The sequence below is a fragment of the Neopelma chrysocephalum genome, unplaced genomic scaffold (genome assembly GCF_003984885.1).
Source record: "Neopelma chrysocephalum unplaced genomic scaffold, ASM398488v2 Primary Assembly neopelma1_22b, whole genome shotgun sequence".
NCBI classification, from domain to species: domain Eukaryota; kingdom Metazoa; phylum Chordata; class Aves; order Passeriformes; family Pipridae; genus Neopelma; species Neopelma chrysocephalum.
The window spans coordinates 422,642-566,820 of NW_020897690.1; the positions used below are offsets into that span (position 1 = coordinate 422,642).

At 35.1% G+C, this 144,179-nt stretch overlaps 1 protein-coding gene across 3 annotated transcripts; it reads right to left on the reverse strand.

The window, feature by feature from the left end:
* Positions 1-2,986: 2,986 nt before the first annotated feature.
* Positions 2,987-119,962, reverse strand: LOC113965072 (cadherin-19-like). Of its 3 annotated transcripts, none has more exons than XM_027677911.1 (12): positions 119,856-119,962; positions 44,100-44,326; positions 40,572-40,866; positions 34,485-34,604; positions 33,689-33,853; positions 32,556-32,740; positions 31,224-31,477; positions 28,683-28,819; positions 20,294-20,415; positions 11,470-11,587; positions 9,146-9,397; positions 2,987-5,281 (listed from the first exon to the last, which is right to left on the reverse strand). In XM_027677911.1, the coding sequence occupies exons 2-12, from the start codon at positions 44,295-44,297 to the stop codon at positions 4,791-4,793; spliced, it is 2,337 nt and encodes a 778-aa protein (XP_027533712.1). In that variant the 5' UTR covers positions 44,298-44,326; positions 119,856-119,962; the 3' UTR covers positions 2,987-4,790. The 3 variants fall into 3 exon arrangements, 2 of the variants coding, with proteins under 2 accessions (XP_027533712.1, XP_027533719.1); XM_027677918.1 differs by lacking the exon at positions 119,856-119,962 and adding an exon at positions 67,709-67,832; XR_003533431.1 differs by lacking the exon at positions 2,987-5,281 and adding an exon at positions 10,256-10,419 and having other exon boundaries at positions 9,287-9,397.
* Positions 119,963-144,179: the final 24,217 nt, after the last annotated feature.

Sequence of the window (144,179 nt, forward strand, 5' to 3'; positions counted from 1 at the left end):
TGTCAGAGTGATGAAAGAGAATGGGCTGTCAAATAATTAAACAGTTACATAGTCTAATACTAATTTAATTTCATGGTCAACATTTTATTTTTTCTATTGCATTGTACAGCTTTGGTTCACATTTGATTTTTTTTTTTCTTTTCTGGACCAAATGTTGTTATCATTTCATAGTTATTTTAGAAGCTAGAATATCCTTGTCCAGTTTAATTACTCTTCTGGATAAGTGCCCAGTATAATAGCAGATTTTTTAAGTACTATTTCCAGAGTGGATGATCTTTAATTCTGTCATTACATTTTATCCATTTTCTAATCTTTCTTCCAGGACATCCAGGTTCTTCCTAATATCTCAGGTGTCCTCTCTATTATTAATGGGGAATATTTTTGGCATTTGTAAGTCCAATTTACAGAATCAGTATATAAAAAATTCTTTTTTCACCTCTTAAACTACTAAAATATTTGTCCAAGTTACCCTTTGTAAACTCTCTTTTCAGTGGAATTTCTGATGACAGAACCTAATTTATCCTAACAATGTCAGAAGGAATGCTTCGTGTATCTGTGGGGAGGTTTGCATCCTTTTAAGATTTAATGCAACAACTTCTGTTGTATCGTTTTGCTTATATATATGTATGCAGATTTTATTGTCTCTCTACAACCCGAATCTACTTGAACCTCCATATGTGGAGTATTATCTAAATTGTAAAGTTTAATATTATGAAAGAATTAGCTAAATCACAATTAAAATGTATGGGGAATCGAGCTTTTGATATCCTTTTCCAGTTTCTGCTATTTGAGAGTTTTGGGAAGTACTGATGGTTTATAATTTTATTTATTAATATTTGTTCTTAATGTCATATATCTAACTACATTTGCTGGCAGATATCCTGTTGAGTCCTATGCATGTTTCTGACTAATGCTATTATCTATTTGCTGTGAATAAAGTGTTTCATACTGATCTAAGCAGTCTCTCTCTATGCATGTTTTATCCTTCTGTGCATTGCAGTTAAATGCCACTGTTCCTTGAACTCTGTATATAAGGCTGATATAGAACCTTAAATGAAGAATTTCTCTTTTTCCAAACAAATATGGAACCATCCAAATTACTGTTGTAAAATATGTCTTTTTTTTAATAAATATCAATTTACTCTATTTTTCTTTATAAAATACAGGTTTACCAATTTTCTGGTAGAGAAATGTTACAGATTTTTCTAATAAATACTGACTTTTTATACATATAACTTCTATTTGTTCATAGTCTGGATCAAGGATAAAATGTATTCTTTGCCAGAATGTAAAATCACATAAACTTCTTCAACTTCTGCTCCTTAGAGAGCATATATAAGATCTGACTTTGAAACAAAATGCACACTGTCTTTCAAACAAATTTTGCTCTCATCTGATAGGGTGCAATTAAGATTGAGTGTTACAACAACCAGAATTCCAATGCAAATTTTGAAAGCAAAGCTATGAGTGTAATGACAATACCTGTCAGAAAATGCAGTAGGAAAGTTATGTGAATTAAAGACTAAGACTATCCTCAGTGGTATGGAGGATTTCTTCTCAGTGTTATGTCAGTAAAACACCTGCATCAGGATATATAAAATGAAAACCAAGTTGAAACTTTTTATTTTTGTTGAATTGATAAACAAAATATATTTTCCCCTGGAGAAGAATGAGTCTGAAGCTGCAATACATTATCAAATGATTTGTACTTTTTTTTAACTTCAAACATCTAAATGTCGAGCATTTATTAGTGTATGCATAGTTTTAATTTCCTTGGTTTTTAAATAATAAAGCCAATAACACAACACTGAGTCCATAGGAGTGAGGCTGAAACAGAAAGCCAGAAAAATCTATTCAAAGCATTAATACAGAAAAGCAGTGTGTATTATCATACTTCCTTTGACCAGTCAATAAGTCTTCCTTGTATTCCCTTGGGTGGATCATGAACAGCTGAATATTTATTTACCATCTGGTACCATACTTGCACTCTTCATATCAGCCAATGACATAGTGAATTCTAGATACTAATCATTCTTTAAAAGGTAAAAAGTGGAGGATTCTCTTGGGAAAACCATTGCACAATTTAATAGATTTCATCATCAAGAACTCTGACTTATTATCTTTTATTAATTTCATGTTATTCATTATTGTGATGTCCTTATGTGATTAACTTTTGCTTCCTCAGAATGTTTACTTCCTTCAAAAAAGAAGAAAATTCTACAAAACCTTTTTCTAGACATTGTTCAGCTAAATGAAAAGAAGTATGAAATTACTAGGTCAGTTCAGTGGTTCTTTTCTCACAGGTGGAAATAAATTGACAGGTTTGACTTAGATTGAATACTATGAATCTAATAAGATGTGGCCCAGTAACAGCTAGGAATAACTTCTTGTTTCAGAGCAAAACATGCCCTTTCTGTGTTATGCAAACACAATTTTAAGCTTTTTCAGTTTAAGGTCATGTAAGATCTATTGTAGGACATTATTCTCTTTTATATATAAATTACTGACAATGCCATGCATTGGTTGCAAAAATTGCATGGCTGTGGTAAGCACTTGTTACAAAAATTATTTGATGTTAAAGTACCTTATGGGAAAAAGGGAAAATTATAAAGGCAAATATGGTTGAGTCTTCAAGGCTATTTCCCCACACAAATGGACGAAATCTCTGGATTGAAAAAGGATCAGACATTGTTATCCTTTTTGTACTAAATACAACCTGAAAGCATGAGGAATTCTCTTAATTCCACTGGGACCATCTGTGGAATGAGGATTTGTTTAGAGTATAATACACATAAATCTATAGACCTAATCCTAAAAGTGTAGATTTCACCATTTCCAACAACAAGTCCATGTATAGTTGTTCTCTCTTTCTCTATTCCTCTTCATGGACCAAATTACTAATATATACGATCCTGAATAAAAGTTATTTTGCCACGTCTGTTTGAGAGCCATAGGAGTAAAAGGTTAGAGCCATTAATACAGTATTTTTACTTGTGAAGCTCTTAAAGCTGTTTTGTAGTTGTTTATCCATATTGGCATCCCAGCATGAGACTGGAAAGAACCATTTTTTTTTCAATGAAGAAAAATGCTTCATCTGCACCTAGTTGGATGGCCACTCTACCCCCCACTCCCCATTCCATATTTTTCTAGCTGTGAATATAATGAATAATGTTTCTGTCCTTACCAGACCTCCCACTGGAAATCTCTCCTGGTTTTCAAACTCCTCCACGTTTTATTTTTAGCTACCAGGAATTTAAACCGCAGTGGCACCTTTCCACTAAACCTACATGCCTTGGTTTTCTTCAGTGATGAGCAACTGTAGGAAACATTGCAGAGCTTGTATGTTGCACGCCTTTGTTTGTTTGTTTGTTTGTTTGAGGTTTGTTCATTTGTTTATTCCTTGTATAAACTTTCATGGCTCTCTGTAATTCAGTTGGACTTACCTAAAATCTTATCTAAAACCAACAAAAAACGGAAAGCAGAAAGAAATATGTTGTATAATTTTATTTATCCTGATGCCAGCCTTTAGATGATTGAATCAGTTGGTTACATGATGTAATTTCTGTAAAATGAGTACCTGATGAATGAGAGGTAAATAAAAAGCAGATGGGTTGCTTTCTCTAGACAGACCATTTTGAAAACTTTTGATGACCTCAGTTCCAAAATTGCTGCTGGGTAGTGGTAAAAATAAGAGTAAATATATATTCTGTGACAGCTTTATATTCATTATGGAATGTTTGGAAAAAACACAGTGGGAATTTAATTTTGAAATCTTACTTGAGACTCGTAGAATGATTCAGAATCATTTTCAAAGTGGATTAACATTAAAGCATTTTATTATCTTATTATCTAATGTCATACATAAAATTTTATAACCATCAGTTTAGCATTTTAAAGATTCTTAATATTGTTATAATAAAACTGACTACTGCAGCTAATTTTATATTCCATAATAAAAAAATAAATCTGTGCTGGTAAATCAGTCATCCTTTAAACTCTTAATAAAAGGAAAAATTCCTCTATTTGGACAGTATTTTGTTCTAAGTACAGTACTATATAATATGTGGTTGATCGCAGTATTTAAGTTAAATATTGATTCTTTTTTCTGTCTTATTTACTAAATTAAGTATCGGTTTACACATCTTCCAACAGTTTCATTAAAAACTAAAACGATAACAAATACTTGCTGATGTTGTAATAGGTCTTTATTTTTACACTGATAGGAAAAGGCATTTGTTTTAGTTTTATCATCTTAAGAACAATAAATAGATGATTCTGTGAGCACTTCTGACAACTGTATTAGAATATCTAGGGTCTACCTTTTCGCACAAGTATATTTCTATAATGAAGCGTTATACGAATGTGCATGTTTAACTTTGGTTACTGAACGTGTTCAACTGCAACAGCAAAAGTCTGTCTTAACTTTGGAAACAGTTTAAAGCTTATGGATGATAGAATGTTTGCAACATCCATTTATGGCTTCTACTCCTCCTTTTGTACATGCAAGACCCAAGTTTTCGGTATGCAGAAGACCTAGGTATCCAAAGCAGCACAGTTTGCATTCAAGCACTTGAATAACCACAAGGTTTTTGAACAGCAGTCTCCATCTCCTCATGTCATGACACCCCTGGTGTGTTTTTTCAAGAGATTTCTACATCCAAGACTTTCTGTACTAAAACCCTTTGGCTCTTATTTGTCATGCTTAAATGGGGGATGATCTCATTTTAAAAATCCTCAGCAGTTTTTTGTTGCTGAGATTTAGGAAAATAAAAGAACCAATCAAACGGTACCTAATCCCCCACACTTCTATGGGAGGTGTACATGCCTGCGAGCTGTTTAAAGTGAGGTCCCCAGTCTGCAAGGTAGTCATAACTCTGATCCGCATCTGACATGTTTGAACCTAACGAGCTGAGGGATCCTGCCAAGGATCCGGTCCCCTCAAATGCATAGGTCTGAAGTGAGTCATATGGAGGAACAGTAGGATCTGTATTTGCTTCTTCAAGCTTTTCTGAAATGAATTGCCTGAAGATTGCGCTGTCGGGGCCAACCTGCAGAGACTGTCTGTAGAGGCTGTGGATTTCGGATGTGACCTTCCTCCGAGGTTTGTGTGTTCTCATGACAGTCCGCGTCCTCAATGCTGAAATATCAAAGGCTTCTGTGTCCTCCTCGCCACCTCCTTCATCATCATAGCTGACAATGTTCTCTCTGAATTCTTCCATCTTCTCTGAAAAGGGAGACTTCTTTTTCTGCTGCCTTATGGTTACAATTGCCAAAAAGAACACTGAAGAAAAAAAAGAATGGGAGAGCAAAAGGAAAAATTAAACAGATAAACAGAACCAGAGAATTTGAATATGCTTGGAAAGACTTAAATGGTAACTTTTCCTAATATCAGTGCTGTTGTGAAGTGAAGCTCCCTTAGTAAATTTATAGAGCTATAATTTTTATGGATTTTATGGTTTTGAGATGAGCAATGGGTGTGTTGGGAAAATGGTTACAAAGGGACTTCTTATAAAATAGTTGAATGAAATGGAGCAGTTCTTTTCATAGATGTAAGTTTGGAACTGATGGAAACAGAAGTTATGCTTTTTGAAACTGTTTTTTTATTACGTAATATATACATTTCATATTCAGAATTTTAATTCTTAACCTCTCACTGTCTCTCTGATCAAAGCCCTGGGAAGAGCAAATGAAAAATGAGACAGTGAGTAAGATATCCTCCTCATCTAGTTGAATCACTCAGTTCCACAGACTATGCAGAATGTAGTCTAACTATTTCTGTTATGCTGATTTGCAGACGCTCACTAAATTGTGTCGTTTTATTGTCAAGGTCTATGAATGAAATGATCTCATTTCTTTCATATGTGAAAGTGTTTTAAATTTTATTTTAAAGCATTATTTTTTAATCCTATCTAATTTGATGTTTAACTGAATGATCCCTTTGAATTAGTCTATGACTTTCAAGAGATTAATGATTTTAGTTTTTAACTGAAATCAGTTGAAGTTCTATTTAATAAGTAAGTAGTTTGTGGACTATATTTTTTTCCTCAGGACATGAAATGATAAATGATAAATGATAAAACTGCCAACAATTACAGGATTTTACTTAAGAATATGATGAAATTGAAGTAGTTATTTATTTCTACCTATTTCCAGTAAACTACACCAAATTTGAAAGCACTGCAAACATGATTGTTATGATGTGTTTACAAAACTTAGATGGCTTTAACTTTCCAAACCATTTGCATGGTGAACTCTTCTAATGGTACACATCATAAAGGAAAATTATTTTTCAGAGATAAGTGGCAAACCTATAATGTATAGAACATTTTATTATTTCATTTTCAATAATCACAAACATAAATTCAAATATTTAATTAATTTAAAATATTTGTATCTGTAAAGAGTGTGGTAATTTGTTTTTCTTTTGTCCTAATATATTTATCTATATCCCTGCTTTGATTTTTGTGATATACATAGGTACCATGTGCTTATTCTACTTGAATAGCAGACCTCTCGCAAGCAATCAAGAAACCACTGATGAATAATTCCACTGATGGCCTGGATAATGCAATGATACAGTTTGCCTGATCCTTAGTCCCTTAAGTGGATAACACGAAGTTCAGATATCCTGCAACAACCAAATAAAACTTGAACACTGACCTGCCTGTAAACTTAAACTGACTAAAAGGCCTAAGGCAGATTTAACCTGAGATTTAAATAAGGTGACTCTGGAAGAGCAGGCAAGCCTGTTCTCTGTTGAAAACTAGGAGATGGATGTAGGGGAACTAGTGCATCCCTGGACATTGTTATGGAGTCAAGAAATGGCTGGTGTCTAGTCAAGAGTACTCCCATTTAGACATAAAAATTATGAGGTTCCCTTCCATTGTTTTCACTCTTCCCCTATCTATTCAATGCCTAAATACGGATAAATAAAACCTAATATATTTTTTGGTAGGCTGTTTTGCTTCTGTGGTTTCCTGTGTGTCACCAGATCTTAAGAGTTCAAAGCCATACGAAGGTGCTGAGTTATAGCTAACAAGTACATGTGCTGCTTCTTGACAACTCATTTTAGTGTGGGACTTATGGGCTTCTATTTTAGGAGAAATTTCAATGACTTTTCACCAAGATATTCAGAGAGGAGGTGAAAGGTACAACAGGAAATTATTAGAGTTGGTTTCTATTCCATATGTTAAGGAAAATAAGCAATAACCTTGTGGACAGAATGCAGAACATATGTAGTATAAACTCAAATTAATTCCATTAACTTTATTTAACTTGTCTTTTTGATTGCTACTATAGCAGATCAAAACACATCAGTATAGAGCTGCAAGCCTTCATTTTCAGGCCTCAGCTTTGTTGTAGTTAATGATTATAAATATATTGCGTGCTGTTATTTATAGACTAGTAGAGGTCAGACTACATAATGAACGTATAAAAAAACCTTCTTTACTTAGATGTCCTTTATATGTAAAAAAAAAAGTTTTTACTGTATAGTCGTGTGTATTTCTTTCAGTGATATAAAAAAATAAAATATTGATATTAATATATTTGGCCTCATTAACAAACACAATGAGAGAATAATTTTCACTGAATGTTTTTGTTTCTTAGGGCAACCTAATTTCTGTTATTATTACTTCTTTCTTTCTGGACATTACATTTGTGCAGCTAGATATTATGCCGCAGTTTTCTTGTTTAGAATATTATTGAAAATCAATTTATGCTCGGTTTGCACAATTTATAAGTTTGTAACCCATCAATTGTTTTGTGGTATTTTTGATATGGTCTTTTATAAAACATACTGTTATATGGCATATGCATATGCATATGCATATTACACAGACAAGAGAGACTTAATATCTTCCTGTTTTGGTTTATTCGCATTAGCTTGAATTTGGTATTGAGGTCCATGACCACTGTTACTGACCAAGATCTGAGGTTAATCGTTTTGCCTTGGAAAAAAAACCTACCTGTCCCTACCTCCTATTTCCTAGTCTCAAAATCTACTACACCTTACCCTCACTAACTCAGACAGGTTCAGAGTTTCAGGATGGATATTTAACTTTTAGCGAATGATTAGTGCACTGTGCTTGCCGTTATAACGTGTCAGTGTCATCAAATCACTCATGGAACGCTGCAGGAATATCCTTTTGCTAAAAGAGACAAATGCACTGTTGCAGTGACAGGTGTGCGCTTCATCAGGTGAAGCAGGTCTTTGCCTGAGTGCTGTCACTCTGATATGTCTTTCAGCAGCCATAGCCCCGTTCAGTGTGGGAACAGCCAGCCTTGGGTTGTTGGTCTGGTTTTGAGTGCCATTTGCCAGCTGTGCATGACCCTTTGCAGAGGCACTAGCACAACTCTATATAAATATTTATATGTCAGACTTTTTTGTCATGGTAGAATGAATTACTGCATGTGTTCATACCTATACATAGGAAAACAAAACAAAACAAAAAGCAACCATGTTTCTGCCATTACCTGTCCAATACGTCTATCCAAACTTATCCAAACTGTGCATTTGAAACACTCCCAAACCCACTTTTCTCATCCACAAGCTCTCAAATGTAATGGAGGTTAAGTCAATGTCTCCTGATAGGAAAAAGGAGATGCCCAGCATTCGGAGAAAATGCTTTCTGGAGATGTAACCTTATTAATTGACAGAGAAACTCCCTATTTATGCCTGGATTTGCTCTCTGAGAAAATTCTCTTTTTCTTTTATTCTTTATTATTGATCTCAACTCTTCATTCATCAGTCCTAAGGTAGAATGAGTGCAGTGCTGCTCCTCTTAATATATCCTTACACTAGCCAATTTTTTTTGTGTAATGCTGTCTTCAGCTTTATCTGGGCTTCATACAGACTTTGGACTCTAAAATCTTTACTACTGGAATGCTTCAGGGGTAAGAAGGTCCATGACTCAACTACACCCAAATTTTAGGAAATAGTGTTAGAATTCAAATTTTACTGAAAAATGGAGAGGGGAAGGGAGAAACTATAGTTAAGAAAACAGAAAAGAAATTAAACCTTTGTCTTATTTCAATTTTTCCCAACGGCACAGTACTTGCAGTCTTCCAGTCAAGGGTCTGCTTTTGTCGCTTAACTAACCCCTCTGTAAAAGGAAATAAAGTAATTTCTCTTATTTGTACTTACCTAGGAATATTAGTATGCAAGCCAAAACAGCAACTAAACCTTCTGTGCTGAGACCCAAGGAATACAAGAAAGCTCCGTATCGACAATAGAAGGTGTTTACTTCAGTGTCACAGTTGCAGACAGTGACAGTGAGAGTATTTGTGCTCGTCAGCGGTGGGGTCCCATTGTCCTCAATTAAGATTGGCAAGTAGAAAAAAAACTGCTCTTGCCTCCTGAAGCCACTTTTGCTTGTGAAAATTCCGGCTGTGTTATCTAGAAGATAAATTATGATGATGATATGCATTTATATGTTTTCTAACAACAACAATAATATTCCAGTGGAATCCGACCTATTTAAAACCATTGGTACTGTGCAAAGCTACACATTAAGAAACTTAAAAAAATAAAACCAGGCACTGATATTTGGTGAGCATTTTGTCAATCATGAATAAATTACATTTATTTTTGACATGTGCATTCCATGGGCAATAATAAAATTTGTCCTAGGAGCTCTGTTTTTAATGTTCGGAGCTAAAGAAATTTGCACCATTTTCAGTATCTGATGCCTGCTCAGATTAATTAATTGGTTTTGAAAATGGTTTCATGTAACCAGCTGCTACTAAGACAGCAGTTAACAGATAAAATATAGACAGTTTACTAATCAAACAGGTTAAACAAGTGTGTCTAGCAGCACATTGTGAAAACAAGTGGCAAGCAAAAGAGACAAAAGCGAAAAAAAATCCTCTAAAATAGTCTTTTAATTCTTTTCCTGGAGCTAGCTGGATCTATATTATCTAAAATAGCAAAAAAGTTTTAGAGGCTTTGACTTTGCTTTGTATTTAACTATTAGTATTTAGAAATATGTTCTGTACAAAACACAGTAAGCAGCTTAATTTCAGCTCCTGCTGCATATCAATTAATTCAAATATGAAACACATCTTGTACCAGAACAAAATACCCCTGTCTACATCTATATGTAATGAAAAGAAAATAAAAAAAAAAAATATAAATATTTCCACGTCAGAATTTTTGTCCTGGCAGAGTGCATTATTGTATGTGTTCATACGTATACACCGAAAAACCCCCCACAAACCAAACCAAACCAAAAAAAAAACACGTTTCCACCATTACCTGTCTAATACATCTATCCAAACAGTCTACTGAAGTTAAGTCCCTCACATTTAAGTTGTTCTAGGTTTCTGTCATAGTTCAGAAAGCAACTCTGAGATAAAATGCTGCAGATATGTAGTCACTTTTGCTCTTCCTTAGGATTATCACAATTCACTCAGCCATTTCTGTGGAATGCAACAGAAAGGGACAGATTGAGAGCTGATTGCATTTTTTTTTTTTCCCCATTAGTAGCTACCAAAAGGAACTGAATATGTTGCCTGGTGTGAGGGTCTGCTGGGGTTTTGGGTAGAGTGACCCAAGGTGGGAAAGGCTCATGGCTTTGTACACAATTTGACCTTAATGTAACAAGTTATCTTTTCCTGTCAGGGAGTGAGAGGTTAATAGAGATGGGAATTGAAAGACTTGTTGATACATTGACTAACTTTGAAGATAATTGAGAGAAGTAGTTTGCTGTTTTAACAGTCAGAAATTTCCAAAACTTAGTTCCATTGATTTATTACCTTAGCCAGAACATTCAAATAATTAACAAACTCAATAAGAACAATGTGTACTTTAGCTGAGTTTGAAGAAGCTTTTTTTATAGTCTTAGTAGACTGACTCTAAATAGTCATCTTCTCTAAAATTCCATCAGGTATTTCACCTATACTTTCACTGCAGACTGTTTTTGCTTGCTATTTCTCTATATCACTCTTTTAATATGAGTCTCAACCAAATTAGTTCTGAATAACGATAAAATAAATAAAGACATCGTGTGGTGTCATCAAAAATCAGTGTAAGCAATTTAAAGTATATTATGAAATAAGAATGCATTCCTTGTTATCTGCTTTTATAATTTTGCTGAAGTGATGAAGTAACACTTATATAATTCTTTTCTTTCTGGTGATATTATTTCTCAGATAAATAATTTTAACAAGAAAGTTGGAATTGCCCACCATATTCTACATTAAGAAAACAAGTTTCGAGGAGTACCACTATATTTTTCAACTCAACAGTTTTTCTTTCCTAGAAATAAAACTATCTTTTGCTGTTTATGTTATCCATTTGAGGAGGCAAATAAACTCTTTGATAGTATCAAATTATTATTATTATCAAGACAAGTTTATATCTTATAATGACAATTTCTATTTAAGTGAAAAGTTTTACAAAATTGAGGACCACTAGAAGCATGCAGCTTCCATTAAGAAGGTCTTAAAGAGCTACATGAATGACACTACCTTGATTGTCTTTGACAGTAAAATATGAGTTGTTTGCAGCCTCTGGAGACAAAGAGAAGGAAAAATGGTGGCCTTCTGCTGAATCATCTCGATCCACTGCACTTACGGTTTTAATTAGCTGGAAGGACAGAAGAACAGAGTTATTTAAGAATAAAAGAATTTCCTTGTCCTCTAAAACAATAAAAGGATATAGCAGGCATGCGAAACTATTGATGCTGAAGATGTAATCTGTGAATCTGTATTGAGTGTCTGTTATGCAAGTATTCACCACATACCCAAAGCCCAAATAGGCTTATTGAGACTTATATTCTGCAAATACTCTGCTTTAATTTTTCATCTACTTGAGACAGGCAGGCATTAAAATCTTGAGAAAATGTAAGAGATTTTCTAGATCAAATGACCAGGAGAAAGTGAAGTCTCCATAAATGAAACAAATAATCACATATATAGTGGGCTGTTTTTTTTTTTCCCTCAAGGTAAAGAGTGTATCACTCTACATTTGAAGAAATCCTGCTATACAAAACCCATTTTCTTCCAATCCACAAACATATTGACACTATTCAATTGATGTATTGAAGCTTCAGTAAGTGAGACTTGTTGACAAGTTCATGTGCTGAATTGTTGATTCTGTATAATATAACTGATTATGGAAATTTTTGGCTGCTTTTTCTCAAGAAAGCAAAATACTCTACATTTAGAAATATGTCAAACCAGATAGTCATTGCAAGATAAAACTAAAAATAACAGCATTCAAAAGAATATCTTTCATGTCTGTAAATTAGCAACCACACAGTTAACATAATTAGCAATACTTCTGTTTAAAAAGAGCTTATATTTATTACTTTTATCAGTAAATATTCAATGTTCAGCATATAATAGTGAGCACCCCTACTGATCAGGAGGAAAGCAAACTGATGCAAGCCCACTAATTTTCAGAAAAAATTTGAACTTTTGCTCTATTTTATCAGTCATATCAAGCCTTGTAGATATTTGTACACAAGAGACTTGAGACCTCAACTTTCCTCAAACCAGAAAGCACCTGTAGGCTTTAAAAGCAAAGCAGTGAGTCAATGGAAATGACTACTGCATCTTTCCATCTGTGCCTTTGAAAACTCTCCTGATTAAACCTTTTTTTAGTAAAAAATCTAAGACTTCAGCACACATTCTTTTTCTTTTCAAGCAAGCTAAGTTTGATGTAATCATCAAAGCAGAGAGCAAAAGGTGGCTTACACCCCAGAAGCTTTGTATTCTTAACACTGTTCCCTTTTTATATGTTCCCTTTTTATTTTAAATCTATATTTTCACAGTATGGACAAGTGAGGATGCTTGAGATTTATTTTTTTTATTTCCATTAATGAGAAGAGTAACTCTTCAGTGATATCGTAGTGTACAAAGGATGGAGACTATTAAGGTATTTTTTTTTATTTCCTCAGAACTAATAAAATCACTTAGGTGATGCAAATACAGATATAGACATGCAGGTCAAGAAATCAGTGAGGAGCTGACCACTAACATTACCTTGGTTACCACAAGCTTCATTTTTACAAGGAAATACAGTTCCCAGAATATCCTCAATATGAACAGCAGTAGAGTACAAAACTATATATAGTCTAAACCATGAAGATTTAAATATTTTCATTATAATATTCTGCCATATGCCTCAAAAAAATAAAAAAAGACCACACTGGCCTTACTTGACAATTTGCTGGTAACATGTTTATGGTCGCAGGTGAGAAAAATCTTGGTATGGGTTTATGTCTGTCCCTATAATTCAGGGTCTATTGAGGTATACTAAATATGCAGAGTAATATAGTAATCTACAAAGACATCCTAGCCTCATCTAATTTGTTTTGGTTTGATTTGGTTTGACTTTAGTTTAATTAATTCGTAGACTAGAATTACCTAACTGCATAACAAAAAAGCCAAATTAGCGTGTGTGACATTTATACTTCCAGTTTTCATTCTATTCAGTCAGGTATTAGCAATGTTTTTAGAAAGTACATTTTTAGGAGCCTATCATGTTTGAAAATCATGAAATTATTGCAGTTGTAAATTAGTTACTGTTTTGGTATTTCATTATTGACTTCCATATTTTACATGCAGAATGTATTTGGCCCTATAAATTTATAGGGCCTATATCTGATTTAACCCATTACATTCTGAGGAGTATGTGGCTAGCTTAAAAAAAAACAAGCCACCTTCCCTAGCTTTGTTCTGTGCTGACTTGTTCTACACAAACCTGAGATTCTTATGGTTATTCTGGCCATATTCATATGCCTTTAAGGATTCACCTTAGCGGCAGGGGAAAATCTGGAACATAAGGACAGGGTAAATCCTTTTTGTTTACTTCTTGCTGTATCGCTTCCATTAAGATTCAGCAAAACCCAGATTAGTCTATAAAATATTTAGAGAGCAATAGGTAGCTCTGATTTTGCTGACTCCAAAGAAAAAAACACTCAGACAGAAGGAAATTGTTGCGCTTTTTTTCTAGTTTTCTAGATCTTTGTACACCTAACATAGGAAATTCTAACCTTTTACTGGGGAAACTGGCATCATGAACTCAAAAAATGCAGATATTGCTTGTGTGTCTAGGCTTACAAACTTCTTACATTTTCGTGTGTAAACAAAGAAAATATAGTGAATGATATATTGCTTCTGCAAGGTTATGTCAGTTGTTGTATTAACTAGGCTGAAATTTAATTGCTTTAAAATTTCTAATTTCAAGTCTCATTAATCTAGAAGCTTTAATAATCCAGCAGTCAATTTAAAATGGATATTTCTTTAAAGGAGGGGTTAATTTACTTGATTCTTGTTGAAAAACTGATTTAAGTCCATGGTGGGTGGGCCTCATTTACAATTTCTTTGCAAACACACTAAGATCACATCTGGGAATAGCAGAGTCTCCTTTGATCTAAGGTCAGAAAAAGATGTGGCCTGCTGTACTCAAACTTCCTCATCCAACTGAGTAGTGGGCACATTCATCTAATAATTATTATCATGAGAGAGTCTAAGATATCAGTAAGAACTCTATCTCCCATTGATCATCATTTTGTACAGAAGAAATTTTCAGAAAACCCTTTTACAAATAAATAAATAAATTGTGGATTGTAAATAAAAAATTGTGGATTATGGAGTAGTTTACTGCCAAATAATCTTGATGAAAATTCATTGAAAATTTATTTCCTCAACCCCAAGGGGTCTCTGGAAATTATGGAGATTTCCAGAAGGAATGACAAATCTTCTCTGTTACAACCCTTACTGCTTCTACAGATTTTCTCTCAGCCAAGTTCCACTTAAGGCATAGATTGTCCGTCTGAACAACAATCAGTATTGTTAATTTTGATGCTAGGTACCCTGAGTGTAGAATTTTGAGTCCTTTGTGTATTCTTCCACACCCAGCTCTAGTCTTGCCAATCCCATTGAGGCACTGAAGGAAGTACGAACATATTTGCCGCCTCTCTCTACTTCAGTTTTTTTGTTTTGTTTTCCAACAACATCCTTCAATAGAAGCTCTGTTGTGGTTTACACCATATAACAGATCTAACCACCTATCTTTTTGGGGAGTCAAGACTTGGTTTTGTTCAAATTGATGGAGGTCTTATAAGTAGTAAGATTTTTATTATTGCTTAACAATGTTTGCTGACCATCAGATTTTAGTGCAGGTAAAAGATTAAAATGGTCATTTCTGTGGTCAACACTGCATGTTCCAGGTAGACCTTCTACCTCAAGACCAATGTTCTCCTGTTGACTGCTTCTGTTTTGAAAAGCAAATTGGCACATTATTGATCTGATTTCTTTGGCTCTACTGTAAATGTTTCTGCTCAGCTATAAATAAAATGTTTTACTTATCATCATAGAATTAACAATTACGGAGCTCATGCCATACCACTGAGGTGCTTTTTTGTTTGCTTGCATATGCTGATAAACTTGTCCCAGCTGTTACATTTGCTATGAGATAATATCGTTGAATCATGATCCATATAAAAGAGAAAAAGGAATTTTCCATGTGCCACTTTGCCTACTGTTTCAAAATGTCACAAGTTACATTTGATGCATCTGCAGGTGCAGCTTAGAGTAAGAGTCTGCTACAATAGATGTTTCTTTCACAGCTTCTTCATGTTTTTACACTCTAAGAGATGCATTCATTGCTATTTTTTTAAGCTTTTTATTTTCCTATCTTCACTGCTCAGATGCTTTTTGTAAATGATAAAGAGAGCATGCAATGTGAAATAATAAACATTGTCTTACTAACCTATCACTTTCACTTCTCTGTTATCAAAAATAATTTTGCCTCTTGATTTATTGGATTGGATCTGTTTTAGCAAACTGCTCAGTTTTGACATTAATCATTTACTCCTAGAAGTTGTTTAAAGATTTCCTCTTTTTTCTTCTATCATTTCATTGTGTAGGAAGTAATATCAAATGAGTACTTTTCACTTTCACTGTAGCTGATTATTATTTTATTATGTGCTAAGTACTGAGTAAATAAATTTGGTTCTTTTCTCATCTCTAGCTCAAAGTGCTCTGCATACTTAGTCACTTCTTTGGATCTAATAAAAATTGCTAAGCAAGCTGCAATATCAAAGTCACTTCATACATGATCCCCAAATTACAGGAACTCAGAATTGCCAGAATAAATACGTATTAGAGATGACAGCATTAATTCAGAATGTAGGTATGTTCCATGTAGCTTATCTTGAGCTGAAATGGGCTTCCTGCATGATATGAAGAAAGAACAACACTCACAAAAGGGCTGAAATTACCATGCATATAAATAGGTACATTCTGGAAGGTCAGATTTCTTACATTTAAGGCTTTTGCTATAGTCTACATCAAACTTTCAAACTGCATCTTCCAGCTGAGTTAATTTATGAATGCCTTGGGAATTAAGCTTTTAGGGTCAGATTCATCCTTGCTGAGATGTCTCCAGTGTTACCTTTGGGACAGATTTGGTCAACTGACTATTTGTATAGAATATTTCCTCTGAAGTTCAAAGGTTTATAGCTACTCTACACAGCCATAAATAGCAAATATAAAAATATATTGATGAGCACATTGTGGTCATCATTTACCATGTTTACATAGAGTTATGAATTCGTAAGGTCCAATAAAAAAGAAATCATGGGTTTGAATGCCTTAATAATATTGTTCTATTTGATCTGATAATAACTATAGTTGTAATAGGATAGAAGGCTGTTTTATCCTATAGATGTTCAATTTATGTTCAATAAATTGTTGTTCAATTTATTTGAACATGTTCAATTCCTGTTGAAATGTTCAATTCTTTTTGAAATGTTCAATTTTAATGTTCAATTCATTTTGAAAATAATGTATTTAATATTAAGAGTGTAATGAAAGTGGTTTTTCAAAGTGCAAAAGAAAACTTCTGTTGTGGTTAGTATACAGCTGACTTTTGTATCATAGAACAGTACAGAACTATAACATTAAACAGATAGTGAAAAATCCATTCAAAATGCCTAATAAACATGATAAATGGGTTTAGTATGATGTCAAAAAACACCTATCTGTCTTCTTTACATCCATTTTTATTGCCAAGTTTAGATTATAGTCCCACAGACTGAAATATAATCTTTTTGTTTGAATCATTTTTGGAGGTTAAGCCAAAACTGTCTGTAACTCTTACAAAAACACCATACAGGGACTTGAAGATCAGCACTCAGCCAATAAAAGCATACAAAGAATTTTTATAATCTTTCAGAAAATCCAAAATGTCAAAACAAGCCCTCTTCTCTAGACAGAAGCTACTATTAACCGTGCCTGAGTTTGGATGATTAGGACAACAATTAGTTTTATTCATTATGTATTTCATACTTTTTATCACAACCCAGCATACCCTTAGGCTATGTAAAAATAACTTAATTGCCACATGACTCTACATATCTTTTACAGTAAATCAGACAGACACCAAGATAAAATCTAGATTGAATAAGACATTTCATTTTTTGGCAGAGTCTTTCCCTTTGCCGTGTCTTTCCTTCCTTTCCCCTAAACACTATAAACTGGGAGACGCAAATATATTTGAAAGTAGACACAACTCAGCTCAGATCAGGGAAATAAGTGAAATCCAGAACATCTCTGAGAACATCTCTCAGCATATTATTTCCAGCTAAATGTATAGACATGGCTGGTTTAGAAACTGAAATGTGAGAGTGTAGCTATACAAGCTTTGATCTCAACTCCTGAGCTATTTAGAATTGATTGCAGAAATATGGCTGAGATAAAAAGATATTTAATGTCCAGATTAAGTCCTTCAACTGCTTAAAATGATTCTTCTGAAATGTAAATTTTGTTATTTAGTGGACAACCAGGCCATCTATAAAATCACTTTTGAACCTTTTGGCTTCTTGCTGATGAAAATAAAGGATCTTTATTTTGTGAGTAAAAATTAAAAAAAAAAAAAGATTAATAGCACTGAAGAAGATACATGAGCTAACAATTTTGTATAAATCATAAACACTGACTAAAATATCATAAACTCTGACTGTGATAATTATGCACTTCAGTAGCAATTTCCTGTTGTTCTTCCTAAGATCATTTGTTAATGAGAAAATTATTTAACATTACTGTCACAGTCTCCACAGGCTAAGCCAAAGATGCCTGTATTTCTCAAAAGCCTGTAGCAATGAAAAAAGAAGAACCCCAAAATAAAAGTAACATTTTTCCCATATGTAAAATGAGAAAAATAACGTGTTCATCCCTCATTCATGTAGTACAATGTCAAAGACAAATTATTCTGTGTACTATGCCCAAAGAGTTTATTATTATTGTTACCACTCCCATATTTTTCAGTGCCGTTTTATCCAGTGATTCCCAAAACACTTAATATGTATAGTTAATTGATATTGAAAAGTAACTATTGATGGGTTAGCATACAGATACTATTTATCAGTAAGCAACTACAGAATATTAAAAACCTTGAGAAATAAAACACCAGGGTTTTTATGTTGTCAAAGGCAAGTCCAAAACATGAATTACAAATATCCATTTTATAAACATCCATATTTAATTCATGGTGTCTTGAAGTCAAAGAACATAAAGTGCAGTTGATTTAATGCCTGCACTTTGATCCGTCAATAAATTACCTAAAGACTAAAAGAAATGACTTGTTTCAAATACCTCTGAACCAGAGGTAGTCTTAGCAGACTGGGAAATTACCAAATGCAGAACAAACAAAGTAAATGCTTATAGAGGAACATGGATGCAAAAGGCTACAAAGAAATTACTTGAGCAACAGGAAAAGGTTTATTTAATTGCAGACTAATAAAGGTCAAAGTAAACCAAACTGTCATAAAGAGAGGCTCTGTGATTCAGAAACCAAAATACAGCAAAATGTTTGAATGGAACCATCAAAGATATCCCACAGGTCTTTTTTTGTGTCCAAATAATGCTTTAGAGTTGTGGGAAAACATATAGATTTTTCTGTCTATAACTTTTATTCTTCCTTTTTTGTTGTTGTTGTTGCTTATTTTGTACCTTTTTCTTAAAGAAAAACAACCACAGAAACAAGAAAACCCAAACCAAAATAAAAACCCCACCAATCCCTCTCCCCCGACTTTTAACATCCTTGTTTTTTTTACAGGAGGAAAATGGAAAGACAGCATCGTACCTGGGGATTAGGGTAGCTGACTGATGTTACCACATTCACCTCCGGAAGAGTAGGAAATGCAAAAAAAACCTCCAGGGAAGGATGCTTAATACTACTTAATACTTAACAGCTTAAGCTGCCAGCTGGGGAAAGTGTTGCAAAGTCCATATTTTAAACATTTTCAGACTTTCATGGAACTAGACAGGATGTGAATTCAGTTCATAATAAATGATTTCTAGTTGAAGGATGGAATGAATCTGATTTGAATCTGGTCTAAGCCTGGTTCTTCCAGACTATGTTGTGCTTTTGCTGAAATTACTAGACCTAGGTTTTGCATCTGTGATGCCTGCTCAGCTGGTGCTATGAAAAAAATCTAGGAGCCGTTAGCTGGGGTGAGATAAGGAAAGGATTTAATAGTGCCAAGGCAACAGATGTTACACGACGCGCGCGCCCTGGGCTGTGCTCGGGATGTTACATTTATAACAATATCTGGCCAATCCCAAGTGTGTCCACCCTATAACTTTTGGCCTGGTCCACCCCCTGGCCCGCCTCCTGGTATTGGGTCGGGGGGCTTTTTGGGACCCCCTCTTCATCATTCTTCATCATCTTCGGGGTACAGAGAGCAGAGTCACCCAGTTCCTTGACTCTGTCCTGCGGTTTAGGCCAAGATATAAGCGTTCTCCAAACAAGACAGGCTTGCCTTGACTAAGAGACTAAACATTTTCTACTGGATATGGGAATAGGGTTGATATGGGGGTATGGAATGGGGTGAGAGGATTAAGGAATGTATAAACTAAGGGGTACTACGGGGAGGAGGGAGAAAAGGATTTGTTTCTAAAATCTACTTCTATTACCTATAAAACTTGTAAAGCTTACAAAATTAGAAAAATAAAAAAATATTAGGGGGCTTAAGGCATCATCTGGGACATTAGCATGAAACAAATCTGTGCCATATGTTTCTTTGAAGAAATTTGTGTATGTGCTTCTCTTATTGCCTGTTTTTGGAGACAAGATATAATGATTTTGTTTTAAAGGGGGAAAAATACATGTCTAAAATTTAAATTTCAAACTATAGATATATCAACAGAACTAATTTTGGAAATAGACAAAATGCACCCTGTACTCACAGAACTGAAATAATCAATATTAAACAGAATAATAACATCTCAGACCAAATCGTCATTGTAGAAAACTGATGGCTAATTTCTACATGCTTACCCGTCCAGAAATGGCATTTTCACAAACAAATGTTTCATAATATTGAGGGAATTCTGGTGCATTATCATTAACATCGAGAACTTGGACATACACATTTGCTTCTGAAATTTTTTCAGGATTTCCTAGTGGTTAAAAAAAAAATCAAAAGTTATAAATAATCTACTACATATTTTAAGGTAACATAAACCTTTTACCTATATTCTGCAGAGAAGAAAATAATCACAAAGACCTACAGACACATTTTTATACTATTATAATAGTATCCCATTATAGGAGTCTTGAAATAAGACATTTTATGTAAAATTTTGGATTTGTTAATATTTTATTTACCAGATCAGAAACTAATTTAAATGTAAAAAAATAAAACCTGATCTGGAAAAATTAAATGACTTTTTTTTCACACAGAAACATTTATTATGCTAGCCATTAATAAGGTCATGTATAAGAAGAGTGTCAGGTCCTCTAAGGGTATCTGCTTAAAGACTGTTTTTCAGTGCAAGAGGAGTTAATAAGAAAAAAAGGAATCCATAAACAAGAACATACAGGAATACAAATTTGAGGGACAAATGATAAAGGGAGGGGATGATGAGGGCCAAACCTGGTCAGATACACTAATTTTTGTCGGCATTTGAGAGTATGAGAATGTTTATTCCTGTGAAGTTATCAGATCAATGACCTTGACAACCGATAAACCAACGGAGAAAAAGGGGCAAACAGAAACAAAACACACAAAGACACAGACCTGACAAAATAAACATGAAGACAAAGACAAGAAACAAACCTTATGATGATTGATGGGCTACTGAGAAACCACAGGGCAACAATTCCGGGTAGGTCAATTTGGACTTTGTAACTTATAAGACTGTACCTCAGAAGGACCCCAGACTTGGGAGGATGGGGGAAATCAGTGGAGCTGTAAGGACCCATGGGGAACATGCAGGGAGGAACAAAGAGGAGTTAGACAGAAAGGGGTATAAAAGGGGCTGGTCATGTACAAAACAGGTCCAGTCAGTGCATTTGTCTGACTGAGCCCTGCACCTGATCGCCAGTCTGTCCTATCATCTTACGTTTTATCAAATCTTTTCTCACTCTCTCTCATTGCATGTGTACATGTGCTGCAGGGACTAAGTGCCAGCTACTAGTAAGACTTGCATGTGTGTGAGTGAAAACTGGTGCCAGATACTGGAGTCAGACAGGGCCCTATAAAACCAGCTACTGGGGTTACTGGGGAGATAGGGGCAAAACATCTGTGTCTTCCCCAGGCTTGGTGTGCATGGAGTGTATGTATGTTTTTGCTAGCAAACTTCAAGTTGGACTGAACAGTGAGTAGAGGTCCTTGGGTCCAGGACAGGTGCTCGAAGGTTCCATGTAGATATGTTCAGAGGGGAACTGCAAATGTAGGGTGCATGAGGGACAAGTACATGAGGTCTGTGGCTTTGCCAGCAAGTATCGACTATGCACTGACTGGTGAGCTGGGGACCCACGAAGCAGATAAGAGGACTTCAGATACAGGAAGGAATGTTGGGCAAACAGAATTAGGTACAGAAGGGATGCATGTGTGTGTGTGCTTGTGAATCTGGAGAGCGTTGTGCATGTGTGTGTGCCTGCACCAGTGATGTTGTCTATGTCCATACGCGTGACTGACCATGTCAGTGTCCTCATTGTGAGTTTCTGAGATGTGCTCAGCTGTGCTACTGGCTGAGCTTGCAAATAGGAAAGTGTCAGCCACAACCCTGAGCCTGGGCAGAGGCTTTGGGTCCCCAGGCACCGGGCTGGGCTCCAGTGGTCCAGTGGCAGGAGACTCTTGAGCTGGAGTGACTGGAAGAGCTGGCTGCACTTTTTTACATCACTTAACATCATGGCTACCACAATGATTGGCCTTTTAAGAAATTCTGTTAGTCTTCCTCTTAAGTATTTTCAAATTTTGAAGCTTTGGGAGAAAAATTCACCAATATTTATATGCTTTAAAAATATTTTTGCCACTGCTAGACAGTGAAATTTCAGTGGGCATTGACACCAAACCCTAGCGAACACAGAAAACCAAGACTTAATTTGGAATGACAGACCTCTTCTATCCACTACTCTCCAAACACATACTTGCAAAGAAGTCTAATTTTGCTCAGGTATATCTAAGGCATGACTGCCAATAGGCTTCTTAGGCTGAGCTTTTAGTATTGGTCCAAGTATTATTGTTTTTCTGAGTATTATTTACACCACAGATTTAATTCCTAGGCATTTTGTACTCACAGGAGACATACTGATCCTATTATACAAGTATACTTTATTACTGTGGCTTTATATATAAAAGAAATGTCAGTACAGCTTATTCCTGTATGAAAAGGAAAATAAACTCTGATAATATAAGGTATTTTTCCCCTGCCTTTACTGCATTTACACAAGATTATATTGCTATTACTACCTGAGACAAGGAAAAGCCAGACATAACTATACTAATATCATGGTACAAAAGTTGTGTGCAGACTAAGCTGAAAAAACTAATTTTTTATGAAATGAAGACGTTTATAAATATGTCAGCTGAAAACAAGGGAAGGAATACTTGCAGGTAGAGCATTCTCCTGGAGAAATCAGCTGGCTCAACGGTTGGACAAATGTACTATTTTCTGGGGTAAAACTGGCTGGATGGCTGGGCCCAGAGAATGGTGGTGAATGAAGTTAAATCCAGCTGATGGCTAGTCACAAGTGGTATTCCCAGCAGTCAGTATTGGGGCCAGTCATGTTTGATACCTTTATCTGTGATCTGGATGAGGGGAACACATGCACGTTCCCTCACTTTACAGTTCACATCAAGTTGGGTAAGAGTGGTGTTCTCTTAAGGCTAGGAAGGCTCTGTAGAGAGATGTGGACAGGCTGTATTATGGGTCAAGGCCAATTGTATGAAGTTCAACAGAGCCAAGTGCCAGGTCCTGCACTTTGATCACAACAACCCCACAAAGCGCTACAGGCTTGGGGAAGAGTGGCTGGAAAGCTGCTCAGAGGAAAAGGACCTGGGGGTGCTGGTACACAGATGGCTGAACAGGAGCCAGCAGTGTGCCCAGATGGCCGAGAAAGTCAATGGCATCCTGGCCGGTATCAGAAAGAGTATGGCCAGCAGGACTAGGGCAGGGATTGTCCCCATGTGCTCGGCACTGGTGAGGCCGCACCTCAAGTTCAGTTCTGGGCCCCTCACTTCAAAAAGGTCATTGGGCTGCTGGAGTGTGTCCAGAGAAGGGTAATGGAGCCAGTAAAGGGGCTGGAGCACAAGTCTTATGAGATGCGGCTGAGGGAGCTGGAGTTGTTTAGACTGGAGAAGAGGAGGCTCAGGAGAGACCTTATCACTCTCTACAGCTACCTGAAAGGAGGTTGCAGAGATGTGTATGTCCGTCTCTTCTGACAGGTAACAAGTGATGAGAGGAAACAGCCTCTAGTTGTGCCAGGGGAAGTTTAGATTGGATATTAGGAAAGTTTTCTTCATGGAAAAGGTTGTGTAGCATTGGAACGGGATGTGCAGGGAAGTGGTTGGGCCACCATCCTTGGAGGTATTGAAGAGGCATGTAGATCTGGCAGTATGATATAATTGTGGACTTAGCAGTGCTAGGTTTATGGTTGGACTCGATGACTTAAAGGTTCCTTCCAGCACAAACTACCCTTTAGTTCCTTGATTTTATATTGAGTATCTCTTGGAAGTCTCCTGTCAGCACATTGAATCATCACTTACACAGTATAGCTCTAAGAAATGTCTGTCTTCTCCACAATGTAACTTATTATTCTAGTAGGCAAGAAATTTCTCTGCAATAGCAACATTCAGATTAACATGGACATATTGTTGGTTAAAAACCATAATGAAAACATTTTTTTCCAGTGAATAAAATAATCTTAAAACATTCCAGGAATACTGAATATCTATCAACCTAAATATGTCAATATCTAAATCTGCTCTATCTGAACCAGAAGCATGTCAATTGTGAAAATATTCATTACAGTTAAACTGTGTCTCAGGATTGGTCCTAGTGTCACTGCATCTGACCTGTTTAGAGGTCCTTAAGGCATTGTCTTAAATTAGTTAAATAAACTTTTAAGAGAAAAGCAAAACATACAAACTCTGCCTCTTTTCCAACTGACTCACTTTGGTTGATTCTTACATTACTTTTTTAATGTATAATTCACTAGTTGCTTGGAGCAAACATTTGTTTTCTTGGATCTTATGGAACCTATGCTGATAGCTTTGAGTCTTTTGCCAAAGGAAATGGCAGCAAAAGCGACTACCACAGAGATAAAGGGGTAGATAGTCAGCAGTTTCACATTTCTGTTTCTCCTGTGAAGTCATTAAAGCTGTGCTAATTTCCCAAACCTTACGATCTGTCAGAGTCATCTCAGAAATAATTCTTTGTGAGATGACATTTCTTTTATTGAATCAAACATCCATAATAATACAATAGGCAACGAAATAATACTCAGCTTGTCTTTTAGATAAACATAAAGAGTAGCCCGCATCCCTTTCAGAAATAATACCAAGAAAATGGGGTTACTTAAACTCTTTTGCTGAAGTCAGAATTGGATGCATACGGCAGAGATGCGACTGCATTGTCATTCAAAGGAAAACTTTGTAACCTTTAACAGAAACCAGGGAATAGCTTTGGTGGCTTCATTTATATAGAAAGTGGAACAGGAAGGATCCAGCTAACTTTGCCCATTCTTACCTTGCTTTTTTGTAAGATTCATGGATACTATATTGACTTTAAAGCCTACATTTTGTATGCTTTGCTGGCACAAACATTTAGATCTGTTTTTGGAATCACATCTGTTTTCTTTAAGCAAAAATTTTTTTTTCCTTTTTTTTTCAATAGTTTTGTTTCTAATTCTTTAATATATTTGCATTGTTGTGTCATGGTTGTTTTGATGTTTGTTTTTTTCTGCAGCATATGATTAAATGACAAAAAGGAGAATTTCTGTATGTATGGATGTTTTTAACAGCGTGGAAGTTTTTAATATTTCTGAAATCACAGCTATTATGTTTTGGGAGGGAGCAACATATTACAAAGCCGCTCTTGGAATCAGTGTCTGGTGGATATTTAATGATGGGTTTGGTGAAGCAGATGTACTGCTTTGGTTGCCACTGGGGAAGAAGGTAGACAACACTTACTTTGCCTTTTATCCTTTGCACAGGAAAATAGTCAGAATTTGAATTCAGCTATTGTACTCATATCCTACATTAAGCTAAATATCTTTCAATGAGCAGAAAAATTCTTTGTCACAACCTCTATGAGAGAGATCAGAACTTGAAAAACAAGGTATAAGAGAACAGCATGTAGAGTGCAATAAGGTGAATCAGTGTGAAAATGAAGATAATGCTTTAATTGCTAGGGACCAAAATGACTAAGTTGAAAAGAAAAGCGGTGACCATCTCTAGAGACAAAATAGGACTTAATACTTGCAGGGGATTAAAGAAAGCTTAACACTGTCATCAGCCAGAAAAAATAAACTTGAAATAATAACAATAATACTAGCACTATGTAATGCTGAGGCCTGAAGGACTGGCCCTGAGCCAAAGCTGAACTATAAGATGAACTCTCCAACCTAATATTCTATTTAGCCTAGTACTGTGTTTAGCCATACATCTGCTGATTAACCAAGGTGCTATTTAATACTTAGTAATGCCTTAAGAATACACGCTTATGCTTGTTAGCACAGTATATTACAAATAATTAGTAAGCCCTGTATGTGTTGTAAATATGCCTTTTCTTTGCTGACAAGGTTGTGAAGAACAATAGGCCTCACATAGTAACATCTGGTTCATATTTGAGACATCAATGTAGCCATAAGTTCTGTATTCAGTGACTAGTCAAGGCCATGGGATATCTAATAGTACATGGGCCAAATTGACTTCCTGGGTCTCCCTCTGGGCCTTAGCCAAGCTTCAGGGGAATACCAATGGAGGAAGAAAGCTGGATTGTTTTTCCATACTAATCAAGTGACGTAAGCTGGTTTGTTTAACACGACATAAGCTGGACCCTCTCACAGCACAGATGGAGGCTTCACTCTACCAGTGGACACACTGCACAGGATTTCCCAGTTACCAGGAAGGGGTTCTCCAGTCCTTCGCTGTGATCAGGGGACTCCCAGCTGAAGTGCGGTCTTGATGATAGTAATGTATTATTTAGGGTAACTGATGGTGTATCCCTCTCTTAATCACTATAAGACTTTCTTTGTAGTAATGATTAGATGCATTGCTAAGTGTGTCATTTCATAAGCCACTCATTTCTTTTGTAATTCTTTATTGTTTTGCTCTATGGTAAACTTATATACTTATTCTTTAAAGTCAGTGTTTGCGTTACTTGAATCCATCCTCAATACGGGGGGGGGGAGGGGACAAAACAGGTTGACAAAAAACACTGCTACTAACAATAAATGTTGTTGTTATAATTGTATATTAATTGTATATTAAACAGGACTCACCCCAGTACTCAGCCTAGAGCAACAGCACTACTGACCATCCACCAACTGGATAATGGTGACTTAAGGATTTCTCGCTCTCAGATATGGTTAGAATACTAATGTTTATGCTTCAGCTTTGTACTAGGTGAAAGCTGATTACAACCAAGTAAAAACTGATCAAAGGAAACTTGATTTTTCTTGAAAATCAAGAAATATTTTAGGCATGAAGTGGAATAAGTTCCAACAGGTTGCAAGCTTTGACTGCTTGCATTTAAGTTCCAATGATTTAGACCTACTTCTGGATACTGTTAAAACATGCTCTTTCAATGGCACAAAGATAGGGTGATCCACACCACAGGTCTGCAGTAACAGAGGAAAGCTTCTCTTACTAATCTCTGATTTCTGTCCGTTCAATGGAGGCAAAAGTCTCATGTCCTGTATGAGTTTCAGAGCATTAACAGGCTCCTAGGGAGGTTGCTGTTGCAATGCAGTTTCAAAATGTGTTTCAGGTGCAATGAATAACTTCTGAGTGAACTCTAATGGCATTTTGATTTGGCTTCAGTGGAGCCACAATGTCATCCACCAAATGTCTCATGCCCAGATTATGTGTTATGACTATATTACAGGAAATGAAATGCTGCTAGTTCATGGTATAAATCATTCCAGGTATGCCAGACCAAGGTGACCTAACTTCAGTGCTTTTGAACAGAGCGTTACAGACAGTGACCGTATCGCCATTAAAGAAATAAAGAATAAGAATATGAACATAATGAGGTCTCCATTTCTCTACAACAACTTTCATTACTGTGAAAGACTCACTTTCTTTTGCTGCAGGAGACAGTTATTCATTTGAAACATTTAGTTCATTCCTGTTTTATTGTTTAACTAAACAGAAAAGTCCAGACCAAAGTCATCCTGCTGTGTTTCCATAGTGCTATTCAAGACAAGATAAAACTACACCAGAGATCAATTTTACCAACACCTGCCAGCTACCTAACAACATGAGAAGAAAAATACGTTTATGCTTAAAAACTCATGGAAAAGCTAAAAAGGCAAAATACAAATTAAATACTTCAATGAAAATGGATGCTGACTATCCTATAGTACAGTTCCAAGAGTAATGTTCTACATATATACAGAGAAGGCTGCCTCAGTGCTGTTTATGAGTATGTGTTTAAAGTGGTCTTAGCAATAAATAGCTTTTAACTGAGATTCAGGATTTAAAAAGTGTTAAGAGTATTTGGCAAAACCTCTCTGATTTATTGATTGGACTCTAGTTCCATATAGTTTTTCCTCCTTCCTGAGGATGGATGGGATTAATTTTTAAATAATATCCCATAATATTTTGTTAAACTGTCCTATAAACTAGTAGCTGTTAAATTTCTAGTGTTGCCCCAGATTCAGGGCAACCAGATCACCACAAGCACAAACAGAGGTAATTTGCATTTGACTTTCAAACAAAATTGACAGGTGAAATCTATGTAAAAGTTGCTTCATAGATTTAATTGTTACTGAATAGAAGTCTAGCTGATTTAGGCCTTACATTCACAATTAATTTGAGCCACAGGTTTCTGACTGGTGTTAAATTAGACCCTGGCTAATTTCACACTAGTCAAAAATGTGGTGTGAAATTAACCAGGGTCTAATTTAACCTAAGATCTTGCACTGCAGGAACAATTCATACGCTTCAGTGTAACTTAAAAGTGTTACACTCTCGATCCTATTACAATTTCTTTTTTTGGTAAGGTCATCTTTTATGAAAAAGCACAGGACCTTGGAGCTCAAATACATTCTGCTTCTATTTAACAAATCATTTTAATAATGCTCTTTAATGTAGCAGGCAACAGTAATATAATGAGAAAGAAGCATGTATTCGCCACTTAAAAGAAGGCATATTCAGAGGATAATTACAGTTCACAGTATATAAAACACAGTATTCCTTAAATTTCTTACTCACTTGTTTCTGTGGCTGTAACAGTTATGTTGTGCCAAGAAGCTATCTCTCGGTCCAGAGGTTTAGTTGTAATGATTGTTCCATTGTATTCATTGATGCTGAACAGTCTCTTTAAAGGCATGCTTTGGACAATAGAGTACCTGCACCAAAAAAAAATAAAGAGATTTCCTAATACCGAAATGTTTCATCAGAGGAAAGGACATAGAAAGCTATTGCGAGTTGAGAAAACAGAGCTGTGCATATATGCATATAAATGTGTGCTGCAACAACTCAGAAATCATGAAAAATGTACACTTATAAACATTTAAAACTCACTGCTGCCAAGATCAAAGCTCTTCTTTTTATAAAACTAAATATGTCTCAGATCTATATTAATGTGAACTGAATCTGAAATGCATTATTCATTCATACTTCTAAGTCAGGCTCACAGCAGGTGAATGACTTCGTTGAAAAGAAACAGCAAACGTGCCACTTGTGAAATGAATAACACCAACAGCTAAGTGGAGGTATAATGGCAAATCTATTTTGTCATTGCTGACAAGCTCTGATGTCAAGGGAACGGGCATTATAAAGACAGAAAACTATCTGTAATGAGGTGTCTAGGCAGGGTACAAAATCCTAATGCAGGAGATGATTGCAAATGAGTCCTGTGTTCCTGAATGTTCCCTGAAAAGGCTCCAGATGCTATGACCATATGTGGACATGCACATGTGAATGTATATACATATATACCACTCAAATAGTTAAAGTCTAACCACTGATCACTGACCAGAGATGGACAGAAAAAACACCAAATATATTGGTGAAAAAAGGATATTTACTAATATTTTAAATGAGCTACAAAGAAAAATACCATATGATGCAATTCCTAGTAAAGTCTATTCCATGGAAATAAAACCTGTTTGAATAGTTACAAGGTTCGTTCCACTCTAATTTTGAATTCCCACTTGAAACTACTCCCTTTTATTGTACCATTAATTGTGCTTGACAAAGTCTTTCTGTTTCCTGTTGACACTTGGGACTCCAGCTCAATTAATGTACCAGAAGTTGAATGACTCTCTAACTTGTTATTTATAGTTATGTTTTCTCTGTTTTGAAAATCAGTAAAGGACAAATCAAGGAACCATCACAACACTGTAAGTGAAAGTTCTTACAATTTGAGCTGAATTTTTAATATTTATAAACCTCTATTTTAGGTATTTGTAATTTTGCTTGGTTTTTTTTTTGTTGTTTGTTTGTTTTATTTGTTTTTTTTTCTTTAAGTGAGTATTCCTCATACCCTACATCAAACCTTGTTTAGGGTTTTCTAATATTTTTGTTTTGCTTTGTTTGGGCTTTTTTTTTGGGAATCTGATTCTTGATAAACAATTGTCAAAAAAATATATGTTGGATATTTGTTATTTTTTATTACTGGTGTAGTAAGGTTTTGTTGCATGACTTTTTTAATTTGTTTGTTTGAAACCTGGGGTCCATCTTGTTTTCTATATTATGAATAACTGCCATCATTTATGGTAGCAATGGTTTTAAAATTATACTCTCATTTACATTGCACTTAGCCCAGTAAACATACCTATATATTAGAAGTGACATACTCCAAAGGAACTCGGTGAGGCAATATATATATCACTGTTTTGGGACTATGCAGACGTATTCACTTTGAGACAAGTTCCTTTAAAATATTTCTAGAAGTTATAGATATGCATTAACATTTAATTGTTCCATAGGAGATGCTACAGTCATCTAAATAAACTACCAAATGATCCCTTTTTGGGGGAGAATGAAAAATTGCTTGTATGTTTTTATTCTTTCTTATTTGATGTAACCTATTACTAGCTTACTAAATAATGGTAAATGAATGTAAAATCATAACAAATCATTGCCTAAACCTCTGAGGTCATAACATAATATACATATATTCCTGCTATTAGAAATCTACATACCATAAATTATCTCATGTCTCAACCATTTTTCACTGTATCCTAGCTTGTCTACATTGCATAGTAAATAGTGATGCCAGGCAATTCAGGAAGATATTTTAATTGTAAACCGTATGTTAAAGCTTATTTACCTGTTTTCTCTCTTAGAGACAGAAAAAATTATTTATTATTAAAATTATTAAAAACAGAATCTGCTGTTGCTGAGTTGAGTGGCTGGGTATCAGCTGGCTGGCAGTGAGCAATTGTTTTAGGTCTTTTTTGCATCACTTGTTTTCTTGGGGTTTTGTTGTACGTGGTTTTTTCCCCCTCTGTTACTTTCTTTTCCTTTTTTTTTTTTAATTATTGTTGAACTATTTTCATCTGAACCCATGAGTTCTCACAATTTTACCCTTTCAATTCTCTCTTGCATCCCAACAGGTGGGGGAGTGAGTGAACAGCTGTGTGGTCCTTAGTTGCCTAAGGGGATTAAACCATAACATCTTGAGTAACACAGGCTGCCACAGTGAGAGCACAATTAACTGTGATTATGAACCAAGGTAAGGAACAGAAATACACTTTAGAAATCCCAACTACATTTACATTTGAGACCTGTTCACATTTTAAGTACCTGACTGGACTGTCATCATCATCTGGATCTCTAGCAGTTACGACCCCCACCAACGAGCCATTCATAACCCCTTCATCAATCTCCATTACATAGTTCTCTGAGGTGAAAACTGGAGGTTCATCAGCATCTTCCACATTGATTTTGATAATGGTTTTGTCTTCAAATGGTCCTTCTTTCAAAAAACGCTCATCAATGTACTTGTTTACAACTTTTGCTTGAATACTGTATCTCCTTTTGCTCTCATAATCCACTGTCTGTTAAGAATAAAAGAGAGACTTGAAATACTTCTTTCCTCATATTTGAATTTAATATAGGTCCATAAATGGTGTGATATTAAAGACAAAATAGTGCTATCCTTCAATTTAGAATTTATGAAAAAAAATAGTTTTTTCTAAAAGTAGTTAATTCTAAGACTTCTTTTTTTATGTTAGAAACACTTTAAAATTAAACTATTCTTGTTTGCTTTCACATTTGGGCTTGCTTTAATGCTATAGTCAGACAACACTGCAAAAAAATCATAGTTACATTATTATTTTAGAAAGTCTTTATCTATTGAAATAATAAAAAGGATGTACTAAATAAATAGCTTTCTGAACTGTAACAAATACACATAGAAAAAGAAAGAAACAAACAAACAAAAAAACCCCAAACCCTTAAACCAAAATGAAAGAAAACAAACCAATAAAGAAACAAACAAACAAAGCCACCACACTTATAGCTTTCAGTTCATCCAAGCCCTGGATTTCACTATATTATCAAACTCTATCTTCATTTCAGGTGATATCCTAGATGCCCCAGAAATACTCCTGTGTGATTCCAAAAAAGATTACACAGTAACAAAGACTATTAAGTATCTTAATTCATAAGCTGGTAGTTTTTTTAGTGTATTTAGTGTCTTTTCAAAGTTATGTCATAACAAAACCTCCACTGTCTATCTAATATTGTAATAAATTCTGTCTTCACATAACAGAAGGTGTTGGAAGTGAGTAATATTGTTTGCATTGATAAAAATTGATAAAAATTTTACAGATGATGCACAGAAGAGATAGAACATTTTCTCACAATGAGATACACTATGTTACACAGCTAGAGATGACATTAAGATACTCTGTCACACTTGTATTCAGCAGTAATAGGAATGAGTCAAAAAGGTAAACTGAAGGAAAAGCATTTTTCTTTTTATCCCCCTAATATTCCAATCAAATCGCAAAGCCTAAAAAATGAAAAAAAATAGTAGAATCCAAAGCAATAGGCCTTTTTTAAACATCCAGCTTGCTTGTGGAAATTCTCTCTAGTATTCAGATATTTTTTAGAAGGTTTCTGAGATCTCACCTTTTTTAATAAGATAATTCCTTCTTGAGTCTCACTGTTAGTAATGATGTCAAAAACATGTGAGCTATCTCCTTCAATGGAATAGTTCATGGCTGCATTCTCCCCTATGTCGCTGTCTTCTGCGAAGACTTTGCCTACAGTAGTGCCCACAGGATCCTCTTCAGAGACACTCATATGGTAAAGTCCTAAAGAAATAAATACTGGCACAGTTTAGTGATCTACCATAGTTAATAGCTGCTGTAGCTATGATGGCGTGAGGCTCTCAGAAAGCTGGGGAAAGTTCCCAAGTTTTAGTAGTGCAAAGGATAAAATCTAGCATTGTATAGATCATGGGTACAGGACATGGGTACAATCTTTCCACTTATGGATCCTCCCCTCTCAGCCCTACTTGAGCAATAAATAGCAAAGGGCAAGAGACAACGGTTTTAAAATGAAGGAGGGAAGATTTGGATTAGAGATAAGGAAGAGGTTTTTTACAATGAAACACTGGCACAGGTTGTCCAGAGAGGTGGTGGAAAAATTCCACCTGAAAAATTCCAGGTCAGGTTGGATGCGGCTCTGAACATCTTTGACCATTGAAGGGGGGTTGGACTAGATGACCTTTGAAGATCCATTCCAATACAAACTATTCTATGATTCTATGAACCAACAGGGTGAAAATACAGTGGAGGACAGCACTTCCTCGCTGCATTTCACTAGTTTTTCCTGACAACCCAGTGAGCAGCTCTCACATCTGCTAGAAACTCACTGGACAGACAGGTTCACATCATTTACCAAAAAGTTTACAGTATCTGCCAAAAAAGAATGAAGAGAGGAGAAGAAGAAAGAAGGTGAGTGAAAATGGTGCTTAGGTAGGGCAAACTAAAGGGAAAACAATAAGTGATTTATCTCTAAAGTGTAGTGGTAAGTAAAAACAGCAGGCCTGAAATCTTTTGCGATGATAGATTTTCTTTTCCTCATGATTTTTGAGCTTTTGTGGGGGCTTTTTTTTTTTTATTTTACTTTTATTTTAATCTATATGCTGAAGTCAAAGCACAGTCCTGTTCTAAAAAGACCTACCAGCGAACCTAACAGATCCACAGTGGATCTAAATTTCTTCAAGACTTCAATTAGTGTAAGCAGCCTATACTCACGCTGCTGAAATTTAGGTGGATTGTCATTGACGTCAGAGAGGTTGATGGTAACAGTGGCTGTTGCTGAAAATGCCCCTGGTTGCCCAACCATATCTTTGGCTTGGATGATGACCAAATACTGATCTTTTGTTTCTCTATCCATCTGGGAAGCCATTCTGATGACCCCTAAAAATGAAAAGTATAATATAATAGCATATAGCAGTCTCATTTTTTTCCAACATCTGTCAGTATAATATGGGTATAAAATGTATCACTGGACCTAGTTATCAATTTACATTCTAGACCGTGCACAGCAAAACTGTCCTAATACTGTGAATTGGTACTCATGGTTTCAAATACACCGTATGAGGGATCCATTCTGCATATTTAGAGTTCTGGGGAGCAGAATACTCCATTTATTTCCTCTACCATATATAACCATGTCAGAAGGCAGGTTTTTGGAGAAATGTCCCATATCTGTGGTTCCTCCAACATGATAGAGATGTCACATAATGAGTCATAGAGCTGTTAAATGAGAAGTGTTCCTAGATGCATTGGTTGAATGGGGTACTTGTAATGCAGCTCTTTTCTTTAACAAGATATTTTGCTAACTAAAGTTTGGATTTCTTAGACAGAAAGAATTTCAGCTTCCCATGGGAAAGAAAAAAATTATTTTCTTTAGATCTTGGAACTATTCAAAGATGTAAGAGTGTAGGGTGGTATCAGTTGATCTTTGTACTGACATGAAGAACACTTTTGCTTGCATCCATTTTATTAGTTCATGAATGTTTTCAAGTTACAAGTTCATTTGTAGTACCTGTTTTTGGCTCCACAGAGAAATATGGCTGTCCCTGAATGAGACTGTAAAGCAGACGGGCACTATTCCCATAAGAAGGATCATCACCATCTGTAGCTGTTACCTGTATAACCGAAGTACCTCAAGGAAAAATAAAATAGATTATGTTTATTTTCTTCTTGTATAAATTACCTCATAATTATAGAACATAAACTCTTTAAAAACCTTTTAACATACCAGATATATTAGCAAACACTCCTAAAAATTTACAAAAGCAAATGTCACTTTCTAAAATTTATCATTAAAAAGGGAAAATATGTCCCCGGCAACTATTCTTGTTGCATTCAAATGTAAAAAAAAAATAAATAACATACAATTTTTTAGCACTACATTTATGTTGCTTAAAATACTACACATCTCATGCCTTTTTCCCTAATTTCTGATATGTGAATGGAATATAGCAAATTGTTTCTCCTCCCCCTCTATATTCTTCAAAGTATTTTATGGAAGTTTCTCAAAGGAAAAAGAAAACACAGTTATTTTATCACCAGCAGGCCCACAGGTGATAAAGAAATTAATTGTTAGCAAGCAAAACAGCCAAGAAGTATAACAAGGCTCAGATAAATTTTTTTATCGTTGATTCTTTAATGAGCCTGTCTCAGTGCAAAAAACGATGACAGAATTCCCACTACAAAAAGCACAGCACAATCAAGCTTCAGAGCTTGATTTCATCTCTGATGGGAAGCTGTTTAAATCCTAGATAGAAAATTGACTGGCACTACCATTAATGACTGTCCTTTAAAAGAAAATACTCACAGTAACATAATTTTGTAAGGTAGTAATCATTTTTGTCTTTTTTCCTCACCTAGATTCTGCATTAGAATACAAATATCACTTCTCATGAGGAATAGTGGGAAATCAAGATACTTTCTAAAAATTTCTGGCATATGTTCACATGGTTGCACCTGCTTACCAATACAGCTTGCATAGTTTTGCTGGAGGAGAAAAGAAGAAACAGTGGAGTGCAAGGGAGTTAGACCAGAAACACATTTTTATGACTAAGGCAAAGTTGATACTTGTCTCCAATAAAGCAAATATATTCATTGCTGAGTTTTCTAACAGTTAAATAGTTTTATTTTTAAACAGAAATGAAAAATGCTTCCTCATAGAAGGATATGCTAAATTAAACATTTTGAAAAAGTATGTTTTACATTTTTATTCACCAGCACTGCAATTGATTCCATAACCCATGCTATCTTCTCTCAGGTGGAGAATACAATAACCTGTTAATAATTCCCATGAACTTTTGGCCTTATATGTCCTTCAAAACATACCTACAATATTGAATATCTGTCATTCATGTGTGCTTTAGATGTGTGTATAGATGTATAAATATATACACAGATCCTATTGCTCTCGAGAAACGTTAAATATAAAATTACAGATTCATATTTAGTCAGGGCATATATATGCTTCAGAAATAACAGAATTCCATAGTAAGACTGAAGGGTAAATGAAATCTTCAGCTGCATAACTGTTAACTTTGTATCAACTGTGATCTGTGGAAATTGCTGTCACTATTACGGAAAACTCATCCTCTAAGACAATTTAGCATAACTAGAATGCAATTGCTTTGAAAAAGAAATGGAGTGCTAGTTAGAAAGGGATCAAGAACTATGAATAATCCAATGGGTATGGTCTGTCATGAATGCTATTTCCTACTAAATAAACTCAACTGCCCACAGCTATGTTTAGAAATGGACTTATTTACAGCACCATATTTAGTATATCAGGAATAAAATCCAACATATATAAGAATTCAAAGTTATTATTACAGCATTTGTGGGTCTCACACATTTAAAGGTAGATTTATTTACTGCAGTTTCTAACTATCATAGAGAAAGCTTGAATCTAAACCAATATTTCCTGCTTCTCTAAGACCCAAGCACAATTTTCTGCTTGCCTGCTGACTTTTCCAGAGTACAGCAGAAGGCAGAAACATGGAATTTGTATAGTTGGGCTCAGTGAGATGCAGCTGGTAAATGTAGGGGAAAGGTGAACAGGCAAGAGACATCTAGTAATGAGGGAGTTGACTTGGAGGGAAGAAATAACATATCCTGTACTCTCGGGAGGAAGACCGCTTCTAAAATGGGGTGACAGGAGACCCATGTGAAGAGCAGGCTATATTTTCTCACATTTTTTTAGAAAGAAGATTTTATGATCACTACATGAACCTCTAGGTTAACTATAGTCTATATAGTAAGCAGAAGAAAAATATTATGCCATGAAACTAGTATTTTTTTTATACATTTAACAATCAGAAAAAAAAACAACCACCAAAACAAACCAACCAACCAAAAAAGAAAAAAAAAACTAAACAAAATGCCCAACAAAACAAACAAACAAAGAAAAACAAAACCCAAAAAAACCCCCACAAACAAAGAAACAACCAGAAACCAACCCAAACCATTTATTGAATGGAATAATGTTTACTATTTTTATTTGAGAAACAGAAATTGCAATGTTAATATTCTATACTCAAACACTCTCAAAAGCCATTATTTGTAAGTACACAGTTGTGAGAAAATACAGATACAGATCATATCTTAAACCAATCAATTAACACATAAATATGCACAAACGCAAAAAAACCCCCCAGGAAACACCCTAAACCCTTGCTCCTAACGTTGTAAGCATGACAGGACATAATTCACAATTGAACTTTTTGATTAGTTTTATTTAAGGCAAACTACTAATTTTTATCTCTTCAGGCTTGATTTTACCCTTCTTGGGCAAAACATAGTAGTGCCACTTATACCATTAGGTATGCTATGGGGCCCTCATATGGCAAATAGTTATTCATTTTTCTAACTAGAGCTTGAAATCTGTAAGGACATTAAGTACTGATAGATTATTGCATCTGACTCTTAACCACTCCATCAGATATACTGCATTTGTACAAGTTTAACAGCTATATGGAAGACACTTTAAGTAAAATCGTACCAAGTGCCTGAGGGAAGAGCACAGACCTGTGTTCTCAGAAGAGAGTCCATTTGCTGACATGCATTTCATTTACTGTGACACTTGCCTTTAAAACCCTAATAAAATTTAGTACTGAAGATAAAAGAGAGCTAATAAAGGATTAAAATATATTCTAATTTGCCGGCACATTAGTATATATAGTGATATTTGTAACTAACTGCAGGCAAAATTATCCGTCCCTATCTTCTGATTTTGCTGTGGTTCTCTGAGGCAAGTGGCCAGCTCTGAATTATTCTCTCCTCTCTTTCTTAGTTCCAGACAAAATTTTCACTAGCAATGACCTGCTTTCTGAAATATTGACCACACTTCCTGGGAGTGTTTTCTGTGAGGAAATTACTAGGAGATCTAGCATCAGTGAGCAGAGCCAATTCTAGAGAACTCTGAAACAGAGCAAAGGGTAAGGCTCTCTGTTGCACTGTATCACTTACACTAATTCTGTTCTTCATCCCTTATTATGCAAGAGTATATTCTAGTTTATTGGGAGAAAAGCACTGATAATAATGAACTGTTATGGTACCAGTGCTGCAAATTTTGGTTGATTACTCTTTCTGTCTGCTGGGAGGTTATAAATTTCCTTGTAAGGGTGGTTTAGGATGTGCACTGAAACAGGTTTTACCTCAGTAGTGCAGTCCCTACCTTTTGAGAAACAGGGCAAGCGAGCCTATAGAAGTACTCGTGTGGCTCAGCTGTTTCACGTGTTGGAGCTGACCATTGTCAAGGTATATACTCCACTTACATTATATATTCCAGATATACATATTTGTATTCCAGTAGTGTCTACGTGGAAGAAACAGGTGAAAGAATGATCTCTGGAATAGCTATGGTATTAGTGCTAAATGGTATTAGTGCTAAAGAGGTCAGGCATGGAAGAAGCAATGTAGAAAATATTTCAAAATCCACAGGATGACCTGGATTCACATATCATACACTGGATGGTTGCATATCTGTGAGTGTACTATTTCAGGCAGCCTGTGTCTGAGAGAGGAGGCACTCTGGGATCTTCATTTTTCACCCATTCTGATAAATGGGAGACGGTGTTACTTCTGATTTTTTAACTTTTTTTTTCATTTCATATATTTCTATATTTCACTAGAATATTTTTTATTTATAATATTTCAAGAATATTACAAAGTAGATTAAGTTTTCTGCAGCTTAATTAATCTTATTCTGAAGTGATATAGTATTTTAGGAATTTAAATATATAATAGATGACACAGGAGAGTGGATAAAGACAGTGGATAAAGACAGCTGAGCGTTTCACTTTTAGATTCTCTGTTTATAGCAAATTCAAGGGAGTATAGAGTAAGATTTCTCATTTGTCAACTGCTTATTAATGGTTTCTGGCGAGAAATAGAGGCATATGGGAAAAGGTTACATTGTTGTTTTGTCCTTATGTACTGCCCTACCTGACTACTTTTCTTATTTTTTCCCCCATATAGCTCTCATTAAGATAGAAAGATAAAATAGAAACAATTTATAAGACAGTTGTTCATATACTTATGTGAATGGTTACAAGTCTCTGTGAGTATAAATGAAACCATACTAAATCACCAGCTATTTAGAAAAAACCCAAACATTTTATAAGAGACTGTGTGCCTTATAAACAATGCTTTCCCACAGGGGAAAGAAAAAGGAGTCATTGAAGTCCTACAGCTGTGTAATCCCAGATAATTCTAGACAATGAACTATAACCATTTTTACTGTGAGCACATAAAAATAAAAATAAAAATATCGTTTACAAGACACCTGTCTTCTAATCTCCAAACTTGAGTAAATGATCAAGATGCAAAGTCTAGAAGAACCCTCTGAACAAGAAACTGATTAGAAAAAGTTATTTGACCGAGAGCTCAGATGCAAAGTCTGTAAGTCTGTCTGCACAGAAAAAGGTGGCAGTGAAGGAACAATCACAGGTGATTTCTCCAGCAGAAGTTGGTATAAGCAATGTGACTAGCAAGTAAACTGATTAAATGAAGGTGTTTTGTAGCTATTGGTAGTGATACTGAGCTGCTGCTTCCTGGCAGAAATTAGGATACTAACCCCACTTTTGATTAAACACCAGGCATGAATATCTTTTTCTTGCAACTGCTATTCTGGCTGGTAAAAGAACATAAAGTTTACAGTTCACTGTGAAAGATTCACTGATTCTGCCCTAAAAGTTGAACAGGTAATACTTAATGAAACATAGTTGTTATTACCTTTTATGATCACTGATGTTATTACACTAATGACCTCATTAATTCATACTATTTAAAGTAGCAAAATAATTTCTGTTCAATATCAATTGCAAATAAAAATAATCAAAAGAGGTAGGGGTATGAATTAAAGAAATTATTGGGATTCTTTCTATAAGGATTAAAGAATCTAGTTTTTCTTTGATTTTGCAGATAGTTACTTGGAGATAGCACCTATAACATGCTTGTTTATGTCTGCTGTATTCACACTTTGGGGTTCCTGAAGGCTTTAAATGTATGTGTACATATATTATGTATCCATATGTGTATGTACACATAGATGTATATATACACATATTTGTCAGACGTTGACTTTGCTTTGTATTTGCTGAAATAAGTTTCCAGATACATGACAGATCCTAGTACAGGTCTGTTTGATCATTTGGAAGGGGGAAAGAAGAGGTGCAAGGGTTAAGTTTTTCCTCTTGACAGGAAAATTACAATTCATGTGCTTAGGAAAACGGAAGGTTAGTCCTTCATTGCACACAGTCTAATCTAAACAAGAAGAAGCTGACTGATAGGAAAGAGGTTTGGCAGTGTAAATAAGTAGGCAACATACAGAGAGTGAGGGTGGTCATCACATCTCCTTTGCAACTGGCTTCAGTACTCTACCTATTTTTACTTGTAATGCTGTATTTTTAAACAAGTACAAAATAAATACTTAAAAACAAGGATGTTAAGTAGAAATACTTATAATCTTTTCCAAACCTGTAAAAGAGTTTGCTTTCATCTCACTGAGAAGCAGTCTGTAACATATGTTATTAAGATTTTGTATCCACATAACTATCTAGAAAAAAATCAGGAAATAAAGATTTTGGTTCACAACATATAATACCTTCAGGTGACATCTCTGGAACAGAAGCCACATAAGGCCCATCCAAGAACTGTGGTTCATGGTCATTGACATCTCTAACCTTGATAATAAATTCTGATTCAGGTTCAACAGGAAGTTGAGTGCTCCTGTTTATTGCTTGTGCTCTTAGACTGTAGAAAGGTTTTTTTTCTCGATCCAGCTTTTGTGTCACATAAATTTTGCCGTTATATTCATCGATGACAAAAATGCTTCCAGCTCCCTCCCCAGTCAAAATGTATTTTAGGTTGCCATCCTGCTTGTCTAGATCTGATTTCAGCTGAAAGTACAAAACAGTAAAATAAGTCACACTTTGTGAGGAATAAATTTTTGAACTATTCATTTGAGGCTTTTTTTTCATTCTACAGTGAACACTGTCACTAATGAGTCTTCTTAGATACTAATATTTAAAAGAAGGTATTGTCACATTTTCAGCCAGCCATTTTAATTTTAAAGTATATTAAAGTATTTAATTTAAAAGTATTTATATAACAGACTTATGAATGCATGATAAACCTGAAAAGAGATGCTTCAGCTACTTTGAAACGAAGGAAATGAATGTAAATACCCACTTTAGTTCATTGCTTTATCAGCTCCCATACAACTCTGCTGAAAACAAGGCAAAGGTCATTAAACGTTATCTAAAGTTTTTATTATTGCAAATGGCAAGTGTACTTTGTAAGTTTTATGTATTTTTTTCTTCTGTACTCAGCAATACTAAGTGTAAATGTGAGCAACAGTGATGTTCTATTTCTGTTGAAATATTAAAGAGGTGAAAAGCCATTCTGTAGTGTAAGCCTATATTATTTATTCTGAAATAAATTGATAGACATTTTCCATTTCCTTCCAGGATGATCTATGTCCTCTGTTGTCTTGCTAAGTTGAACTTTATGATGATAAGTCCTTTGAGGAAGCTAAGCCTTGGAGACAATTGTGGTCTAGCTACATTTGTTCATGCCCTGTTAATGTTAGCAATGTATAATAGAACCTTTTAAATAGCAATAACTTAATTTCTTAACATGTCATGCATCCATAGTTGAATTTTATGGGACCAGCAATTTCTATCATAACACTAATTCTCTATTTTTCTCTATTTATTTTGGTTTTAGAATAAAAGATGTCAAGTTCTCTGGATAATAATTGAAAAATGCAAAGTTAAAAAGAAAAAAATTATTCAACTTGCTTCTCTTACGAAGCAACAGGTTTAAAATGCAAATAACATGCCTAACCGTTGACTTCAATTATCTCACTGTTTTGTTTCATGCTTATTGACCCTACAGGTCAGTGTAGGATATGAGGACACAGAATGGGAAAGAAGTAACTATGGGGTGTAAAGGGCTTGTTTCGCTATTGGATCTACTCAAATATTTTCTAATGACTTCTGAAGTTGCAAAAAATAATTTTAACCTTTCTTTGGAACAAAATAATGTGATAGGGACACTGCTCTGGGGTATGAGGAACAGTTTTGAGTTCCTACTCTGAGTTCTCTCAAAGTATTTAAGACCTAAAATATGCAGAGTTAATTACCCTTGACAGTACAAAAGAGAATTTTCAAGTCTAGGGAGTTTAGAATAATTTAAAATATGAACAACTTGAAGTCAAATATTTTCAACATAAGTAGTTGTGTGCAAAAAATGGTCTGGTCAAACTCATTTTAACACAATAGAAAATTGGCATCTGGCTAAGTGACAACACACATTCTTTGTTGTCGATAAAAACTGGTTTCCTTGTAATGAACTGCAGGGCACGGGACAGGTGATGTATATCTAGATCTTTAAACTAACATGGGGTTCAGATGTGACCACAGAGTGCATAAAACCCTTAGATTCTGGAAGCATGCCTTGGACTGGCTGCTTAGACTTAACCTGTGTTAAGCAACTTCACTCAGAATCATTTATCCGCAAAAGATTTCATGACCTTGAACATGTAAAATGAGACTCTCTTACAGATGACATAAGCTGAGAAAGCATACTAAAGTTTCTCCATTTACTTGGGTTTTTTAGGCTAAGCACAACAAAATAAATGGTCTTCTTATTGTAAATGAGAACTGAGAACAAGAATTTTTGTACTTGCTCTCAGATATCTGTCATTGCAGTGCCAATGGACAAATTTATTTTTCTTAAGCTTGATAATAGAGAAGGAGTCACGAGTCTATGTTAAATGAAATTTGAATATTTAGCTCTGACTGTGAAAGGAATTTTATATGGAATAATGACTTAAAAGCAGAGATTCTCTACCTGTGTATTTTCATTGATGTAGTTTTCTTCAGGGCCTTAATTACTAAAAATGCATGTGTTGATCATAGGCTACCACTTAATTTCCTGAAAGCAGAGTATATTATACTGAATAAAAAGACACAAGTAAATATGTCTCACTAGACAATGGTAACATTGTAACAAACTAATGATAATCTTCAATAAAATTCCCAGTTTACCTGTGAGAAATAGAAAGGTGAGATCATGAAAATACATGACATTTATGAAGTTTCTTTGCAGAAAACTATTTTTGAAGTATTGTAGAAATAATAACGGTCAAAAAAAATATATAGCATGTCTGAACTTGTTCTTTCAGAAGTGAGACATCACACTTCCATAGTAGTTACTTCGAAGGGGTTGGGAAAAAGTAATTAATGAATTTTGAACACTTCACCCTTTGGGCCCAATTAAATTTTAGTGCTAGTTAATTAGCAGTTAAACTTTTTTGGTTCATTCATCTAGAAAAGGCCTTAAAGAAAAGAAAACTAGATCTCAAGATTACAGTTACTTCTATGACACAAAAATAAATAATAATAAATATAATAATGATAAGCAGAGAGAGAAGAAAAGGGGCAGATAAAGCCTCATTAAGACAATTATCTTAAAGCACATTTTTAAAGGAGGGTGAAAAATAATTGCTTGTTGTGCTAAACCTGCGTTAATCTAATGAACCATGCAGATTCCTGTAGTTTCTCAGTGGTAAAAGGACTTAGTATTAATCTGCTTCATTAAAAATTAATGATGGGTAAATCAGCTGCTACTTAGTGTAATAGAAAATCATGCTAAATACTGTTTGTAAACTACACTACGCTCAGTATGGCTGCTCTGATGCAATGCCAAAAATAGCACAAGCAAATTGCCAGATGTTGATAAATGAGTCCTTAACTTTCATTGAAAAGGAAAAAAAAGGAACTTTTCAGCTTTATACCTTCATCTACTGTGTATAGAACTAGTTTCAGTAACAAATTGAATGTGAAATTTCCTTGACTGCAAACTAGGTGGAGGAAGGTCCTTGGTACTACCATGACTTCCAACTCTTAGAGTTCTCTGACCCTCAGTAAGGTCACAGGAAAGGAGAGATGTAACAGGAAAGGAGAGATGTAGTAATGCCTAATTACAGCTTCCTGATCTCTAGTTTCTACCTTTCTTGCTATTTCCAGGTCACTGGAGATGTTTGGTCTTCCAAGTCAAGGCAGAAGTTGGTAATCAGCATGCTGAAACTAACCTTGTACTGTCCTTGAATCATTACTTATCATACCTGTCCAATATAAAGAGGACCCAGTGAAACCTGTTCCTCAGTTGCAAAAAGTGGCTCCCATAGCCAGCCACGTTTTACTCTTCGAACTGCCGTGAAAGACAGATCTGTGTTTTGAGTGCTGAGGTTCTGCATGCCGAGGGAGTAAGGCCAAAGTTGAACCAGCATCACCACGAGAGGTGTCAATGCAGAGAAATTCATGCTGAAACCTTCTTTCAATCAATCTTAATCTGTGGAAGAGGAAAAAAAAAAAGTTGACAAAGCATCACTTTTTCTACTTTTATATATTTAATATAAGAGCTGATTTGCAGTGTTAAAACCTCCTCCTCTTCCTAAAAGGAAAGAATTGAAACAAAGTCTGTTTCTGTTTAAAACAGATATTCTTTCAGAGTCTCTGGCATGAAAGTCAAGTGCTCAACTTTCCTTTATGAATATCCTATGCAGGGACTTTCTATGCAAAAAAAAAAGGAAAATCATCCTTCAATTAATTCATCTTTCAAATTAAGCGGGGTAATTGTATTGTGTAGCCCAGGAATAATTTGATTGGAATAATTGCATGCTTCTGGTTAGGCAGGGCTGATTTTGAGCTGCAGTCACAGAAATGCCTGAAGGGTGAACATCTAGCCTTAGTGGTCCTGATGTCTGGCAGCTGAAACAGAGCAGTGCAGATATTTGTTTAACCTCTTCTTACACACTTTTCCAGCTCAAAAAAATGCCTGCAAAACTGCCATCATGAAGAAGCAGCAAAAATCTACACCTTTCTCCTTCCTGGCTGATAGAAATTGTCTTAACTGATTTTACCACCTCTGACTATATTGGCTATAATTAAGCAGTCAAAGGGCAAATGCATCTTGAAAGATGTAGGTTTCTGCAGCTAGTTTCATAGGCACAAAACACACTTTCAGAAAATGAAGTCTTTTCACAACTTATAAGCTGTTACTGATTTTTCAGTGATTTTTGGCAGAATAAAGGAAACTGAATTTTAAGTATAATGCAGTGCTCAGTTAAGAATAGCCATCTTACATGAGGAAAAAAGGAAAATGTTAAAAATACTTACCACACACATTTCAAGTCTTAAAACTCTATTTGGCAATGGCATTAACCATTCTTTTCAAGGCTTTAGCCTTAAAGAATAATATTTTCTATGCAGGACCAATCTGGTTTATGAATTGGCCATACCCCAGTCAGTTTGTACAGCACACTGGAAAGAAATATTTGGATGTATTTTCCTTAGGGCTGAAAAATCCAGAAGTCTAGTTGTCCAGGATAAAATACAAATGTATATATTTTAAGTTAATGATTTAAATAATAATGTTATAAATACCAATTCTTATCCAAAGGGAAACATCATAATTGTTTAAAAAGACAGATAATACAGAAAACTATTTATTATCTTCCAACAATTTCATATGATGTTGGACAACATCTTGTTAAAATGTAATCTGCATATATATATATATATATGGAGAAAGATCGAGAGAGAGAGAAAAGATAAGGAAGTTCTAATAGTAAAGTCATATAGAACCATAGATGCTAAAGTGTACCTTCCAATTTATTAATGTTTTTTGGTTTTGGACTGTAAAGCTGCAACAGTGCAAAATGAGACTTAAATAGAAGGAATGTGACTTGGGTATTATCTAGTTTCAGTTTCCCATGGAAAACTGCCTATTTTCCTATAGCTGAAAGAATAATATTTGTGACATGGAAAACAAGGCCAACAAAGTTCAACTTGGCTCTGAAATAAAGCTTGAGTGAGGCTTAAAAGGCCTAAAGACCTTGGAGAGGCTCTATGCAACGGGGGTACTTAATGCTAAGCAGTAATCTTCACAGAAACTAACCTTGAAAATGAACATTCATTTTATTGCAGCACATACCAAAGGACAGACAAATCAAGCAATGAAAGCCAAACAGTCAAAGAGACCTTTCTGAGGAATCATAAAAAAAGTTACTTCAATATTCAATATGAAGAGACAGGTGTTCAATCTGGGCCATAGAAAATACTTCTGGCTACCCTTTTGTTGTTGTTTTAAATGCTTCTTGTGACATTGTCCACATTGTTCAACAAGGTATTTCAGACTTGTGAGGCAGTATTTCATGCAGAGTGAATGTCAAACAGTCGTTATCACATTCATCTGAAGACACCATGTATACACAGCAACATAGCAAGGGTACAAAATATGGCTACACAAGTCTGCTGTTGGCCACGTTTTTGCAATGTGCTCAGCAGTTAGATATGAACAGCGTAAAGAATACAATTAGTATTTTGGCCTATTTTTGTGTCTCCTTTTTATTAATTTATATTAATAGCCTGTGTTATATTAATTCAAGCATCATAGACAACATGAGGATGAATAAACATTTTTAGATTTGGACATGTTGCACTCTGTTAGTGTATAAACAGACTTTGACTTGAAAATACAGACAATAGGTCAATTTCTGTAAAAAACATGAAGCTATGTAATGGAACTGAGGGCTATATGTATCTCCGCTATATCAAACATACTCAATTTGCCTTTACTTTCAGGACCTTTCAAAGCATGTTTACTTCCAACATCTTCCTACTCATTTGGCATTGAGACACTGCCTCCGGCCTCTGGCCAGCACATGTTGCCATTCTTTATAAATCCAATTGTTCCCTTGTGAAATAATCATCTTCTTTCTGTTCCACTGATTGTAGCTAACTCTCAAAAGTGGCTCTCATAAAATACCCAGAAATTAATTTCTTATTTCCTCCTCTATTTCTAGTCTTTTCTTAAAAATCTAAATTTCAGTATTACACACTTAAATTAAAAAAAAAATGCTCACAGTGTTTTAGATGATTCTGTACTGAGACTACTGCCAATCACTATGACTAGTGTTGTCTCATTATTCCCTTGTTTTTTCTTGTCTTTCCCTATCCATCAGTTGTCTCTTATTTTACACTCATTTGGTAAGGACTTTGTAAATGAAATGACCTTTTATTTTGTGTTTCAATTATAATATTCAATAGAAGGGAGGATTCGGAAAAGCACTGAGATTTGGGTTGTTGTAGTGGTATGCACAAATAGACAGATTTTTTAGTAGAATAGTCTCTAATTGAAAAAAAAAGGACAAATATATTTTCAGAGATGAGCAAATGATTTGTCAATAATGATTTCCCGTGGGAGAGAAATGGAAACCACTTTTCTGTTCCTACTCTTCAGGAAGTACACCTCCACTCCACACATGCAGTGGATTGCAATAATAAAGACTGATACTTAGAACACAGTAATGAGAATATCAATTTCAGTTGCAACAACTTTTAAAGCAGCATCTTCCTTTCATACCCAATGAAAATAATGAGTTTCCTGTAGACTTAAGATTTACTTTCTTGGCACAAAGTTGAAGAGTCCTTTGTTACGTTTGTTCTGGAATCACCATCAAGTGACATCCTTTCTCCATTGGAAATAATACCTGTTACTGCCTAGCATTGCAAGAAAAGCAGTAGGAAGAGATCTAAAAAATACTGCTGCTTGGATACAGGGAAGTTAAATATTTGTTGGTAGAGAAAACAAAAGACTAAATATGAAGACAAACAACAACATTCTAAAGCACTGAAAACACCCCAAACAGCAGATTACAGTGAAGATGATGAAAAATTCTGTTCCAATTCTGGTAGCTGAAGAATAGGAAAACCAAACTTAATTTTGTACCAAATCCCTCATAATTTGATATAAGTAAAGCCTTTTAATTAGGAGGTGGCAAAACACTGAAATATGGTAACAAGGGATGTGGTAGATATTCCTTAACTAGAGATCATTAGGACCATCTTGTATATATGTACTTGATCCTATTTACATTTGAATTTTGAAAGAGTGACTCCTGAGAAAAACAAATCTCTCTGTTCTTGAAAGTATTCAGCAGAACTAAAAATGCCAGACTGAAAGATATTTCTTTTGTGGAATTTAGTGTTGTCTTTGCTTGTTTTAATAACATCAAGCAAACAACAAGTGGAAAAATTCATGTAAGCCAATCTAATTCATTAATATGCAGCTTTTGAAGCATTTCTTATCTCAAGAAGAGCCCTAAAATGATGTTGTTTCAGTTACACGTTCTGTTTCATGCATCCGTGTTATTATGATTGTAGTTAAATTTGTCTCCCTTGTATATTGCTATCTTTAATTTTCACTTAACAGGATAAAGAAGAAAGGGTATTTGTAACTAACCCCTACAGACTACCATGTTATAAAAAGCTTGAATGGTTAGAAACCTTCCGATTTCTCCACTACAGACTTGCTCATTTGTACTGCTACCAGTTATTTGTCCTGGTAGCATTATATATGGCTGATTACTGATGATCCTAGAGTATTATGGTGCTACTGCTCTACTTTCTTTCCAGAAAACACTATATATAGACTCATTTTCTTTGACAAGTTTAGATTTTGCACAATATGGTAGACACCTAGGCTATATTACTTCTGGAATTCTCAAAAACTTAGTAATATATAATAATATGTATATCAACTAATGTAATTAATACGTATGTTTTGTGGGGAGGTTTGTTTGTTTATATTTGTTTTCTAATCTGTACAGAACAATGATAAAATCTTCCAGAGTTCGCACTGTAATGGACCTAATCCTATTCTTGCTGCTTCTTACTGTTGCTGAATTTCACATAGATTAAGGTAATAATTTTTGCAGGTTTAGTGTGTTAAAACTCTGCATTATCTTTTTCATTGATTTTGTCTGTGATTTGAGTTTTTGCAATCAGTGCCAAACTTTTTTTAAAGTAAGTTTTCCATTCTTCATGTATTTTGAGTATTTTATTTGGAGACACTAGAAAAAGGCATGCTAAACTCCTAAGGAATAAATATGGCATATCTAGCTCCAGCTGGAAGATACTATTGTAACAGTAATATTTGACCAACTTGATAAAAAGCAACAATGAGAAGAAGGAAAAAAATTAGCAAGAATTTATTTTGCTATTTGAACTTAATTTTTACTAAATGTAATCACAGTTGCTGTATGCCATACATAAGTATTGTGTGATCAACTGATTGATTAATTATTTTTTTGAATGGATAAAATTGATACCAGTCCTGCTGTAGCTCAGGTCACCTTTACCACAAACCTCTCATCTTATACTTATCTGCCTGATTTCTTCTCTTTATGGTTATTCTACTGTTTAATATTATTTTTGGTTTAGCTATTATTTTTATTGAATCTAAATATTTCAATTTTGTCTATTTTGACTTTCTGGTCTTTCACACATTTTTCTTTCTTAAATTTTGACTGCTGCATCTAACAAGTATTCTGAATTTAATTATACTATGGTCATCAGAACTAACACCTAAATGTAATAATGTCTTCAATGAATTAATTACAGCTAACTCAAAAATTGTCTTGCTAGCCTTTTGCAGAACTAGCTATTTTAAAAGCTTCTACTTAATCTTGAGAGGTGTCTTCTGTAATGCACATCTTGATGTGACATTTGACCAAATTATGTTCACTGGTAGTGCATATTAACACAGTATGGCTACATGTGTCTCCGCTAGTCACCCAGAACTTCACTTACATGGAGATCAATTACTGCTAAAAGATTCAGTTATGCCAGTAGGTGTGGTAAACTGCACTCTCTACACAAAAAATAAGCAAATATTTAGTTTTAATTGTATGTTTCCTCAACTGTGACTATTATTTATTTTTAAGATAGTTTGTACTACAGAAAATTATGACTAAACCCTTGTATTTTAGGTTAAATATTTTGCTGATTAAAAGACTAACACATGTACACAGTAAAAACAGAAATTCTTGCCTTCTGGCATTTGCTTTTTATTATAGGGAAGTAGCAAACCCAATTACAAGGTGTTTGATTCACTGGGCAAATCCTACTGGAATATTTTTGGCTCTGCAGGATACCACTCAGTACTGAAGAACCACTTGTCAGTATAACGATGTAGAGGACCACATTCTGTGCTTCACACTTGAATCTGTTTGCCAAATGATTTTTGGGATGGCACTTCATGAAATGCTCCAAAACTCTTTTCAGGATTTAGGTCCCTTTTATTGCATTCATTCTTAATTATTCTTTGCATACATTCAAACTAATAGTGCAATGAATTTACCTTCACCATGGTTTTGGGGGAGATTTAATTCCTCCAAACATGAGATAAAAGAAAGTTTCAACATTTCATTTAGAGGATGCTCTTTGCTAGAATTTGACCTATTGTTAAACTGCTGGGTTTGGTTTTAGAATTAATTTTCCACATAAGATGAGATAAATCAGAAAACAACTTAAATAAAAGCATGCAGTCTCTGTCAATGGGAAACAAGAATTGAGTCAGGTTTAATGTTTATCTTTGATGAATCTTATATTTGTAAAGTAAATAAATATTCAAGAAAGCAGTACCTTAAAAGCAGTTAAAGAAACTGTATCTTCATGTAAAAAAAAAAAGGAAGGAGAGTTATTTTTTTATTTTTTTTTTAATTTTCATTAACTCCATTTGTTCTCTGTTTAGTCATAAAGCACAATAAGGTAAATAAAGCAGGGAACAAGTAATTTCAACAGTATTAAGAGTTTTCATTATAAAATAGAAAATCTGCTCTGATAAATAATCCAGTTATCCAGTTTAAAGGTATAATTTAAATTCACGGACAGAAAAAGTGTCTTGCACACACACATGCACTATGGGCACCAGCATAGTGGAAGTTAGTTGGAAAAGTGCAATGGAATAACCTCAGTTTCAGTTCTCCTTAGGTCTCAATGATCAGAGGCTTGTTTCTCCCTTACTCCTGATTTTAATATTTTACTGTTCTTCTATGCTACCAGGAACATATCTTTTCTTCACTCATTCTATCAATTTTGTTAAAGGCTGATATCCTTTTTCAATCTCTCATATATAAAAACATTATTCAATAAAATGCAGTTCTTATTTGATTCCATTAAACTTTGTAAGCACTTCTCAGGCACTAAGGTATTCAGCACAGCATAGGAACAGAGCATTAAGTCATCCAGGAAACATAAAGGGTGTTGTATAATCAATTTCATGTGGAAGATTTTCAAAAAGGGTTTCTTTTCTTTTCTGTTGAGTTTCGAGGTGTGGAATAAAATTTTCCACGCATAGTCCAACAAATCCCATCAGGTTTGCAAATTCTGCATTTTTTTAATAGAATTATTTTTTGATAAGAGTCATGAATGAAGCAAATTCTAAAAATAGGATGCTTTTTCTAGCTATTGGTACTGCATTCTCCAAATCTTCTTGACTTAAAAGCCATTTTTAAAGGATAGATGTTACTTTAGACCTCTCCGATATTTCTGTATTATAACATAACATAAAGTAATATTATCAGGCTAAAGGTCTTGACACTCTTCATGATCAAATTGTCTTTTGATGTTTCAGAGCATAATTTTTGTCAATTACTTGCATACTTATCCATTAAAAAAAAATTTGTTTTCTCTTATCTTGCTAGTTGGTACATGCAATATATTACATCCTATAATAGGGGGCAAATACTGTTTCTGCTTTCATTATCATCCAATGTAGTCCTTACCTTGAATCAAATTAAGATATCTTTGGAAATTCTTATTAATTATTAATTCCCTTTGACTAAAAATCCATTAATAAGAAAGTCAGGAACAGCACATAGAATCTGTGTTGAAACTTGCTTTTTTAAAAGTCAAGTTCAGGTTGCACTGTGTTGTTGGGTGGTTTTTGTAAAGTATTATATCAATGTAGGAAATAGCCTTTGAAAAGTTCCTAGCTATTATTTGGTACCTTGAATACCCATGCATGCTGTCCTTTCAACACACTTTTATCTTGGGTCCTTACATTCTGGTTATTCTTCAAGTATATTACATTGTTTTAGAAGGGAAAAGAAAAAACAAAAAGGTGTGAGAGCAGTGGAAATATTGGGTTAAAAATTCAACATAGCTAAAGACTTCAGAGTACCACCAAAATTCAGATGATGTTAATTCAGTTAATTCTTATTGTTATCAATATTACTTATCTCCTGGACTAATGCCCTTGATAGAAAAGAGCCAGATGCCCAGATATCTTTGAAGCTGACAAAATATTTTTTTTATTTCTCCATATTTTCTTTTCTGATTTTTTAAACTTTTCATTAATTTCTTTCCTTCTCCAACCATTTTTTTTCTCTTACTACAATATGATTCTTCCTATTTCTAGCCTACATTGAAGCCTTCTTTCTCACTGAGAAGCTGAGGCACTGAATGTCCCGCCCCACTTTTTTTCCCTTTCTTCATTTAAAAACTTTTCCTATTTGCACAAAAGATTAATGAATTACCTATTCACCTGTCAGCTCTGTCCCCACTGCTACAGGTCACCTGCAATAACAGTTTATTGCATCTTTAGACAAGCTTTTTCCCTCTTTGTGTGTCATTCTCCTCTCATTACCTGTGTGAACCTCTTTTGCTTCTCTGCTCAATGTTATCTCTCAAACAGACCTCTCTGTGCAGATTTCTTTTGATATTTTACTTCATAGAAGCCTATTGTAAAAAATAAATTGTGCTGTATTATATTGTTGAGCCAGAGTCTCTGTCAGTCATTCAGAGGGTAATTTTGCCTATTTCATGAGCTCTTATGTGCTTTGTAGCTTTAGATTTTGTATCTCCAACTGAGCAGGTATTCTCAATACTTTATGTGTTACAAAATTATTAAAATGCACAATCAGACTCAACATTTTTAAACTTCATCACCTACTTTTTCTTTCAATCGAAGAAGCTTCTTAAGCCAAGAAGCAAGTGGAGGAGAGAGGCAGAAACATGAGGAGTTAACACAAAAAGCGAATGCTGTCCAGGATGACTTTAATAGGGTAATAATCATGGTGAGTGGTAAGTGACAAGAAGTGAGAGACTAGAAGAGTCTGATGTTTCAAATGCAAGACTTGATTTTCATGCAGTGACTAGGAAAGAAAGGAAGAATCTGTACATGGAGTCAGACCTGTATCAGAAAGTGGCACAAATTGTGCTGAGCCAGGCGCCTTTCAGTCCACAGGAGGCATTCAGAGGATAACTTGCCTTCTGGTTAGTGCACACTGCTGTTGAGCAGGGCTTTGGAAACCAGCAGACAGGTCCTTTGCATTTTTCAGTTTTCTCCCCAGCTTTAATATCTTACTTAGCTAAAATCTATAGACATATCCAGTATAGCTCAATTAAAGTTATTCAGAAATATTACTTCTGCTTGGTTTTGTGTCCTTTTATCTGAAATATGTAGGAATTGCCAAAATTCAATGCAAGAGCCCCATGTTTGGTAGAAAGTAGCTGAGCACTCTGTTGAAGTACTCTCCCATTTATTTCAAAATAATATTAAAAACACCAAAGGCTAGTGTTGATACTGTGACACTAGTGTGCTGTGCTGAATGGTCAAAGTAGTTCCTCCAATGGTAAGAGAGAGGATTAAGAAAACTATAGAAGTTATTGTTATCAGACCTTGATGATAATGTGGCCCAACATGTACTACCAAAGGAATTTTTGCAGTCAAGAAAGGAGCAGAAGGCAGAAGCAATGAGAATCCTGTTGACAAGCAGGAAACAGAAGGCTTGGAAGTTGATCTAAGAAACATGAGGTCTTTGCAAATAGCTAATTTATCCACAGATGATACATGTTTAAAGAGCTGACATCTCCAGGATTTGTGTGCTTATTTTAAGTAAGAATACGTAACGGTGAAATATTAACTTCCTGGAAAAAATTTCTGAATAAAGATACAAAATAACAAGGTAAACTTTAAAAAAACACAAAACAAAAACACAATCCAAAAACCAAACAACATCCAACAAAATGATATATGAAAATATGAAAATATTTGAAATATTGGTAAAATTGAATGTATACGACTAGTTTCATATCATTATCCGTATTGATTTTCTTAAATAGAAACCACTATATAATAACCAGTGTTTGATCTTGGAAACTTACCTATAAAAATCAGAGATTTCTAGTGTTTAGTTGGCAAAATATGACCACAATTGTTTCTGCTGTGACCATTACCAATTTTTATTAGTAACTTCTATATATCTCTGTAAACTCAGCCAGCAACTCATGAAGAAGAGCAGGAAAAAAAAGCACAGATTGTAATTCCCATCCCTCACTGCATTAATTACTATGTTTGTGAGAGACATGGGGGAGTTTCCTCCAGAAAGCAATGTTTTAATAAAATCTCAGGGTAGGATATAGGAGACCTCTTCATAGTTTCTAAAAGTTATGTACAAGACTTTGAGTACTTTCAAAGTCAATCCCTTCACAGTGGCACATGAAAATGTGCAGTGAAGAAATTGTGCTTCAGAGTTCATTGAAAGGAGTGGATACTTTTGAAACCATGCCTTGGCCTTGGACCTGGCCATCGACATGCCTGCTTCATAGACACTTCCTTTCTTTCATCAGGCTCTAGAGCATTCTTTCGTTCCTGTGCAGCTGAATGGATAACTTCAGTGCATATAAACACATGAATATGCATGAACTTTTGGAGATACCATGATTCACTAAATCAGAATGTTTAAATTTCCCCCTCAAATAAGTTTTTACAAAAGAAATTACTGTAATAGGTTTCTATGGATATCTCACTTCTTTAAAGTCAGTTTCGTCCACATAATTCCCCTTCTTTCAGGAGTCTGCCCGACTTTCTGACTTTAATTCATTGCAAGCCAACTGAAACTGGAAAGTCCATGAAGTTGCCATAGTAACTCAATGGACAAAGACTTAATTCACTAGTTTATATAAGCCAGAGCTCATATCCTGCAGACAGTAATGATCTTAAATTATTTAGGTCTATAAAGTAGATGGATTATATATATTTAATAAATAAGTGTCAGTTCCTTAGTTAGTGAAAAATGGGCTTTGATTGCCCCAAGCTGGCTCCAAAGTATTTGTATGTTAGATAGTAAGCCCATCAAAATCCAAGGAGAATGAAAAGGAACAGGAAACCAGGGTATGGTAACAGTAGTGTTAATAAAGGTTATGAGTTATGTTATTAATTTATTAAGAATTTTTTTTGAAAAAAAATCCCAAATTTAGCTGTTAACCTCCATAAAGGCCGTGTGGATTTAACAGAAAGAGAGGATGGTATACTTAGATTTTTACAATCTAGTGAAAACAATGGGACTGGAGTCAATTGTTATCGTTCCCATTGCATAGATATAATTTGCAGTAGCAGTGCTGAGGTAACCAAATGTGGAACAGCAAGACTGAAGGAGAAGTCTTTGGAACAATGTGTTATGAACCACATCATTTTGTCATGGGCATCATGATTTACTTAGGGTTACTGCGTACTTTTGGATTAAGAGTATGGCCTAGTCAACAGTTATGCTGGGTGGTGTCAAGATGGATGTAAAAATTAAGTAATAAAAAATAACTATATATTTGCTTAGTTCAGACAATTCCCTGCTTCTCAGCTTCTTGTTCACAAACTGAAAATCTTAAAATTGTTTTAAGATCACCCACTAACTCTGAGAACAGTAACACGTTTTTTTCTGTCTGTTTAATTTTTCTCTCCTTCCCTACACCTTCTGTTTTACGCCACATTTAGGAACTGGACAGATTGAAATTGTAAACCAGGCTGCATTGCAGTTTCTCTAAATAACATTGGTAAATATTATAGATATAATAAACATTCTTTGGGAACATTGCACTAGTAAATAGATAGGGACATTTTAATCATCAAATCTACCTATAACTTCAAATGTCTTAGAGAACAAATTCTATTTCATTTAATTTCCTCAATTAATGAATTCTGTATTACTTTTTCATGAGATTCCTGAGTACACCAGTTATTTTAACCCTGCAAGTGTGAAAAGACCAGCTCAAATGGGAATTGCCACTACAGCTTTATTCTATTTTATGTTGCCTTACTTCACTCTTTTCCTGTATTTTAATTCTAATTCCAGCTTTCAATAGGATATTGAACCTGTAAGTTTCCCCTGCACATTTAATTCAAGGAGCAGATTGACATCTATATTTCTCCATGGATGGGAGCTCATCATGCCATTAGATTTTATCCTTGGATTTCTATTTTGACTCATTCTAGTTATCTCCGATCATTCCAGGCAGTTCAGGTCCTTTTATAGTTTCCTGTCCAGGACTTGTAAAAAGTAGATAAATGGCATGAGAGGCAACAGGACATGGAACACTGTTCAGGCAAATCAAAAGAAGATTATTAACAAAAGTGAAAGAAAACAAGAAACAGATATGCCGCAGTCATAAATTTCTATGTTGTCTCATACAATGATAGAAGGGCTGGGGGTTTTTTGGTGGTTTTTTTTTTGTGATTTTAAATAAGTTTTGCTTTGTGTGGGAAGTTCTCATGAGTTTTGAGAAAACATAGGCAGTTACCTTGATGACAAGTTTCCTCTCATCTTCCTTCTCCAACCTCCACTGCTATTCAACACATTATGAGTTTTTAGAGATTTCTTATGGAAAATATTTTTTTATTAGAAGATGTCCTGTAATTCTGAATTCATATATATATATATATATGGGTTTGGGTTTTCTTTCAGTTATGTGTTTTTGTTTTTTTTCTCTCAAAGACTATTATAGATCATATGAACTTTGTATTGTGTGTGTTACAGCCAATTTAGTCTCCAACCATAAGCATTAATTTTAATGAAAATATCTGTCCTCTGGACACTCAGAATTAAAAGGCCACCCTTAGAGCTGGTGTCTAAATTACAGAAATATATTTAACTGCTTTCACAAAGTACATTATATGTCTTTTTCTATGCAAGGTATTGGCAAAATACAGATGTTCTTACTTAACTTGGATTGAAACTTCATTCAGTAATGCATCATAATTTCATTAGTGCTTTGTTTTTAAAAATAAATCAAAGTACTTAGACAACTGGCTGAAAATTCAAGAAGGGAGAAACTGGGATTACTCCCTGGTTTCATGGTTTTGCTACAGAGAAGCATGTACAAAAGAGCAATAAAAATATTTTAGTCCTGAGTTCTTGCTGTTATTGCCAGCGCCTGTCAGCCAGGAAAGTAAATTCTGTACATTTTCACTCTCATTTTCCTTCAAATTACTTTTGTGACCTTCTTGCCCGTAACTGAAATATGACTCAAAATAGAAGTCACTAATGCTGATTATGTTATTGTACTATTTCACCCTCTCTGTGTAGTATCAAAGGAGTAGAAACAGAGATAGGGTATTTTCATGGTGCTATGGAATCTTATACACAGCACAGAAATCCTCTTCTCTGGGAAAGGGCCAGGGCCGTTATCCATTCTAAGAACACTAGCACAGCAATGTGAAAACAAAACAAAAAAATCCCCACTGGATAGAAAGCATCATTTTCCAAATAAAGAAATACCAGTATTTCAAGTTTTCTTAGTAGAATGTTAAAATAAGCTCTACTCTGTAGAGTAACAAATGAATCTAATGTGTTGATTCTACTCATTGCTGAAATAGTTTTAAGAAGGATTAGGTAAAACTAAAAGAAACAATTGCATGAAACATTCACATACAACCTCCAAGAGAAAAGGATTATATTTCTCTGTGAAAGAGAATGAAATGGGAAAGAAATTATCTCATACAAATCCAGTTGGTTCATATTAAACAGGAAAAGATGCCAGGCATTTTTATCTGTGGATCAAAGCATTTGATTTTTCTTCAAATATTAATATCAAACTGGATGTTGAACTAGCAGCTAGGATCAAATAGAAACCAAGCAAGGTTTTTGAAAAGGCAACCTTAAACCAAAATATGATCTGTTATCAGGATTGTTGCAGTTCAGTCTTACAACGCCATCTTTGTGGAAACAGCAACTGATTTAATATACAGGGCACATAATTCCTCTGTAATGAAAGCACTTCACCTTGAAGAGCACTTCCACCGGCTTTCAGTAGAACATTGTTCAGTATTGAAAATTCAGGGGAGTTTTGTGATTAATGGCAAATGAATTGTAAGAGTCCCCTTTTTACCCCCTTAGAGGACTACCTTGCTCTTCTGCAATCCTCTTAAAAGATAGTTTACAATTTATTGCTTAGAGTTTAACAACTTTTTTCAATAGCACCGTGACTTTAGCCTGCCTTTTCCCTCTCTTCTACCTAACACCAGACACTTTTGCTGCCCCCGACAGTCCTTCTTATTCTTTGAATGGAGACGTTGTATGCTATGAGTTGAACAAACTAAAACAAACAAACAAACAAACAAAACCCCTCAGAAATAAACTCCAAAACTAAAAGGTTGTTTGATATTTTTTTTTTTTTGCCAGGTTATTTACTACTTGTACAATAGAGGAGAAGGTTTGATGGGAGAAAATACCTGATAAGGTAGGACAGTGACTGGGATGCTTGCAGCACGTTTATGGCTTCAACTCCTTAGTAAAGGTAGTTTCTTTTGAAGCCTGCGAATATTCTCTTCATGTCACAGGGCTCTTTCTTGTATAGTGTTGAGTATGTTGAGCAACTTAATACAATATCTAAGAACTACTTCCAACTCCACTGCATCTAAATTCCAATGCTCATTTCTCTTTAGAATGCTTCTACAATATCCCCAAAACTACAGGATTTATTTCTGTGTGAGAAGCAGAGGGATGAAAATAACTGAAAGAAAAATATAATTTTAAGAAAATATAATTTTATTATATTTTCGCACAATATCCTAACTGATATATAAATATCACAATGCAAAATAGAAAATACTCAGAGTTTAATCCCTTTATCCATCTGATAACTAAGATCCTTCTTAACTTTCTTTATAGAAGGAGGTCTTTGACTGGGTTGAGTTCAATGGAATAAATTGAACTCTACAGGTTTTACGTAATGCTATCAGTAAATGGCAGATTAATTGCAAAACTTGGCAAAAAAATTGCCCTGTTATAATCGCAGCCTGCAAGAAAATTACAAGTGAAAGAAATTATAATAATTTTTGTTGTCTTTATCACAGATGCAGAAATGGAAGAGTTAGAGTGTACTATGACTACTGAAAAACAAAACAGGAACTAAATATATGCATACTTTTAGAATTAGTTCACAAGTTCATAGTATAAAATAGCTTCCAACACTAAAAGGGATTTTTTTTAACACATTATTAGCATCACTGGTGGACTATTCCTGTACAGCCAGGTTGTGCCTTTGTAAATGACCAAAAAAGGAACACCAACTTATGTTTGCAAACTGAAGAGCTTATATGCAATTCAATGAGCATGCTATCAAATTATCTTTTATATATTTGTATATGTAATTTTTTTTTTAAATGATAAATAGTTTAAAACCTACAGACCTGTATGCAAACATGCCATTACATGTCTATACCAACCTAACTGATGTCCTGAAGATATAAAGCAATTACTGTTGAGGTATGCCCTCTAAAAATCTTTAAGTCAGTGTCGTCATTGCTAGGTACTTGAATGAAACTTTTTTTAGAAAAACAGAAAAATGTTTCTGTGGTATTTTATGACCATTGTTTATAAATATGTTGGTGTTTAAAAATTAAAGCAGCGGGTTTTGTATGTGAAAACTATAGAGATTAAGATTTTAATTTTTCAAAACCTGTTTTCTTTAAATTAATTTCCTCTCTTGAGAGGGGGAGGTGGGAATGAATATACATCTTTACTTTTTTTTTTTAACTTAGTTATAACTAATTGTGAAGGAATTTCAAACCAATCTTTAACTAACTGTTAACTTCATGAAGCAACATCAGGCAAGACAGACCAGGTTGTGACTAATAAACCTCTTGTGATTTGTCAGCAGCGCAGCTGTATCCTGCATGCCTGAGCTCCGTGATGTGACTGGCAGCAGGGCTGGACTGGCTCAGAATCCCAGTTATCTCCTTCCCCCAGCTGTGGGAGGCAGTAAACCAACAGCAGCTGCTGAGGCTGTCACCCACGGTTCTGCCTTGCATCAAGCAATCTATGAGTCTGACGGGTATATATCTTACAGTGTCTTTTACACAGACGAACTTGCTGCCACTTGACAGAGTTCCAACCTTTTACACCTGTTAAGGAAGAAAACAATAATGCTGCTCTCTTCTCTCCAGGGTTTTCTCTATGCTACCTCTGACTGTGTCCTAAATGAATCAAGAAATCAGTTTGCAGCCTCTCACCTCAGTTAGATCAAACTTATTCACAGTTTCTGCTGAGTAAAAAACATCCAGTGCTTTTCCTCAGTACCCACTGCCACTTTAACAAGATATATCAGTGTCCAAAATATTTATTTTGCTTTTAGGGGTTCATTTTGTTTTTTAGGTTTTTACTTGTTACCTTTTTACTATTTTATTACATTACCCTTATTAATACTATTTGTGTCAATTAATTCTACTCCTAGAATCATTGTCAGCTAAATACAACTGCAAAATGAGGTATAAAATTAATTTTATCACCAGAAGAACAAACCATAGTGTTGGAATAAAGTTCTTTTATTGAAAAATAGTGACTACAAAATGAAATATTACAGTGTCTATTGTGAACTCATAGATACTGTAGGTCTGGTAATAACCTAAGAGTTTGTCTAATTTTTTTCATGCCTGTGAATGCTTATTTTATAGCACTGATAGCATTTTTGCTCTTAATAATATAAGCCTGAGACTCTCATTTTTTCTTAAGATGGTATTTATTAATTTAAACACCTGAAAAGTAAACACCTAGTGTAATGTACCTGCACTCAATAGTCAGTGCAAACAGAAAGGCATCTATATTTTACAACAGTGTAAGAAAGATAACTAGCATGTGGAGTCTAAATCAGGCTCTTTCTGTCCAGAGGAAAAATTTACTTAAAGACATCTACAAACAAATCACAGTTCCTCTGTTCAGAATGTTTTGCATTTTAGGTAGAGAAAGAAGATTCCAGTAAAGGAAATTAGACCAGAACAAAAAGGTTTCATAGATTAACTAATTTAAAACAATGTTTGAAATTCTTAAAAAACGTGCTATTTATCTTCTTGGTACTGATTACTTTGAATTATAATATAAGAACCTTTTCAAAATCATTTGTCTCTAGACTGGACTAGAGGAATAACATTCTCCAAAGGAATTGACTTTTCTTCCTATTCTCCAGTAGATTTAAAAAAAAAAAAACCCAAACCAAAACTTCAGTTAACTTTTTACCTTAACATTTTGAATCCCTGCTTAACACAGCTGATTGCCAGAATATTTTTCCTCCATGTGATTACTAAGATTTATGATCAATATGATTGTAATGTCATAATATTATGGTGTCATAATATCACGTGCAAATCCTCAATGCTATGTCATGCAGAAAGAAAAGATGCATCCAACTTTTGGATATGAAAAAACATTGAAGCAGAACTAAGTTTTCTTTATTACCTCACTTCAGGGTTTCCTTTGATTTTGTTAAATGTTCATTAAAACTCTCGCATTTTTTATGCATTACAGATAAATATGATTTCAGTCTTTTACTGACATCAATTAATTCTCCAAAGGTTCTGCCACATCAGTCTGTAGGTTCATTCCCCTGGTTTAGGTATAGTGAGCATTGCTCCAACATATCCAGAGTAAAAAACAGAAAGCCTACATGCGACAATTATGAATTCCTAGAAATCTGAAGTTGTTGCCTGTGAAAGGCCACTGAAATTGTTCCAAAAGAGTGTATCTTCAGATATCCTACTGAAATAGTATACTTTTTACTCTCTCTGACATTTATGATTAGTAATGCTCAGGAATACAATCTATCATTTTTGTGATGCAACAGTTTTTGCTGTGCTGTCTTGTTTTCATTTGAATCAAAATGGGCTGAATCAGATTGTAGTAGCTCAGATTCAAGCAGTATTTCTCCACTTAGAAATCAGCTATTATTCTGGAGAGGCTATCTATCAGGAAAAAAAAAGAATAAGCAAGCAAGAACCCAATGGAGAGAAAAGCAAAAGATCCATGATTTACTACAGCTTACCAGTTATTCACATCTTTAAATTATTTATTTTTGCAGTTTGTATAATATATCTGCAAAATGTGAATATAAATTTATATTTCAGAGTGTCTTTAAATGCTTCATACATGCAACAAACCCATGCTTGTAGACACTACATTTGGGAGTAAGCTCTTGCTCTTTATTTTCTTGTCTTCTGAGAGAATAGTTTCATTTGGAGAAATAAACAATATTATCTACTGAGAAATACCTTCTTTTTAAAATTCAATTATTAGGGTTTTTTTAGGTTAATTCTTAGGTTTGGTCTTTAAGGACTCAATATAATAAAACTTTTTTTTTTTTGGTTAGTGCTGGGTTACTAAGAGCAAAAAGTTGCATGCCTGAGTTGTTCAGAAAGTGATGGTGGAACTAATCAGCTCTGCCCACCAAATGGGGATACTTCAGGATCCAGTCTTGAGTTGACACCTAAGGGGGCTTGGCTCCCGTTGCATGCAGCTTGCAGTGCTGCTCTGTCTTAGCTACTCCTGGCTGCAGGAGCCACCAGCAGATGAGAAAAGCTCAGAAGGGCCCAATAACAGCCACAGGTATGGGCTGTGGGTATTTGAATGAGGAATCCCAGTCAGATATTGCCTGTGGAACCAGTAGCTGATGGGACTGAGGTCGCTCAGAGAGGTACATAGAGGAGGGACCCCCAAAGCACATGAAGAGTGAAACTATTTGTGTACATGTGGGAGGACTCTAAGAGGGAACCAGAGAGACCCATCCAAGACTGAACACCACAGGGCGGGGACTGCTCTGCTGACCTGCACCATCTCTGCCCCTGCTGCAAGCTGCAGGCCAGAGGAGTAGTGTCACTTGTAAAATAGCTCTGATTAAAATATTCAGATAACTGAGCCCATTTAGTCTCCACACTGTCAAATTGGTCTTAAACTGTGACAGTCTTTGAGTCTAGGCTCTACTTTCCTGTAATCTTTAAGTGGGAAAAAATCTTTTTATAATATGATCACTTAACAAAATAGCTGAGATAAAGGAATGAGTAGAAGAAAATTGCACCAGAAAATGGGTCTAATTTTATAACATTTGCACACTCCTGAAAGCATGCATATGAAAAGCTGAGCAATCATCACAGTTTGTCTCTATGCGTCATTTCCAAATGCTATTTATATGTTTTCTGGGTCAGTCTTTTATGAAAATAGCCATGTATGCCAGCTATCTAATGACCTGGCATTTGAAACCAATTCAATTTATATGTTAAATTTGATGTTAGGGGAAAACCAATACAGGTACCACATTTTTGTGCTGTAAGCCTAGTTGTAATCCTCATTTATCTGGAAATATCTTTTTTATTTTCAGGGGATATAAAGTAGCATAAATCATTCTATCTCATCTACCATTGGGAATTACTGTTGAGGGTAAATTTTGGCCTAGTCAATATATATCACAGTGATACACAAAGAGAGTACCAGCAATGTCCTTAATCTTCTCCAACAACTAGCTGCATCACATGGAGAAAGATAGAGTGAGAAGTCAGCTGTTTGTGGTTGAACAAAGCAGTAATCAAAACTAGTACTGGTTTCTAACTTCTTAGCAAAGAAGGGGGCTTTATAGTTTGCACTGTATTGGCACATGTCCTCCTTTCTATTCTCTCCCTGAAGTTTTCTGCAGGCTTCATGGGAAGCTGAAGTATCTGGGAAGGGTATTATGAGTGCAACAAAATGTCGTGGCTCTTGGACCCAGGGACAATGATCTCTCTTTGTTTTCTTCATCTGAAATATGAAAGAGAGAAGAAATTCTCTCCATTTAGACAAAAAAAAAAAATCCCATTTCATATTGCTTCAAATTTCATGGATAAGTCAAAAAGTAAGCAAAATTAGGACTGACCCTAATTTGTTTCCATCTCTTCAAAAATGCACGACAATGCATCAGGGCACTAGGGAGCTTCTGTAGCAGTTTGCATGAGCATGCTTATACCAACGTGTAACACAGCGTATGTTTTTTTCTTATCAGCATGTGTGCTTGTATGACGATTTTCAGTAAATTTCTAAAAAAATGGAGAAAAAATGTAGAGTATTTTGGATTGTATAAATTCTTACGTGTTGCTGTGTTATGATTTCATTTATCAAGTTTCTTGCTTTATTTATGAAGTTTGTTGTCAGATTTCTTGAGTTTTTCAGAATTTATCCAATCATTCAGAAATCAGAGACTAATAATTTAACAAAGATTCATGCATTTTCAGTGTTTGGTTCCCATGTTTAGTCGCTCTGCGTGAAACTTCTAGGGAGTGAACTCCATTCACTTCTGACTATATCCAGTGAACCACAATCTATTTGCAAAGCAAGATAAGACACAGATCCTTGTTCCATCTCCCAGTAAATTATGTTCGGGATGCCTAGATCTCATTTAACAATTTAAAATTGATGAAGAGATATTAAATGAACAAAGTTTTCTTTGCAAATTTTTTGATCCTTTTTTTTTTTCTGACCAGTTTTGACAGATTGCATTATCCCACTTCTGCTTATGAACTACAGGAGGTTGATATTCCCCACATTCTCTAGATGTCTTATTCACCATTCTTAGATGGCTCTCTACAGGGAAAGGAGTGTGTAACTACAGTGTCTTCATGATTTGACAAGGCTCATCTCTTTAAACCCTTTTTAATTTTTTGTAACCTTTGTATTTAAAAAGAACTTGTCAGTTTGACTACACCATCAGAATGCTAACAATGAAAAGCCACAAACCTTTATGCTGCATGACAATGAAGGCAAAGCATTTGAAATATTTGTTAATATAATAGCAACATATAATATTGCCTAATACACTTGTAAAAACATTCTTAAACAGAAAAATTTCAAGCAAAATAAAACTTCAAGAACTTTAATTTTCTATTTTATTTAACATTGTCTAAATCATCTCTAAAATACTGAAAAGAGTTTATTCCACAGATATATTGTATCCTGGCTAGGTTTTAATCACAATCAATACTTAAAGACTGTGCTGAGTCACTTAATTTAGTTATTCTTTTGTTATTTACTTTTTATAATTTACTCTAGTAGGATGAGTTTTTGTTTCCAGTGTGTCATAATTCCATGTAAAAAGTAAAAAAAAAAAAAGAGGACAATATTAAGTGACATCTTACACTTCTTCTACTGTTTAGGTAACAACTTTAAGGTTGCAACAATGGTCTCTCAAAAATTATAAAAATATATATAAGGCCAATGAAAAAAAGAGTTTACCCTCCACAGATTTAGCATTGCATCAGAATATATAAGATAGTCTCGGTAATCTTATTTCAGGTATTATCATATTTTTAGTTCCAGTACTATATTTGCAGATACAAAGTCTGAGGTTTTACTTTCTTTTTTCCTACCTTTTTCCTAATTGAATATCCTTTTTCCTTAATTTTGTTGTCTCAAAAGTAGTTTGCTATAACAGTTAGGTCAGGTGGTCTGGGAATTCTAATTTAATGCCATCTTCCATTGACAAGGTCTTCACTATATTTGTGTCCCTGATAGAAAGCCTGGGAGTAATGTTCTTTTGGAAACATTGTTAACAGTTACATCTTGTCAGCAGGAGAAGATGCAATTTCTTTTATGCTACAGGCAATGAACATGTGGAGGAGACCTTGATATGGGTATCCAAAGCACAATTATGTTCCCAGGTCTGTCTCGTGTGGTCTAGTTGAGATTGCCCCATCTGCATCAACTTCCTCTGCAATGGATGCGTACCTTGTCCACTTAGCAGGGTCTGGAATGAATCCAGGATAACCAGGATAGCAGAGGCTACCATGCACACTCTCTGGCCCTTTGAATCATTCATTTTCAGAAACAAATATTTTGTTAGGTAAAGAAGATTGGAAGGAGAGATAAGAAAGACATTGCGTTACATCTCTCTCCCTTTACCATCAAAGGGGCTGGAACATAGTTGAAATAGAAAAAAAATTTAGGGACTATGGTGGAACCTATTCTGTGACTTACAAAGTAAAAGAATAATAATGGTTTTCACCTACAAAGAAACTAATATTTTAATTCAGTATTATCTATTGTATTGTTAGATCTATCGGCAAAATTATTTCTTTTAAATTAAAGTGATATAAGAAATAGCCAAATCTTTTTGATTAAGTTAAACAGGCAGTTTCCAAATATATTTATAGTGAATGTGATGCAAAGACTACATAATGAAAATTTCACCCAAAAGAATTATAAAGTATAAAGCAAATAAACCAAAGGCTAATGATGAGAAACAACAGGTAGCTTAAACTATGGGAATCATTAAAATCTGCCTGTATAATATATCAAATATTGCTTTCTTATTTTAATACCAAATTGTGCTAATATTGTCTGAAATTTACTTCATGTTGGTAATTATAAAACATTCTGACACAGAGAAGTATATTGAGTTCATTTTTGGAGACATTATACATTTTTGCAGTTTTGAATGTAAAGTGCACATTAACATTTCATAAATTACCTTAGACCAGGCAAAAATAGTTACATTTTGGTTCTAAAAATGTATGGCTTTCCATAATATACTTGTGACTTTGTTCTTTAATTTTAAGCTACTTTTCTTAGAGTATTTTGTGAGCAAGTCTCTCTTTCATCCTCTCTCCATTACCTAAAAAATAATTCCAAGAATGGATTTCCATTTTCTGCTAGCTCTTAACCAATGCATTTTTTACTCTGTAAAAATGCAGAAAGTCTGAACTCCAGACACAGCCCTATATTCATTTTATGTAAGTGCTTGCTTTAACACTTCTAACAGAAAAATGCTGAACATTGAAATTTATCATTATAACTCCTAAAATTGAATCCATAGATCAATTTTTGCACCTTAGTACAAATTTATCCAGGTATAAAATAAAAGTGGTTTATCTGGACTGCTTTTGCAGCCACAACTGATTCTAAATAACAATATATTTAAAAAAATTATATAATCCTAAAGCCATGTAATTCCCAACAATTTCATACAAAAATAATTTGTAGAAATGAACAAGCTGACAGATATTCCGCATTTTAATAATAAATCAACTGCTATTAAATATCTCTGGGCTATGTTCTACTGTCTGTTTCTTGGCTACAGTCTATTTGAAGAGTTTGAACATGAAAAATAAATTCTAGCTATACCTCCTAATAGAAGGGTTATGAAATAAACATGCAATGCAAACAGTTTGCTAGTATATATACTGCACTGCTGTTTGAAAATCTTATTTATTAACAAATTACCATGTTACATTCCAGATCTGACAAAAGTAGAGGTACACATTTTTTTTGTGGTCTGAAAGACTGTAGTTGCTATGTGTAGGATTATAAAGAAAAAAGGAAAAAGAAATGTCAATTGAAACAAGACAAAAGAAGATATTATTACTGCTACATTAAGAAGAAGAGTATCAAGGCAGGAAGTATTTCCTTTAAAACACGAGAGTTTTCCCTCTTCTTGATGTCACCCTCAGAAGTTGTAAACACATTTTAGTGACGATCACTTGCATGAGTGTAGCTGAAGCAATCACAAGCACTTTTGTCAGAGGTGGTGGGCTTGGAAAAAGACTGATAATCAACATGAAAATTTTAATGTGCAAATTGAACACAAAACAGGCTTAGTAAGTGTTTCCTCTGGCAAATCCTACTTAGGAAGTTGGAATTCCACAGATATAGAAGTTAGACTGCGGACTCCGAGGAAACAACAAAAGCAGATTTCTCTTTCTAGAGGTTTTGAGTGTTTCTGGGTTTGTCTTTGCCTTTTGTGGTTTTTGCACTGGAGACACCCAGATAAAAGTTTTAAATTTGATTTTAGAAGATAATAAAGAAAAAATATATGGATATCTTACCTGTGTAACTTCAGGGCCTTCTAGGTATAAAGAAGTAGGTATTGCAAAAGTTGAATGAAAAGTGATGCAGAGAAGTAAGAAGTTCTGTTTTACTTCACAGATCCTCAGAAAGCTTTAAGAGTTACAGCTTCCTGCCAGTATAAGTCAATTCTGCCTTTACTTTTGAAAACTCACAGTATGACACTGCTTACTGCATGCTATTTTGGGTACCCTGAGTAAAACTATGAACACAGGCACTTTTGTGCAAAACATCATAAGGCCTCTCTGATGTTCATTCAGAGTTCAGAATTAAAATGCAGAAGGCTCTAGCAAGAAAAATACAAGCTGATTTTCTTTTTCCTAGTGGAAAAAATAAAGTACTCCTTGGCAAGTAACCAGGGTGGTGGGAAGGTAATTCATTTTGTGTGAGAGCATTTTGCAAGTGAAAGGGATATGCCCTCTGTTTGGAGATTAGTCAGGGAAACAAGTGGTCAATTTAGAGTAGTCACAAAAGTTAGTCAAAGAAGAGGGTTTCTACAGTCTGGTTTTTGCCCTCCAGCCATTTTTCCCCCCAAAATAATTTAGTTTCAAGAATCATAAAATCTTCAAGCTAAGAAAAAAAACACATGCCCAAAATTATGGTTTATCTCCTTACGTATTTTTAGGGACATTAAATAAATCCTTTTCTTTTCTTACAACTGTCTACAAAAGTTATCTTTTGTCTACTAGACAGTTTTGGGGTTTTATAGTCAAATGAAAACTATAATAAAAACAATATAATACTCAAAAAAAAGGTTATAATTTTTCATAGAAATTAAGTTTCATCTTAAGTCAATTTAGGAAATGTTGGGCAATAATTCAAGCATTCATTGTCATTTTATAAAAATATGAGGATGTTTGGGGAAAAACAAGAACTGTGTATTACAGTAACACTTCAGTAATTATTACAGAAAACATATTTATGGTGAGCTAATTTAGAGCTTAGTGCTACATCAGTTATAGCTCCAGGCCAAGAAGATTTCTGAGGAGTCCTAAATGGAGAAAAAAAAAGTGACATTTTATCAGACATAATATATCTTGTTAATGATAAAACTAAAACAAGCTGCAAGCAACCCCTCTCAAGAAAAGTTATTTCTTCCTCTTTCCTGTTCCTCATCCAGTCTTGGAAAATTTAGCAACTGTTTCTATGTGGAAATCGAAAAATCTTGTCTGTACTTTTGTCATATATTTTTAACCTTTTTTTTTTAAAAAATTTGTTTTTCTGGAAAGGAAAGAAAATAAATTGATCAGCCCTGCAAATCTTACTCAGATGTTCAGGAATTCCATGGCCAGAACACAAGAGCTGGCAAATGAGGAAATGTGATTCTTTGCCATACGTAGTACTATGAGACAACACAACTAGACTATGTTGCCAAGTCAGAGAACAAGAGTAGAGCAGAACATATTCTGCAAAGAGAACAGTTCTGATTGATGCAGATGTGAGCTCTGGTACCTTGGTTAACACTGAATCACTGTTTACTGTATTTACATCCAGACGTCAAGGTCAAATCAGCTGGTTCTAAATAAATACAACCCCTCTAATATTACAGACTTTAAAATTTGAATTGTGTGGGCTTGAAGTAACACAGGAAAACTGTTCACCTATCATGTCCATCTTGACAGAGTCAGAAAGATTTATACTCCATAGAAAATACTGCATATATTATGTGAGCAACCGGATTTTTGTAAGATTATTCAGAATCATTTGTCAGTCTTTTGAGGATGATCTCCTGATAACTTCTTGAGGAAGTTACTCATCCTAACCACTTCAGTATAAGTAATAGAGTTTCTGTATCAGGCTGGAAATGAATACACAATTTATGAAATTATGCACAGTTAATAGTTTTTTTCTCAAATCAAAGCAAGCATAATAATATTATGCAGCTTCAGGTTCTTTGATAAGCCTGTGTTCTTACTAAATGTTATTTAATTATTTCTGAAATTAGTTATCAAAAACAAACTGCCAAAGATTTATTTCTGCTCTTACCTGAAGCACTTTTTGTCTGTGTTAGGCTAAACGTGATTTCTTTTTCTAAAACTTGATGTTGGATTTGAGTAAGGAATTAACATGAACTAAGATCACATTTTCGTACCTTCTTTTTATATCTAACTTTTTATCATGCTTGGGGTTTTTTGTTTGTTTGTTTGTTTTTAGAAACAGGAATGTTTGGTGAGAGCTGTTATTTAGTACTTTTGGTTCATGATCTGACGAGCTCTGCACAGGGTGAGGTATAACTGATATAAAAAAGAAAAATGTGAGGAGGAGAAGGGGGCCTAAGATTGTGGAAACTGAAGAAGTGTAATTGGAATTCTGTGATATGTTACTATTTACCACCTGGAAAAACTTTTTACCAACTCTGCTTGTCACTGATTTTCTATCGATATAGAACAGATGATGTTTCATTCACCAAGGCAGATTAAATAGATATAGGCGTAAGAAAAGTGAAAAAGCCATTGCTGACAGTTGGAAAAGAGGATACGCTCTTTTACTGGGAATACTGAGTATTGTCACAGGATGTAATCTAAGATGTGCCATCTGAAGCAAACATTAATGAACAGTAGGAAGCAAAGAAAAATGGAAGTTTCTCAGAATTCTTGTTAAAGAACTGATGAGGGGAACTGGTCAGAATAATGGCCAGATTTTTTAACAAGGTGAGGATAGTATGCAGCTATAAGGAAAAAAAAAGAAACTAGTTGTATAGTCTGCACCTTAAAAAAAGCAATCAAATAAGAAGGCTAATTTATGAAATTATGAGAAAACATTTCTCAACTCAGAAGAAAACACATACTTATTCCCAGTACAGTGTTCTAATGTGATAAACAGTCTCTGCTTCTCTTTGTCTAGGTTTCTACTAATGACAAGGAGGCTTTGGATATTAACACTGAAAGGAAAATAGTTAGGACTATCACATACCAAGGAAAATGTTACCCTGCCAGCTCTTTCCTGATCTTACAGACTGTGGTGTTTCCTTCAGAGAGGGACCTCAGGGATATGGGAGCATGCAGCAGCTACAGGCACCTTGACTGCTGTCCTAGCTTCCCTCCAAGGTGTGTTAAGAGCTTAACATCATCTCGCTTTGCAGGGGAGACCCACTGCTTGCTGACAGCAGAATTAATGGCAAAATCAACATTACTAGGCAATTCATTTCTGAGTGAACAGGTGAGAAGCTCTACTCATCCTCTGAGCAAAACCTTACTGGAGATTTGGAAGAGTTGAGTGAACATTTTTTTAACTAAAAAAATAAGCCAGTTTTTATTATAGACACTGGGGACTGAGAGAGAAAATTTGTAACCCTAGTTAAACTGTTTGGAGTATTTTCTTTCGCTTTCTCTATTGTGATTAAAAATAGGAATTCTATTCATCCAAAAGCTATAGCTTAAATTAGGTGTTTGCTTGGAAGTAAGAGCATGATAATAAATTTGAAATTAAAATGTCTATATAATTTAAAACTTGGTTACTGATGAGCCAATTATAACATGATATTTATTAACGTCTCTTAAAGTTAAATTTCTGTTCAGAGATAGTGACCTCTCATATTTTATGGATATATACTTGCTATGATGACTTGAAGAAATTCCTAAGAATTCAGTAGACTTAACTATCTTTTTTTCCTTTTCTTTTAAGAAAAATTTATTCCATTTTCCAGAAACTGAATAAAAAATAAAGATGTGAAGCCCCAGGGAACTGTTTGGGTTTTTTTGGTTCGATTTTTTTAATAAAAAATACTGTAATCCCCCCCCCCCCAAACTCCAAATATTTAAAGGAATCATTTTGCTTCCATAGGATTTCACTATCTTGAGCTCATTCAGTGGGATTACAGGTAAACAGTTTTCCCCTTAATCACTTTCAATCATGAGAGGAATTCAAAATATAGACAGATTCTTTAGGAAGAGCAATATGTTTTCTTGGAAAACCAAAAGGGGAGACAAAAAACCCCAGATAAACAGCAACAACAAAATTACAAACCCCAAAAATCAATGTTTTGTTTCTTCTTATTTCATTTATTTATTGTTAGCTATTCTTCTACTCTGTTCATGGGCTGCATTTACCCAAAGCAGGGGTTTAAAAGAAAGTTCAGTGATGGAATTTCAGAGGAAGGATTTCCCTTAAAAAACACAGGGAATAAATTAAAAAAAAACTTGATCATCTTTTTCTTTGAAGGTATTTGTCTCTGAAAGGGAAAAACAAATTAATAAATTGCATGTATATCAGCTTGCAGAGAATAAGAAGCCATGGTTTTATCAGCATATAAAGGTGATTACTTTAAAAAGAAAGTTCTAAAAAACTTCATATTTTGGAAAAATTTAAGTTAGTCAAACATCTGTGAGTTTTATGGCAAGCTGCTATATAAGATTAACATATATAAAGACTTATCAAGTAAGTCCTTTCCTCTGTTTTGCACAGGATTACATTGCTCTGGTAGACTAGAATTGGAGGGAAAAGGAAGTATTCATCCCTTTATCTGGTCTCTGAATACAACACAGGTTAGGATTTTTTACATTTTTATAAATCATTGACATGAAATATGGGAATAGTAAAGTTTTATTATTTGGTTATTTTTGTTTTATATATGGTACCAACTTAGCTTATTACCTTTGCTAATATATCATGGAGAAAATAAGATAGGTTATTCAAATATTGATCTGATATCAGAGTAAGCTAAACTTACTCAGTGAAGTACAGGAAGGTGGGGGGAGAGGGATAGAACCTGAGGTTTCAAGAGCAATGATTCTCTCAAATCATGGCTCTTTGTTTGGAATTTGCATTTGGAATTTGCATCAAGCTAAGCACAATTACTTCAGGTTAGGTAAGAAGCCAGCACATCACTGCTAGAAGGTGAAGGTGTGATGAAAATAGAAGTAGTGGAGCATCAAAAATAATAATGAGACCATTCCTAAAATCTTTATCTCTGGAGACTCAATACTGAATTTGGGGGATTTGTTCTGTTTGTTTTGTATTGGTTTTTTATTGTTGGGATCTTTGCCATTTCTAAACGGACTTTTTAATGACAGCTTTTCCCAGAGATAGTCTTACCTATAACCACTTAAAGGAGGTACAGCTCCAAGAGGAGCCAAGTGGAACCAAGAGAGCAAAGAGAAGTGGGACTTGGAGGGCTGCAGAGACTGAAAAACAATAACTTTTTTTTTCATTCCTAAGCAGTCTCTCGTCACTATACAAAATAAATAAACTATAGTGAATCAAAGAATTAAAAAAAAATAATAACTTTCTGATTCTTCTTTAATAATACCACAACTAGAATTCCATTCCCACTAAAATATCTTACAAATCATGGCTTGTGGAAGAGAAGGCAGAACTACATGAGTCACTATAAATACAAAAATGCATAGATTAGTCTACAATACTAGTGAGAATTTTTTCATGGAATTATCTAGAATTAGCTTAAAAATCTCACTGTCTTTTTATTTTTTTTAATAATATTTAATGATAATCTTGTACATTTTTTTGCTTCCTATGTTATAACTTCTATTTTTTTCCAGAGGGGAAAGGGTTTTAATGAATATAATTACTCAAGTGTGTACTTAGAGGCATGTGTGAAAATTCTGTGGAAATGATGTATAACCATGCATTAAAAGAAATTTAATATCACACAGTAATCAAAGATTCTTTCCAAAGATATTTCCTTTTGTTCCTTTTCCCTTTCCTTTTCTTTTCTCAGTGAACACTGTTAAGATAGAATACATTCTGTTTGGAAAATAAAATGCAGACACCTGTTTGTCTTTTTTTCCCCTTGTTCATATTCCCATCACAAGATACAATCAATAAAAACATATTCAGAGCAGGAAAATCTTCAAGATGATCCCCTGAAGGAATGGAGTACTCTTATTCTTTTACTATCAAACACTGTTTAGATATACATGGAATGAAATTGGGGATGTCATCTCATCTCTGTCTTTAGCCTAAGGTTTCCTGCTGATGATTAAATCCTGAGATCCTGAATTGGGCTGATATCTGTAAGTAACTAGTTCATATTCTCCCACCTGACTCCTGCAGAGAGACAGTGACTGCTATGAGATACAGATCATATGTAGTGCAAGTCAGAGTTCCGTCATGAATTACAAAATACATTGAAGAATTCAAGAAAAATATTTCTTTCCATTTGTCTACATAACCCTCACACACTTTTTCACATACATGATCAGTTGGCTACAAATGTTAGAGACCAATTCTACTTCTATGGTAAGTAGCAATGTAAGTTTTAGCATATCCATTTACATGTAGAAAAAAAGTATGGAGGTAGAAGAAATATTAGAAATGTTAAATGCAAGTTTATGAAGACAAAATCTATAGCTGTGCCTGATCAGCCCAGTATTCTGCTGCATTAAAATCTCTTAGTTTAAAAAGAAGTGTAGTTGGTACAGGGATTATATGGCCCAGTCAGCCTAATTTGGACAAGACATTTATGCAGACATTTCAGTGGCAGAAAAATATCCCTGTTGGATTAGTTCAACAAAACTAAATGAAATATTCCAATTTCAGAAATGTCAATGTGTTTTTTTGTTTTGGTTTTGTTTTTGCTTTTTAACTAATCCTTATGACATTTCCATTCCAAAAAATGAATTAAATCAAATAGAACAAAATAAAATGAAGGATTCCCATCTGGAGAATTTCATAATGTCAACATTTCATCCCATGTCCCACCAGCAAAGCCTAAGTGATAGCTTGGAAGACAATTGTGATAAGTTAAAAAGCAATTTTTTTTTTAATAAATGGTTGATAAAAAGATTGCATACAATGAAGTACCCTCACTCTATGCTCCATGGACCAACCTATATATCTACATTGTTTTGATTTCTACGTAGGGGATAGAGAAAATCAGTAAGGTAATTTTTTGGAGCTCTCTGATTTTTTAGAATGAAAAAATTAGGCTTTTGTGTTATAACCTGAGAAAAAGCTTTTAAGGCAGTAAAAATTAAATGAGAAGAACCTTACTTTGTTGGGCACCAATACCACACCCTTTTTTTTTTTTAAAGAATTTTCTACTTTTTTTTTTTCTATTTCAGAGGCAAAAGCAGTTTGTTTGTTTTTTTTTACATTGAGGTTCAGAGATAGACTCTTGAGACAACTGAATGTAATACAGAGTTTACTGGACACAACAATTTAACCTCAATTGTGATTAAAAAGACATTTGTACTAACTTGTTTTCTTTTGTTTTTACTTACAGGAATGTGTGATCGGAGTGCCTGCATCATCTACCCTGGTGGTGGGCTGATGCCTCCATCCAAATGGAGCTGTTGAAGGGAGAGTCTGCAGTGCAGACATCAGACTACAGCAAGAGCCAAGATCTTTCTCCTGGGGCAGGGACAGGCAGCAAGGAGGAGTAATGGCTTTAAGAAGGGGTAATGTCTTTAAACTGAAAGAGGGTAGACTTAGATTAAATATTAGGATTTAATTATTTACTGCAAATGTGGTGAGACTGCAACAAACTGCCCAGAGCAACTGTGGATAACCCATCCCTGGAAGTGTTCAAGACCAGGTTGAACAGGGCTCTGAGCAACCTGGTTTAGTGAAAGGTTTCCCTGCCTGTGTCAGGGGAGTTGGAAATAGATGACCCTTAAGTCCCTTCCAACCCAACACATTCCATAGAGTCATATTCTATTCTATGATTCTATTCTATGATTCTATGATCATTAAACATCAAAGACAGAACAGGCAGTGCTGATTAACTACTGCTTGTAAAATACTTCTATCTGATCTATGAGTGGGATGGGCAAATGCAAACTTTTGTAACTTCATTGTCTGCTGTATAGAATATGCCAATTAGACCAGCTGAAGCCTCTGACACGAATGCTACAGCATGACTAACAGCATGGAAGCGCATTGACCTCTAAGAGTCAGAGTCAGTGGCAACCCACAAACAAGACCGTGTGTGATAAAATCTGAGGAGAAAATTCAGCCTAGCTATTCAGATATTTTACAGCAAGCTGAAAATATTCACAGAGGCTCTTACTTTTAAAATCATCATCACTTTATATGTTTTACTCTTTGGTACCAAAATAATAAGAACTTAATATGGAATTAATTTTTATGAATTTGTATTGTTAGTCTTCACCCATTGGAGAGAGAAAAATGGATATATATATGTAGTTGATAGTGGTATGCCAAAAGGACAGTTAAAATGTAACCAAACTATAAAATAGAGATGCTAAGCTTTTTATTTTTTGGAATGGCATTATTTTTGCAAAACAGGATAGAATAAACAGAAAAGGTGTGAAATGATGCGGAAGTGATCTTGTGAGTGACAATTTCACGCTATTTAGGAAACCTTCTGCCAGCTATTGGAGAATAAAAAAGAGTCAAAGGAAAAAAATATTGAAAGAGAGAGAGAGAGGGAAACAGTCAGATCTCCTCTCCACAGTTATGCAGAAATCTGGCTGAAATTAAATATGTGTAGATGCCATAAGTAGGCTGGGGAAAGAGGGTAGGAAAAGAATGGCTAATCTAAATTAAAATATCTATATATCTTTCCAAGAATAAAGCAGATGGAGAAACTGTGACTGGATTGGGTTGGACACTAGCCAGATGGAGGCCCAGTTATTCTAGCAGCCAGAAGAAAGGGGAGAGCAACTTATAAGAAGCACAGCAAGGTCCCAGACAGATGAAGATGTGAGTAGCCCAGGAGCAAGGTCAGCCCTGCCTTGGGTGCTGGCCAGCTCACCCGCAGCAAGATGGAGAACAGCTTTTGCAGCAGTCAGGCTACTGCCTTCACCACAGCCAATCCACCTCCTGCCTAAATGGCAAGGCTGTGGGGTTTCACAGAGGGAAGAATATTAATAGGAGAAGGAACTATCGTTGTCACTGGATGACTCTACTCCATAGAGTGTTTAGGGATTCAGGAAGCTAAATCTAGCAAAGATGCAACAGGGCACTTGAATTCTGTTATTTGGTACAAAACACTGAAGATCTACTTTCTATTTTTTATCTTGTCCAGATTACTTGCCTTCTAAAATGCGGAAGAAGTACAATAATATTTATTCAAATTTCCCTGAGTTTTCAAGATCACCAGTAATACTTATTTTAGACCCAGTCTCAAATTTGACTTTTCCTTAGAGAACTTACAAGTAGCATTCATATTATTATTGCTATTAGACTAATTAAGATGTTTGATCTTTATTTCATGTGGAAAAAGAATGAAACATTTTTCAGTGTTCACTTAAGAAAATAACTCTGGCATAACTTTCCTTAGTATAGTGCTGTAATTTATTTTTGTTATTGTTCCTTTAATTTCAACATGACAAATTAAAATCATATTTAAATCGCAGCCCTAAAATAGTAGATTTGACCATTAGGAAAATGTTTTCTCTGTATCATGTTTTTTTTATACCATACCTCTATCCAGATGCAGATTGGAAATCTGAAACTTTGCACCATAAAACTGTGCAAAAATGCGTGTGATAGAGGAAAACTGAGTTAGAAGTCTAGAAATTATAATCCATGGATAATATATATGCAGTTTCTTTCATAGGTACAAGTATACTAAAAGTACCAAAAGACAGTGTTTATCTGCCTGATTGTACTTCTGATCTTATGTCATTGTATGTAATCTCATAAAATTGATCTACTTTACGATAAAATGACACACACTGGGGTAAGGAGTAGTATAGCTCTTTATCTTATCTCTCATCTTTCAGTGATGACTGTTATATGTACTGGAAAGCTAATTATTCCCTGGCAGCCAGGGACCCTATATGCTGTGGAGGATTCTCTAGTGATGGAGGTTACCTGATCAGAGTATGGAAGGTCCCTGAAACCGGTATGAAGAGGAATATCAGTGCTAAATTTAATAAACAGTGTACTCATAGATATAAAGTTCTGTACCACATTATATAGACGTGCCAATTTGATTTCTTCCACCGTTGGTATCTCCATTTTACCATCTCTATAGAATTGTAGTTTCTTAATGAAGTAAATTCTTAAATCCAAATAATACTTCAGGTCTTTACTACCATCAGTCTGGACTGTATTAGTAATGAAGAAAGTAGCAATTTCAAGATTTACAGCTTGTTAGTTTAAACTATGTTACAGAAAACAAAATGAAATAGCATATGCCATTGGGAATTCTGTATTACAAGAATACTCCAGGCCTGACCTGTAGAGAATAATTTCTGCATAGTCTCTCACATGGTTCTATATTAATTAAAAAAACAAAAACAAAACAAAACCAAAAAAAGCACAACAAAAAACTACTATGCTGGAGTCTACAAAGACAATCAGATTGTCAGATTTCCATTGTCAGTGACCTATTGTCTGACTTTAGAATAATTAGTCAGTTGGTGATTCTATAAATGGGCTGCATCTTCTTAGGACCATCTCTTTCAAGAAAGCAAGGTCAACCTTCAAGCTTGGTAGAATGATGACATTGCTTGTAATGGGCTACAGATTGTGTGTTGAGGAAAAAAGACATGCTCTAGGATTTACCATGCTTTGTCTGGATTCATCTCTGAAGATCTTTTTTTAGGTTGTTTAATCATAAAAGAAGTTGACCAATGATCAGTTTAATAATTATCTGATTTTTTTCTTATTTTAGCTTTTTAAAACTGTGTAACTATGTATACGCATGCATTTGTGTTTATAGTTATATGTGTTTTGGTAGCTGCTTGATATTCATATGCTGCAGCTGTGTTTCATGTAGAATGATCTGTCTATGACCCTGGAGTGAAATGCTGCGGAGAGGAGAGAAGACACAGGATAAATGCAGAGGCCTTAAAATTCTGGACATGGTGTGGTACCAGAGATGATATATCACTGTTTATGAGAAGAATGTAACCTGTTAACCCAGGTAAACATGTAAAACATGTCATACATGCTGCATTTAGAAGTGACATGATCCTGAAGAGCAGTGAAGAAAGGCCAAGGTACTACAAATGAAAAGAAAATGGCCTCAGGCAGGGAGGGAGAAGATGTCTAAAGTTAGCTACTTCCAGTGAAGGGCTACAGATGGTGAGGATCCAATGTACAATTTCCCTCAAACCACATTGAAGGTACTGACCTCAGAACACAACAGGACACTAGAGAGGGTGAACACTTCACCAAAAAAAAAGGGGAGCATACTAGGAAATTTGAATTTATTAATTTTAATTATCTATATTTTGAACTACAACTTATTAATGTGGTAATTGTGGCAATATTAGTTATTATTTCATTTGACTCTTGAGACTTTAACTGGAATACAAACATCTTGATTTTTAAGATAATATCTTGGTTGCTTATAATAATATTTGGGATCAATTAATTCAGAGGAATATAAGCAAACTATTCTGCAAATTAGATGCATCAAACTGGTGGCAAAAGTGTGCATGTACAACGGTGTTTTGGAATTTGAGATTCTTTGTTCATTCAATGAGTTAATGTTTGCTCTATAGCATGAAGTTTTGGGGATTTTCAACCAAAAAAAGTAAATGTTTATGAGTAATTATTTATATGACTGTAGTGGTTTGAACCAGGTTTTCCCCCTGAAACTAAGAAAGTGGTAACCCCCAGGGGGTGGTGACCCTTGGGGCTTGACCCAATCAGTGCTCCTGCAAAATATAAACATATCTCTGGAGACCGGAAGAGAAGCAGTGGTACTGGTTGTGAGAAGAAGGGTGGCCATGTTGTAGAAGCCACGAAGCAGGGGCTCAGGGCCCCTGGGGGCTTTGCCCCCCCCCAGCCCCCGGTTGGGGGGCTGCAGGGACTCGGAATGATGTTGAAGCTGGGCTGAGTGCCTGCGGCTAGGAGCTGGGGGAGTTTTCTCCCCTGTAAGCAGAAGTGGGAGACGCTGGGAGCAGCGACGGAGCAGCAGCAGAACAGCAGTGTCCGAAGAGCAGTGGCAAAGAGCCAACTGATAAGAACCAAGAGAAGCAGCAGATGCCGGTATGCAACTGAAGCAGACAGAGAGCTGTCTGAGGAAACGAAAAGAGCCAGCAGCAGAAAGCAGGACAAGAGACCCGAGCCAGCAGCAGGAAGAGAGTTTCGGAGGGTAAGAACTGGACAAACCAAAACCCCCAAACTCGCTAGAGACCCCTCTGAGAAAGAGGAGGGGGTGGTGGACTGAGTGGAGTCCTAAAGTGCAGTATGCACTACAGAGAGGAGCTAAGAAGCTCCGGCCTCCTGAGAGCTCAGCCAGGATGGCCAAAGGAATGTGTGTGGAGGGGGTGACCTTGGGCTTCCCCCCCCCCCTCCTTGCTGCAGCTTCAGAGAAGCTGGCATCCATCTTTGAAGCAGAGCACAGAAGCTCTGTGAAGGGGCTTGATTTCCCCTGAAGATACCAGACTGTCACGAAGACCCCCGTGCTTCGTGATATGACCGTGGTGGAACGACCTTGTCTGGGGTTACGTAGTCCACGGAAAGACCCCCGTTTTGAAGACGGAGGGCCGAGAGGGGCTTGAAGACCCCCCTCGTGTGTATTGGCAAGGATCCAGCTGCAACTGCTGCCTGAAAGAGAAGAAGAAAGCCTGCTGCCTAGAGAGAGACCTGTTGCTGAGAGACTGGAAGGGGTCTTTTCTTCTTCTTCTCTCCTGGACTTTTATTTGGAGGGAGAAGAGATTGGGCCCATTGTAATATTATTGTCATGGTAGAGATAGAAATAGAGGTAAGATTGTATGCAGTGTATTATAGTATAAGTATTTATTTGTATAGTCCTGTAATATATTCCTTTCCCCCATATTAAGTCTAGTGTTTTTGTCTGGAAAACCCATCTCACATGGGGTTGAGATGTGGGAGGGGGGGGCTAGGAATCAGAATTGGATTTTGGGCCTGCTCAAACCATGACAATGACATTGTTCAGCGTTCTGAACAAAGAGAAGAATGAATTAGTTCACACACGGAAATACACAATATACATAATAAATGAAAAAGACCGGATTGTCTTCTCATTTCAGTTAGGACAGTCAAGAGGAAGATTTAAGAGAATATTAATAACTTCAGTTTTACAATCTTTTCCTAGGTCAAAGCACATACTCTGCATGTTCAATTATCAGAATTAAAAAAGTAAATTTCATTAATTTATTAACTTCAATTTTATTATTATAAGCAATGAACTAAGTTCTCAAAAAATGGTATGAAAACAATGTATCATGTCAATTGACCGAAGTATAAATTGACAATTTGTCCTGGATCATAAAACTTTCTGGAACCTACATTCTAGTTAGAGCAGCTGGGAGCAGTTCATCACTGTGTAGGTATAACCCAAACTGTGTATTCTATATCCTATATGTAATTTCCCAGGAACTGTTAACAAAAGACCATTTGCAGCAGCTGCCCAGAGCACACCTGACCGCTCAGGTTATAGTTATGGGTGATGTTAACTCCCCTCCAGGGAGTCATTAGCACTTCCAGACCCAGCCTGAGGGGTCATGTCTCCTAATGGGTCACCAAGGACTCCAAAAATATCTCACGACTCTCAACCACCCATTGTGGAACTCCCCACCCTGGGGGAGGTACTGGGCATTCCCACTAGAATCGAAGTGTATATAATCTTGGGGTTTTGGGACTTCTGGTACCACTCGTCAGATCCAGAGGAGGACCAGAACTTCAACCAGACTGCGACCAGCACTGTCACCAACAGGTTTCCTCCCGCCTTTTACTTTGGACTCAGGGGAACCACATGGGGCTCAGCACAGGGGCCAACAAACACCATTCTGTTTGTGCCCCAGGGTGCTGGATTATACATCTGGGTTTTGTGGGTTAAAATCAATTGCTTGTCCATATAATTGTATTACTGTATTATTTTTTTATTAAATTGTAACTCTGACTTGTGGTCTCTTTTGAGTTGGGTTCATTTCTTCTGCCAGTTTACCTTTAAACCAGTATACTACATTTGTAGAAACATTAGCATTCAAATATTTCTTTTTTAACACAATAAATAAATTAAATTTCTAGTCTAGTAATAATATTTCCAGAGGAAGTTAGTTGATTTTTTTCCTTAAGTGCCCAAAGAACCTCTGATCCAAATATCACATGTTATTTTTTCTCAATTTATCATACCAACCAGCTGCAATGGGTATATAGAGTATTATATGTCATTAGGACTCTTTTAAAAAGACCATCTTCAACAAAAGGAGAAACAGAGTTCAGAATAAAACCCTAAGATTAATCCAACAAGGTGGTAAGGGCTTCTCATCTTGGGATTTTAATGTCACATAACATAATATTTACAAATTATAGATTAGTAGTTTTTTAGACATAAACTTTTACACAATTTTTTGACATAATCATTCTTAAAATAAAAGATATTGAAAGGGAGTGTAGAGTTGTTCAAAACATAATTTGTAATTAATACAATTAACACAGGAATATTATAAGCAATAATATCCACTTTCTTGGGTTCAATGAGAAGACATTTCACTTTTAGTTGTATTTGACTTTCTGCCCTCTTTGCTTCTAAGGCAAATGCATTGTTATAAACCAATTCACTCTTTCATATTACATCATTACCCCTTGATTTTATTTCATAAAACCTTCAAACTACTAGAAATGTAATTGTGTAAAAAAATAAGGGCATTGCTCAAGAAATAAATTTATTCCGAAGTGCTGCCCCACTAGGTTAATGATAATATTAGTTTTTCATATTATGCACATTAATATCTAGGAGACTCTAAGAAAGAGTATTTTCATTGTGTTACATACAGCACATACAGAGAAGACAGTTCCTTCATCCAAAAATATATGTACCCTAAATATTTCAGTTAAAAATCAGAGGTTCTGATGATCCTTTTAAATGTAAAGTCTGATATTCATACATTGAAAACAATAATTCATGAGTATATGATCTGTTCATTTTAAACATAATCAGAAAAATATCAGAAAATGGGTTTTTCTTTCAATAGTAAAAATAAAGCTTGCAAAAATTTGTATGTTTATACCACAGCACTTTCAAGACAAAAAAATTTTAATTCTGAATTGACCAGTGCCTCTGAGTCTGAAAAGCTGGAGATTTTCCAAGACCATACATATTTCCAAAAGAATTTGAATATTCTTTTCAGTTACCCTAGGAGAGCAGAAACAGGCAAAAAAAGTTCTGAGACCTCAGCTTCCATGTACTGCCAATTAAGTGTAGCTACAAGTACAAATGAAAACTAGAAGTTTAGATTTTCATGGTTATTTTTAAAAGTAAAAACTTGTGTATCTGAGCCTGCTTTGTATTCAATTCTTGATTAATGCAAATTACTTTCCTTGTCTTAAAGAAAAAAGAAGTTTTCCAGGTGCTTTAAACACATAAAATGCATTTTGACTGTATTTAACTGCATTTCTGCTATATTGGTCACTTATGCCAATTTTCAACCAATATTTTGCATCAACCTATTCAACCAATACTTACGAGATACGATATTCATATTCACTTAATTGAATAAAGGCCTTCTTTATCTAACCTGCAATAAATGTAACAGGAATAACCAATAATCCTTAAAGATATTTTTGCATGACTCTGGTTTCTTCTGAGAATGTTTATGACCATGACTTTCAAGGGTACTTAAGTTATGTTCAGCAGAAAGTTGGAATAGACGCAGTATCAGTGCAGACGGCATTGCAGGAACACTGGAATAGCCACATGGGATGAGACCAAGGTCTAGCTAGAATAGGGGCCAGTTTTCAACAGTTGTTAATGTTAACCTGGTCCAGAAAGTTACCAAAATGAGGTAGTAAGGGATTCTGGGGTAGTATGATTCTCACTTCCTTTTCTCAACTATTCTAACCAAGAGTTTGATCAAATCCTTCAGTGGTTTCAGATTTCTCCAATGTTATCTTGAAGATAAAGAAATGTAAAAATTATTTCCTACAGAGCAGGGTAGATCTGGAAGAGAGAGATCAGGTTTTCCAAAAGGTGGTAATACTTCACATTGACCTGAATAACTAAAGCCTTTCCACAGAGTAAGTTGAAAACATGTGTCATAATTCCCTCCACCACAGCGGGAGAAGGACTCTGAACAAGGTACAAGGACTGGTTGGACTGCACTTCTTAAAGAAATTAAGAGGAATAAAGGATCTGAGCAAATAACTACAGTAAAATTCTAATATTTAAAAAAATGATAACTGAAAGTTTGCTATCTGACCCATAACATTGAAGATTTGGGTTCAGAATAATTCTATTTCTTGCTTTTGGAGAAGGTGCATTAGCAGTCCAGGGGCTGGAGTGGTTTCCAAAAAAAGTATCATAAAGGTGTCTGACCTAAAACACATAGTCTTCTGAAGTACACCAAAAATAAATAAAAAAATAAAAGAATACTCAGATCTTGTGGGAAGTAGTTACTAGAAAAGAGCAATACTGCTAGGTATTGCGTATCAATATAGTTATCTCTAAATTCTAGTCCATCCAAAATCTTGCTCAAGATAATGAGGTAATATGTTGTGATTGTTTTGGGGTTTTTCCCAGGCTTGAAAGAAAGTAGTCAATGGAAGAAGATAACAAGGAGTGCTACTCACTCTGTCAAATTTAGCCAAGGTGAGAGAAATAGTAATCTGTTATAAGCTAAGAATCAACTATATAATAAAGGAAACAAAATCAGTTTTGTAGTAAAATACATTGATATGAAATATGACTTGACATTAAATTGGAAGGCTGAAAGCAAGTAATTATCTTTAAATATGGTACCAAATTAAGGAACAGTTGGTATTTGCTAAGAACAGATGTTAAAGATCATTATTATAACCACTGGCAATATTGTATCTTACAATAAGCAATATATTAGTACAAAAATAGTGTGGAAGGAAAAGTAAGCCTCCGTTGCAAATACTCACAATTTTAAGGGGAAAAAACTGTCGTGATTAATATTAATTGAGATCCTAAAAATATAGCACATGCCTTAAGTAATCTAAAAAAGTCATGCTTTACTCATTAAAAAAGTAGAATAAATGTTCACCAAACTCTCTGAATAAAGAAAGAAGCATAAAAAACTGTGAGAGTGATACTTTATTATGTAGTGCTAAGTGAGAAAGAGCTTCTCACATCTGTAATGGAGCAGATGACAAACATCATTACTGTGAACATCAATATCAGCATCTAAGTTATCCGCACATTTGAACAGTACAAAGGTACTACTCCCAATGGGAGATGTCACTGCCTGCTGCTAGCCAACCAAGGAAAAGAACAATGTTTCATGTACCTTGTTGTAAATACAGTGTTTTGGAATCAATGGGACATTAAAAGAAAGATATATAAATTTAAACCTATAAAGTATCTAGGCTACAGTTTAGGCAGCTATTATAAGAAACAGGAAGAAATTACTTGCCAGAAAACACATACACATAAAAACCTCCAGAAGAGTTTCCAGGAAAAAAATCCAAACGCTCTTAAACATAAAATGTGTCCTGGCCTCAGTAACATTGGGGTAGATCAAAGAGTGGGGATGGTTGCTTTTGTTTTGGTCTTTTTTCCCTACAATTTTTCCTAGAGACTGTCAAAAGCTGGAAGCCTAGATGAGCTTTGATAAAGGCGTTCTGATAATGGTCCATCTTGATCCTCCCTTCTACATTTCTTTCTTTTTTTTGTTCTCCTAACACTGATTTATAAAGAAGATATTATCTTGAGAGAGTAAGCACCATCTTTTTGTTAAAGATGGCAGCAATAGTTTAGGTACACAGATTAGGAAAATAGATGAATGAAAACCCTAGGATTACAAGTTTCAAAACTATATGCTACTCTCTGGAAAAAAAACTGCAACACAGAAAACATATCCATGTAAAATATTAAAGCATTGGAGTTTACCTGATTTACATGGGAGAATATCATTTGCACCTTTGTGCAAGGTTTTAGACCATTTTTTTTCAGGCACTTAAACTATCTTTTACAGCTTGAACTGGACTTGTTAGCCCCAGGTTTGTGTTGTAATATTGCTGCTTATTATACTTATGTTTTATTTGCTCTCTTCCTACCTTCTAATAAGGAAACTGAAACTGCAAGGATAAAAAAGACAGAAAGGGAAAGACATACATAATGTAATTCATACAAAAGTGCTCTAAGTGGCTGAGTTAGATATAGTTTTGACATATGGGCTAAATTAAGACTTTAAATAGTGCAATACATCTTTTAATGCAAAAGAAATAGTATAAATGGGACTCAATTAACGAGCGGAAAATGTAAAAGATGTTCTGGAAAAGCTATAAATTGCTTACTAAAATAAACCAGCAAAATTAATAGATAATGACTCTTGCTGCTCACTGTCATGTCCTCTTAACCACAACATCCATCAGAAAAAAAAACATTCTTAGACCCAGTTATTTTACTTATTGAAACTGCATGGGTGAACACTCTGATGAGGATAATTGAAAGTCTCTTAAATTGCCAACACAGAGGTAAAGCAGGACTTCAGATAAATTAAAAAAAAGAGTTAACTCTTCCAAGACCCATGTGTTCACACATAGATCCCTATTTCTGAAGTAAAACAGAGGCATCTATCAGTAAAACATGAATCCTCATGGTGGGGTAATGGCTTCTGGTCCCTACTTCTGCTCCAAGCAGGGCCTTCCTGCCTCCTGGTTTGTTCCTCCTGCAAAAGGAGCTGGCCTGCAGATGCATGGCAGAACAATGGCACAGCACGCAGCCCTGGGGGAAGGGGAAAAACGTAGAGAGAGGTGGGGAAGGGGTGGTCTCTGCCGCATTCACTGCCATTGGTTTTTCTTCCCCAGGGCCAGGGAGGAGATGTACAAGGCAGCAGGACATGATGCTGTGTTTAACCACAAAATGATTAAAACAACAGAAGTTTTTATTTCCTTTCCTGTAACTGTTGATGTTACCGCTATTGCCATCTTCTAAGATAAATAATTCATTTCAAGCTTCAGCAATTTTATTTCATGCTCACAAAATTAAAACTGATGAGGTGGTGTGATTATTTATGTTACTGCTGGGGATGGTGACTTTAACACTAACATTCCAAACTGATGTATAGTTCTGCTTTACAAAAGCTACATGTGATAGTTACGATGTCATCTTTCATTAGTGAGCTACCATTTAGTTCATCAAAGAACAGCAATTTTTTTCTTTTTTTTTCTATTAGAAAAATATAAAAAATGCAAGATATTAAGATGATTTCTGTTCTTTTATCTACTTGTATGAAGATTTTTTCTTTTTGCAGTATTTTTAATTACTTCTAAGACAACCTAGCCAAGAATGCAACTAATATTCTACCACTCTTAACAGTGCCCTAGACTTCAATTAACCTTTTTGTATTGTTACTTAATTTATCTGGTGTCTACCATAACTACAGTTCTAGGGTCTTTTTTCTCTTATTTTTCCTCTTGATGTTTATTGTACACATGGTACTTTCTGATTATCATTTTACGTGTCCTTTACTATGACACTCTTTCTGAGGTTGCTAGAATGCTCTCATTTATTGTCTACAGAGTAGCTTGTTTTTGTCTTCAAACATTTATAACTTCTTTACCTCATTAATTCTTTTTCAGGTTCTGTTTTGCACACTGTTGGAATTGGTCATGTTCTGATATTTCAAAGAGCAGCAGGAGAAGACAGAAATTACATCAGTAGAAGTAAACCAGGCACAATATGTTCCACTTACAGGCTACAATTTGTGATCCAAAGGATCCTTAGTCTGAAACTCACCAGATGATAGAGGAAGTCTCTTCGAAGAGGAAAGGTGGGCCCTAATCCTCAGTAAGTTTCCAATTAAATATACATTGAAATACATATCTCTTCAAAGCATTTCAGGTTTGACAAACTCATCTTTTCACTAAAATTTCTCAAGCAAAAATTTTCACATAATTTCTAGTCATTTTGTAAGCCATTCATCTTACAGTGGGAATTGCTGGTGTTTTAAAATGAGGGTGTCTCTGTCAGGGAATGCAAGGGATGTTGTGGAGAGGGAGGGGCAAGGGGCAATATTTTCACAGTAATACTGGAGCAGGTTTACAAATTTAGTAAGAAACACATCAAATGATAAGTCTGTGATGACATTCTTGGGTATATTATTATCTGGAGACAGAACTATGAGAAATTAATCACTCATGATAAGGCTACGGAAACACATATGGAAGTCTTCATGTGTACATCCTGTTTCTATGAGCTATAGATATCTTTCACCAGAGGAAAGACGTGATCACTTAGGTATATTTGTCTTCTTATAACTGCACACATTCACATGCCTGAACCTTTCTATCTGTAGTTTATCACAAGCAGTTTAGTTGCATCCTTTTGCCTTCGTTACAGTGTAATAATTTTACATATAAAGCAAAATGTATTTTTCTGTTTGTTATGGGACCTTCACCAAACTAACTAACATCAACATTAAGTTTTGTCATTCACAGAATCTCAGGGGTAAACAATACAATGATTTAGATATTTGGGTGAACACATTTACAACGATTTGCTGGCAGTGCGGCAAAATGTGATTAAGAGCAACTATTGGGGTCAGACTCTTGAATGGAGAGAAAAAGCAAGTTTTTTAAAAGAAATTGAAAGACAAAAATAAGGGTAGCATTTCAAGAAAATGGATAGAGATAGATATAAATCATTACATCTGAATGTTGTTTAACCATCCTGGCAAAAAAATTATGCTATGGATAAGGGTACACTTTCACAGAACTGAGGAAAAGCTCAGCATGCAGAATATTTTGAAAGGCCTACCCAGTTATTGTGCTGTTTAATAAAGAAAAACTTAATCGTGAAATGGCAGTCTATGACCTTTTGAAATACTGAAATCTGCTAAGAACATAGGAAAAAAAGAAAAGAAAGGTATGAAGAAATGTGATAAAGCATTCAATGTGATATCATAGGTAGGATAAAAAATAATGTATGTCATTCTACGTGAGACAGCATGAGGATAGATATCAGGGAGAAAATGTAGCAGGGAGAATAGGTAAATGCTATTTATTTGTTATAAACCGGTAAGCATTAAGTTAAGGGTGATATGTACGGGAGTTTACAATGTGATATAGAAAAAAAAATAATTGAGGGTGATGGAGGTCTAGATGCAGGAGGGAAGATGGATAATAATGTTTTGCTTTTAGGCCAGACTATTGAAACATCTGTCAGCAATGTTTTAAGTTCAGCTGATTCCGCCTTTTGGTAAAGAAATGATCTAATGATGCCTTAAGGTCTATCCCAGTTTTATTTTCTATGATTCCAGGGTTCTAGGATATAAGGTTATCTTATCATCACGTTTTTTAATATCAAAAGGCTGTCAGAACAATTTGTTCTAAAAGGCAGTTTTCAACAATGTAATAATTGTCCTTAGCCAATCATTCTATTATCCAACAGTTAAAGATTGATTTATACTGCATGGATAAACATATTTTCAGTCTTCACTAGATTTTAAACCCATTGAACAAAATGTCTAAGTTAGTATTCTTTATTTTAAAATTTATTTCTCTATACTTCTCTGAAATCTTTTAAATCTTCTTATGTCATTAGCCTCAAAATGTGGGGTTTTTCTCCTGGTTCTTATGCTTTTGTAAGGTCTCATCAACATCAGATAGCCTGGCACCAAAACTGGTATAAAGACAGTGGTTTTGATTTGTTCTAGTGACTACAGCAGCCGGACCTCATTTGAAACTCATTTCGCATTGTGACTTGATTATAAAACCAGTAATGCTCTCTATTTTTGCTGGATCATGAAGACAGTCTAGCAGGGGCTAACCTCAAGTTTTATCTTTATATCTGATCTTTGTTTCTGAAAATCAGTGAAATAGAACAATCAATAATGTGGCTCAAACCACTACACTTCCTTAGTAGAAATTATTTCACTTTTGGATTAGGATTAATATAAAAACATTCCTGAGGCTTCAGATCCTGGCCATCAGATAGAAATTACAGTTTTAGGAACCTGTCAATGAATGTGCCATTCACTCCTACACAGAAGTAACTATGTCAAGTCAACCAAACAAAAGAAAAAACTGGGAAGTTTGCTTCATATATTCACAAAAATACGTCTATTTTACATTAAACATTTGAGAGTGGAGTACCGATGCCAGAGAATGAGGCTTATTTTTAATATGCAAGTTTATCCATTTTAAACAAAAGACCTTGCAATACTCCCAAATGCTTTTTTTGCTCGAAGATAAACAGCCTAATGGCACTTATGGAATCTCCTAACGTGCTTTACATCAACAAAAGTTACTATAATAGGTATTTGAGTGAATTTTTACTTCACATTGAATTATTATTTATGTCACCCTGCAGATATATGACTCCTCTACAATGTACTTTCATTAAGATTTAATAGGTTATTCCTAATGAGTTGGCTTCTTTCTTTGCAGTTTTTCCCCATAATAACATTTGTTACTCAAAAGAAACCAAACCCTGTATTTTTAAAATAGTGTGTCAATGACGGTTTTTTTGATTGGAGAGTGTGTTTCTGAACTGTTAGCAGAGAAATACTTAGCAGATGATATCTCATAAAGGTTAGAATACTCTCTATTTTTCATGTGGCAGTATAAAAAGAAACAACATGACAGGCTGGGAGGAAGAACCTTGAAGTCATAGCTACCTGCATAGAAATGAAAAATGGAGGGAAAGAAGTTGAGCAACCTTGCTCTGTCATATGTGTGTCATACTCCCAGATCAATGACCAATTCTAGCAGGACACAGGGACTTGTTTTAGTGACCTCAACTTGCTAGTGCTGCTGAGAGTCAGTTACTGCTTCAAAGAACAAAAAGAAGAGGTGGACTGCTGATAAATAGAAAAGAATGGAGGGAGAAAAAAAGAAAACTGTTGGATAGAAATCTCCAGACAGCATGAATCCTTGGGGAAGGACTGTTGGCCCAGCAAGTATCTTATTTGCTGAGGTTTTTTGCTTTCTTTTTTTTCTTATTTTTTTGTGCAATTTCATGAAGCTTTGTTTTTCTGACAATAACTATATTTCACATTTATGTAGAGCCTACCATGCTTTCTGAATTGTAAAAATATGAATTATTCTGATGAAAGAATAATTGAATTCAACACATGTGTTTCTAACAGAAGTCAAACAAAGAAATACTTACCAATGCACAGCAATACTCTGCAAAGAAAAGGAAACTTGCTTTGCTAATTGACTGAAGATCATATCAGATACAAGATGAAATAGCCAAACTTTTATTCCGGTTTCAGTAGACTGTGGGTCTTTTTGAACTCCAACATAGTCAGGGAGATGAGTGAATAACTAAATTTGTCCCAGTTTTCTTCATTGTCTAATCTATCCATTGTGGGTTTGATCCAAAGTAGAAACCTTATAATTGACATACTTTTTATATGAATTCCATTTTAAAACAAGAACAGAAACCAAAGAACAACTCAATATGTGAATATTTAAATAATTCTTCTATGTAAATTGAAAGCAACCCCAAAAGGAGTGATCTAGCCTAATGAAGATAGAATTAATTAAAAATATGCAGTGATATAGATATTAAGAATAAAGACATGAAGATAGATGTAAAGTTACAAAGATAAATATAAAATAAACTCCACATTTCTTCCATGGTAGAGAGTTTTCTCCTCCCGTGTGTATTCTATAGGAAATCTCATGGGGAAGATCAAAAGACTTCAACCGTTGTTTCTAAGCTCTGTTTTAATGTCCAAAACAGGTTCTAATGTCAATATTCTAAAATCCTTTATATTTTTAGCCTGCTTTAACTTTAATCTCTAATTCTGTCTTACTTTTTATTTCAGCATAAAGAAAGGCTTTCCACTTGAATACTTTATACTGAGCAAAATACCTGTCCATATAATTCTGCTTGCTGAATACAATCATAAAGTACTGTACATGCTTGTTGGGTTTCTCTAATTGAGGAAATATGAATTAACATGAGCAAGCGCTATAGTCTGCTTCTAAAGTGTTCTTATGGGTGATTTGCACATTATGTCTTTGGCTGTCACTTGGTCTCCTCTCTGGTGGTTATTCTCTTTTTTTCTGCACTCACTAAATACAGACAGCCTCATGCAGCACTGGGAGATCACACCCTCTGCCAAGCAGCATGTCTCTGCCCTGGAGGATGCTGAATAGTACATCTGAGACAGTCAGGAGGACAAATCAAAATCTATGCTCTTGTTGGGTTGCCAAGAGTACTTACACCCTCACCAAGCAGACAAAGGTTTTGAATTTTTCTCTTTTCTTTTAGTGACCCTTTCTCTGCCTGTGAAAACTGCAACTACATTCTGTTCTGTACCTGGTTTTATGGCAGAGCCATGTTTGGGCTTATATAAATAGGAGATATGGAGGTAAAGCAAGTGTCAAGACCTTCGAAATCTTTAGACACACACAAATGCATACCCGTCTGCATACACATATGCACACCTATTTGCATCCAAAATCAATATTGCTAAGATTTTTTACTTCGTCCTGCAAACAGGAAAACAGAATTTCACACAGATTGCCTTGAACATGGCAAAGAACAATTAAGCAAAAATATGGTTTAAAGGCTTAGATGCATGAATCATGTGGAAGTTGACTGCCTGTATCATGTAAGTGGACTGTAATCAATGCAAGGAGACATCTGTCTGTATTAATTTTGATTTACGTTGCTGGCCTTTTTTGCCAAGACAAATAGAGTGGTAAATATAATAAACTAAATGCTTTTTGTATGAGAAAATAAATAGTATCAGGATCTTGCTGAAGAAGTAAAAGCCCCATAAGATACAGCTGTCATCTCTCCTAAAAGATTGACTCCAAAAGCTGAAGGAAAAATAAAAATGTTTCTGAAAAAAAAGAAGCAGCAACAAAGGTGCAGGGGTGTGAGAGGAGGTAGGGTCAGCCCTGTTGGGGTGAAGATTCATTTTCCCCCCAAAAAAGAAGCTCAGCAAACAGCGGCAGATGTCACCCTGACAGGGAAAGAGGCATGCGGCCATCTCAGCTCTGCTTGTAACTTCTTTCACAAGAGTCAAGCTGCTTTTTCCACTCCATTCAGCATGTTTGTGAGTGCAGGGTTTGTTCGGAAGACAAAAAAGGGCAAGAGCTCTAGAATTCAATAGAAGGTCAGAATGGCAATCTTTTTTGCTGGGTTGGGCTTCCTTTTATACTGTGACATCTGGAGCCATTACCAGAACAAATTAGAGCAATTCAAACCACCAGCAGGGAAAAGTGAGTTTTCTGTTTTTCATACAGCAGAGCTACAAATTTGAGAAAAGGAACTGGGGCTCCCAACGACTCAGCATAGCAATAGATTTGCTACACTTCTTTTACAGATTCATAAGGCAACAAATGTAATCAGTGATTAAGCTAAAGATGTCCATCCTTCAGCACAGTCTCCACAAAGGAAGAGAAGAAATAATTACACTGATGAGTTTGCACTTCATTTTCAGCTTGTTACAGCATGAAGTACTAACAGTTCCAAGGCGGCATGCTGCAGAATATAGAGTACACCTCCTCTCCCCCCATCTGACATTTTAATATCAGTGGCTAATGTAATTCCTTTTTATTCGTGCAAATAATAACACATATTTTACTTTTAGGTAAGGATGTATCCTCCTTATACTATTTAGAACATTAAGTCAGTTACTGGTGTTAAACATTTTGAATATTTGTCTGTCTTTAAGCTTTAGTGTTCATATTCTTTTCCATTTTCCCCTCTACTTAAATAGAACAAAATTCTTTCTACTGCCTGCAAGCAGGAGAGCTACACAGTTAATACATCTTCTAGGTACATTAGCTGCAGGCAAAACTGGGTCTTACACATGTAATCTATACTTGTTAGTGGGACTCTGTTCAACAGTAAAACAATTTATTGTGTCAGATTGGACTGAATCTCACTTTCAGGAGACTTTTACAGCTTTTATTGTTAAAATATTTCCCCTGTAGGAATTCAATTTTCATTTTGACCGTATAAGCTTTTCTTTATAGAACTTATCTTGCTGTGATCTTCCATTTGATGCCTTAAGACCCTTTTAGTTTTTTTGATTTTGCTAATTTTTATAAGCTTTATATGTAATTATAGTAGAAGTAGATTTTAGAAGTAGCTATATTGTATTCCTCACCCTTTAGCACCCTTCAGTTTACACATTCCTGAACCCTCTTACCCCATTCCATGCTCCCTATATCAATCCTACCCCCGAATCCAGTAGAAATGTTTAGTCTCTTGTCAAGGCAAGGCCTATACTGTTTAGAGAACACCCATATCTAGGCCTGAACAACACAAGAGTCAAGAATTAGGTGACTATGTACCCTTTGTGCTCTGAAGATGGTGATGGTGATGAAGAGAGGGCCCCAAAATACACCCCAGACTCAATTCCCAGGGGGTGGGCAGGGGGTAGATCAGAACAAAGGCTATGGGGTGGAAACACTTGGGATTGGACAGATATTATTATAAAATGTAACATCTCAGGCACAGCCAGGGCGCGCATCTTGTAACATCTATTGTCTGGGCACAATTAAACCCTTTCCTTATCTCACCCTCAATTAACTGCTCCTGAGGTTTTTTTCCTTAGCACAAGCTGAGTAGGCATCACATTCAAGCAGAAAGACTACATCTTGATGAGGTTGAGCAGAATCGTATGCCCAATACCAAGTCCCTGTTCCATTAATAGGAAATATCTGAATATCAAATATATTATGCTGCCCTCTGTCAACTCAGCATTTGTAAAAATATTCCCTTCAGGTGCCAGTCTCACCTTCAGACTGAGAGCTTGTTCTGACATGTCTCTGATACCTTGATATTGGGCTGACAGTCAGCTAATGATGCCTTTTACTTGTAATGTTGAGAGGACTTAGGGGACTTAGACTGTAGACTCATAGAATGGCTTGGTTTGGAAGGGACTTTAAAGATCATCTAGTTCCAACCCTCCTGATATGGGCAGAGTCACCTTCCATTAGACCAGGTTGCTCAAAGTCTCATCCAACATGGCCTTGAATACTTCCAGGGATGAGGCATCCACAACTCCTCTGGTCATGCTGTTTCAGTCCCTCACCACCCTCACAGTAAAGAATTTCCTCCTAATACCCAATCTCAGCTTACCCTCTCCCATTTAGAAGCCATTCCCCCTTGTCCTATCACTACATACTTTTGTAGAAAGTCTCTCTCCACTTTTCTTACAGGATCTCTTTAGGTACCAGAAGGCCACAATCAGGTCTCCCTGGTAGCTTCTCTTCTCCAGGCTGAACAGTCCCAATTCTGTCAGCCTGTCTTCATAGGAGAGGCGCTACAGCCCTCTGATCATCTTCATGGTCCTCCTTTTTCTTTCATTGCTTCTTTCAAAATGCAGATTATTTGACTGATTACTATGTTTATAGAGGGCTCCTGATTAGATCTATAACATAAAAAATAAGCTTTTGAAAATACATCTTTTAGAATACCACAGGTACCCTATAAATAGAGAGGATCCATCTGTTCATGCTTTGACATTAGAAAGAACTGCATTCAGTGAAGATTGAGCAGGATTGAAGGATCTAAAAGGTGAGTTCCAGTGACACTAAAATTAATCATGGGGTAACTCTTCTAACTCTGCCAATAACAGTCACTTTTTTTCTTTCTTTTATATCCTCAATCACAATTTTTAATGTTAAAGAATAGTGATGTCATGAAAATAACATGTATTACAGTCCTACTTCATAGGGACATAGTGCAAAGTTTTCACCCTGCCGCGTATTACTTTTTATGTGCCAATTTTTCTCATTACATCATCTTACACCAAACATGTTGTTTTCTCAGCAGAACCCTTGGTACCGAAGGACATCAGTTATCAAACAGATCAAAAACATATTGAAAAACTGTTGGGAGACTGGCAAATGCTTCCCTATCATCTAGATTGATAGAATAAAAAATATAATAATAATTAAAATGTCTTAAAAAGCCACCAAGCTTTTCATTACTGGTGATCCAGAGGACTTCAGACACCTCTTTAAGATGAAGACCTCTTTATATAGAGATGATCCACAGTTATCAACTACCGGAATAGGATATTTTTCCTGTTTATGAAGAGTCTTGTCTTCAGTAGGACCCCTAAATAGGAGAATAGCACTGCATAAAAATGGTAAGCTACTCTCCTGAGGAGCAGGAAGTTTTATTCAATGTTCCTTATGGGTCCCTTCCAACTTGAGATACTCTATGATTCTATGGAGAGTTTATAGCTTGTGTAACCTGCAAGTTGAATCACTATAACCAGATTTTTTTTTAAATATAGCTAGATGCAATTTCTAAAAAAAATGAAATCAAGATTGTTCTGATGGAATTTTACTGTAAATTCACTAGTTTATGTGTTAATCCATAAAAAAACTACCGGAGCTGATATTAGAGACCTAGTCAACAAAAACTGTGTCGCTTCTTTTCTCATGAAAACAATAACAGTAAAGAGAAATCATGACTTTCACTGTTAAGTATAATCTAATATTTACTTGCCAGAACAAATCAGGCTGACCATACCCTTGCAAATACAGAGACCAAAACTAAATTTACCCAGATACGATCTGTTTATCTATTCACCTGATGCAAAGAGTCATATTACTAATCGTAATTTACAAACCAATATATGGCTACATTTGGACCTTACCAAGACATGGGATTACTCTGATGAGCCACCCAAATTATTGAAAAGTGTCTATGAATATTATTTATTCAGAATTTGGCAAGCACTTAATGGATTTTAAAAGGGTGCTATGACTTCAGCTAAGTAAAACAGTTAACCAAGTTGAGGAGTTTACATTTTATTTAGTACAAGCTGCAGCGTATCTTGCTTATAGCAATAAAAAGTTTTAGGTTCAGGTGACATTTAAAAGAAAACCCTATGTCCTTAATCACCATCAGCTTGATCTAACTAAAAAAAGTCTTAGCATAGTAGATATGCTGTATTTATTTACTCACCTATACCTTACCTCTTTGAAAGTACTCACATAATCACAGTTTAGGATCCGTGGCAGTACAAGCATATATAAGGCTTTAAGAGAGTTGTATTTCACAGATTGTATTTTTACCTAGAGGCATTTACTTAATGAAACTATTTATTTCAGAGTCTATATTCCTTGTCTTTATTGTTTCATAGAAATATACAGATTCCTGCAGGTAATTAATATCAGTGAGCTCTGAGGAAAAGAGCAAAACTATTTAGAGTTTCCTTTATACTAAATCACTTCATGACTTTTGACAGTGACAACTTCCTTAGAGAAATTAGGTTTTAGGATACTTGTTTTATGTATTTATTTCAGATTCAAAGTAGCATTCATTTTACTTTCACTGCAAAAGAACCTACCACTTCCTAAGCCTGTTGACAGAGTGTGAATCCTATTCAAGGTTGATAACACACTTTGCTATTCAAAATACATATCAACCCAGATAGCACTTTATTAAGTTCTTTCATCTAGCCTTCCTCCCAGCTATTCCCCCTTAAACAGATGACTTTTAAATGCTCTGTAATTAATGTTAAACTGGTCTGGTTAGAGCAGAGGAAGAGATCCTGACATGATCGATATCACAACACTCTTTTCTCCAAAGCTGAATCAAATGACCTGTGAAAAGTACTTTCTATTTTTATAGCTTTACACCTTCATATCTGAAGACAGTAAGAAGAAAGTGTAACTTGGATCTAAAATGAAATGACCTGTCCATCAATATCCAAAATTAAGATTCCCAACCCGAGTAGTTATTACAACTAGTAAAGCAGAAATACAACTCAACTGATGAATCACACTCAGATGATAATGCTAAAATGCAGTGATTGAAAGAAATGCACTGGATGTATTAAAATAAAATTGTTTTAAATTAAGTTTTACATTAATTTCTTATTCTTACTAGAACACTGTACTGCAGAGCTTACTGACACATGGGATCATAAGATGTTTACAGGCATATAATGATATCATTGTTTGTTACTAGACACATTTGTAAAAGTGTTTTCCTTTTGTATTCCCCCTTCCCCCCCATTATGTACTCAGAATGCATTGGTTCTCTCAGAGCAAATCCAAGCTATATGCTTCCATGTGCAGAAACATTTTTTTTATTCACCAGGGTGGATAACCAGGATTATTGTGTATGTAAAGGTAAAGGCTTGTATCAAGCCAGGGCAGCAAATCTCAGCTGAGATATTCTGGGGCAGGTCACCTTTCCAAGGGTAGAAATAACTCTCCTTTCACCCCCACTACACAGAGAGTCAAGGTTTCCCTTCTCTAATGCATGAGAAACACATCTCTGTCTGAACACAAGGCTTTTCTACTGATTTGTTGTAGAAAACCACAATAACGGTTGTTAAGCTGACTCTCACATAGAAGAAAAAATAAATCTGCAATTCTTTGTTCTGTATGTGCAGTGCAGCAGTCATACACTGCTCTCATAACAGTAGTCTGGCACAAAACCAGCCTGCTTCCCCTCTGGTCTTACAGTCAAACATTTTGTACAGGCTAACAATAGAAAATGATTTCATAGGCACAGGGTCTGCCCTGAGCTCACCCAGAGGCTTGAAGTCATTCACACAAGCTTCCTGTTCCACTCAGTCCTTTCCCCCTTGTGCCCTTCATTGACATCCAGAACACAAACTGTCCTGACTAAAGTTGTAATTTATATGAACTTCTCTCTTGCCTGCAAATGACAGATTTCCAGTGCCTTTCAGTACCTAGCTAAAACCTCACTATGAAAATTTGGAATTCTGAGACACAACATAGCACAACATTCATTTCCATAGTAGGATAAAAATATGGTAGCTTCTTCAAAATAGATAAAGTAATTTTCTGTGTACAAAGGCTTACTAATTTTAAATGAGGTTTAGTCTTTGGATTTTAGGTTAATGTAGTGAAGGTGTTGGATGACATGAAGAACCCCCCTAAAACTTCAGTTCTCATCTGACAACACACCTACATGAATGCAGTTGTGAATTGCACAGGACTCACTTCTCAGACCTGAATAGGAGGTGTTACTGAAAGAGACTTTCCTCACTTCAAGAAAAGTAAAATACAAAGTGGGATTTTCCAGCTACTAAAGCACTAGCCAAGGACTTAAGCACCTGGTCTTATAATGCGATACCTGATAGAAACTATCCCTTTTATGTGTCACAGAGGCCTTCTTCACTGCTCTCTAAATCCAGGAGCTGTGCACTGCCTAGCTGGAGTCATGAGTCTGGGGGAAATTTGCAATGGATATCTTTGGGTTCCAGACAACCATTCATTATATATAGTGGGTTCATACATCTACAGAAAAATGAGAATCCTTTTTCATCACGGTCCTTTGCAAATTCATTTTTCTCTTTTAATTTCATGTGTCAGAAGTGGGAAGGTAGTGAACAACGTATGTTTTATACAGTCAATGATAAAGTGAAAATTTCAAATAGTTAAAAAGATGACAATGCAAACTTTTTTGAGATTGGTTGTCAGATCCAAGGGGAACCTAATAAAACTTTTTATCAAGGTTTTGTGCTGTTGGGAGGTTTTTTCTTTCCTTTGGGTGGTTTTAGCGTAGTTTTTTTTAAATCTGTCTATTCCAAGGAAGCTGGAAAATCCAGAAGTATAGCTGGATGGCTTCCCCTTTAAGGGACAACTTTAACCTACCAAAATAGCTCTGGTTTTAGCAAATAAGGGTATCATTTTGTAGTGATTTGAACCAGGTTTTCCCCCTGAAGTGGTAACCCCCAGGGGGTGGTGACCCTTGGGGTTTGAACCAATCTGTGCTCCTGCAAAATATAAACATATCTCTAGACCGGAAAAGAAGTGGTACTTGTTGTAGGAGAAGAGGTAGTAGCCATGTTGTAAGCCACGAGGAAGGGGCTAAAGCCCCTCTGGGGGGGCCTTGGCCCCCCAGCTCCCAGCTGGGGTCATAGAAACTCGGAAACAGTGTTAGACTGGACTGAGGTCTGTGACTTGAGAAGCTGAAGTTTTCTCCACCGTGAGTGGGCAGATGGAGCAGCAGCAGAGACAGCAGTGTCAGGGAGCAGTGGCAAAGAGCCAAGCAGATAAGAAGAAGCAGCAGAGCTGCCGAGCAGGAAGACACAGAGATCTCTGATGGAGAGATAGAGAGAGAGTTTGGGTAAGAACTGAACAACCAAAACTTCCCCCAAACTCCTTTGAGACCCCTCCTAGGAGGAGGGAGATGGAAGAGCCTCAGAGTGTTACAGCACTGCTGAGAGAGGAGCAAGAAGCTCAGGCCTCCTGAGAGCTAAGCCAGGACGGCCAAAGGAATGTGTGGAGGGGGTGACGTTGGGCCCCCCCTCGCTGCAGCTTCAGAGAAGCTAGCAGCCATCTTGAGGCAGAGCACAGAAGCTCTGCAAAGGGGCTTGGATCCCCTGAAGATACCAGACCGTCACGAAGGCTTCTGCACTTCGTCGATATGACCGTAGTGGAGCAACCTTTGTCTGGGGTAACGCAGCCCACGGAAAGACCCTCGTTTTGCAGACGGAGGCTTGGAGGCTTGGAGGCCTCCCTCATGTGCATTGGCAAAAATCCAGCTGCAACTGCTGCATTAGAAGAGAGAGACACTGCTGCTCTAGAGAGAACTACTGTTCAGAGACTGGAAGGGGCCTTTTCTTCTTCTTCCCTCCTGGACTTTTATTTGGAGGGAGAAGAGATTTGGCCCATTGTAAATATTATATGTCACGGTAGAGATAGAGTTAAGATTATATGTAATGTATTATAGTATTTATTTATTTGTACAGTCTTATAATATAATTCCCTTCCCCCCATATTGAGTCTTGTGTTTTTGTCTGGAAAACCCATCTCACACTGGGTTGAGATGGGGGAGGGGGGCTAAGAATCAGGAATTGGATTTTAGGATCTAAAAGCATGACAATTTTTATAATAATATTTCATAGACAGTATTTTCTTCCCAATTTCTTTGGCTAAAACTTTATAAAAAAAGGAACATTTAGAAATAAATTGTGTCCCAATGTGTGACAGCTAAATTGTTTCCTACCTGATTTGGAGACAGAGAAAGACTAAAACCATGACTAGATACCTTCAATGTATTCCTAACACAGATATGACATTAGTCTTAATAAGTGGATATATTTTATCTCCGCAGGTTTGTAGAAGTAACCTGTAATGCTTAACTGAAGAGCTTTGTGTACTCTCCCTTTCCTTTTTCATTCTCTTTCAGTTAAAGAAAGAGAAAAAGTAAACTTTCATAGCACATTAGCTTTCCCTTTGTAAGTTTTCATTTTAGCATGCTACTTGTTTTCCTCTTTTTTCCTTCTCTGGTATTTGTTTATCTTCACATCACTGAGAAGCTCTTAACTTCAAGGGGTGGAAATGGATGGGTGAACTGGTAATTATAGCTTGTTTTGCATTCCACAACTTTTCCTCTGGTTTTAATTATCCAGCATGTTTTTTACATAGTCATATGACCCTTTACACAGCACTGGTACAGTAATTCAAACACATTTGTAATACACTCCACATCATTTTCAGTAACTGCTGCTATTTATAGCAACAGTTCATGTTAAGTCTTTGGAATTACTGTGAAACAAAAAGGTGGTTGTTTGGGGTTTTTTCCAAGCATTATTTGTAATGATGGTTATTTCCCACCCAAACTGGAACATCTAAATGTGTTTTCAGATATGATGTCCCAATTTCCTTCACTCACACTGAATACTATGAAGTGATGAATATATTTAGTGGAAGTCAAAAACTGCTAATTTGCTTTGTGGACTGAGAAACGATCACACTTGTGGTATATCTCAGGGGTAAGAAGATTCCAAGGAAAGTAAAAAGGAGAGATACATGTAGGTGTTCTTTACAGCCCTATAATACATATGGTGAAAAATTAAATAATGCATATGTTTTAATTATATCTACAAACAGAATATAAATTTGATTAGAATGCATTTTATCTGTTAGTTTTGTACAAATTAGACTAAATTATCAGCTGTGAATGTGACAAACTCAGCACAGGAAGGAAAACAAAATATGCCATAGATTTAATTGAGCACCCTTGCTTGAACACTGCAGGACTGCTGTGAGAGCTTTTACAGACTTTGAATCCCATAAGTCATTCTCTGGACATTCTCTGCCTGAGGCACATAAAATATGAGCTTCCCCTAGTGACTTTGATAATCCTTTGGCACCAAAATGCCCAGAAAGACTAGGTCTTGGAAATAAGATTTGCCTTCCCTAGGCACCTCCAGCAGCTCTGGCTGAAGATGAAATTCTTTCAGCTTTACAATAAATGTTTTCAAGAATTTGTGATAGGTATGAGTATTACACATATGGGCACTTTGCTCATACTTGAAAGCAAATTGCTGTCAGACTATATGTCAGACTACATGAGAAGTATCAGACAAAACCAATAAACAACAAAACACCCTTCCCTGACTTAGTGATTTCATTGCTCTGAAGTGTCCTGGTATACTTCTGCGACCATACTCTTATGCATCCTCTGCATTTCAAGGATACTCTAAAATCAGGTGCCTTCTGTACCTCATAGAATGTTAAAGGGTTGGAACAGACCTTAAAGATCATCAAAGATCATCAACCCCCGCTGCTATGGGCTGGAACACCTCTAACTAGACTCGGTTGCTCAAGGCCTTATTCAATCCGGCTTTGAACACTGCCAGGGCTGGGGCACCCACAACCTCCCTGGGCAACTTGTTCTAGTGTCTCACCAGCCTCACAGTGGAAAATTTCTTCCCAATATCTAACCTAAATTTCCCCTTTTACAGTTTATACCCATTACTCCTTGTCCTATCAGAACAGTTCTTGATGAAGAGTCCCTCTGGGTCTTCTCTGTAGGCCCCCATCCAATGCTGGAAGATTGCTACAAGACCTCCACACTACCTTCCCTTCTCCAGGATGAACTGTCTCAACTTTTCAGTCTTTCTTCTTACGGGAGGTACTCCAGTCCTCTTATCAACTTCATGGCCCTCCTCTGGACTTGCTCCAATCATTCCATGTCCATCTTATGTTGGAGATACCAGAGCTCAATGCAGTGCTCTAGGTAGGGTCTCACAAGAGCAAAGTAAAAGGGGAGAATCACCTCCTTCTACCTCCTGGCCATGTTCTTTTTGATGCAGCCCAGGATTTGTTTGGCTTTCTGGGTTGTGAGAATGCACCGCTGGCTCATGTTGAGTTTTTCATCAACTATCATCTCCATGTCTTTCTCTGCAGGGCTGCTCTCAGTCACCTCTCCATCCTTTTTTTCTCTTGTTGTGTTTGGTCTTATAATTAAACCAGACAATCATTCTACCTCCTCTCTATCTTAAGAGGATAAATTCGCAAATGCAAGAAGTCAAAGTGTTCTCTGTAAATTTGTAGATTTTGCCTATTTTGTCTCATTTTCCCAGTAATGTGTTTCTTCCATTCTGTGTTTCACAAATATTCACTGCTCAAGCTCTAGTTTCACAAAAGTTATATTCCCACTGAGATGGATATTGCAATAGTCCCTTGGAGAGCACACTGACTTCCAAGGGCGTCACCATTGCCTTATGAGAACACAGGCATGATGATCTCTTTGTTCCTGACCCAAGAGAGATTTGTTTCAGCTTCTCTTTGCCAACAACAACTTCCACATTTGCTGAAACATTCAATGATGCAACAGGTAAAATTAGTAATGTTTTTAGTTGTATAAATTTATTTAATCCTCCCTGACTTCTATAAGTATCAATTTTTAAGTTCCTGAACAGTTATTTCTTTCTTCAGAAAAGCATCAGCATTACAGCCTTGTGTATGTGTGTGTATGTATGCGTGAGTGTGTGTGTTCACGTGTGCCTAACAGAGGTCTCATGCAAGAGTAACTATGAATTTCCTTTCTAAAGTAGAAATTGAGTGTAAAAGAAAATGCATTTGCAATGGAAGAAAAAATCAAAATTGTCTTTAGTTCCTCTATCACTGTTCTTTTTGTCCACAAGGAAACTTTCATTTTCTCTACATGGAGGATAGAGGAACTCAGAAGGATTCCAAGGAATCATTTAACTGCATCAGACCTTTTAGGAACTCAGACATCCTAATCTTGAGGAAAGCAATTGTTAAACTGAATGTTGCCCTTCAGGAGAGCCAGAAAAAAAAATTGTAACATAGAATAGAATCATAGATTTGTTTAGCACTAGTGCCCAGTTGCCAGCTGGTTGTAGCACCACTCTCTGGGCCTGGCTATCCATCCAGCTTTTTACCTTGTGAACAGTGTACCCACCCAAGTCATGAACAGCCAGTTTCTCCAGGAGAATGCGTTGGGAGATGGTGTCAAAGGCTTTGCTGAAGTCCAGGCAGGCAAGATTTGTGGCCTTTCCTTCATCCACTAAGCAGGTCACCTGGTCATAGAAGGAGATCAGGTTGGTCAAGCAGGGTCTGCCTTTCCTAAACCCATGCTGGGTTGGCCTGATCCCCTGGTTTTCCTGCACATGCAGTGTGATGTCACTTAAAATGATCTGCTCCATGACCTTCCGCAGCACTGGAGTCAGGATGACAGGCCAGTAGTTTCCCGGATCCTCCTTCTAGCCTTCTTGCACATGGGTGTCACATTCGTTAATTTGTTTTTCCCTGTTTGAGACAGCTGTAACCCACCTGTTGCCAGCAGACCTATCGTGTAAACTGACCCATGATCAAAACCCTCAAAACTCTGCCAGTGACACCAGACTTAAAGCCAAGTATTGGTCTGCTGGCTCTTCCTGTTTCTTCCCTCATCATTCCTTGCAATGTCATGATAGAGGAGAATACTACTTGTTCTCCTGATCCCTTAATCAGTCTTCCCAAGGCCCTGAAGTTTCTCATGATTGCCCCTGGACTTGTTGCCACTTCATGACTAGGTGCACATGATTCGTATGTTATGAATGGTTAGTCTTTAAGAACAACACGGTACTTGGAAAATATTGTTTGATAAATACTGTTTAGAGAGTGGAATGTGGTTGGTTTGAAATCCAGTCCTTGGTTCTGAGGTAATTGTCTATCATTCAGCTGCTGCTGCTTCAATACAAAAATACAAACACTGCAGCTCAAATAATGACACGAAGTATAGTAGGACAATACTGCATGCTGATGTACTCAAAACAAAATACAAAATAACCCTATGCTGAGTTAGTATTATTATCAAGATTAAACAAGTAAAAGGGAAAAATGAGAGTATCAGATGCAGTTGCAACGATGTCTAAGGAGAATGCAAATCTGCTTCTTATATTACTAATTTAATTTGTATTCAGGATTTAGAATTTACTGATGAATCTTTTTGTCACATCATCCATCACAGCCTGGCACTAGAGAGAAAGAAGATAGAAAAATTAAAAACCTGCTTGTTACTGTAAGCTAAAGAGCATGAACAACATCCATCAAAGACAGACAGAAAATAAAAGTGATAGCCAAAGCCAAGTGATCTATGCTGATTTTCTTTTAAACATTTATTAAAATGCTCTAAATGCAGATTCACTTTCCTTTGGTAAATATTTATTGTTATTTCTTTTGCCATGGACTGGAAACTGCAAACAGTGATAAATTAGTTGTAAAGGTCTATAATTTTAATCTTGCTTTTATAAATGCATTTACATCTTTTACTGAAGTGCTGTTTTTTAGCACTGATTAGCAAGGATGTATCCTATATCAGCTGTTTATTAAGATTCTCTTTCCTTTTTTTACTGAGTCAGAGGACAAGGCATAGGTTATTAATGGAGGACAGATATTGCACAAGGGACCTGCTACAAAAGTAGCTGCTGCCAGAGGAAGTGTTCTCACTGATTCAGTAGGCTTTAGATTAAGCTAGAGATCAAATCCTTTGTACCCTCAAATCACAAATATCTGAAATTTTACTTACAAAGAAATACACACATTTATTTCTTAAAAGGTTGTCTGAATTCCAGTCTATTTCCAAACTGGAGCTAGTGCAATTGTACCCTCAGATTGTGCAGTATCCAAATATATTCTACAACGACTTGTCTTTCAGATAAAATTGCAATATATTACATTTATGATAACAGTGCTATTGGGCCTCAGACAGCAAGTGCAAGGATGGTGTAACAGTGTAAAGACTGTGCTCTGACACACAATGAACAGTGGTTTCCTATGTTTTTCTCTAGCAAAGGAAACTCAAATGTGAACAAAACAAAATTCAAAGGGTCTTGCTGAGAGGCAACTCAAGTAGCTCTACCCAGCTATCACACCAACAAAACTAAGGGGAATGGAGAAGACCTCTTTTGACTACAGAGGAAAGAAGAAAGAAATATTTTCATGGAACTACACAATTAAAGCAGAGATAAAAACCAGAAGATTTGAGGAGAGTGAGTTGAAGTCAAAGAAAGCATTATGAGCTTAGCCCATGTGCATGTTCATGAAAGGCAGGGGGACTATATGAAAACAAAAATGAAAACGTGACAGGAAATTATATTCTTTGCAGTCTAGAGCAATACAATACACCTGGCAAGGAGGAAAACAAATCCATACAAATTAATTGATGTAGAATTAATTTTAACCTAACAGGAATAAGATCTATATACCAACACAGGCAGCATGCTGAACTTGGTTTCTCAATGCAAATAAGTACTCAAAAAGCTAATAATTTTTTCTTCCATTATGAGAGGGTAAAGAATGATATGATAAAGTGTGTTAGTATAAGTTGACACTCATTTTCAGTACAGGACTGATTTGTACTATGTTATTCCTGTTTTGTGTCAGCAAAGCCCCATTAAAATCCTATACTATCACAGAGTACAAATAGACAGCCGGCTGCATCACATTTTGTTCGTAGCAAAAGTGTTCATATCTCAGCAAAAGCATATTCATTCCTGGCATAGTATTCTCTCTAAGAGACTCCTACCTCTGCAGTTGTTCATTCTACAAGGTCAAAAATAATCTCTTCAGCTTATTCATAGACTGCAAAACATGAGCCCTGGGAGAAACTTCAAGATCCCTGAACCAGGCACTCACAGATGTGCTATAATAAATATTCATGTATTAATCCCATTTAATTTTGGGCATTTAATTTAGAAGTTGGCGGGGTCTTACATTCTTTGCTGAGTGTTGAATCATTCTTCAAAAAATTTGTTAATATATTTGGAGGGAAAACTAAATTATCCAACTTTGAAGGTATACCTATAAAGTCAGATCATAAGTTAGGCTTTTATGTGGCAATACCACATCAGATTTCCCTGTTACCCCTTCCAAACTGTCATATTCTAGCAGTGCAGTTATGTAGAAACCCTAGATGACTTAAGAGCTTTCTACCTTCAAAATGGAGACTGTATACTCCCCTCCCTCTGCTGCTTCAACATTTCTCGCTGTACAATCCTTCCCAACCTTGAGCCATCAAAACACTGTCTGTGCAGTAAATCAATTCAATAAACTAAACCTGGATGGAAAAACAAACAAACAAACATACAAAACCAAAAACAAAACTCCCAACTAAATACACACAGGCACAAAACCAAACCAACAAAACAAGAGAAACAAGTATTTTTGTGTTGTCATGAGGAGTTGAATAGGTTTATCGACCCCCTGCTTTCACGATCTCTTACGTGCATTTACCTTCAAGAGCAGACGTGTCAGAGTGGACACAAGAGAAGTGGGATTGCTGCACAGAGATTCAGGCAAATATGAAGTGAGAAAGAAGCAGTTGGAGATGAGAGAAATGATTTTAGAGGAGGAAGAAGAGGGAGATACCTCAACCCCCTTGAAACACCAATGTTGTCTCATTGAACTACATCCAAAGAAGGGATTAAACCTGATGATTGTATTTTCTCCCCCTTTCAGTTTTTAATATGGGGTAATTTTGATTAAATTACCATGTAGGGAATACATCACATTTACTATGTAAATTCCCATTTCTCAGTTTTTAAAGCACTTATCTACCAACAGATGGCAGTCTAAATTGTGCTTATGCTTAGTCACTAATTCAAAACAGAAGTTAAATATAAATATCTCCACTGCCTTCTAGAATGGATGGTATTTGTTTTCTTGAGAACGGAGCTCTATTTTAATTTTGTTACTGAGGTTAGAGGAACTACATTGCAGTAGCAGATTCACCCAACAAGACTGACACAGAGAAAGTCTATATCAAACATATTCATATACTAGTAAATTAAAGGAAATATTCTACTTTTCTCTGCCTAAACATGCTTCCATTCTCTGTGTGACATTTGTTCTGTTCATTTTCTTTGTGAATCTAAAAGATAAACAGTAAAAATTCTGAGTTCCTCTTTTCCTACTGAAGTGTAAACTCAGGCTTTACCTTTCATTTTGATCTTAACTTCATTCATATTCACAGCTGGAGACTTCTTTCTAGAGTTAATGAGCACTTTCAGTTTGAGTAAGCCTGCCAATGTGATATTCTGGGTTCAAAATCAAGAGCTCAGTTGTTGTGTGTTGCTATTGTGAACACTGAGCAATGACTTTACAAAGGAGTTTACTTAAGTGCTGAAAACCTGAATTAGCATCAGTGTGATGCTAACAAACAAATTTGATCAAACAAACCAAGGGCTTGGATAAAAGACTGATTTTGAGATCACCCTAAACTGTACCAGCTGCTGGAGGCCTCAGCAGGGCATTACAATAGTCAAAAACCAGTAGAGCACTTCACCAAAATGCCTTAGTCCAGAACTAAGTCTAACCCCAGAAAAATATTATCTTTCCGAATGCCTTTAATTCTCAGTCACTTTGATGAAGTTCCTGAACAATTCTAGTTCTGCTGAGGAATTTCCTGAAGGACACTTGCCTCCCAGGAAAAGATTTGTTACAGTCACTGCAGTGATTTTTACAGGTGATAGGGAAGAGATATTGGACTTCGAAAGTATAAGTATCTCTTGATTTGAGTTAGACAGGGATCAATGAACTACAGATTAACATATTTTCACATATTGGACCCAAGTGGAATTTTCAGTCAAACAAAATGAAGCTTTTGTAAAAAATTGCAAAAGCATTTCAGAAGACGAGGCAATGAATTTCTATACTGCATACAACTAGTTACGTCTTATCTATTTGCTTCATAAATTGAAAGATAAATTCTGTGTATGATGGAAACCAGATATCAGGCTGTTCATGTTTATTGTTTTATCTGACTTGATTAGGTAGTTAAAAAGGTAAATCTATGGGGATATAGCTAAGAAAACATGTCCTAAAACATTACGTGTATTTGGTGAAGACATAAAATGTATCTGCATAACTAGAGAGCATTCTACAAATTTCAAGAGGTGAATCAAAAGCTTTCCAGTTTATGAAAGAACCTGATAGGTGTTGGTGACAGATTCTGGTTGTGAAGAACTTCTTTTTGCATTAAGGATCTAGGAGTAAATAGAAAATTAGAGCATGACTTCTATAAAAATAATAAAGCGGTAGAACAAGGTTCAAGGTTCAAGAAGAAAAGGGTATAGATGAGTTCAAGAGATTCCTAGGACACAATTGTTTCTCAACAACGAAGAAATTGATGGATATGATGAAAAGGTGAGAAGTTGAATTGTGGGAATAAGATACACCTAGGGGGGAAAAAAAGTACACATGCTGAGTTGCTTGGGCACTTTGTAGTTCAAAAGTGTTTCATGTTCAGTAACCTCTGATAGAATTCTTTATCAGTTTGATTTGATTGTACTTCAGGGTGCACTGTGGCAGACTTTTGCCAGAGCTGGCCATTGCTACAATGAGAGCCGTTAGCTAGAAAGTGTGATGCTGTCTTTAATTATTTCCCTTGAAATATGGAGCCCTATTGTGTGCATTGCGTATTATTTTAAAATGTGATTCAAGCCTTCGAGAAAGCCACATGTGGCCAAGTTTGCTGAAGCAGCCCTAGGTTTTTGTATGCTATTTTAGGAGACATGTTCTCTTTTTCTTTTTTGCAGAAAGCTTAATGTGACTTGGCTGTCATTCTGGCAGTCAGGCTGTCCAGGATGATGCAGTTACCACATGTTTGTTCAAGTTATATAATCACCCTGGTGAAACAGTTGCACAGCCCATTTCACTATCTGAATGTAGTTGTTGTGACAACTACTGTTTGAAGACAAATTTTTAGGTTTGCCCAATCAGTTGACAGCTGGACCTGAAAATAATTAACAAGCAAAGAAAAAGTAGAGACAATGTGCCTGTCTCGTATTGGCCTTTTTAGCCACCAGTGCGCTTGCAACAAACGTGGGTAGAGCCCTCCTCAAATCTTCGTTCGCGATGCCTAGCCATGATGATGATATACGATAGGTTCTTTTCACTTCCTTCACTTTTTGAAAGACAAGTATAGTTCCTGTGTCTTCCTTCAGAAGGCTCCAGTGCTCTAACCAGGTCTCCTTTACACTGACTGGAAACGAAGAAAGTTCAAAACTTGCTTACCAAATGACAAATTTAGTAATCTTAATATATAATGCTGAATAGCACAGGTTTGCTTTTGCTTTTTGAAATATTCTTTGTTTCCTAAGCTTACTTTCCTGTTGCTTTAAACTGGAACAACATCAATCCCATAAGAATGTCATTTATGTCTAATTAGATAGACTCTATTGTCTGATATCAATTGACGTGTATTCTGTGAGGGTATTCATATACGTTTAAACTTAGAGACTTTTTGTTCTTTTCAATTATGGAAGTAATGGAGGCCACAGCTAAAATCAGGAAAGAAATTTGGCAAAGGAAAATAGGGAACATTGTTTGCCTCTATCTCCACCCTTTCACTTGGTTTCTTCTGCTTTGTCTGTATCCCTGCCCATACTCAGTCATTATGTTATATGAAAAAACCCGAATATCTGAACCTTGGAAAGTCAAAGTATGTTTTTTGTTGGCTGGTTTGTTTGTTCGTTTGAGCACAAGCATCCCAAGATCTATTAATCATCCCACCCTTCTGAACCTATTCAATCTGGTTATCATATGAACTCTCTATTCTGAAAAGAACTTTCTATGTATTTTGTGAGCCTTCACTGGAATCACAGAAAGGAAAACTCTCATCTCAGATTGGATTTGCATTCACCCAATACTGAGCACTGTGTCTGTGATCCAGCAAAGCATTTAAGGTTAGTTTATCTTTAAGGATAATCCCATTGAAGTTAGTGGCATGATCCGTGTCCTTAAATTTAAAAACATAGTTGAGTGCTTTGCTGGATCACAGCCAGAGTACTCAGTACCTTACAGGACTGAACAACCTCTCTTCTTTGACACTGGCCTAAGGCAAGATATACAGATACATATGAATATATGTTCCTTATAGTATAGAGGTTAAACACAGTATTATTTTCAAGATTTTTTCATACTCCGTTCAATAAAAGATATGTTCCAGCTTCTTAAAACTCTTACCAGTTGTATTGAAAGTGAAAACATTACAATTCCAAAAGAGTCTAACCTAGACTGTCACTCTCCTTTCTTTTTTTGATCATGCTGACTTTTATAATGCAGGAGATTCAGGTCAAGTTGGTGTTCTGAGTGAAGGTAATTTGTTAACATACGTTTAAATCCCTGCAACGTTCTGCTGACAAAGACTAACTTAATACTCAACGGATTCAACACATCTCTAGTGCTGGTATACATTTTAAATGAAAGTGCATTTTAGAGTTTGGACTAACTGGAGCCATCGAGGGCTGACTGAATGTCAAGTGCTTCAGGCAGCCAAAGTTAAATATTTCTACACAAGTTTGTTTAAAGCTGGTTTGGAGAGTTCTTCTTGAAATGTGGGCATATTTTCTTGGCTACTTCACAGAATATTTAAAGGTGATCAAATCAGTCTAACGTGAGTAAGTTTGGCTGCAAACATGGATTCACTTGAAAGGTGTTTTTCTCCTCCTCCTTCTTAGTGTTTGCTTTTTATCCCCCTCTTAAGCATCCTTTTCAAATTCAAAGTCCATATTCCTTATCTGAATATCAGCCAATCAGACTTTGTATCTGTATAGACTAATGATACATTCCAAGTGTTATTTGCTTGATTATAAAGCCTGATTTGATGGGATACAATCAGTTTTCTGTTCTCAATGACCCACTGTATGATATTACTCAGAATTCCATTTAGATGATGCAAATGACCTAATCAGTTCGTCTTCTGCCATGGCAATAACTGAACTCAAATGTCAAAGAACATTTAGTAAATAAAATGTCCCTTTTATGTAACTGAAATTATGCTATGGGAAACTTATGAATTATTAGCTATGGAAATTGTTTTGTTTCTTTCAGTTGGACAACATAGGTGATACACATCCACACTCATTTTATACACTGACATTTCAGGATTTTGCATTCTAAGCAAAGAAAGAAAATATGGAAAACAAATATGTAAAATTACATTAAATTAAAAGTGCAGCACAGTTATTTTTGTTTCCATTTCTATAATAAGCTATGTCTTAATTCAAAATTTGGGCAAAGTTTTCAATGAAGAAAGTATTTCTTCTCTGCTTTTTCAAGTGTTGATCATAGTTGCTCTGTTTCCTCTATTTCTTTTTCTACCATTATAAAAGGCCTGGGCTAAGCAAGCTATGAAATAGCATCAATATTGTTGTGGTAGAAATAACCGCAGTAGCTCAAGGGTATTTGTATCAGATATTGTGATATGGGTCACACAGAGACATCAAAATTCTCTTTAAACTCTATGGTTTGCTAGCAGTCTATTTCGACAGTGCTGAGACTTCTGGGAAACAGTTTTGGTTTTGGAGGCCTGCGGAGCTAGCACCGAGTTTGCTGTTTTAGCTACTTTATCCAATGTTCAAGGTATCTGGTAAAAAATAGATGAATAATGTTTACATTACCTGCTCTCATACCTTGGCTGTACAGTCTTCCACAAAATTACCTCCTGAAAAGATGGACATAGTCTTCGAGATTGTCTCAGATACACATAGGAGATTTTCCAAAAGCGAAGGTTTGAAACTCCAGTCCAGTCTTTGCTTGCACAATAATTTGCTGATATCGTGGCAAAAAGTCTTGCTAGGTAATGGTAAAATGCTGTCAACTAGTATTTCGCTTCTTCCTCAATATCATTCTTAGCTAACTGTAAAATGAAATTTGATTTTTTTTAAGGAGTTCTTATGCTGAAGCAATGTTAACTACAGTATTTCTGCAAGAGTGAGAAGTGAAAGTAGCTATCAATGTTAACAGTGGCTCATTACAAGTGATCTCACATTCCAGGTTGTCTGTACTTTCGGCTTTAGTCAGATTTACATGGGCCATAGGATATAATGGTCTTTCTATAATAAGATTATGTTCCTGACATGTTACATGTCTTCCTTTAAGCTGAAGATCACGAGTGAATTGATATCTGCAATAGAAATCATACTTGAAATTCCTTGAGAAAAATCAAGAGTATTTGGTCCATTACATTTATAATACTGGTACGATAAAAATTTTCTTCTTTTTTTTGGGACACTAAACATACGCATATGAGCATCTGTAAGAAATGTTATAGATTTTTGATGAAAACATTCACCGTTGGAGAGTCTGTGGCTCAATGATGCACTGCTCTCTTCACATTAGTGAAACTGAAGTAATTTTTATGTAACCAATGTCTACCGACAGAGAGATTCTTATAGATATCTCATTATTGATTACACTGAAGCACGTGAATCTAGCATGGAGATAGAAGTTTCAAATTTGAATTTATATCCTTTCTTAAATGAGTTCAATGAGCCGGTAAGGGGTTAGTGTGAAGGTCTGATTTCTAAATTCACTGCAGTTTGCGATTTTCTCAAGAATTAAGATCACAGATATTAAAGAGGAAATAATAGTGAATATAAGGAACACAAATAAAATTTGAAGTAGAACTATATTGACTTTTGCTTTTTTTACATCTTATCAGTGATGTCTTAATTCCATTTTTCACACATTTTTCATACATTTACAAAAACCAAATAATAAATACTAAAGATTGATGCATTTTTTTGTTCTAAAACCTATCTCCAAAAAAAGTATATGAAAAATATTTTCTATTCTTTGGAATTAATCCATAATTTTTGAAGTTGTGTAGTAACTTAAGCACTGTATTTGTACCTTTGATCTGACCGTATCTTCCATTTGCAATCAGTCCATTTTATTAACTTCTACTTATGGTCAGCAGCCCAAATTCATAAAGCATAATTTAGTGTTATGTACATGTATGTTTATACACACACACACATTAAATAATATTTGTTATCTTTAGTATTAAAACCAGAAATATCCCAACCAACCTCCAATGCATTGTATAATTTAAAGATTAATGTTGGCCTCACAATTGTTTCTAGCATCCGTGGTCTTCTAAGATATTTTTATTGTTTCCTGCCCCTTTTTTCCCTCAATTTTATCTGAAATACGAATAATTAAATTTAAGATCCCAGTGAGCCTACCATGGCATTCTTGGGAATCAGACAATAAATGTCCTACAACAGCCAAGCCATGTCATCAATATCGTTTTACTGTGGCTTAATGCTTTTTGCCATAAAGATCACACACGTAAAACTGTATGGACTATCAATCTTTCATTTCAAATTTTTTCCTCCACCTTTTCCTCCTTCTGTAATACTCCTTGCCTTCAACTGGATATTCTATGATTCCTTGGTGCTTTTAAAAGAACCAGTACAGTTTTCAAAGCCTTAAACACAAAAAGAAAAAATCAGTTAGCCTTTTTATATTCACAGGAGATTATTGTTGAATTTTCAACAACTTTATTAATCATGAATGTTTGAACTTCATCTGCCACTACTTCTGGTTATTCATTTCATATCTGATACTTAAAAGGAGAGGACATGAGTGCATAAAGAACCTCTTTTCCTTAATGAAACAGTCATATGTAAGTATCCTCAAGACTACAGTTTTCCCTAGATTTAGTAAGTTAAATCACAATGAGACAATTTGTCTATCCAATGTAACAGAGACTACACAATCCAAGAGCACCTTTGAAACCCAAAATCTAAGAAAGGTTACAGTCAGTATTCTGGTCAAACTGGATAAATCAAAAAGGAACAGTTTTCATCACAAATTGCTTTGCTCATTATCATCTTGTCTGTGCTGAGCATTCCACTTTTTTGTTTAACTGAGAGATTTTGCTTTTGTGTTTTCTGACAGAAACTTCATGAATTTTATGAAAAAAACAACCCAAACCAAGCAACCAACCAAAGAAAAAAAATTCCAGTGTTGTTTATATCTGTTTTGCTTGTAGCTTACTGAGGCAGATTCTTGGATAAAACTGTTGGCTCAAAAATTAAAAATAGAAAGAATAAACAAGTTGGGAGAGGTAGATGTATCTTTCTTTCCCCTACAACATCACAAGTCAAAATAGTACTGTTTTGTGTGAGTAGGACTGATAAAGTTAAAAAATATATGCATGCACTCCCACATGTACACACATATTTACACTCATTATTTTAAAAAATCCAACAAAAACTCTTTTCTAAACATTATTTCATAGAACACAATGAAAGTGCTGTTTGTTGCCCAAGCAATATGCATTTCAGTAAAGGTACTTGTTTTTATTACAACAAAATCTTTTGGGTCTTCTGTGTTGTTTTTGTTGGATGTCACATTCCTTCTGCAGTCTATGTGAATTAACAATGAATCAGCAAGGTCTGAATAAGTTACATATCAGCAAAGGGAACATGAAAACTCTTTTCAAGAAGAAAGGCACTTCTAATACAGAAATGTGACTTTTCACTAAGCTTAAAATGACAACTGAAAGTTAACAGTGTTAATATAAAAAATTGTTTCATTTAAGATTTGTTGTCATTGTTTAAGTGGAAAGTTATCATTTGGTATTTAGTTTAAGTGTGTAAAGATGTGATCACACAAGGCCTATAGACTGTGTTTGTTTTAAACAGTTTTGTCATGTCTGTTGCAGCACACAAGCAGGGTTATAGCTGTGGAAGAATGAAAGAAGGGCAATATTGCATTGGAAATGTTTTGGTGGACATGATGAAAAGACCTGTAAAGTTTTGTTTCATTTTTCTGCTTAAGTGGGTTTTTCTGTATAATTCTACTTCTCAGAGAGTTGTCATTAATGCTTTAATCACATTCTCCAACAAGAACTTCTGTGTGTTCCTTGTTATTCTCCTCTGATATGGATGCACTCATGAACTTTTGTAAATGTAGCAAATTATACTAAAAAACCACCAGACATCACTTTACTGACTTCTTCTATTCAGAAGTGATCTTTAGTGTCCTGGATCTGTTACTTCACGGCAGAATAACAACCACGGTTGAACTTATTAAAAGACAGTCTTACCTGAGAGTTTTCCTCTTCTCTCATCTCACTTGGTTAACGTCAGTTATAAATAAATAAATATGTTGTGCAAGTATAAGGTCTGATTTGTAGTAAGTCATTGAAATAATTGTACATAAAACTGCACCTATAAAGATGGTAAAATGTGTTTCATATTTAAAATATTGTGTACATTTCACATACTTCAATATCTCCTTTATAACTGCACTGGTATATTAATTCTGTGCTTGCATCTTGAAATAAAGTCTTGAAAGTCTTGAAAAAATGGATTTATACCAGAAAAAAAGCAAAATGCAACAAGAAAACCAATGCATACACAAATCTCCATAATGGACTCTATTTTTCAAGTACACTGAAGACAAAAGAAACAGATCTCCAATCTATTCTAATTCTTGGCATGAATGCTTCCTTATTCATGGATCGTTGATCTGACAGACTGAAAAGGCAATGACTTCTATTTCTTTTGGTGACTTACATCAGTCTATTTCTAGGGAAATAGAAAAAGGATTCAATTTGTGTACACTGGCATTAGACTGAACCCTGCTGATGGACGTATTTGGCTTCTGTAAGAAGAGTGGGATTATATCCTATCCACTGTGGGCACTGTTTCTGGATGTGTTGTTCATAAAAGTACTTGTAGTATCAGTTGTACAATTTCTGTGTACTGCAATATACTAAAGCTTCTAGACAAATAAACTTTACCGTGGGGCAACTGAACCATTCTGTTCTTTAACAAATTAATAAAGGGGAATGTGGGTATTTCTTTACATTCCTGAAGAGGCACAGAGAATGAATATTTGTGGCTAGTATGTATCTCACAAGCAAGTAAATTGAGTTATCCAACTGAAGACCAAGCACAGCCAGTCAGGCAGCATGAAGAAAAGCAGTTTTGCAAAGGAAAATGCAACTCAGTTTTCTTCCGTGGGAGGGATAACTCTGGGCTCAGACTATGGAAAACAACTATGACTGTGAAACATAAATTTTTGTGCTTATTCTGTTAGATTTGCAATTTCAAATCATAGTCCATAGGAAAATATGCAAACAGCCTTTCCCATCCCATTCTGTCTGCATAGAAATATTTCATCCTTCACTGTGGCCATAAAGCTTTCACTCATTGTTTGATTTTCTTTAAGGTATCATAAACATAATACTGTGGTGAGGTGGACTTTGTACCACCATTGTGGAAGGAAAGACTAAGATGTATCCCAGACTTAAAAAAAAATCTTCAAACCTCTATCCTCTTTCAGATGCAAGGATAAAAATGTGATTCCACTGTAAGAGAAAGAGCAGACATGAATACCGATTACTCTTCCCATCTCCCTTCATGATCTTTTCCTGGGGAAAAGGGGAGTTTTCACTCCTGTCCGCTACAGTTCAAAACATGACTTTTATTTCAGTTAGGGTAGGAGGGATAATTGGATATACCTGTCTACCATGTCATGACCCAAAACCAGAATGCTGAAACATCTTTGCTTAGTCAGTCTTACTACTGCTGATTGGAAAGAAAAGGACGAGTAAATCCTTGAGCCTCTTCTCAATCACAGCAAGCATTAGAAGAACAAAAAGTGTCACTTATTATAAAACTAGTGTGACATTTTGCATAGAGACCTGTAATTATTTGTAGAAATTGAACAGAAAAATCATACTTCTATTTGTGGTTTCTCAGGACTGAAAGAAAATTCTTTAACCATTGTTTACTGTTATATCGCACCTTCCACTGATCAAATGGATTGATGATTAATCGAGTTAATTTATTTTGTTACTTAAAGCTGGGCTACCTCGGCCATGGAATAATTCTGAGCTCTAGGACTAATTCTGAGAGGATGAATAGGCGTAAAAGAATATACTATCTTCTGATGATTAAATTGTTCTTCCAGTGACCAGCCAAATTACTTTCTGACCAATTTGTACCTATCTAATATTTTACACTGAACATAGTGACAATGATCATGGGAGGCATGACATGACTTGTAATATTTTCCATGTTTATATTATGAAGTTGAACTGAGATATAAAGTCTATGAAATTAAATGTGAAAATGTGAGTTAGCTTATTCATATTTCTATTCTTAGCTATAAACCATTTATATACATATATATATATTGTTTCCCTGGCACATAAGGGTCCTGAATTCGATAAAAATTAAAATTTAGCATAAAAAGAAATAACTTGGTAATCTCTATTTTTTTAATCTTATCATTAAAAATTGATTTTAAATTTTGTATAGTTTGTCTTCTTAAAATTAAATAAATTCCTAAATAGATCATTTCAATGAAATAACTAAAACTTAAAAAGCAAGTAAAACTTAAAATTGTTAAATAATAACAATATATATATTGAAATACATTTAATGTAAAACTTATATATAGTATGTTTTCTGTCTGCCTAGTATTTATTCAAAACCCTTTCCCACTGCAGCTGGGAATGCTGTTTCTAACCACCAAAGACAAGTACAAAACACTGGGGATGTAGAACAGTTGGCATTGTTAAAGGTAATTATGTATTATATGTATTATATACATAATACAAAAGTATTTTTCCTTCCTGTGTAAAACAAAGCAATTTGTGAATAGTTACATTTCTCCACCTATTCATATTGCTTTCAACAGAACGTTTTTAAAAAAATAATAAAAAAGGTTTGCATTAGAATATTCACACATATCTGTTAGCAATTGCCTAAAGAGAAACACTTTTCAAAAAAAACCACTATAACATCAGCAGTAAGACTGTTAAAACAAGTAATTTTAGAAAATATTCAAGTCTGTATGTTCTCATGGTTGCTGGATGATACCACTTAAAATGGATCTCCTGTCATCTACACCGTAGTGAGTTTAAAACATCCTCAGTAACTCCAGGATCAGTGTCAGAGAGTCACACTGACTCTGTCAGTAGTTCAGAACCTAAGAGAAAAGTGGATAAAGGACTATGATTTCTTTTAAAGACTCTCCTATTATTGCTGGAACTAGATCAGAGCCTGGTATAATATATTGCAAATTCTTTGATTTCTGCTTTCAAACTCTGGTGTTTCTGATAAAATTATACCTATTCTATTAAATATGTGCTGCACTGTAGTCCCTATAGACTATAATTTTTATGTTTCCCCATAAATAGGATCTGACATAATATGGAGTCAAAAGTGTTCTTTATTTTCCAGATCTTACACAAGCTACTGAGCTTACAGGTCAGGATTTGAAGGTGGTTTCAAAATCAGATATTGAAGAATAGAGCGAGCCAAGATTCATAATTGAAAGATAATGACTGAGGCATTCATCTGTGAAGTGTATACGTGTTTTCAATGAGTTGCAAATGTTCTTTACACAGTTCAATATAAAAGGCAACTTAGTCTGATGTTATGGTTTAGCCCCAACCATCAACCAAACCCCATGCACCCACTTGCTCATTCTCCCACTAGTGGGACTGGGGAGAGAATCGGAAGGATAAAAGCTAGAAAACTTTTGGGTTGAAACAAAGACAAGTTAATAGGGAAAACAAAAGCCACACACACAAGCAAAGCAAAACAAGGAATTAATTCATTGCTTCCTATGGGCAACCATCACTCCAAATGTGCCCCCTTTCCTCTTTCTTCCCCCCACTTTATATATTAAACATGCTGTCATATGGTGTGGAATATCCCTTGGGTCAGTTAGGGTCAGCAGTCCCAGCTGCATCTCCTCCCAACCTCCTGTACACCCCCAACTTCCTTGCCAGTGTGGCAAAAAGCAGAAAAGGCCTTGACTCTGTGTAAGCCCTGTGCAGCACTAACAAAAACATCTCTATATTATCAAATCTGTGTTCAGCACAAATCCAAAACATAGCCCCACACTAGTAAATATGAAGATTAACTCCACCTCAGCCATAACCAGCAATCTAGGAAACCTGTACTGCCTTTCAAAACAACAGAGATGCTCTTTAGGACAACTCAGACATTTTGAAACTGAGAAAAACACAGGAGCAGATAAAGTGTAAGGAGGAAAACTAGGATGGATGATGGGGTAACAGGGAGGCATATTGAATCACAGAACCCCTTTTGAGTACACACTGCTTTCTCAAAGAGTGGAATACCTTTACAAGACCAACTTTATATGCTCTTGATCACTACCTATACCTATGTAAACCCATCCTGGACACCAAGAAAGAAGGGGTTTGCTGCTGTCATGACCAAGACTCTGTCTTGAAACAGAGAACCCTGAGAGAATCGAAAACAAGTCCCCAGTTTTAGAAAATAAGAAGACAGAGGCGCAAAGGAAAAATAAATGCCATACCTGCTCTCTTCATAAAATGAGTTGTTTCTTGCTGTCAAGGAATTCCTCTTAGGTTCCCTTTTCTCTGTGTAGCTGTGCCTCAGCATTCACTCATGCTGTACATCATTTATCAGTTCCAGCACTGGGAGATAACCAGCATCTGTGGGATACATAGTATGTTTTCGATGAAAGCTCTCCCTGTTACCTTTAACAATGTCAATTGTTCTACGTCCCCAGTGTTTTGCACGTCTTTGGTGGTTAGAAACAGCATTCCCAGCTGCAGTGGGAAAGGGTTTTGAATAAATACTAGGCAGACAGAAAACATACTATATATAAGTTTTGCATGAAATTTATTTTAAACTTTAATATGGTAGGTTTTAGCATTCTTTATGCGTTTCTTAATTAGGACCCTACTTTATTAATTGTCAGAAGGTGTCTAAGGAAAGACCATTATTGTCCTATACTCTTCAGTCAATAAAAAGAGTCAGGCATTTCTGATTCGAGATATTGAATTCAAACTTGAGATCTCAGACCCAGGAGGCTCTCACATTGTAAATACATTGCTGACAGCAATTCCATCCACGCTGCTCTTCGGTAGAAGCAATTTTTTCCTTCAAAAATATATACATAGTTTTGTGCCACAACATGATAGCTCCTCTGGTACAAACTACCCTATCTGTATGATTCAGTCCAATCTTCAGAAGTACTGGGCATGAGGAAACTTCCTGATGCATAGAGAAGTCTGACTCATCTCTCACTATGATGTCCAAGCAAGCTTTCTGTGGCTGCTGTGACAGCGAGAAAAACAACTGAGGCCTGTAAGAAGGAGACTGTATCAGGATCTCTGTGGTTCCTGCTTGGAAGTTGCTTGCATTCAGAGCTAAGAAGATGGAATAATTTCTCAATTTCTGTTCTGTCCTTGACATTGGGAGTTTCTGGAGGTATCCTCCACATGGGAAATTACAAATCTATGTTTTGGCAAACAAGGTCAGAGAGGTGTTGTGCTCACCTTTTACCTTTTCAGTTACAATTGTGGAAGCGAGAGACCAACACTCAGTGGTAGGATCCCAAGACTCCTCAAATATACATACTTATGTGAATTATTTGGATAATAAGACTAAAGTGTTATAATGAAGTTCAAGCTAGGATGGTACCATAAAAATTGTGTTGAAGTGCCTAATTTAAGGGCTTATACTCTGATTTTTTTTTTTAGTAACTTGCCTTTTCTCATTGACACTGTGGAGCTTATTATTTGCTTCATAAATGAAATGTCTGGGACCTGACATAGTGATTGGGTTCACAGTTGCTCAAAGACACTTCTGCTGGAGAAGAATCTGTCCAAAACCAAGGTTTTACTCTTTCTCTTAATTTGACAGTTTGGAAGTTGATGAGAAAGCAATACCAATGTTTTCAAGTCCAAGGAAGTTAGCTCTTTTTCTTTTATTTCATTTCCAATTTTAATATGTAAACAAAATACTTGATACAAATTTGTTCTTATGAGTTGATTTTATAATTGCCTTGGACTTCAATAGCTTCTCTACAATCATGAAAAGGCAGGTTGCCAAGGAGAACTGTTCTGCAGCTTAACTACAGGCTATTTGTCATTCTTGCATTGTATCTGTGTATATTTGCTGAAACATAGGTCCATCAGTCATCTGTCATGTTTGCTGCTAGATCTGGATTGCCCCCCATTTTTTTTCTTTCCATGCACAAGGATGAAAGGTCATGGCAGTAGTCACTTTAGTCTTGCCTTGAGGTGTTGCCAGGGCACAACTGGGAAGTGATAGCAAGTTCTGCAATCCAGTGCAGTTTCTATGTCCTCCACTTTTGAGCTACATGCTTTTTCTAAAGTCTTGGCAGGATAGTTAAGGTTTCAAGTCCATTTGAAATTTGATTTATTTCAGACACTGTCAAGTGTTCTATTAATACTAAGTGCAGTGGGAAGCCTTGTGATTATCACTTATATGATAAGATGAGATAGATAATAAAATAGACAAATAGATAGAGATTTATGCAGGGATAGGAGGACATATGCCTTAGATAAGATGCTTACTACCACACCATTGTCACAGACATGAAGAAGTGATTCTCATCTGCAACATTCCAAAACCATTGCGCACAAGTGGATTTTTGAGACCAGTGTTACAATTAAGATGTGGAATGTAAAACTAATTGTGAAAATATCTATATGCTTTCACCTGTCTGTGGTATTTCTAAATTTTATTGGCACTCATCAGCTTCAGTTAATCCTGTGTGGCCCTAACACTGCTTCATAAGACAATGATTTTTTGCATATTAAAATAACTTTTCTGACTTGATGGGTATTGATAGTAAAGAAGAGAACAGATGAGTATCAAGTTTCCAGTGTATTCTCAGACATTGATATTATTCATGAAGACAGAAACATGTTTTTTGGGGTGGGTATGTTTTCTTACAAAACACTCTTCAGTGTTCTGACGTCTAACAATTATTGTGACCAGATTTTTTTACAATTCATTGTTTCTAAATGAAATACACATTGAATGCTTACTGAGTTTTAGTTTATACATGTGCTTGATATTCCACAAGACTCATCTGTGAAAAAAGAGAAAGAAATAATAAAAAAAAAATTTAATTAAGTTGAAAATTCTGAGTTTATTGTCAGTGAAGAACAGTCATCTAATTCCAACATTTCTTGCATGGTTTTATGGACTTTTAGAATCACTACAATGGTAGGAGAGATTGAGAACATATGGTGGCGAAAGTTTGTATTATGTACATGCGGAGAATACAAAAGACTTTGTATGGTTCTGATCAGATTCGGTTTGGTCATGTGGGCATTTGCCATGCAATACCAATCTTTAGATTGGTATAAGAATTTTTAATGTTAATGAGAACAAGGGAAAAGCCTTTGGAGACACAATAATTACAATGCGTGTTTACCTACATTGGTCTTCTTTGATAATAAAACAGTTTACAGATTACTCTGGCTTATTGCAGATTCACAGTTCAGTTTGCTTTAAAAAATAACTGCCTTTGGATATGACTCATAAAGAATCTGAAACCTTGATTTACTCCCTTAGAAAATTTTCTTGGATACTTTGCCTGGAAAAACGATTTAGAAGTTTTTTTTTTTTCTGAAGACTGGCAGACATTACTTTTATCCTTTAGTGGTTGTAACCTGCAAGTTTTTTTTTTCTAAACTTAAACTTTGTGTGTGATGCATATATACTTCACGTTTACATTATTGTGTAAGAATCATTTATTTGTCTTTTAATATTTTTCACCTGTACTCCAAAACATGTTTATATAATAGTAAATAAGACAACAGAACAGCACTCCTATACAGAATGAAGGATACTTATACACACGGAAAGGCCTTTGGAAGTTCACAGAAAAAATGGACAAGACAGATATTGGGAGATGGGCAGTGAAGGACTTTCTGCAGATGCCAAGCCATGAAGATTGAAGTAGACACAGGTCCCTTAAATGCTCATCTACTGTCCTGCCCCTTATGTTTTGATTTTTCCAAAAACTTTTAATAAATAGCCATAGGAATACCCTAGAAGTCAAAACTACCAGGCCACAGTATTTTAAATTTAGTTTGGAAATAACATTCCTCAGCCATAAAGCACTACAATCTCTGAAGCAATTTTGATTGAAGTCATTGAACATAGAGAGGAAACCTGGCTTTTATTGCTATACCCTGTTTGACTCATGAGCAAAGCAAAAGGGTTGAGAGACACTTGCATGAATGCACAGCACCCACGTAAGCTTTCTAACAGATATGAGACAATCAATTCACATGCCCTATAATTATTCATTTTTAAACTTAGATGACTAAGAAATGGGATTGAACATTGTCTGCTTGCCTGACCTTATCAGCATTAGTGCTTAAGTTCTGAATAAGTTCAAAAGAGCGTCATGACTATATATAAACATATCCAAACTACGTGGGCTCAGCAAACTATGTGGTCATCAGACCAATCATTTTACCTATTTCTCCAATTGTAGACTGAGTGCACTGCAGCTTTGCTCACTTGCATTGACCCTCAGTCTCTGAGGCTCTTGCAGACAAGGGGGTAGAGGTACTACACTGACAGTAATGGATGAATGCTTACTTGCAGGTTATTTTTGCTTCCCTTCTTATGACTCATCCCCAGTCCTGTTTTAATTTAGAAAATTGTAATAAGGTTTACTTTCTCTTAGGAGTCTTTTTCTTTTATCCTTTTTTTTTTTTATGTCTTCTTTACAGACTCTTTTGATGGAGTCATTTTTGATTCAGAATCTGTTAAAGTTTTTGCTTTAAAGGAGTTTAAGTGGTAAAAGGCAAATGTTAAAAGGGTTTCACTGGAGAATTTTTCTCCATGTTTCTGCAAGTGAATATCAGTTTCAATGATTTCATTTGAGTCACTATTGTAAAACTGAAACACTGGTAAAAAGTGGAGGGTATCTGTAACCAACCATCTAACCTGCATCACTGATGTTTACTTATGTCTTTATTAGTAGTTTTAAAGAAAATTTTGATACCCATTATGACGGATGATGCAGCTTTCTTTGTGGCAATTGCTGTAAGATAATGGTTTGTTGGTCTTCTTCACTGAAAAAGAAACAAACAAAAAAAAATAAAACAAACCCTACAAGCCTTTTTTACCCTCTACAATGCCTCAATTGTTTCAAAGAGGTTGTCAGGTAATCATGTGTAAAGGTTCTAATCATTGAAGATACAGTCTGTTTGGAATCTAGGTGTTTACATGAATACACTAATATTTTCATTTTTATCTTGAAAGCTAAATTATTATTTGGCTGCTTATGGCTTTAAATTTGATTTCCAGATGGAGTTAATTCTTTTTTCCTTGTTTTTTTTTTTTTCAAACCCAAAATTGTACTCTGAAGCATTTAGAAAGAGAAAGCAAGCATAGCCTTAGCAAAACTAAGATATGATTTCCCTCACTTATTTCTTTATTAGATACATCAATCTCTCTTGTCATGATTTTGTTACTATACATATAGAGTAAACCTCTTTTTTATTCTGACTGATTTACTTTTTTTCTAGATTGAGGAAAACTAACAAACTAGAAAAGAGCAAAAGAGGAATTGTAGCATGCTGCTTCCCAATTAAAACACTAAATGGGAGCTGTTTCATCAGGGAACATGCCATACTTAAAGGCACAGTGAACACTCAACACTTGTTTTCTTGTGCTATTTAAAAATGTCTCATTTTTTGGGTTTTTTCAATCTCATTTAGTTTATTATACAGTATATAAAGAATTTTCACAATCTTCCCTTTTACATAACATATTGCATGTGAGACCTTCAGCTACAGCCACTATAAATACAGTGATAAACTAAGGAGCAGCCAACAGTTATCATAGGTAACACTGCCTTGAACATAGACATGATGTCTTGAGAATAATTATGGTTTTATTCTGAGCAGTTTGACTCTAATCCTTCTGTCTTTTCTCTGGATTTAATAGCTCACAGATCTTTGTTCTGCTTTTATTCGATCTCACCTTCAGAGATCCCAGGGTACTCAGGTGCTGCTGCTACATCATGCTGACGCAAAATAAGGGCTTCTTGGAAAGTCCTACCTTATGTTTCTTATGGCCCTCTGATTCCAGCTTGTTCTTTTCCACCTATCTCACCAAGGGACCACTGATGGCTCTTAAAATACATGGAAACTTACAGAAACCATCCCAGGTCCTATTGAAGTTCTGATATTTACTTTAATCACTAAAATAATTTAGAAATTAACTGTAATTATGTATGAATCCATGTATGAAGTAGCAAATATGATAAAATAGTTAATCCTTCTCAACATCTGAATCTGTCCATTAAAAACTTGCATATGAAAAGACTATTTTAAAGGGTTTTCTAGCTCCTTTTATAGTGATTAATGGGTTATGCTTTTTGACCGCAACAGGCAAGTTTACTCATATGCTTAAAATTCAGAGACAGTATTAACACCGTGCATCTTACACAGTAAGTACTTGCACCAAATTCTTCATATCTTTCCTTCTTCCTAGTTTATCCTAAGTATAAAAAACTATTTTAAACTCTAAATATACTTCAGCTAATACTATAGAAAAAAAAGGGGGGGGATTAATGAGCAATTTCATTTTAGTCTGATTTAAAAAATGCATAATCTCTAAATTTCTGAGGGCTTTTATTTTGCAGAGTTATTTTTCCGACTGAACATGGAAATTTTCCCCTAGAAAAAATCAAAGAAATTTCAATGTGACAGCTAACAATTCTCGTTTGTCCAGATTAAAATAAGCAAATAATATTTTTTTTTGAATACAGAAAATTTTACCGTATTTCATAGTAATGATAATGGAATTAGTGATCAGGACAGTGTGGATTGTCTCTGAGAATTCATCACTCCAAGACATTCAGTTGTGATTTTTCCATGCTAAATAACTAACATTTCACTACTCAGTTAAATTTCTAGATATACTGAGCAAAACAGACAGATACACACACACATAACCACACAAATCTGTAGCCTATTTATTACCTAGAAAAAGGAATATATACTGCTCCTCTCAGCATACATCTCAGGATATGTCAAGGTGAATGTATTACTCTGGCATAGGCAGATACAGGAATTTTAGTCAAAAAATATTTCAAGACTAGTCTTCCAAAACAAAGACGCTAGCTTTCAGAAAGGAGTATATAACTTTTAATTGCCTTAAAGTCTACAGCTTAAGATACTTTACTATCTAAGGAAAGTGTTAAATTTAGAACAAAATTGTGAAAATCTTCTTGTCCTAATTCTATAAAATGCCATGCTTCGAGTCAACAGTTAAAAAAAAGTTTTTTACATGCTTGTTCTTTACATGCTTTAAACTTCTACTTTTTTTTTTGCTACTTTTTTAACTTTTCCTCATCATACAGACCACTGTTTGATGTCTGAAGTTCTCAGAAGATATCAGATTTTCGTAATATCTCCCCCAGACTGTGCACATTCAGTGTTTCCAACTCTGTGTAAATAATTGCAAAAGTCCCTGGATTGAGATTAGGAGAGGACCAGGTTCCCCTACTGCTGTTGGCATGAGGATCTCAGTTCATTACCAAACATCCAGGAGGGATATGAAGAGAACTAACAAAATGTCAAGTTGCTTCCTGTGATATTTAATGTCATATTCAAAGGGCAGCAGATTTCTTGTCTGCATATGAACCATGGTGAAGCTGTTAGAAAAAGCAGATACTAAGATTCAAACTTCATATTGATCCAGACACCTGTCAGTCACCCTGCACATTCTGAGTCTTTTGCTATGTCTTTGTTAGGTTTGTTCATGTTAATACTTGAGAATAATAATAAATAGAAAAAATCTCTAACCCTTCCTAATCCACTGTACTACATGTATTAATGTATTCTTCACAAAATAATAATATCTTACTAATTTGAAAATCTTCTGAAAGACCTAAAAACATGAGCACTGTAAAGTATTCATTCCAATCTAAAGTTTTTATTATAGTTATTTTTCTCCTTGATTTCTGGTTTAGGGGATTTTTCTTTGATGAAAGTTTATTTTGTATTAGATTATCTTGTTCCCTGTAAATTCAAATGGTGGAAAACAGTGATAAATCGTTGTTAGAGCTAAGCAATATTTTTTATACTGCTTTGGAATTTCACCACTTTTTATGTTAAGGTTTCCTCATTTTGTAACACAAATTCGATCACAGACATCTTTTCAAGAATTGATACAAAGCTGCCACGATCAAAATCCAAGAAAGGACCTTTGCGGCTATAAACTGAAAAAAAAAATGCTCATGCACACTAAAACTTTGCAGAGTCCCCTAATGAAGGTGAAAGCAGCATGATTCTGAGGTTGTGAATACCTTGCATGGAATAGGAATATTCAGAGAGAGTAGCTACAACATGTTGTGCTATACTCTGGTTTTCCTACAGAACACATTTTGTTTCATTTAACTTTGTTTCGCTGTATACCTTTCCCTTTCCTTTGTCTTTTCCCTTGATTAATGTCAATACATTTGCAACTTCACTTATCCTGGTTATTAGTAACCACTCGGAGCAGTGGAAAACAGAGACATATCAAACAAGGTAGCTTGGTGCCCAACTGTTGGTATAGTCTATAAATAATGCTAGACACCCTAGTCATTTGCATTGATTTCACAGAACTGAATAAATGTTCTTAAAAAGATGGCCATAAACCAAAAGTGTAGTATAACACACTGTGGTTATTTTATACAGTTAATGCAAAATTCTTCGGGTCTACATGCAGAAATACAGTTTATAAGCTATGACACTGTCTAGTCCTCTTGTAATCTATGTCCCTGTTGGAGAACATTCATGAGGAATGTAGTTATCAGTCCCTCATTTTAGAGGTTTAGAGGATTTGAATGACTTCCCTAAATCATAAAAGACTAAGAAAGAGCACAAAATAGAACTTATCCTTTCTATTTTAATTTACTATATATATATATTTTAACTAAAATGCTGTTAACTGGGGGGAGGAGTGGGAAGTTCTTGCAAATTAGACAATATCCCTTTGTGAAGATAAATTTTCTTTAACTTTTTTCGGATTCTATTATAAATTATAGAAAATGAGGCTGGGTGCATAGTTGAAGATATTTGCACTTTTTGAGAATAAGATTTTTGACCTCGATTCTCAATCTCTTAGAGCATAGATTATCTTGCAAAAATAGTATTCTATTTGCTCTAATTTTATTTCCTTGCAGTTTACAAGTGTTGTCACTTCATGTAGCCACACACCCCTACGCCAGTTCCATGTGTTAGAAGTCACTAAGAAGTGTAATTGTCTCACAGTAACTTGTACTATTAATATTTTCCCATATTTCCAGAAAGATTTCCACATCACTGTTTTTTTTAATTTGGTTGCTTTTTTGTTTTTTGGTGTTTCTTTTTTTTGCTTTAGGAGCATGCAAGGTCATCCATAGCTGTTTTGCAACTTGCTGTGCCACATATTCTAAAGTTCCTTCCCTTCCCTCAGCTTCTTAAACTTGGAGTCTTTGCTTGCTAAATAAAAAATGCCTCATTTTTCTAGCATTGCTTGCACATGGGTTCTGCACCTAAGACTCAAAAATGAAGTAGAGAAGAAAGCAAACTTGTTTTCAGTTCTGGATGACCTTATTTTCTGGTCATTCTGTTTTGTGACAGCAAATGAGGCTGACATCACTTCCAGTAAAAGAACTTATAATTCTGATTTTCTGTACAAGTAATTGTGGTTGCATAGACAGATATAGTCTGGTTCTGGAAATTAAAGGCTTGAAAGAAAGCATTGTTTTTGATTTTTATGAATCGTTTGTCTAATAGTACTTTTTCATCTTCACTAACTTTTTAAAAAATATTCTAAAACATCTTGAAGTAAAAAAAAAAATGCTTTAAAATATTTTTCATGTAGTTCCTGCTAATTCTCTTTGTGAAAGAAAAGCAAGTTGGTTATTTGTTTGATTGTATTTGATTTCTGCTGTTAGGAGGAAGAAGTGGAGTATATATGTGTTTTCTGTGCTGCAAAGCAGATTTTGTGGCCTCCTGTGGATTTCCCTGCTTAGAAAAATAGGTAGTGTTTTGGTTTTGATTTTTATTATTATTATTCCTGAGTCCATTCTTATTTTCTAGTGTTGCTATTTTTCATCTGCAATTCTGAAGCAGTGGCAGATTGCTTTTCTGGGTTAGATAATATAATCAAATAGATCAGTGTCTTAAGGAATACTATCATCTCAAAAATTACTTCTGCTTGAAAACATTGTGCTTGCTCTTGTTATAACTTACAAGAAACGGACCATATTTCTATAGAGAAAGGTGATGGGAGGATAATCTAATTTCTTTCAGTGTGTTTATTATATGCATTTCATAACACTTTATCTACAGTCAGTTTTAGTTTCTTGTGTAATGTCTGCTAGATAGACTCTCCTGTTTCTTTGTTATAGGCAGGAATACTTTCTTAGTAGAAAATCATCACTAAAATCACAAGAGGTGAAGGAGAGATTAACTACTATACACATTACCTGAAATTCATTTTATATCTATTTTTCACTAACTACATTTTAGATTGACAGTGCCTTGTCAAATAAAATAGTATTTTCAGAATTTTCAGTAAGAATAAATTATTCTGTATTTCTTACATGCATTAACAAATCATGCATTTTTCAGGCTTTAATTATTTAAATTATTTAATTTTTTTCTTCCTTTGAAGCAACATCAGTGTATATATATTTGAATGTGTATTATTTAGTCATATATAATTGCACATATACTTTCTTAATCAATCTTGAGATGGAATTTCTATAGACATATGCATTTTAATATGCAATGTTCAAGTTTATACTTGTTTAATGTGTGGTTCAAAATCAAGGGATATTTGCACACATAAAATTCTGTTACTAAAACCTACTACTCCTTCACAGTGAATGTAAATTCAAATAATTTTATTAAAAATTTCTAAATGGTTTTGTTACAATGACCAAAGAAAATATTTCCTTTGCTTCCTCTTTTTTTGATCAAAAATTTTTCCAGTTCTCAATTTTTCTGATTACTTACTGTATTTCAGCTGGAATGACATTTTAAAATAAAATAGTGCTGGAAAATATACAATGAAAATAAGGTGAAACAAAAACTTGTATTGTTTCTTCTATCAGGATGCCTATAGTTTTTGGTTAAAACTTCCTATTTTGTTCATATGGAATTGAAATTAGGAGTTTGGCAGTGTTAAACATTTAAAGAAAGTCACTGAATTTAAATATACAAGTTCAAGAAAATGTATATTTAGTTCATAATTCTTGCACAAACAGTGGAAAACTGAAACACTAGGGAAATGAGGAGAACTGTGGTTTCATTATTATTCACTTTAAATGAATTACGTATAAAACATAGGATACATTTTCAATCTCAAGCCCAATACAATGTAGCTTGTCAATGTCTATGACACCAATAAAACTGCAGAACAGAAAAACCTCCATCTAACTTTGCTTGCCTTATACATTTATAAGGAAAAATAGGTTTTCTCTAGAAAACCATGACACAAGATTATGCAGTAGGCAGTACAAGCACGGAAATTTCAACATTTCTGAAACAAAATTTCTATTGAGGTATAATTGCTTTATACATATCGTATCTATATAATTTATGATTACTACAATATATTTATATTATATCCTATATTAAAGATCAGAAATATGGTCTGAAGCCCACACAGCTGGAAGGAAATAAAATAGGTTGAATGGTGCAAGGAAAAAACAGGGTCATTCATGTGTATACAAAACTGTGACAGACTAAGTTTTGCACCCACATCACTCTTCAGCCATAAGAAGAGTTCATATGCCACTCATTAAGAAGTTGCTTCACCCCAAACACAATTGAATAGTTTATTTTTTTAACTTGATCTTCTTAAACTTATAGACAATTCTGTGGTTTTTAAGTTTGCTGTTTGTTTTACTTTCTTTTTTATTGGTTTGTTTTATTATTTTTAGTTTCTTGAATTTAAGGTTGTAGAGCAGAAGGACAGCCTTTGAAATAAACTATAAGAGTCTTCATTCAAACTGTATATCTAATCATACTTGTGGTTCAACTTCCCTTCTTAGCCAGGGTTAGGTGTTATTTCACTAGAATTATTTTAAAAAGGTTTCTTGGAAAATACTGTAATAAGTTCTGCTTGGATTCCGACTTTCATATCCTAGTTTCATATTGGAAATATAATTAAACTATAAGCATATATTCAACAATCATTAGTTTTTAATTTAAAGTTCAATTCTTAATCCAATAGGATGAAGTTTAATCTTAAATAGCCTCAAGTTAGGTTATATAACCCTATTATAATCAAGGGGGTTTTTATGTTCTATAGTAGCTATTAAATTACTACTGTAATGTCCCTTTAAAAAATGACTATTTTTTCCTAAATTCTGTAAGGACGTTTTAAAATACCACAAAATATTTTCTAGTCTGAATTTTACATTTGTATTTGGTTCCAAGAGTTTTTGTCTTCTAGTGATATACCCTTTATATTATTAAACTACATTGCATCTATATTTCTTCTGCCTAGAACAGACTGAATTCAAGCAACATTACAATTATAAAGGAATCATTTTGAAGATTTTCATAGCATTTTGTTTTAAAAAGGGAAACCTGGATTCTTTTTGTTGGTGCTGGTGTTCTAAGCCTTTATTTTTTTTTGTTGAAACTAGAAATTATTTTTAAAAAATATGTAATGAACTTATTCTTCCTGAAAAATGAAACAACAACTCTCTTCTTAACTTTCCCTTTTTGTTTAGAAAATATTGTAAGCAATTCTGACTCTGCAAATGTTCTTAAGATTCATGAGAAGGGAAGATGAAGAAAATACTTATTCATGTGCCCTGTAGAAGTAAATTATATCATCTGGGTAAATTCTTTCAATAACTTAAAATATATGTCTTAAGTGAACAGATTTCCATAGCTGCTCATGGATTGTAAATGATGTGAGCAAGAAATTCTGCTATGAGTTAACAGAGAAATATGTGAAGTTTGGCAGATGAAGGTGGACAATGAAACAAGTACTTAAATGGAGACAATTAGCATAATTTTTTATTTGACAGTATAAGGAAAGTCACATCTCATGCCTTCCTTTTATATTACTCTACTCCCCCATACTTTTCCCGTGATCTTTGAGTTATAAAGGAATTTTTGGTTAGTGCTCAGTTGATTCTTGAATCACAGCACTACTGACATTTTGTGAAACAATGATTTTTCAGCTCAGATTTCTAATCACATAAAAACGGAAACAAGCTTCATGGGATACAAGTGCTTTATGGATTTTGATCTTCAATCTTCAATATTTTAAAGAGTCATTTCTTGGAATTTCAACTGAAAAAAAAGAAAGGAATCAGTGGAGATGTAAATATTCTTTTTTCTCTTTCCTCTGCTGCATTGTCTCAGATGTAGCAGGTTTCCCTTAATTTTCAAAATCGCTGTTTTTCAAGTAACTTTTCAGTAAAAACCCCAAATCAAACCAAACCAATACAACCACTCCCCACCTCCCCAAAAAACATTTATATAACAAATATGAGCATTTATAAATACATATGAAAATCCTAAATTAATGAAAGAATTTTTTTTGGCATTAGATGGGAAGGATAGCATGTCACAGTCTAAGAAATACAAGTCTTTTATTTTTGAAAGAAAAACTATATAGAAAGAGCAGATCTTCAGTAGCTAACTACATGTAAGCTACCTCCTTACCTGGCCTATGTTAGGAATATGCATTATACTCAAGTGATATTTTGAGCATCTAAGAATGTCGAGATATATTTGAGCTAGTTCAAACTAGAAACATTGACCCCATTCAAAGTTATCTCCCCCTGTATTTTACACAAACAGAAGCAACCTTGCAATTCTGGACAATATTTAAAAGAAAGTCCTGCTGTCTTGCTTACAAACTTACAAACAGTTTACACAGGTTTTTGTTCAGAATAATCATTCTCTCACTCATGACAGTAATGTATAAATGTAATTAAATACATTGTTAGAAGCACATACATTTCCAAACACTGAAAAGTTCCCTAGAATGAAGAGTCCTGGTTTTATCTGTTTTAAGTTTAATCATGTTGATTAAGAAATACAATTCACTGCCGTAATTACAGCACAACGAATTCTCTGTGGGCTTTTTGTTGGTTTTAATTTAGTTATAAACACCCATTGATTTTTTACGCAACCCCTGTGAAATTTGAGAGGTGCAGTAGGGGTAGGAGAGTCTTCAGAGCAGTACAGAAGAGGTATGATTCCTGTATGCTTTATAGTAGAATAAGGAACCCTGTTGAAGGGGGTTACCTATCTGCAGATATGCTCAAATACCTGGTCAAAGCGTTCTGCAGATTTTTGAAGATAAAAGATACCAACAAACACAGAGCAAGGTGAACCTTACATGAATCCAAGATGATCTAAATTCAAGTATTTTGGTAGTTTTCTGAAGTCTGAGGTTCCAGCTGGTTAAAAGCAATAACGTCACCTATGAATTTCTCCTTTAAACACTGAAAACAAAAAGGTCAAATGTCATGCAAAAGTATTTACTGTGAATGAACGTCAGAAAATGTAAGCTTGTGATTGCAAATGCAGCTCCAACTCTTTCTTATTTATATGAATTTTACTCCTGACACTTTTAGAATACAGCTAATGGGAGTGGAGCTGTCAAACAGTTTTTAATGATCATAACTTTTTCATAGGTTTTCCTGAAAAATTCATTCACTTACTGCTGCTAGAAAACAGCCTTGCATCTAAGCAACATTTCTGTTTATTTGAACATCTGAGCTATCTAAACATATGGAATGATCACATCCAGTAGTCTCTCATAAGTCAAAGCATTTTTTCCCCATAATCTTTAATTTACTCATACAGCATCTTGTAATGCTTTTTTGTGGAACAGAAGCCAGAATGCAACCAAAACCTCATATTTCAGTGTTTTCTAAGGTATAAGAGGATAAAGATATGTGAAAATAAGATGATTTATTTTATGAGAATGATAAAAAGGTCCCATCAGAAACAATCAAATAAGGAAATACAGATGTATGTCTTGAATCCCACAGTTCTTCAGAGTGCAAACACCACATTGGAAGACTAGATATTTAGATGTTTTTCTTCTCTCTTTTGTTTTTTTTTAAGCTATCCACATTTTTCTCTTTTTTTTTCCAATTACAGCAGTAGAACATATATTACCTAAATGATCTTAATGTTTAAAAATAATTGTCTAGGTGGTTAGCAGCATTAGTTTTGTTTACTATCTAGCTTAAAGGAAACCAAATCCATGATTTACGGATGCTTCAACTGTAGTGCTACTTTTTCAAGTTTGGAAGGAATGATACCTCTTATCAAACTAATTGATAATAGTGAGTAAAGAAGTTAATCAACTGTTCAGGCTGTTAGGCTATGTTTTTCAGACAGCAGGAATACTGGTAACTGCCCAACATTTCCACCAAAGCTGTGACAGGACATATGTAGGTCATCTTATTATGGAACAGGAAAAAAAGGACCCAACATTGTTAGGGACCTACTTTTTTAAAGGATACAACCTCTCACGGTAGTAGAGATACCAATTCCTCTGTGCTATTTTATGAGGAAATAATTTTTACCCTTTTATTACGTGGGCCTATTTATCCCTTGGTCTTATGGTTTATTCATTCTGGAACAAAATTACAGTCTCATAAAAGAGTACAGTAGTATTCTTATTGCATAATTAGAGTTCAATGTGAAATACTGTAGACTGTTATTAAGAATTGATTGTTTTGTTTAATTGCTGATTATAAAATAATATTAAACACATCTATTGGTAAAACATTTATAGGTAAACCGTTGTAAAGGTATGGGCAAATAATATACATTTCATAACTCTTGCTAAATACTTGGTATTCTTTTTCTGACTATATAATAGACTATTTTAACTCCATTAGAAAAATTTGTTTCTGTAAATTCTTGAGGTAATTGTACTCTTTGCATCCCTCCTTAAAAAATATCATGCTGCGATTTTTATACTAGACTATCCTCTTGCAGTGTAAAGAATTCTTTGATTAAGGCTGAATGAATCAGTGTTGAGACTGAAGTTGAATTGAGTCAAGACTCAACCAAGTCAAGACTGAAGTTCATTGAGATTGAATAATTTCTCCAAATGTTAATGGTTATCTGCATTTAAGAGGGAATACTCTAACAGTGAACATAGAGACTAGAGACCTTACCTTCCTAATGTATTTTAGCCCTAGTTAGGAACCTAATTATAAATCTTTATTTCTTTGTTAATCCAGGAAATACAGATATTGAGAGAAAATCGAAGTAAAAATCACCTCAGAAATTTGACTTGACTTGAGTTTTCACAGAGGTTGGATCTGCATCCTAATCACTCTACATTGCTCTACTCCCATTTAATAAATGCTATAATTTAGAATTAAAAATACTATACTCCCCTTCTATATCACAACTAGAAATGTTAGGATATCTAAACTAGCAGTTAATCAGAAAGTCTGATAATACTTTATTGCCTTTTCAGTAAACTGTGAGTTGCTGTTAGCTTAAATTTGGTTATAAAGGATTGTATCAGTAATATTGCTGAATTTTAGCTTGGGTCCCAAATTCATGAACCATAACATTTAATGCAGATATGGCAGCTGTTATCTTGGCTGACATAATAGGAATTGAACCAATGAATTTCAAAACTAAAAGCATAAGTTATTACAGTACCAGCAAAATAGACAAAATGTTGTTACCAGGGACTATAAGAAGTTATATCCTTTGCATAATGGCTCTATAGGGTACTTAAAGTGTAGTCTCACCAGTAAAATCTTTATTTCCATTGTGCAAACCATTAAAAAATAGATATGCAAAAACCATACAAGGAATTCAGATGCCTAGTGCATGTCGGAACTTATGTGTAGACACATGAACTTATGAGTTTAAGTTTGATGTTGAATTTCAAGTTGATTTTGTACCTGTTAATTCTCCAGGGCATAAGAGTGTTGTGGATTTTAGAGAGCATTCAGCAGCCCCTTCAAAGCCATGAGGTATTCCCTTCCCCAACTGGTAAACTGAGATCTCTTTTAGTCAAAGTGATGTTTTCCTTTATGTCTCTGAGGGCCTTTCAGAACCAGCACAAGGAAATTCTGCTGTCAGGAGGTAATCTGCTGCAGCTGAAACTAGGTAGACTTAGCAGTTGTACAAGCAAGGTGAGGCCTTAATTCCAGAAAAAATAAAAATATCTTTGTCGAGAAACCTAAAAAAGTTACTAAGGAGGCAGGAAAAAAATTATATATAAAGGTGAAAAGATTGATTATAGAGCTTAAAGATTGCTTTTTTCCAGACTTAAATACAGAGTGCTAGCCCCATCTTCTCATGATTGATTATAAAAAATGTTATTACAGGCAGAGGTAAATGATATGGAAAGCACAGAGAGATTTTTTGTTTGTTGATAATTCAGTTGACTGCTTTTCTTTTAATTATCCCCCATAATAAACCCAAAGAAAAACCTGATTTAATGAAACATGGGGGAAAATTAGCCTCACAGAAACAAAGTTTATGGTAGCATGCTATATATCTTTGATTTAGAAAAGACTGTCTCTAACCATTTCCTCTTTTTTCAAAAAGTACCGCGATCTTTCCAAAGAGTCCCATCACTACAGGTTTTGAAAAAGAAGGGTAGGAATTTTATTTCTTTCTAAAGAGCACTGGACTACTAAGAGATATACAAGTGATAAAATATGTTCATGGCAGACTGAGAATAAGCCATATTCTTCAAGTAAGCATCAAATTATTTCCTTCTCTTTGCTGTCTTTGTGCAATGGGGTGCAATTTTCTTCAATCCAATCAAATTCACCTTTGCGGGAATATTGTCTTATTCTTAATTATTTTCACTGTATCAACAAATACTTTAAACTTTTCAAGAACCTGATTCTGAATGAAAATAAGACCTATGTAGTAACATAACACAGGCTGCCTGACCCCTCTCATTCTGACACTTCAATAGTATTTGAACTCATTAATTCAATGATGTCTAATATCAGAGAGAAGCAGAGATCTTAATGTTGTTTTGCTAATTATAAGTTGTCTAGGTGTCTGTGTTCCTGTTCACTTGCTGAGAGGCACCATCAACTGTGGACCCTAGGACAACTAAGCCACTGCATTTATTTTCTTTTTCTGGAATTCAGAGTTTGTATAGAAACTTCTGGGATCTTTTTCTTGCCTTTCTTTATTCCTCTTTTCCTTTTCTTTTTTAAATTACCTCATAGTGTCAAGTTTAAGAAATAGGAAAAAATCTATCTATTAAAAGTGTGGATACAAGTATACAAGTACCTTGTATGAACAATAGTTCTGTTTTGAATAAGTACAAATCAGAAATTCTAATTTGAAATCTATAAACATGGACAGGACAACTAAATATTGCAAACAGATTGTGGTGTAAAACTGTTAACATTTTATTACTAGTGAGTGTAACTAAATTAAAAGGAACTGCAGCTCAACTCTCAGAGCTGAAGTAGAGCTGACAGGACATAAAGAGTTTAAATAGATTTTTGTCTGTAGTTTGAGAATGTTTGATATGAAAATTTCTGGGAAAGGCATAAAAATAGGATCTGTTTAAGTCATTTGTGAGTCCTAAAAAACAACAATGGGATACATGTACTATAGGCAATACCATTTGTAAATTAGTTCTGTAGGAACTATTGATAAATAAAATTAGTAGAGTTCATAATAAAAATGATAAAACTGACTGTGAGCTTTTTCTCACTGAACTTGCCAGTTGGAGGGAAAGATTTGGTAGAGGGCCATCTATAATAAAGAGAATATAGAGGTGACCATTAATGAGAATAAATGTATTGGGAGCTTTTTGGAGGTTTTAAATGCCAATAGATAATCTACAGTTCTTCTTAACTGCAGGGAAAAAGGGATTTAGATCGATGGGGAAAAAAGACTTGAAAACGTGGCACTCTGCTCCTTGATTTGTGTTCTCAGATCACCATGCTAGAAAAAAGAAAATGGACACTACAGATAATAAAAAACAAAGCATCAAGAGGGCAAGAATTTATCCTTAACAATAATCAAAAAGTGTGGGCAAGAAATTTTCAATTATAAAATTAAATATAGAGCTGTTGAAACATCAAATAAGGCCTTGGAGTTTACGATAGTGACCCTATTTCTTTTATAATAACATTCTGAAGCTACTCTGTGCTTAAATCTGATAAATGATTCTTTGTACGTTACAAAATTTGTGTCCACATGCAAAAGCCCAAAGGGACAATAGCAGAGGCAGAGACACAGTTTTTATAGTGTGTGCTAATCTCATGCACCATATGAAGTATGCATTTAAATCCTTCTAAAAGCTATCAAAAGACCAGAGTTTCTTTCTCCTTTGTCACACATTACAGAAAGTTAGAACTTTGAAGAATTAAACAAGTATGGAGCAAAATGTCGAGTAATATAACCACCTGGATTTCAAAAAGAAAGTAATAAATACAACTGTAGGTGTGGAGACTATAACAAGAGGACATAGTTGTCAAAGTAATTGTGACAACGTGATTTTCAAAATCTGTTTATTTCCAAAAGTATTGCTCCATCTCTGTTGACTTGTTCTTTTCAGAAATGTTCTCCCTTTGAAGAGAGTGAAATGAGTTTAAATTGTGTTAATTATATATATGTATGTATGCATATATACATATGTACACAGACATATCTATACAAATGCATTAAAAATGTTACATTATACTAAAATCATTTAGCACTTACAAGTAATACATTTAAGTATTAGCCATTGTTCCTATGTGTATATTAAATCTTTCATTTTGACACATACTTATGAGACTGAGTTTTGGTCTACCCTGCAAAACACAGTTTGAGATTTTTTATGGTACATCAGCATGGGGTTTTCTTATATTTCATTGTAAATTCCATACTATCAAGGAAAGGTCATCTTTCCTGATACCAAAATAAAACTATATTCCCTATGTCACATTCAATAGGACATAAGGTATGCCAAAGTGCCACGCTGGCTTTAATACCACCATTTCCCACTTCTCACCCCAAGTAAAAAGAAAAAAAGGAAAAATCAAAAGAAAAATACCCCAAAAGTAAAGAAATAAGACTGACAAGAGAATAAAGGAAAAGGTAAAGATAGATAAAAAAAAAGGGAAATTAAAAAAAAGAAGCAACATAAACAAAAATATTATATCTGAGTCAAAATCAGAAAAGATTTGTTTTCAACTGGCTCAAGTTGATGCTGCCTCAGCGTGGAAATGCAAAGGGTTTTTCTGGGGAAGGGGTAACTTTTTTTAATATTTTTTTCTTTAGCTCCTTTTGTTTAACCAATTAAGTCATTACTTCTGAAAATCTTGTCTTGCCTTAAAAACTCAACATCTCTATACTGGCTTTATTTAAGTACTTTCAAGGGGCTAGATATTACCACTAATCTACCTGTGGCTACGGAAAATAATAATATTTTATTGATTAATTAACAAAGTCTATATAAAATGTTACTGGCTGGTCTCTAACTGTGCCAGTATTCCCTTTTTGGGTAACTCGGTAATGACTCTTTTCAGTTGTATTATTGAGTACATCAATAATTTGTAATGGCTTTGCTGCATTCCAGATTTTGTTCAAATGCAAGCCATTATAGTTCTATATTCAATTTTGGACATTAAGTGCTATGCCACCTAACTCACCTTTCAGATTGTGATCAGATCACATATAGACAATGAATAAAGAATTCTTGAAATGAGAAAAGCTAAGGGGATTCTTACCTTTGTGATCCTGGCCACCTATTAATCATTTGAACCACTGAAACTAAAAGTATTCACAAAAATCATTCAAGAATTGAGATAATCTAAAAATAAAGAAAGACACATTTACAAAGTCTTGAATGAATAATGACAGAATGCACTTTGTGAAAATCTATAGCATATGTTAACATTATAGATCAAGGTGCTGGGACTTCTAAAATAAGTTCTTCCCACTTTGCAGACACAGGAGACCAGAAATGATGGTGACCCCAGACCAGTTAAAACAACAGATTGTTCCAACCAGTCATCTCCCTAAAGTTTCCTGCCAGAGTCAGAGATCTGACCACAGCACAGACCTGAGGGTGTGTGACTATGGATTTATGCCCCGCTTTGAAATCTAATGCAGTCCTCCAGCTGTCTTCTCTCACTCCTGGCAGGCTGCATCACCTGGAAACTGGGAAGAAACAATCATGGCAGTCAAATAAAACTGCCAATAAAAAGCAAGACACAAGCCAGGATGAGTAGTCCAGTTGCCATCAGGTGTTCAGTGCTGCAATATTTCTGTGGGGCAAGGTAGGTATTTGTAACACAATGAGACATGCTAAAACACTGACAGTAAGGTACTCAGAAGAATAAAGTAGTGAATATTTTAATACTGCTGGTGTTATTATTATTTATTCCAAAAAAGGAAGCTATAGAAAAGTACCTTTAAGAAGTTCTTGCCAGAAACTTGAAATTGGCTGCTACACTATGCTTATGCATCCCTGATATCATGCAGTTGTCTGGTGGATTAGATTTGAATCCTATGCAGTTCATCTGAATTCCATTTTTGCTTTTAGTCTGTGATACTACTTGGAAACTGCTTTCATAGGTCACAGATATCAAAAACCACAAAGGCATTAGGATAATGGGGTTTTTTTAACCAAAAAACAAGCAAAGTGTTTAGTTTTTTCATCAAGTCAAAAACTGCTGCAGCTTTTCTTCCTTGCTGTGCTATCTGTTTCCATATTTACAGCCCTGTATGGTCTGCCGAACAAGAGAATGTGCTGCAACAAATCTCAGCTGTAAACGTGTTTTTTTCTCAGAGCTGGTTGGGACATTTTGCTGTCACAATTTTATCTGTCTTTCCCTGCTCTCTTCCTCCTTCATTTAACTATTATGATAAATGAATATAAATAAAAATGGAAATCTCCTCTTATACTTTATTATGTTTTTAGCAGTGACAAACATCAATTTTCTTAGAGCATTCACCATGTTGCCTTTTAGCACCATACCTAGAAGATTTTCTGAAACAGAATGGCTTCCTTTACTCTTATGGAAACTTTGGAGTTTTATATCCTGTTATACCTGTTTCGCTGACTTCTTTTCTGAGTGTTTGGTTGCTAAAATAGCTTTATATATATATATATTTCTAGAAATTCTACATTAATAGCATTTACACAAGTACAAGTAAGGTTTTCCACCTTACTTTGTATGTAGCTTATTATAATGTCTGGTATCAGAACAAGTGCTAGTGCCTTTCTGCTCAGCAGGAACTGAATGAGGCCAAGATCTATCAGATTCCTTAGCTCTGAGTAATTCCTGTATAATCCACCACACAGCATATCTTCTTTGGGTAAGTGCTCACTGCATGGACAAAAGCAACCAAGCATCCATTCTCAAGGACTAAACAGTGGCACTAGTTACACAGCAAGAAATTTTCAGGTGGTGAATATGTCTGGCAAAAAATAGTGTTTATGGTGGAGCACAATAACAAAGCATGTAAAACAGAAAAAGGCTCAGTTGCCACGTCTTCATTCTTGATGTCTTGTGTGAAGTCAAAACCAGAACTACTGGCACAGACAAGTGAGTAATGATGATATACAGCAACCTTTATGCCAGGGATAAAAAAAAAAAAGCCCAACCAACAAAACAAAACAAAACAAAAAACCAAAACCAACACAAACAAAAACAAACAAAGCAAATGAAGGGGCAGGAAACTGGAAGCTTTGAATTTTCTCTTGGAAATTCTAGGCTTTTTCTCTTACACTACCTGAGTTACAGATACAACTAGACTGTGCCTTAGATGTCACTTGTAGACAGAATTTGTCTGGCAAATAAATTGGAGGGAAAAAGCCCCAAAACCAAAAATCCAAACAGTAAGCAAATTCACAATGAATCTCCTATCCCTGTTTGTCTTCTAACTAGCAAACAGAAGACTAATTCTGTAAGTTAAGCGCAAACCACAGGTTACTTTGAGTTCAGCATACTCTTATCTCCCCATCCCATGCAGAAATCAAAGTCATCAATTTTATCTCTGCATCTTTATAAGAAGCAATTTCAAGCATTCTCCCTATTTTATACAGACAATGCTAATGACAATGATTTTAAGACACCTCCAGAAACCCAAAACTGATTACATAAAATCTCTGAGTAGCTATGTGCCAAACTCTAGACAAAGCTCTTTTACCTAGGGTGTGTGCAAGCAAGCCTTGAAAATTGCCCATTTTTCACTTCTGTGTTTTGATTTTGCCTATTATGCGAGAAACAAATTTAAAGCTTAAACTTTTAAATTAGTATGTTCTTATATGTACAGGAAATTGTGAATCAAACAGTCCCAAGATGAGAATAAACTACCTGTCTGGATCATAATTCTTCAAATTTTCAGTCAATTTCCAGTAAAGAACTAAAAGACTTTAGTTCTTTTGTCACACTGTTTGTCCCCCTGTTTTTGCAACACTAGCAAGAGAAATCTTGCTAAGTCTATAAAATAAATTTATAGATAAACATTAATATATAGCTTGAGTTTTAAAACAGAGGTCTGCTTCTATATTGTATTATTCTTCTCCAGTGTTTTTTTTTAGTGCGCTGCATAGAGAGCTACTGGTATGATTTGTATTTATTCTGGGCATGTAGTCCCACTTGAAAGAGTGCCTATGAGGAATGCTTAAGCCATGTAGAGGGCACAGACTAAATGTCATAAGTCCTACAGAGTTCAAAAGCAAGGATCTTCTAGTTTCTTCTGGTGCCTAGTTTCATGCTGATTCAGAAATATTTTCATAATTTTACATTCTGTTCTGGTCTCATGTTACTCTCCCTGATTTTTCAGGACAGGTTACTGATTAGGAAAACTCAGTCTCAGAAGATAGAATATTGACATATAAAAGTTTTATTGAAATTATTTATTGTATGGACTTAAAAAAAAGGGCAAATTATATAACATGTAAGGTATTTTAATGAAGCAATTTAAATTGTAGGAGGATATGCAACTCTTTCCTCTTCATTAAAAGAATTTTAATGAAGCTTAGAGTAGGTTATTATTCAACATTTTGAGACTACTGACTATGCTAGATTAATTAGTTTATTTCGACCATTTAATTGACATTCTTTTAATTCTGTAATGAAAAAAAATCTACCTTAAAACTCTTCATAGTTACCTTTTTTATATAGACACTTCTTTATATTGCAATTTCTTTACATTGATGTTGATTCTTATATAATTTATAATTACTATAATGTTCAAGACTTTTACATCTGCATTTATAATTAATGGAAGTAAAACTCTTTTTTTCTTTTTTTTCCTAATATTTCTGTATTGTGTGTTTTGTTTAATCATGCTGAGCCATCTGAGGGCTATCATATTCCTTACAAATCTCTGAATAAGGTAACTGAAGTGTTACAAGAAGCAGCTCTGTAATTTCAGTATGTACAACATCTCTCACCTTAAGAGATTTATTACAAAGGTCACTACTGAATAAATAACTTGTAGAAATAAGGTGTTTAATAGAAGTGCACACCACTGTAGAAGTTCAGTCAAATCTAAGACTATGGAAAATCTGAGAGACAGCAGTGATATTCTGAAGGACAGACAAGGGAGTTGTTTTTAATGTTACACTTGTAAGTCTGATATCATTCCTTTTTCTCAAATGTCAGTGTCTAACCTATGCTAATAAGTAAGATTTTTTACAATGATAAATCTGAATATTAACAGAAAATAAATGGATGCTGCCATATACAAACACTGCAAATTGCTAGATATATGGTTTCACAGAGCAAAGATAAGTATTTTTTGAATTTCATATTGAGAGAAAGCTGACATTTCTGTTTCCCAGTTAAAAACCTCAGGAGATCGTGGCCTGTTTTGATGATTTGTGGGTGGTTCAGAGACAGAGTTGAGAAGTA

What these genes read in the sequence shown, in the direction of transcription:
- LOC113965072 (XM_027677911.1), bottom strand. Translation starts at nt 44,297, where the DNA reads ATGAATTTCTCTGCATTGACACCTCTCGTGGTGATGCTGGTTCAACTT. An exon ending in GAATTATCTTATTAAAAAAG is followed by an intron (nt 31,478 to 32,555) that starts GTGAGATCTCAG and finishes TATTCTTAACAG; the next exon opens with ACAGTGGATTATGAGAGCAA. An exon ending in TTGCATACTAATATTCCTAG is followed by an intron (nt 5,282 to 9,145) that starts GTAAGTACAAAT and finishes TTTTTTCTTCAG; the next exon opens with TGTTCTTTTTGGCAATTGTA.